The sequence below is a fragment of the Schistocerca nitens genome, chromosome 2, assembly GCF_023898315.1.
Source record: "Schistocerca nitens isolate TAMUIC-IGC-003100 chromosome 2, iqSchNite1.1, whole genome shotgun sequence".
NCBI lineage: Eukaryota > Metazoa > Arthropoda > Insecta > Orthoptera > Acrididae > Schistocerca > Schistocerca nitens.
Window position 1 is genome coordinate 351,177,312 of NC_064615.1, and position 144,179 is coordinate 351,321,490.

The following is a 144,179-nucleotide window of genomic DNA, read 5'->3' on the forward strand; positions in this document are numbered from 1 at the left end:
TATCTGATTTCGGAATCTGTGTCTGACCATGATGTAATCTAATTGAAATCTTCCCGTATCTCCCGGCCTTTTCCAAGTATACCTCCTCCTCTTGTGATTCTTGAACAGGGTATTCGCTATTACTAGCTGAAACTTGTTACAGAACTCAATTAGTCTTTCTCCTCTTTCATTCCTTGTCCCAAGCCCATATTCTCCTGTAACCTTTTCTTCTACTCCTTCCCCTACAACTGCATTCCAGTCGCCCATGACTATTACATTTTCGTCCCCCTTTACATACTGCAGTACCCTTTCAATATCCTCATACACTTTCTCTATCTGTTTATCTTCAGCTTGCGACTTCGGTATGTATACCTGAACTATCGTTGTCGGTGTTGGTCTGCTGTCGATTCTGATTAGAACAACCCGGTCACTGAACTGTTCACAGTAACACACCCTCTGCCCTACCTTCCTATTCATAACGAATCCTACACCTGTTATACCATTTTCTGCTGCTGTTGATATTACCCGATACTCATCTGACCAGAAATCCTTGTCTTCCTTCCACTTCACTTCACTGACCCCTACTATATCTAGATTGAGCCTTTGCATTTCCCTTTTCAGATTTTCTAGTTTCCCTACCACGTTCAAGCTTCTGACATTCCACGCCCCGACTCGTAGAACGCTATCCTTTAGTTGATTATTCAATCTTTTTCTCATGGTAACCTCCCCCTTGGCAGTCCCCTCCCGGAGATCCGAATAGGGGACTATTCCGGAACCTTTTGCCAATGGAGAGATCATCATGACACTTCTTCAATTACAGGCCATATGTCCTGTGGATACACATTACGTGTCTTTAATGCAGTGGTTTTCATTGCCTTCTGCATCCTCATGTCGTTGATCATTGCTGATTTTTCCGCCTTTAGGGGCAATTTCCCACCCCTAGGACAAGAGAGTGCCCTGAAACTCTATCGGCTCCTCCGCCTTCTTTTGACAAGGCCGTTGGCAGAATGAGGCTGACTTCTTATGCCGGAAGTCTTCGGCCGCCAATGCTGATTATTTATCAAAATTTAGGCAGTGGCGAGGATCGAACCCGGGACCGAAGACGTTTTGATTGTGAATCAAAGACGCTACCCCTAGACCGCGGGTACGAACGAATATTCTACAATATTATTTTTTTACAAATTGGTTTTCAGCATTACGCTGTCGTCAGGTACAAAGATACATATGTGTGGAAATAAATTTCCTGATAATACAGTAAGTATAGTTGTCATGACATCACATACCTGAAGCCAACGACCGCCATGTTATTTGCCCAAAACGTTAGCTTCTGGTGGAAGTTTTTTAATTAAAAAACGCCAGTTTGAGTCATTTGCGGGTGTACTAATCATTGTTGTTATAATCTAAAGCATAAAGAAATCAGATTTAGTTCATTAGTGGACACATGCACGGGATATTTCCTTTTTCATACATGAATCGTGGTTGTGCTATTTACTTTTACAGCAGTGGTTTTTTTTCCCTCATTTGACCCTATTTTTTCTAATAGTAAAACTCGAAAAGATCTCCGACTGGAAGCTGTGAGTAGTGAAGATTGTGAATCGATCAAACACAGCATTTTTGGGAAGAGGACATAGACAGAATATCAGTTTCACCACTCCTTATTAACGAAAGCACTGGGTTACGAAAGCAGTCTTTTCATAACACGTGGTTCTCTTCTTGGCTATTCGAAACGTATAAGAGAAAGAAAGTTACCAAAATTCAATTTTCACTCTACAGTAGAATCTGCGTTGATACGAAACTTCTTGGCAGATTAAAATTGTGTGCCCGACCGAGACTCTAAGTCGGAACCTTTGCCTTTCTCAGGCAAGTGCTCTACCGGAAGGTAGAAGATGGGGTACTGGAAGAAGTAAAGCTGTGACGAGGGGTCCTGAGTCGTGCTTGGGTTCCCAAGTTGCCCATGAAAGACAAAGGTCCCGAGTTCGAGTATCAGTCCATTACACATTTTTAATCTGCCAGGAAGTTTCAAAAAGAAAATTACGTTAACGAGAAGAAATTCGTTCTACATCTGGAGCAAATATGCGTTTAAGGCAAAAAGTATGGTTTGAAAATACCTTCCTGACACTCTGTTATTCATAAGAGCACTGTAACATTTTTTATTTGAAACAACTGTTGCGTGCACACAACAAAATTAAGATTAAGAAGTTATCGTACACAGGAGGTTGCTAATGTTTTGGGGCTTCTAACATGTCGGCGTCAGCATCAAAGCAACTGACTGCATAAATAGCATCTAGTTCATTATTCAATGTGTCATATTTTATGAATTACATGTAGGTCATTATTTAGCGTGTCACATATTTAATATAACCTAAATATTTTATATCGCATTTTTACTTAAATAATTCCTCTCGTTTTAGTTCTAGATCAAACATTACTAGTTGTCATATTCTTTGAAAACCGAATGACACACTCTCTAGATGGACTATTTTAAAATCTTTGATCCCATAACAAAGGTTTCACAGCCACACAAATTTATTTTTGGAAGTGATGATGGCGTAACAACAAAATACTGGTTTTTAAAATAATAAATATTGTAGAATATCACACCAGTGTCATTTGTTTTTCCGTTTATAATGAATGAAATATTCTACCAAGAGCCAATGGAACAATCAGTTATTGAAAATCTCTATATGTACAGAAATTTAAAGATGACTTACCTGAGTGGTTTCTGGTATTCAATTGGTACATAGGCCTAGCCCGTAGCCACACTCACATTGTTGCATCATTCAGTTGTCCTACGTCCGCATCTACAACCATACTCTGAAAATCACTGTACCATATCCTATGGTTTCTTCCCGCTCCATTCGAGTATAAAGCGCGGGTAGAATGACTTTTTAAATGTCTCTGCGTGTGCTGTATTTACCTTACCCTCTTTTTTGGAGACTTTTCGGGAACGATGTGAAGGGGACTATAGCGTATTCCTCGATTCTTTACTTAATACTCTCTCTTGACACTCTGTAACTCAGGTTTCACGTAACTGATGGAGTCTACGTCCAAGCGTCTCCCATTTCTGGTTTCCAACATCCCTATGTGTTAAATTAACCATTGGCCATTTATATTGTTCTTCTTCCTACACGATCAACGTCCCTTGTCAGCCTCACACAATTGAACAATATATTAGGATGGGTCGTACGTTTGATTTGCAACTAATCTCCTTTGTAGACTGACTGAATTTCCCAAGAATCCTTCCAACGAACCTAAGTCTTTCACCTGCTTTACCTATGAATTGGCCTATGTGTTTACTCTATTTCATATCCCCACAAATTCTTACACTCGGGAGGTTATACAAGTTATTATTGCAATGATACGATGTTACGTTTTTCTTCGCTTTGTAAAGAAAACAACTGTACGTTTATGTACATATAGCAAATTGCCAATCTTTGCACCGCTTTCAATCTTATCAAAATCAAACTGAATACCTGTGCAGCTATTTTTAGACATTACTTTATTAGACATTAATTCATCATCTGAAATAAGCCTCAGGTTACTACATTAATATTGTCTTCCAAGTCATTAGTATATACCACTAATAGCGAGGGTCATATCTCTCATCCGTGTGGTACGCCTGAGATTCGATATCTGTCGATGCCTTTCTACCCAAGATAACATGCTGTGTCCTCCAAAGCAAGAAATCCTCATCTTAAATTTCTTTACTGTCCTATACGATTGCTTTTTCCCCTGTAAGTCTTGGTGTGATACTCAGTCAAAAGTCTTTCGCAACCCAAGAAATACTGTGTTCAAGTTAATAAGCATCACACATGAGAAACGCCGTTTGCCCTTTCCCCACGTGATATCCTGCGAACTATGATGACAGGCAATAGGCAGATTCCATATTCCTAAATTCCCGCAAAGCGTTTGACATGGCGTTGCACTGCAGACTGTTAACGAGGGTCCGAACATGTAGATTAGGTTCCCAGGTATGTGACTTACTTGAAGACTACTTATGTTCCGCGAGTGTTCATCAGAGGTGATGGCATTTGGCATTGAAATAGTATAGATGTGGGGATACAGGAGCGGTGAGACACTAAACCCAGATTCAGCAAAAAATTAAACAATTTTATCTGAATACAATAAATTTACAACAACCGTAGACTGTTAGTCTGAGCATATTTATTAATGTAGTACAATTACTGCACCGTAATACGCCTAAAATCAAAATGTTGTAAAGGCTCCAATAAGGAACATTATCGAAGAGTTATTAAAATGTGCTCAAAAGTAGATTACACCATCTATTAAAATTATTGTAAAAAGTAATTTAAAATAGTTTACAGACGCCAATAACTAGATCAAAGGGTCATTTAAAGGAGTTCAGAAGCAGACTAGACTAATCACCAAAAATTATTTGAAAATATAAGTCTGCGAAGTAATTCAGGGGCTCCAATAAGGAACAAAATGAAAGGCATGTACGAAAGGCCTCTCTTCTCCATCCTGTTCTTGCAAGAAAACGGCGGCCACCCCAGAATTGGAGGAATCTGACTCTACAATAAACGGCAAATTGAAATCAGGAATATGCAGCATAGGAGTGTTACTCAGTGCCTCTTTCAAGTCGTCAAAGGCTGCCTATTGAGAATCTTCCCATTGGAATTTTTAACTTTTCCAACACAGTTGCATAAGTGGGATGCAAGTGGTGCAAAGCTAGGGATAAATTTTCTAAAAGAATTCACCACCTCTATGAATCGGGCAATGACCTTCTTGCCCCTGGGCAGTAACAACTTGTAAATAGTATGGATACAAACCTGATCGATACTAATATCCCTGTCTGATATTATGTGCCTTAAAAAGGAGATCTTATTAAGGGCTAGATTCACTTTTGGCGGCTTAATGGTCAGTCCCCCTTCCTCAGACGCTCCAACACATGCCTAAGAAGCTCTAAATGATCAGTAAACAATGCTCCATAAATGACCAGCTCACCTAAGTGGTTACGGACGCACTTAAATTATTGGTCCGCCAACACAGAAACTAACGGGCGAGACAAAACCACCACCACTAGGGAGAGGCTAACTTTGTCGAATTCAAACACTGTCAGCTGCTTGGTATCCACACCTGCAAACCACGTGAAGCAGTTATATGAGTCAGGAGGCGGAACAGATGCCAACGCCACCTTTTGATTTAAAGCATGGTAATCGACGACTGGTCCCTTCGTTATTAGGTTCTGTCGAAAACAAAATAGGAGCCTGTAATGCGAAAGGTCTGATAATGTCATCCTCTGACAATTGATTTACGATTTTGTGTAATTCCTGCATCTTTAATGGCAAAAGTCAGAACAGATTCTGTCAGGCAAGACTCTGATCAGTTAATTGAATATGATATTGAATCTTGTTAGTAACACGTAATCTACCCGTCAAGACCTCAAAAAAAAAACTCATCAAACAATTGTAATAACTGCATGCCATCTACTTCGGCTAAGTGACCTACATTCAATTTAGTACCACCAGTCAGAACAATGAGCACATCGCCAACGCCAACATGACCACGGCAACTATATTCCCTTTAGAACTGGCACTTAAAGAGAAAACCGTTCCCTCCTTAATCTAACACAGATTGAATGACAAGAAAATAATCGCAGCGCGATCACATAAGATCTCCAACTCTTAATTCAAAACGAGTTTTCCCTTCAACATTTAACGGATCACCTGAAACAAAATGGCAGTTACTGCAAAGGGCTTGCAAGCGAGAAAATTTCCCTACCTAGTGATACGTAGTTCAATACCAACAGTGATCAATTAAAGAAAAGTTACTACCGAAATCGAGCGAAACACAAGCCGGCTTGAACCGAGAACAGTGCAAACAAAAGGGACACGCATTCTGTCAACAGCCCGCGATGGCGAGGTGCGACTGAAGCTCCTCGCCATTACTTGGCAGCGTCCCTTCAGTGGACAGTGGTGTCCACTGGCTGCTGACAATCCTTAACAAAGTGACGGACGTTACCACAGCAAAAACACGTAGCCAGGGGTAAGCACCACATTCTACCTGGGTCAGTGGAAACAGTCACAATGTCTAGCCTTTCCAGGGATTCTGGCCACCCAACACTCCGATTTTCATCACTAAATCAGATATATTCAGTATGTCCATAACCGTTTTATCCGTTTTATTATAATCAAGAAATCTATATCTTATGAGTAAACAAAACGCTTGGCAGGTTTTCTGATGGCATCTTTTCCAAAATATTGAAGACCACCTTGTCCCGTACGTACATCCTCAGTATAATCCCATAAGGATTCTTTGACCGCTTTTACTCTGGAAAAACGCTGCTCAATGAGTCCCTTCCATGCTTCGTGAACGTAAATGGGAATCCCTCGAAGGAAGACGACGTTCTTGTCACGAAACACTACTGAGAAAGTTTAAGGAACTGGTATTTGATGCTAACTGCTGAACAGTTCTACTGCCGCCAACGTAAGTTTCGTGTAGGAACAACCAAGATGAGATGAGAGGAATTAGGGCTCGTACAGAAGGTATTAGAAGCGTGACGTAAGTTCGAAAGGGGAAGGGTGGAGAAGAAAATCGGCCGTGCCTTTTTACAGAAACCGCCCTGGCATTGGCCATAAGCGATTTTAGGGAACCATGGAAAATCTAATTTGGATGGCCGGATGAGTGTTTGAACCGCCGTATTTGCGAGTACCAGTGGTGTCCATGGAGGTGTCAATTCTGCTAGAGATAGTTACCTCACTATGTTAAAGTTCAGAAGACGTTCTGAGAGTCTACAACAAACGGACGTCAATAACATTGAAAGATAGTATGATGGTTCAATATTGCTACTCTTCGTTTATGTGCGTGTGGGCTGGGTGAACGTGAATTCTCTCGATAAAAGTTCAGGAATATTTTTGAGTGGTCTGATAAAAGGGACACGTGGTCTCCTGTGGATCGTTAGAGAACAATAATGTAATTATAATTTTTCAATTTGTGGAGCAGCTACTTTTGTTTCTGTGAAAAAATCCTTACAACCTGACAAAAAAGCCTTTTATATTCAATCACCAAAACGAACAATACAAAAGACACTGTAATGTAACATCGCTGAGGCGAAACACTTACATTTTTACATACTAATTTGTGTGTGGCATAAATGCAGCTATTAGTAGACATCTTGAATAACAATCCCTTGGCTTCTTTTCTAAATAATTTAATTCACAACCAGTTTCGTAGCCTAAAAGCCACATCATCAGGTTAGATACGGTGAGGCATGATATTAAAATTGCAACATGGATGGGACTAACATTCCTTGTCTATGAGTAGACAAGGATTGTCTATTCATAGACAAGAAATGTCTGTTTATAGGCAAGGAATATTCAGTTCTGTCCATGTTGCAACTTTAGTGTCATGATTCGCAATATCTAACCTTATGATGTGGCTTCTAGGCTACGAAACCAGTCGTTAAATAAACAATTACAAGAGCAGCCAAGCAGTTATTATTCAAGACGTACTTACTTATCACAACGTGTTAAATCTGTTCTGCACATCTCTTCCCTTGGTCACGTCCGGGTGGCTGCAATACACCATCGACTTTTTTACATGGTCAAGATAGGAGTTTGTTGTACTACTTCTACGACTGTGACAGTTTCTGCAACCAGGTCCAAATGAGTGTCAACTGCAGTCTTGTAAACTGGGCTCTTCGAATGTTCCCAGAAAAATAAGTCCACTGACGTCATCTCTGGTGACGGATATGACCATGGAACAGGACCAAGGATGACTAACTCACTGTTGTTCGAATGAAACGCAATTACTTTGTAACGAGAAGAGTTGCAAAACTACCGTAGACTATCATAAGTAAGCGTAGACTAAGGTATTTTCCCAGTAACTTTGGTCAGTTTAAATCTTAGCCACTTTACCTGTACATTAGGTGGGTTGCATAACTAACGGCGCTACTTCAGTTTGACCGCTTTGTTCGTATATGCGACCTGTGTCTTTCCAGATTCCCTAGAAGTTGAAAGCACCGAACCGCCTAGAAACTGAGTGAGGATATGTAAAGTGCTGCGTAACCTACGGAACATTTTTGTTCTACGTAGTTATCCTCGTTCCTATTACTTAAAAATAAACAGTATTTATAGCAAAATTGAAACTTCCAATATTTAATTAAGGTTCCATTCGAAAATTGTTTAACTAGAACGTACAAGAATGGGATGCTGCAGTAAAAATAAAACAAACAACACAGATTTATCAAAGAGCGCTATAAAACGCAATTTATTCAAAAAATGGTAAAATTAAAGAAGAAACCTAAAAGAAAATCATATCAAACATTGCTTCAATATTTCCTCGAGCTTATATAAAACATTTTTCTATTACCCACAAACAACTTTCGCACTTATCGATAATAAACGGGAACTCTTACCTTTGATCTTGATGATGAACGTTCCACTGAACACAGAAAACAACAATATTAATATAAATGTTTTATGTTTATGCATGTAAAGTGCACTGGTATCAAAAGTAATTGCTTTGGTTACATAAAAGAACAGAAATTATGCCAACAACAAGTTTTTATTACTTATGAAGTGCAGTTTATATTTTGTAAAGATATAGAATACTAGTGGACTTACACTGAACACTGTGCAGTTATTATTATGTGTAAAACAAACAAAAAACAAAGAGGAGTCGTCGGTTCCCAATTTCCCTCACACACATTCATTTACGTTTCGTTCCCTACCAATACTACCAGTACTACCGGCAATCTTGCAATTTACTACATCATTGTACCAAAACGAGCGAACCGTAGCTTTGGTAGAGTGCAGCTCCAGTAACGAGCCATCAGTGACCGCTGGGGGCTTACAACGAAGTTCTCAGAAAATATCCCCAAACAATCTCCATAATTTCATCGCTGAAGAACGAATTCACACTGTTTGATGGTTTAGAAAGGTGTGTCAATATTTTTATTGTGGAAACCTGTATCAGAAAGACAGGTTATGGATTTTAATTACGCTCAGCGTCACATGACAGCAGTATCTGAACTTCTGGGCCACCTTGCACATACTGCAACACTAACACAAAAAATTGTTAATATCTGCAGCCGTTTCTCCTCAGTCACTACTTTAATTGTTATTTGTCACTTAGATAAGAAAAAAATTCAGTCTTTTGTAACTGAACGTTTTATTTGTGTGTACCAAACATATTTCGTCAGTTCCTGCTAGGCATCTTCAGTTTCCTATAGTATACAGGCAAATTATTTAATTGCAGGTAATTTGATAAGAGATCTACAATGATTGTTGGCAGTTTATTTAGTGATTTAACATTTTACAACTACATGGTTGTGTTTTTCACACTTACATTCATTTTTACGCCCTTTCGTATACACTTGTGGTCTTTTGTATGTAGGTATAGAGATGCGTACTGTAGAGGTTGCTTCCAGATAACAGGTCACATTTAAGCATTTCACTTCACATAACCTATCATGTTCTTGCCCACGTGCTTTAAGGTTGACTGAGGAGTCATGAGAGATGTAGAGGGTGACAGTAGAATGGTGGGTAGAGTGGGTATCGAGAGATAATGGGTGGTGAGGCTCTCTCTGTGTGTGCGTGTGTGTGTGTGTATGTGTGCGTGAGTGACTTATTTTTATTGATGATAAACTGGGAATTAATTTGATATTCTTCTTTCGTTATAGCTCTTTTGGTCGTTGAACATACTTCCATTTTTATTTGTGGTCTTCTGTTTAAACCATTTATTCGTGTATAGTGAGCATTCACTTTCTTTTGTCGTTACAGCAATATGTTGCCATGTCTCTTTTTGTGCCGGTGTGGCGGTAACATTATCTGTTTGTGTCGAGGAATGAGTTTTCTGCTGTGCATGTCATTGAATGTTGCATTGGTGTGTCTGGAATGTTTTTAATTTTGCTGCCTTCTGTTCGCACTTTCCTTTTAGTGGCATTGTGTAGCTCATGTACTGCCTTGCTGTTTTATCTGTTTTTTGAGCGACGTTGATCTTGTTCAGTTCTTCTTTATAATTATCTTTTCTTAAAGGTGTTCTGCACACTCAGTGTCTCATATGTCTGATGGCTGCCATTCTTTGGGAATGTGGGTGGTTTGTCTTCTTGCACTTTATTATGTCTGTAGCTGTATCTCTCTGAAAATGTTGAAGCTGTCTCTGTTGTTAGATTTTACGATTTTTGGCTGAGTTAGTGTATTGTTTCATCTGTTTCTACTTCCACAGCGACTTGAATGTTGTGGTGTTCCTTATTTAACTGCCTGTGTGAATTATTTATGTTCTTGTTCTTTGCTTATGAAGCATAGATATTGTTTACATATTTCTGCCAGTATAATACTGTATACGTTTTGGTTTCTATTATTTTTGCAAAATTCTGTTTTCAGTGTGATTCATTAGGATATTTTCTGGTGTTTATGACGTTGGGCATCCAGTTGGGAGGCCTTCCTTTTTAAACGGAATGGATTGTTAAATTGAAAGTAGTTTTGCTCAGAGATTACTGTTATGATTCGTATCAGATAGAGCCGTGTTTCAAATTTCGATTTCCTGTCAGTTGCTCTTTTACGACGTTAATTGGGTAACCAAGTGGGACTGATGTGTGCATAGCATTCGCATAAAAGGATATCAGTTTTGAAGTTAAAGGGTTGTCTACATATTTTATTTTTTGTATTAATTCTAAGGAGTTGTCTAGTTCGAAATCTTCAGTTAAGTGTATGTCTTGCAAACATTGCATGTGATTTATGGGAGCACTCTCGAAACTGATAAGTAGTGTGGTCGGAATACTCTTTTATGTATTATTAGTTGCCTTCTGAACATTGGTGCTGCTGGATTGCTTTGTACTGCGTTTTGTTTCTCTGTTTTTGAAGGCATGTTTTTGACATCTTTTAAAGTGTTTTTCGGTTTCATGTGAAATTTATTAATTCTATCTGATTTTAGTTCTTCAACATTATTTTTCTGTAACAGTTCCTTTCTTTTACTGACGTATTCCTGGTTATTCATGAGCATTAAAGCGTTGTTTATTTCTGCTTTTGTAGTTATTGCTGCCCTTTTCCTGCCATTTGGTTGAAACCTGTACCATATGCATCTAGTACACACAGAGGATCACATGGATATATGAAAAGGACATGAAAATCTATGTAAGTTTGAAGTACAGAACTGTATAACTGTAAATAATTAGCTACTTAAATGAGCTGCAAAAAATAACTACAGATATCTTATCAATATATATATATATATATATTGATAAGATATCTGTAGTTATTTTTTGCAGCTCATTTAAGTAGCTAATTATTTACAGTTATACAGTTCTGTACTTCAAACTTACATAAACTTACATAAACTTACATTATATATATATATATATATATATATATATATATATATATATATATTTAAATAAATTTTCTTGTATCTTAGGACCAGTAAAGATAGCTAGTATAAACAGGTGAAACGTTTTTGGTACAAGTAAATGAAACATTCAGCAACAAATACCGATTTTTTTCTTACCTGTTTGATAAAACATAACTAAAACATAAGCATAGGCTGCAGCAAAGCATCGTCCATTCTTCCAGCCCCATCCACACAGTAATTTCGAAATTTGGGCCTCACAAAGAAGCTCACAGCCATAAAACACGTCGCGGCGGGCAGCAGCACAGCCCGGGATGTGTTTACGAGTACGCGGCCGGCTTTAAGGATCCGTTTAGCGGCGCGGCCTTCGCCATTTGCAGCGGGCGTTAAGCTTTCCCTAACAGGTTTTAATTCACGGTCGCTCGTTCTAGTGCAGTAAACAGAGCCCACCGTACGCTGATTAAATTCCGAGGCCGACGGGAATCTCGTACCCCTTCCACGAGACACTAAAGAAGCGAATGGGGAGCGGACGCATCTTTCACGGCCCTCGAATTACGGGCCTGCTCGAGGGTGGATACATGGAAAGACTCGTGCTACATACACTGATCGTCCAACGCGTCGGAGAAAGCTGCCGTGTTGGACAGGGAGCGTTTCGCTCGCCTTTGAGAGTGAAACAGTTCGTTGTGGGATGACCTCGCCCCTGGTACTGTCGTCTAAATCAATGCGTCAGTCGCGTAATGGACGACGACACGTGGAATTCGAGACCATCTGCGGGAAGTATTCTATCTCCATAGATGCGCAAGCTTCTCATGTGGGTCTACAATAACTTCTTGAGTTAGGTTGGCATGGGCGCCGCCATAGTCAACTGCTATGAGTCGACAACGTGTCGACTGTTGTGGTCACGGCCAGACAGTAATAGCTAGTACGAGGGTAGGTTAGGGTTTAACGGCCCGACGACACCGACGTCACTAAAACGGGGAAGAAGCTCAAAATGGTTCAAATGGTTCTGAGCACTATGGGACTTAACATCTCAGGTCATCAGTCCCCTAGTTCTTAGAACTACTTAAACCTAACTAACCTAAGGACATCACATACATCCATGCCCGAGGCAGGATTCGAACCTGCGACCGTAGCAATCTCGCGGTTCCGGACTGAAGCGCCTAGAACCGCACGGCCACTCCGCCCGGCGAAGAATCTCATATCGGACGACAACGTGGAGAGAAGTAGGTCGTTTCCATCGCTGCTCTTCCCGAAGGCAGGTCCAGTGATTGTTCTTTGGCCAGGTGACACGAAGCAGATACCACTGGTCTCGGCTGTAAACTGGCTTATTCAGTACTGAAATCAAACGGTGAGTAACCATAGTTTCGTAGATTATTGACTTTATTTTCTTTCAACACCTGCATCAATAGCATATTCCTAGAAGCTGAAGCAGGTGGCACAGGCACCTGTCTATCTGAACTCTTGGTCTGACTGAAGCTGGAGTGCAACTAGGAGGGGGAGGTGGCCGGCCGATAAGCCAGCCGCGTTTTAGGCCGGGAGGAACCACCAGTACTCAATTTTAGCAGGCTTACTGGACCTGGGACCGTCCTGGAGACACTGTAAAGAACAAAATCTCTGTAACTGCTCAGAATTGAACCCAGCACCTCTAGTGCCACAGTCTGGTGCTCTATCCTATACTCGCCCACAGCGACCGACATTTTTACAGTATACCAGAAACATATGCATATCTTAATCAAATCAAAAAGGGTACTGAAGCACAGAGCTTGAAGTTTGGAAATAAAAACCTCACTGCGAACAATAATAATGATAACAGTAACGATAATAATAATAATAATAGTAATAGGAGAATACCAGTCTGGTTTTCGCAAGGGACGATCATGCATAGAACAGATCTGGAATCTGAAAATGATTCTCCAGATGAGAAACACCCGAAACACAGTGGTCACTTTTGTAGATTTTAAAAAGGCCTACGACTCAATAGGCAGAGTAGCGCTCTGCAACACGCTGGAAAAATTCAGCATTGACAGAAAGACAAGAACAATCATTCGGCAAACATTAACTGACACAGTCTCCAAGGTTAAATTTAGGGGGGATATATCTGAACCATTAGAAATCCAAACCGGAGTCCGACAGGGTGACGGACTTTCACCACTACTCTTTAATATCATTCTTGAAAAAATTATCAGGACATGGGAAAAAGAAGTCAAAGGAATCCAAATTGGCATTAGAAAAGATAATAGATTCAATGTGAAGTGTTTAGCTTTTGCGGATGACCTTGCATTCCTCACAAATAATAGAAAAGAAGCCACTAACGCCATAGAGAAGTTACATGAAATTGCACAAAGAACTGGCCTGCAAATTTCATACGAGAAAACCCAGTACATAGAAAGAGTACCACAAGACAAACTGCCTATTGTGACAACCCATGGGAAAATGGTACAAGCTCGTACCACATTTTAAGTACCTGGGAGAAATCATCCAGCCATCAGGGATCAACCAAAGGCCAATGAGGAAAGAATAAAAAAACTACAGAAAGCATATAAACTCACGTGGAACTATTATAACAAAAATTCCATATCCATTAACGCAAAATTGAGGCACTACAGCACTGTTGTACTTCCGGAGGCACTGTATGCATCTGAAACAACACAAATATGTGGGCAAACTAAAATCAAAGAAATAGAGAAACAAGAAAGGAAAATTCTCAGGAAAATTTTTGGCCCGATACAAGAGCAAGGAATCTCGATGAAGAGACCAACATCAGAATTATATAGATACGATAGACAAGATTACGGATACAATAAGGAAGAGAAGAATGCAGATCTACGGACATATCCACAGGACGACTGAAAACAGAATTTCAAAGCGAATTCTTAAAGTCATCAACTCAGGCAGGGGAAAAACAAAATGGATAAAAGAAATTGAAGAGGACCTCAGACAAGCACACATAACAGTAAACGATGCAGAAAATAGAACTGAAGTCAGGAACATCATCAAAAAACATAAATTTGACACCACAATAGAGAAGAGACCAGGATGCAAACGGACAGCGGAGCGAAAGAAACAACACAGTGAACACATGATGAAAATTTGGGCTCAGAAAAAACATAAACAATCATCATAAAGGAATTCAAGTTCAAAGGCTCTCTTTAAATGGGAATAATCGAAAATAATAATAATAACATGTGCTTGAGGATGCGTTCTTGTAGCTGTGGTACTATCCGAAGAGTGAGGTGCCAAAGCAAGATTGGTGGTACCTCTCAACGCAACCTCAAGAAAAGACAGTCGCTGCAAACCGCAGGGACGAATGAGCGACACCGGCGTAATCACCCTCAGAAAAGTTTCGCTATGCCGCACATCGTGCTAAAATTCTGAAAACCTGGCAAAAATTGCAATATCTGCTCCCGTATGGACAAAAATAGGTACAAGGCGGTTTCGGGCCCTTCTGACAATCATTCCTACATCAAAAAAGTGAATCCAATAAAGCGAAAAAATCTGGAAATAAATAATGAAGTTGACAAAAATGTTTTCGGTAAATATTTATAATTTTAATGGTAAACTTTACTACAGAACTGCTTCTATTACTGTCTTTATGACAGAAAATATATGTTGGTACCAAAAATTGAAAGTTTTATAATTCTTAATCATCTTCCTCTTGAGCTTCTTGTTCTTCATCTTCATTGCCTTTTTCATCTTCTTGCCCATCGACATTTGGATCTTCATCATCATTCTCAGCGTCGATTCCTCGTAACCCTCTGCAGAAGGTACCAAGAGAGCAACAGCTTCCGACGACTAAGTTTGCATTGTCGTTGGAGATGCTTTCCGCAAAGAAACAATATGTAATAGTACAATGTAATTTAACAGAATTAAAGCTGTTATGGAAAAGTTTATAGATATGATATAATACAATTATTTTATGATGAGTACTTAGTATATTCTTAGTATATTTAAAATATCATATTTTTAAATTTAGTATTGATATTTTTATTTTGTAATAGTTTGTTAGCAATGTTATAGAAATAACAATTTTATTATTATTATATGTGTTTTATTCGTAGTTTAGTAAGATTTTCAATTCCATTTCCCTCAGAGTAAATGACGGCAATATGCAACTGTCGCTTAAAAATTGCTCAAAGCCGGAACTGCGTGTAGTAGCTGGATTTTAAGACTGATTCACGATGGTAATAACACACACCTCAGTATGGAATGAAGAAGAAGGCAGAAAGTCGTGTATCTAAAACTCATCTCATTTTGTCGCTCGTGCTTTACAACTTTTTGCGTGCACTTCGCTAAGAAGATACACTCCTGGAAATTGAAATAAGAACACCGTGAATTCATTGTCCCAGGAAGGGGAAACGTTATTGACACATTCCTGGGGTCAGATACATCACATGATCACACTGACAGAACCACAGGCACATAGACACAGGCAACAGAGCATGCACAATGTCGGCACTAGTACAGTGTATATCCACCTTTCGCAGCAATGCAGGCTGCTATTCTCCCATGGAGACGATCGTAGAGATGCTGGATGTAGTCCTGTGGAACGGCTTGCCATGCCATTTCCACCTGGCGCCTCAGTTGGACCAGCGTTCGTGCTGGACATGCAGACCGCGTGAGACGACGCTTCATCCAGTCCCAAACATGCTCAATGGGGGACTGATCCGGAGATCTTGCTGGCCAGGGTAGTTGACTTACACCTTCTAGAGCACGTTGGGTGGCACGGGATACATGCGGACGTGCATTGTCCTGTTGGAACAGCAAGTTCCCTTGCCGGTCTAGGAATGGTAGAACGATGGGTTCGATGACGGTTTGGATGTACCGTGCACTATTCAGTGTCCCCTCGACGATCACCAGTGGTGTACGGCCAGTGTAGGAGATCGCTCCCCACACCATGATGCCGGGTGTTGGCCCTGTGTGCCTCGGTCGTATGCAGTCCTGATTGTGGCGCTCACCTGCACGGCGCCAAACACGCATACGACCATCATTGGCACCAAGGCAGAAGCGACTCTCATCGCTGAAGACGACACGTCTCCATTCGTCCCTCCATTCACGCCTGTCGCGACACCACTGGAGGCGGGCTGCACGATGTTGGGGCGTGAGCGGAAGACGGCCTAACGGTGTGCGGGACCGTAGCCCAGCTTCATGGAGACGGTTGCGAATGGTCCTCGCCGATACCACAGGAGCAACAGTGTCCCTAATTTGCTGGGAAGTGGCGGTGCGGTCCCCTACGGCACTGCGTAGGATCCTACGGTCTTGGCGTGCATCCGTGCGTCGCTGCAGTCCGGTCCCAGGTCGACGGGCACGTGCACCTTCCGCCGACCACTGGCGACAACATCGATGTACTGTGGAGACCTCACGCCCCACGTGTTGAGCAATTCGGTGGTACGTCCACCCGGCCTCCCGCATGCCCACTATACGCCCTCGCTCAAAGTCCGTCAACTGCACATACGGTTCACGTCCACGCTGTCGCGGCATGCTACCAGTGTTAAAGACTGCGATGGAGCTCCGTATGCCATGGCAAACTGGCTGACACTGACGGCGGCGGTGCACAGATGCTGCGCAGCTAGCGCCATTCGACGGCCAACACCGCGGTTCCTGGTGTGTCCGCTGTGCCGTGCGTGTGATCATTGCTTGTACAGCCCTCTCGCAGTGTCCGGAGCAAGTATGGTGGGTCTGACACACCGGTGTCAATGTGTTCTTTTTTCCATTTCCAGGAGTGTAATTAACAAAAATCATTTGTTAAGTAATGATTAAATAATAAAAGAAGTGTTCGTAATTAAGTGCATACCGGTACCTAATGGAGTAGCCTCTACTTAAAATTCATTCTGATTTCACTGAACAAAAATATTTCACCCGGAGGAAATTCCACCTGCGGAAGAAACAGATGACCGTTTATAAGAAGGGGATTCAATAATCCAAACATTACTCTAACCTATCTATTAAACGAAACTTCTTAACTCCGAACTTTATTTTTCTTTTATTTATGGCCACATTTTATGGATCTTGACCTGATGTGCGCCGTCGCTTCGGCTCGTCTACTTATGGCAGGCAACAGTACCACTCAGCCCAGTCCGCGACCATCGGGTAAGATGACACATCATCTTCTAGCGGGCCAGCAGAATGATCAATGCATAGACAGAATTCTACTTGAAAGTTATTGTCAAATGCACTATGAGTGAGAGACTTCTAATTTGTTTGTATCAAGTGATACGTTAATTTTCAAAGACAGTTGTAAATACTCCTGTGCAAATGGATTGTAAAAAGTTAAGTAATTCCTCTTTTCTATGTTATAATATAGTGAAGTTAAATTTTGTATGTTATAGTATCTACTCGGTCTCCTCCCAGAGCAAACCCTAGAAGACGCCATTGTACCGACGAGTGTATTTTCGTCTGGTACAACAGTAGCGCAGACTTGAGAATAGCTACATTGCCGAAAAGGCATTTGTGAACAATTAATATATTTGAAGTCGCGAAAAATATTAGTCACTTAGGCACGTACAGCAACGTGTCATTACAGAAACAAAATAATTTTTGTTTCAAGCTTGATAATTTCATTCTCAAAACCAAATAATTCACGGTATGTAGATAATAAATGGTGAAACAGCTACACAAAATCATCTCGTTTTTTGTCGAAGAAATAAATTAAAAAGAATTCCAAAGTGCCAGTTGCGACCAACGTCATCTGGTCGTTGCCCTTTGTATGTAGGACATCTGCCGGAACTGTTGATACCGCCCTGTTTATTCAAAACTCGGAACTCCACCACCAGGTCGCCCTGTATTCTAGGTCTGCCCGAGCCAGGTGGCGCACTGGATAGCACACTGGACTCGCATTCGGGAGGTCAACGGTTTAAACCTGCGTCCGGCCATCCTGATATAGGTCTTCTGTGATTTCTCTTAATTGCTTCAGGCAAATGCTGGGATGATTCCTTTGAAAGAGCGCGGCAGATTTTCCTCCCCATCCTTCCCTAATCCGAGCTTATGCCCCGTCTCTAATGACCTCGTTGACGACGGGACGTCAAACACTAAACTCCTCCATTCTACTTCTGCATCTAAACTCCACAAGCCAACTTAACATCGTGCGTCGGGGAGTATGGTACTTCTGGTACCACTACCGTTTCGCTCCTTCTCCGCTGCAATCGCGAATGGGGGCCGGAAAGAATGACTATCTGAAGACATGTCCGAAAGAACATATACCATCTTTACATAGTTAAGGAGAACCGGCCATTGACCTTCTTCTGTGCGGATGCACACGCATTGCGCGAACTCTTATGGGACTGCCGCGAGTAATGAGTGTAATGGCCACGGGCACTACGAATGTAGTGTGTGGACATAAAGTTGCGAATGTGGGTCTCACTGGTAGCGTGCAAGGGATAAATCCCTGCAGTCGCACTATCCTCTGTGCCCTCGGTGGCTGCCGACCGGAGTGGCCGAGCGGTTCTAGGCGCTTCAGTCTGGAACAGCGCGACCGCTACGGTCGCAGGTTCGAATCCTGCCTCGGGCATGGATGTTTGTGTTGTCCTCAGGTTAGTTAGGTTTAAGTAGTCTAAGTTCTAGGGGGCTGATGACCTTATGCTAAGTCCCATAGTGCTCAGAGCCAGCCCTCGGTGGCTCAGATGGATATAGCCTCCGCCATGTAAGCAGGAGATCCTGGGTTCGAGTCCCGGTCGGGGCACACGTTTTCAGCTGTCCCCGATGATTTATATCAACGCCTGTCGGCAGCTTAGGGTCTTGATTTCATTATCGTTTCATTCAGAATGACTATCGGTAAACCTCCGTATGACCTCGGACTTTCTCGCTGTGGTCATTTCGTAAGTCGTATGTGGGAGGAAGTAATCCGGTGCCAGAGTGTACTTGCAATGTGCGCTCTTAGTATTTCAACAGAAAATCTCTCCGTGATGCATTACGCCTTTCTTGTAGAGTCAGCCACTGGAGTTTGTAAAGCATCTCCCTCCCTCCTATTTTGTCTATTAACTAAATTTCGTAAAAGTCCTGGCGTCATCACTAACACTCAGAAATCGTTCGAACGATTTGAAAGCTGCTTCTTTCATGAATGGCATATAATTCCTTAAGATTCTACAAACGAATCTCTGCGTGGTATTTGCTTGTCCTAAAACTAATTTTAGATGGTCATTCCACTTTAGGTTGTCAAGATGTTTGTTCCTAAGTATTGTTATTGTTTCGAATGATTTGTCGTCAAAAGTGTGACTGAACAATAGTTCATCTCTTCGTCTATTTTGGCGCAGTACCTTACGTTTATTTACGTTTAAGGTCAACTTCCAGTCCGTGAACCAGTAGTCGATCAGCTACAGGGCTTCCTGCATTTCGCTACAGACTTCTGGCGTTGCTATCCTCATGTACGTAGCTGCATCATCCTTGAATAACGTGACGATGCTACCAACGCTATCCATTGGATAGCTTACGTGGGGTATCAGTGCAGATATTTTTACTGACGACTGACAGTTGTTACGGGTTACGTCGTCAATTACGGCTGTGTTCGTGAACAACACAGTTGTTAAACTTAGAGTGAGAATTAATCTGCCCAGAGAGGATATTAGTCTCTGGGCTTAACTGTGTGGCACACCTTGCCGATGTATGATACCCCACATCGTACTCACTAGGGGACGGAAGAAACATTTCAAATAGTGCTTTTTGACAAATCTGCCGATTTTAAAAGAAATACCTCAGGCGTAACGTCATAAACCAAACTCGTTATTTCTTCTCACTGCTCAGGCTATTCAAAGCGTGTGGGTCAAAATGCACGGCGGATACTCTTTTCGGATTACACATTCTGGACTAATTTAAGATGGCTATGCTCTGCTGACAAATTCCCACGATCTGGTATAGTCCGAGCTTTGTGACCAAGAGTCCGTGGAAAATAACTTTTTTGAGATTTGTGACAACTATCGGCTCGTAAATCCAGCTTTAGGAATGTCAGTGTAGCTTGTAAGTTCACCAAAATGTTTCAGAAATAATGGTGGTTTTATAGAATCAGTTCTGTAGTCAGTAGTGTTGACATAGCAGACTTTTCCACTGATCACTGCAGTAGCCCATGAGCGAACGAACTGCAGATAACGGCAGCATGGTGGACTCGCTGTCACTAAAACCAGAGTATCCTGACAGACTCATCTTGTTGCCTTTTCTAAATGAGTGATTCAAAACACACCGTAAAACATATATTGGTTTATTCCACATCAGGTGACGACATATATAATTAACACCAGTAGCAGCCAATATGAACTGCCGGTACTTCTGTGGTCCATTTACCATCCATTCGCCAAACTACGTGTCAAGCACACTTCCATTTCAGTTTCGTTACTACCTACATTATGTCTTCCCTGAGTTATTTCTTTGTTTCGCTAGCTCTCCCATCGAATCTCAGCACGAATCTCTGCATTTCTCGCTGGATAACCATCAGTTGTTCAATGGTTGTGGCATTAAAAGTCTACGTCTCACTCTCATAAGTCAAATATGGTTTCCTCTTCCGGCTTATAGGAAGCTAAATTTCGATAACGCTTTCACATTACCAAAGTGGCTATTTCTTACTCATCTACGTCTTTGTAGAGCCACTTATTCTCGTCAACTGCCCTTGATAGAAAGCTCACCAAATGCGTAGGGGAGAGCGTTATACCTTGTAATGCCTTTCATACTTTCGCCGCTAGCCAACCCTATAAAACAAGTTTAATACATTTGCTTGTTCCATTTTGAAGTGGTACCATTTACGTCATGTGCGCTGCAGTCTTTTCCTTAAATAAAAAATACGGTTTTTCCAAATGTGAAAAACTGTGCCAGTAAGTCTTGCAATCGAGAATACTTTCTCAATACTGTGTTACAGAAACTACTGGCATCCAACACTAATTTCCATTTTCAAGACAGGGAAAAATTTTAATATTGTAAAGAAATTCAGTTCATTTACAAATATCATGTGTTCCATGTAGAACACCCCGTTCCGTTTCAAGGTACAGGATGGTGCAAGACCGACGGAGTAAGGCTTAATCGTACACAGTTCATGTAGCTAATTTTAAAAGTATACGTTGTCACCATAAAACTCTGTAACTGAAGAATTAATGATATGGAACTCGTAATACTTACAAACATTGTACGAAGCACAACCTCATGTCTCACATCAACAATAACAGCAGAAAGTGCCAGGAACTGCTCATGTCAGTTTCTGGTGCGCATTTCTTCATGTGACTCTAATGCAAGTAACTTGATTAAAAAACAAACCAGGAAACATCAGGAGTTGATAGGTACACTATTATCCAGGTACAACTCTCTCTCGTACTATTTTCTCCTGAATGTGTTTGTTATACAGCCTACTTAGCGGCACGCTGTGTTAGTCATTTCTGTTGAGCACAGTGTTATCGGTAGAACGAAGGTGATTCTGACGTCATTTACTAGTGCGAATTCCACCGTAGTTTCTCCTCAGTAAGGAAATGAAGGTATTGCTGACAACAGCTTCTCTTCCTCCTGTCTGAATTTTGCATTTCTCGCTACTCTGATGAACACTAATGGAAGCCGTAACAATGGTGTACGCAGTGACGAGACGAAAAATTCTGACGACTGCCGCTGCCATATTGAAAGCAAAATGGTGGTGTGGGGGGAGGGGGTGGGCGAATGTAGCTGCGAGGGAAGCAGCAACGAAAAGGAAAATATTCTGTCAATGATACGGGCTCGAAACGGGAAATCCATCGCCGTGAGGGACATTAACAAAGGCTAGCTTATTATGGAGCAACGCCTGGGAACAGGCATCTTCGAAATGCCGAAGCAGGTCGGTCGATGAGTGTTGCTATCGTCAACATTTATGGAAAGTGGTTGAAACCACGAGTACACTGTAAGACGTCGTACGTCCACCCCTCAACACAGAACATGGAGTCGGAGTCCTGCCGCTCTGTACAACAAGACAGATGGCGATCTGTGGCAGGTGTGAAGACGGAGTACAGCGGTGGTTCAGGCACAAATGCTTCGGATTACACATTCTTGAATATTGGGCTCCACCACAGACGAGCTTTTCAAATTTCCATGTTGACGACACAGCATCGCCATTTACCACTCAACTGGCCATTAAAATTGCTACACCAAGAAGAAATGCAGATGATAAAAGGGTATTCATTGGACATATATATTATACTAGAACTGACATGTGATTACATTTTCACGCAATTTGGGTGCATAGATCCTGAGAAATCAGTACCCACAACAACCACCTCTTGCCGTAATAACGGCCTTCATGCGCCTGGGCATTGTGTCAAACAGAGCTTGGATTGCGTGTACAGGTACAGCTACCCATGCAGCTTCAACACGATATCACAGTTCATCAAGAGTAGTGACTGGCGTATTGTGATGAGCCAGTTGCTCGGCCACCATTGACCAGACGTTTTCTGTTGGTGAGAGATCTGGAGAATGTGCTGGCCAAAGCAGCAGTCGAACATTTTCTGTATCCAGAAAGGCCCGTAAAGGACCTGCAACATGCGGTCGTGCATTATCCTGCTGAAATGTAGGGTTTCGCAGGGATCGAATCAAGGGTAGAGCCGCGGGTCGCAACACATCTGAAATGTAACGTCCACTGTTCAAAGTGCCGTCAATGCGAACAAGAGGTGACCGAGATGTCTAACCAATGGCACCCCATACCATCACGCCGGGTGATACGCCAGTATGGCGATGACGAATATACGCTTCCAATGTGCGTTCACCGCGATGTCGCCAAACACGGATACGACCATCATGATGCTGTAAACGGAACCTGGATTCATCCGAAAACATGACGTTTTGCCATTCGTGCACCCAGGTTCGTCGTTGGTGCACCATCGGAGGCGCTCCTGTCTGTGATGCAGCGTCAAGGGTAACTGCAGCCATGGTCTCCGAGCTGATACTCCCTGCTGCTGCAAACGTCATCGAACTGTTCCTGCAGATGGTTGTTGTCTTGCAAACGTCCCTATTTACTCAGGGATCGAGACGTGGCTGCACGATCCGTTACAGCCACGCGGATAAGATGCCTGTCATCTCGACTGCGAGTGATACGATGCCGTTGGGATCCAGCACGGCGTTCCGTATTACCCTCCTGAACCCACCGATTCCATATTCTGCTAACAGTCATTGGATCTCGACCAACGCGAGCAGCAATGTCGCGATACGATAAACAGCAATCGCGATAGGCTACAATCCGACCTTTATCGAAGTCGGAAACTTGATGGTACGCATTTCTCCTCCTTACACGGGGCAGCACAACAACGTTTCACCAGGCAACGCCGGTCAACTGCTGTTTGTGTATGAGAAATCGGTTGGAAACTTTCCTCATGTCAGGATGTTGTAGGTGTCGCCACCGGCGCCAACCTTGTGTTAATGCTCTGAAAAGCCAATCATTTGCATGTCACAGCATCTTCTTCCTGTCAGTTAAATTTCGCGTCTGTAGATCTTCGTGGTGTAGCAATTTTAATGGCCGGTAGGGTATCTTAGTGACTACTGGATCGTAGGTACTGGACCGTGTCACCTGCTTGGATGAATCAGCTTTCTTACTAATCAGGTCGGTGGTTGTGTCCGAATAATCCATCACCAAGGCGAACGGCTGCTCGACAACGTGCAAAGGACGTAGCCTGGTGAGGACGGTATTATGTTCTAGGAAACATTTTCCTGGTCTGCCGTGAGACATGTGGTAGTAGTCGATGGCACCATGACTATGTGAATATTATTGCAGACAACCTGCATCCCTTCATACTTGGTGCGTTCACTAACGGCGAAGACGTGTTGCACCAGAGTAACTGTCGGCGTCGTAAGCCAGAATCGTGCTACACTGTTGTGAGAAGCATGAGAGTGAACACTCATAGTCCCGTTCTGTACTTTCTTATAAGACTTGCAAACGGGCGATTTATCTGTGTCCGGTTCTAGAGCTAGCGTCTTCCTTTGGTGATTACAATCTATTTTTTCCTCCTGTCAAATATAAAAACGTCTTTTTTGCTATATAACACTACCTAACTGTAGACAATCAATGTCGCACTCTACAAAATTATTGCCAATACAGCGTCTCAAAAAGAGAAACACAAGAACAAAAAAACGAGTTGATTTCTTCATACGAAGTGCAGCTATATGAAAATATTTCTTGTCGCACAAAAACAGGAATGTACCTTTTCGTATCTTTTGACATAGACACAAGTCTACAATAAATACGACCGCTTCAGCTATATGATAAATCTTTGTTTCTCATCCAACTAGTTTCGCGGCGCTAGAGCCACACATTCAGTGATACACTAGCATGACCCCACCATTTTCTTAATCTGCTGCTTTCTTCTTCTTCTTGTCCTCTTTAGTTTTTAAGGCTCTCGAAATTTTCATGAAGAGCTCACGTGATGCTTCCGAATATTTGTATCTTGTGCTATTTCCTTCCAATATTATTTACAACCGTTCTGTTGCATATTATTTTAACTCTTGGGTCTTCCTCCTCGGTCTCTTGCCAAATAACTTCTCCATAAATATTCCTGAAAGTACTTAATCGTATTTCATTCTCATCAGATGATCTGCCTATTCAAGTCTTATGGAATTTATTATGCTTATAATTGTGGCTTCTAGTGACAGCAGATGCATTTCTATGTTGTGCCTTCTCTTCCAACTTTGTGTTTCAGTACGGTGGTATGGACCAAAGATTTTCCTGTAAACTCTGTTTTCATATACTTGTAGCTGGTGTTCTTCCATTTTAGTTAAGCTCCACATTTCTGCTCCGTAGGTTAGGATTGTTTTGATGATAGCGTTATATAGACTAATTTTAGTTTTTCACGTCAGTTCTTCAGACGCCAGAAGTTTTTGTATTGGGTACTAAGCTCTCTTAGCATTTTGGAGTATCATTTTCATTTCTACTTTGGTTTTGTTCGTCTGTCGCTGCGCCCAGAACTGTTCAAAGAGTCAGAAATTCTTTTCCGATTAGTAGATGTGATTGGTAGTCTTGCTCATTTCTACGTCTTTGAATTATCATGCATTTTGATTTACTTTTAGGCCAAGTTTCTTCTTCTGCGTGCTCCACAAATACGAGTAACTGCCTAATTTCTCTTTTATTTTTTTCAGCGAGCACTATATTATCTGCGTACGCTAAGACTATAAATTTTTTCTGTGCAGGCTCGCAACAGCTACTAGTTGTAGTTTCCTCACAACTCTCCCCAAAGCTACATTAAAGAGAAGAGGAGACAGAGTATCTTCCTGCTTAGTACAGTTTTATTTTTTGAAATGTCAGGTTCTTTCCATTTAGCTAAACGCTTCTTCTGTTGTGTATAGTTGATATCACTCAAGTATGGAGGCGATATAGAGTAATATGAAATGCAAGAGTAAAACCTTAATCAGCTAAGATCACTAATTTTAATATTATTTATGTTGACCGGTTTCGGCAGATCTGAGTTGTCGTCATCGGATCTGTAAAGCATATAGATCGAAAATTACAAGCATAATCAGGCAATATATAATAAGGTGGAGTACACATTTTCACAAATGGATTACCACAACATATCCTGTACAAACACACCTCACTAAATCTCCGTTGTATGTTCATTATGTAGTGTCTCGTAGCAATACGTCATTCCAAAATATGAAAAAAGTGATATATTGCTATGTCAATAATAGAAAAAGATTTACATAAAATACATTGCAACATCAAAAAATAATTACTGTAGAGTTATTAAATTTTGCGAATACGTTTGTCTAGGTAACATATTTAAGTGATTAGCATTGCAAGATCACAGGTTAATGTAACCGCGGTATAAGCCATTGCAAATGTGAAACGCTGATACGTCAATAACCGGTGTAGCCGCCAGAATGTTAAATCCAAGCACGCAACGTACATGCGTTGTGATGTGCAGGTGTCGAATATTAGTTTGTGGGATGGAGTTCCATGTCTGTGGCACTTGGTCGGTCAATACAGGGATGGTTAATTCTGTTTGCGGCTGACGCTGGAATTGACATCCAATGATGTACAATAAGTGTTCGATTGGAGACAGATCTGGTGATCGAGCAGTACAAGGCAACATGCCGACACTCTGTAGAGCATGTTGAGTTATAACAACGGTAAGTGGACGAGCGTTATCCTGTTGGAAAACACCGCCTGGAATTATGTTCAACAGGCCGAATCACCAGACTGACGTACAATTTTGGAGTCAAGGTACATGGAATAACCATGAGAATGCTCCTGCTGTCATACAAAATCGCACCTCAGATCATAACTCCAGGAGTAGCTTCCAGTTGTAGGTCAAGTATGTCTAAGACATAGACACACTGGCTTCGCTCGCTCTAACCAACACATATCCATCACTGGGACCAAGACAGAACCAGCTTTCATCAGAAAAAACAACAGACCTCCACCCTGCCTACCAATAAACTCTCGCTTGACACCACTGAAGTTGCAAATGGCGGTGGTTTTGCGTCGTTGGAATCCACAGTAAAGTGCGTGTCTCGGAGCTGTCCTTGAAGTAACCGAATTGTAACAGTTCGGTGCCACCTGCTGCTCATGTTGCTGCTGCAGGTGCAGTACGAAGCGGCAGACCCACACGCCGAACATGATGGTCTTCCCTAGTGTCACGTAGACGTAGCAAAGCAGCGAAGGGTAAATACGACCCTTCCAGTTTAGGCTCTATATCTATACCCTTACAACCTACGTACATGTACTTCTTTCACTCTTTCTGTATTGGCTGGTTGGTTGATTTGGAGGAGGGGACAAAACAGCTAGGTCATCGGTTCCATCGGATTAGGGAAGGATGCGGGAGTAAGTCGACCGTGCCCCTTCAAAGGAACCATCCCGGCATTTGCCTGATGCGATTTAGGGAAATCACGGAAAACCCAACTCAGGATGGCCGGAAGCGGGTTTGAACCGACGTCCTCCCGAATGCAAATCCAGTATGCTAACCACTTCGCCGCCTCGCTGGGTTGTTTCTGTGTTCTTATCACTTAGACCTCGAATGATCTTCTGTAAGCTTACCCAGTGGTGATATAAGTTCCACGAACTTATATGCAGTAGGTTAGTATAATTGGTACACACTACTGCCTTCTATAGAAAATTTTTTTAAGAACATTTAAAGAAAAATTTTAAAGCAATTTTTGAAAAAGGAATTTTCTTATTCCTATATGCCCGGGTTTGGAGTACTAATTGCAAAGAAAAATTTATATATTGCATTGTTTCGTGTACTCCTCGGATGTAACTTCTTCCGTAGGCTTTATATGTTACGATTGTATTTCTATGTTTACTATTACAGTGCCACCCGTGGTGGTTCATAACATCTTTGTTTTTGACTAATGATCCTCAATCTTGATCTGTTGTGTGAACATAAACTTTTCCAGTTGTGCAACATACATGATATTTTATGTAGATCATGTTTTGTTACCGAAATGCCGATTTTCTTCATATTCCTGGTATCACGTCTTATGACTTGACACTGTATGCTGTACGTGCGATGGAAATTCATTGAGGTGTATTTACATAAACTATGTTGTATGTATCCATTTGTGAAAATATGTACCCAGCTTTATTATATCCGACCTGATAATGCTTGTAATTTTCGATCTATATGCTTTACAGATCCAATAATGGCAACTTAGGTCTGCCGAAGCGGGTCATCAAAAATAAAATTACAAATAGTGACGTTGGCTGTGGAGGTTATTACTTCTATATTACATTATGCTTATGCAATGAACTGTGCACATTATACTTGTTATCCATGATTGCGCCCGCTTATGATTAATTTTGTTGTGATGTGTGATGGTGAGTAAGAAAGCTCATGTACATGCGATAGCCTCAGCTGCCCTCACGTGCCTGCCTGTTCCGGTAAGCATAGTTCATGACGTGCTCCCTGCTCTCCCCCTTCCCCCCTCCCCCACCGTAGCATTGCAAGATGCTTCAGCACAGGCTGCGTCGCTGCCATGCAGTGAGTGCACAGGGGCGTGGGCAGGAGCGAGCGTCTGTGCATCATGCCACTGAAGTAGCTGCACACTTTACAACGTGTACATTACGCAACACATACTATGGGAGTATGGATTAAACACAATGAAGATTGTATAAGCACTGTCTTCATTACTTTGAATTGTATCAAGTAGCACAAATCAACCATTAGAAGCAGTTTCACAAATATAGTAAAAGTGCAAAAACTTAACAGTAAATAGCTTTCTCAAAGAGTAAATATTTTCCTCTACTTCTCCTAATATTGTTCAAATCAATTAGTATCTTCTACTGTACACAGTCTAAAATTGTTCTTCCTCGACGGTCTCCTTACCCAATTTATATCGACATCGTTTCAGCGTCAGGTTTTCATGCATCTTAGTTTTTATGACGTAGTATATCCCATTCCTGACAGGAATGGGGGAAAGAAATACAGTAGAAGAAGAATGGGTAGCTCTGAGGTATGAAGTAGCGAAGGCAGCAGAGAATCAAGTAGGTAAAAAGACGACGGCTAGTAGAAATCCTTGGGTAACAGAAGAAATATTGAATTTAATTGATGATAGGAGAAAATATAAAAATGCAGTAAATGAAGCAGGCAAAAAGGAATACAAACGTCTCAAAAATGAAATCAACAGGAAGTGCTAAATAGCTAAGCAGGGATGGCTAGAGAATAAATGTAAGGATGTAGAGGCTTATCTCACTAGGGGTAAGATAGATACTGCCTACAGGAAAATTAAAGAGACCTTTGGAGAAAAGAGAACCACTTGTATGAATATCAAGAGCTCAGATGGCAACCCAGTTCTAAGCAAAGAAGGGGAGGCAGAAAGGTGGAAGGAGTATATAGAGGGTTTATACAAGGGCGATGTACTTGAGGACAATATTATGGAAATGGAAGAGGATGTAGATGAAGACGAAATGGGAGATAAGATACTGCGTGAAGAGTTTGACAGAGCACTGAAAGACCTGAGTCGAAACAAGGCCCCGGGAGTAGACAACATTCTATTAGAACTACTGATGTCCTTGGGAGAGCCAGTCATGTCTGGTGAGCAAGATGTATGAGACAGGAGAAATACCCTCAGACTTCAAGAAGAATATAATAATTCCAATCCCAAAGAAAGCAGGTGTTAACAGATGTGAAAATTACCGAACTATCAGTTTAATAAGTCACAGCTGCGAAATACTAACACGAATTCCTTACAGACGAATGGAAAAACTGGTAGAAGCCGATCTCGGCGAAGATCAGTTTGGATTCCGTAGAAATATTGGAACACGTGAGGCGATACTGACCATACGACTAATCTTAGAAGGAAGATTAAGGAAAGGCAAACCTACGTTTCTAGCATTTGTAGACTTAGAGAAAGCTTTTGACAATGTTGACTGGAATACTCTCTTTCAAATTCTAAAGGTGGCAGGGGTTAAATACAGGGAGCGAAAGGCTATTTACAATTTGTACAGAAACCAGATGGCAGTTATAAGAGTCGAGGGACATGAAAGGGAAGCAGTGGTTGGGATGGGAGTGAGACAGGGTTGTAGCCTCTCCTCGATGTTATTCAATCTGTATATTGAGCAAGCAGTAAAGGAAACAAAAGAAAAATTCGGAGTAGGTATTAAAATCCATGCAGAAGAAATAATAACTTTGATGTTCGCCGAAGACATCGTAATTCTGTCAGAGACAGCAAAGGACTTAGAAGGGCAGTTGAACGGAATGGACAGTGTCTTGAAAGGTGGGTATAAGATGAACAGCAACAAAAGCAAAACGGGGATAATGGAAGGTAGTCGAATTAAGTCGGGTGATGCTGAGGGAATTAGATTAGCAAATGAGACACGTAAAGTAATAAAGGAGTTTTGCTATTTGGGGAGCAAAATAACTGATGATGGTCGAAGTAGAGAAGATATAAAATGTAGACTGGCAATGGCAAGGAAAGCGTTTCTGAAGAAGAGAAATTTGTTAACATCGAGTATAGGTTTATGTGTCAGGAAGTCATTTCTGAAAGTATTTGTATGGAGTGTAGCCATGTATGGAAGTGAAACGTGGACGACAAATAGTTTGGACAAGAAGAGAATAGAAGCTTTCGAAATGTGGTGCTACAGAAATACGCTGAAGATTAGATGGGTATATCACATAACTAATGAGGAGGTATTGAATAGAATTGGGGAGAAGAGGAGTTTGTGGCACAACTTGACAAGAAGAAGGGACCGGTTGGTAGGACATGTTATGAGGCATCAAGGGATCGCAAATTTAGCATTGGAGGGCAGCGTGGATGGTAAAAATCGTAGAGGGAGACCAAGAGATGAATACACTAAGCAGATTCAGAAGGATGTAAGTTGCATTAAGCACTGGGAGTTGAAGAAGCTTGCACAGGATAGGGTAGCATGGAGAGCAGCATCAAACCAGTCTGAGGACTGAAGACCACAACAACAACAACATATCCTGAGTTTAGTGTTATGTAATTTTGCAGGTACGTTCAGTTGTATATGAACACTGCAAAATGTGTCACGAAAACAGTTAGCAGTAAAAAGTAATAATTTAAAACGTTTTGCCTGACGCAAAAATGAACAACAAAAATGTTGTAAGAGATAGACTTTCTCCCTCCCGTCATTGTATGGAGGGCGGGGGTCAGTGATGATAATGTTTGGTTTGTGGGGCGCTCAACTGCACGGTCATTAGCGCCCGTACAAAGTCCCAATTTTTACACAGTCCAATTTTGACATAATCCAATCCAGCCACTGTCATGAAGCAGGGGTTATTGAGAAGCATTTTTGTAAATTATGTGTAAAGTCTGTTGCAAGTCAGTAAATGTTCTCTTTGTCAAATGCTAAATGAGTGAAGTCTACATATTCGCACGACGTGGCCTACACTTCTCGTTCACTCCCAACCCCCAACTCTTCGATACGTAGGTGGTCTTTATCCCCACAGCAATTCTATCCGGACCGTGACTGAAACGTGTACCAAGTTGGGTTGAAATAAATCCAGCGGTTTCGGAGGAGACACGGGACATACAGTTTGTAATATCCAGAATGAGATTTTCACTCTGCAGCGGAGTGTGCGCTGATATGAAACTTCCTGGCAGATTAAAACTGTGTGCCCGACCGAGACTCGAACTCGGGACCTTTGCCTTTCGCGGGCAAGTGTTCTACCATCTGAGCTACCGAAGCACGACTCACGCCCGGTACTCACAGCTTTACTTCTGCCAGTATCTCGTCTCCTACCTTCCAAACTTTACAGAAGCTCTTCTGCGAACCTTGCAGAACTAGCACTCCTGAAAGAAAGGATATAGCGGAGACATGGCTTAGCCACAGCCTGGGGGATGTTTCCAGAATGAGGGTAGAGCACTTGCCCGCGAAAGGCAAAGGTCCCGAGTTCGAGTCTCGGTCGGGCACACAGTTTTAATCTGCCAGGAAGTTTCATATCAGCGCACACTCCGCTGCAGAGTAAAAATCTCATTCTGGAAACATCCCCCAGGCTGTGGCTAAGCCATGTCTCCGCTATATCCTTTCTTTCAGGAGTGCTAGTTCTGCAAGGTTCGCAGAAGAGCTTCTGTAAAGTTTGGAAGGTAGGAGACGAGATACTGGTAGAAGTAAAGCTGTGAGTACCGGGCGTGAGTCGTGCTTCGGTAGCTCAAATGGTAGAGCACTTGCCCACGAAAGGCAAAGGTCCCGAGTTCGAGTCTCGGTCGGGCACACAGTTTTAATCTGCCAGGAAGTTTCAGTTTGTAATATCTTTGGATATATTTTTTTCGTGATATGATTTTGATGAAAAAGGCCTATTCGAAGCTCCAAGACGTACTCAACTTACCTGCGGTAATCTGATGAAATTCGTCTAGTAATTGTGGAGACCTGCGTGTTCCAAGCAAACAAAGAGATACGACGGTTTTACAGATTTATTATTTGTATGGATTAACTGCAACAGACACCACTTACTGCAAGTACTGGTTTGTAAGCAGCTTTCAATATATTTTAATGATCAGGTATCTACCCATTCCTTTCCTGCACTACGTCTTGTAGAGGTGTCAGAGAGGTAGATCCATGTTGTTGTTGTGGTCTTCAGTCCTGAGACTGGTTTGATGCAGCTCTCCATGCTGCTCTATCCTGTGCAAGCTTCTTCATCTCCCAGTACCTACTGCAACCTACATACGGTAGATCCGTAACAGCGTCATTTTTCAGTCCGTCCGATAAGCAATGAGTTTCGTGTGCTTGAGGGGTACTTAGTGAGTGTTTGAAAGCACAGTTTCTATCCTGGAAATCCTTTGGTTCCTATTCTACATTTTTTAACATTGTTCACAGTGCGGTTGTCACTTAATGTCTTATATCAGTTATGTTTAGTTGTGTACAGCCGTTGTAGAATCAGATGAAGTACACAGTTTGGCGCATTAGGTTGCGTACCTGTAAGTTTAAGTACATATACAGAGCAAACGATGTGTGATTCAGGTACGCTAAACATTATGGGCTAGGTACACCGGGTATAGAGTCAGTCAGTGGTACCAAATCGTTAGCAGTGAAACTGTTAGCAGTTCACCTCTATCACTACAATCAAAAACCGTCGAAGCTCTCATTCTTAAATTAATTAGGGTATCGATCAAGCAAGAAATTTGGGACGCAAAGGTTAAAGAAAGCTAGTAACACCTAACAGAGATAAAAACAAATATTAATTGCTATCTAGACTCTTTTTTATGGAGATAAACATGGAGGAAAATACGGTGTGTGGCCAGAAAGTTCCAGCGGAGTGATTCCTTTCACTACTCTTTTTAATACTGACATATTTCGTGTCTAGAATGTCTGCTACAATTTCAATATTTATGTCCAAGTTCCGACTGCGTAAATCAAACATCGAGCCACTGACTGGAAGCCTGAAGGTGCGTTGTGTTTGTTATCAAATGTAATTCACGAGTGATGACTCAGAGCAGTCGTGTCAGAACACTTCCGTTTTCATGATTTTGTCGGCACCGTTTACAGTTCTTTTAAGTAAATATAACGCGCAATGACCAGAAGTTACGAAAGCTCGTATTTTTGCAATTATTCAGTCGCATTCACTCTCATGTTTACAATTCGGACGTATTTTTTACGCATATATAAAATCTCGGCTTTCCAGAATGGCAAAAAACTGTTATTTCACACACGGTAGCTATATCACAGAGTGACACCGAATTTAAGTAAATACACAGCTTCAGTCCTCGTGGAGGCCAGACGATATATTTCATACCGCAGCTTGCCTTATAAATTAATACTGGTTCCTGTTGCAGCTTCTTCGGCAACGGCCAGCTTCACCAAACCACTCTTCTTGAGCTGTATTAATGGTTCATTAAATTTTTTCCTGAATATACTGCAATTTAAAATGTACTACAGTTAATTCAAATAGAAAATAACTCTATCTCGGTGTCATCTTCAAAAATATACTAAGACAATTCATAACTGCGTGGTTAGTAGTGGAATTGTTTCCGGAGAAAAATTTGTGGAAAGGATCTATCTCAGAAAAGTATGGTGTATGGATCTGAAATGCTTCTCAGTGGATTAATTAAGGGAATAAATGAGATGGAAATATTATGTTCTTTAGGAGAGCATTCCAGAATTTCTGACATTTAAACTTTACCATTTGAAAATGTATGAAACTATGTTCGCGAAATTAACTTTATGGCTCTGATCGCTATGGGACTTAACATCTATGGTCATCAGTCCCCTAGAACTTACAACTACTTAAACCTAACTAACCTTAGGACATCACACAACACCCAGAAATGAACTTTAATGAATGTAGTTTTTAACATTTGAAACTTTAAAAGTTGATTCCCGTACGTCTGCTGTGAAACTTGTATCCGTGTTTCAACATATTTCGTATAGCCCTAAAATTCGTAGAGGACATTGCTTCTCATAGGCCTGGTATTTATAAAAAAGGCTATTTGGGCAACAGAATCATGTCTTTTATTCACCTGAAATGAAGTACATTTGTAGCGCTGTTCTTTGCAATGAAGTTAGAGAGGTGTTGTAAAGCCAGCTTTGGCAATTTGGATGGGAAATGTGTATAGCTCATTTAAGTGAAGTTGAAACCTCCCCTTAGAAAATTATAAATTACTGTGCTGATAAACCTCTTACGTTATTTGATTTTCAAACAGCTGAGCAAAACTGAACGAACACAGACATTTCTCTCTTTACTTATTCTGATCATCACTAAACTGACACACAATATTTTTTAGCGAAACGCAATCTGACTTTCAATAATGGCTATAAGAGAATGGCCCTGACTAACAATAACCTATACCTTTCATGAATCACTTACCTCACAAAAATCTTCGTTACTCAAACTACTGCAATACAGCGAGCGCCAATACTGCCAGCTAAATAAAAGATTCTAACTACTGAAGGCACTAACTACTGATAGGCATAGTTATCAAATGAAAGATTTTGATAGAGAACAAACAATGTATTTACCTTAATAATGTTCCAAAGTCAATATATATATATATATATATATATATATATATATATATATATATATATATATATATATATATATATCAGTTCATGATGTCCAGTACTACAAATTTACTCTTCCTGATGGACACACGTCCTGATCGTCCGCTCTCAAAACTCCGCCATCTCTCTCCCCACATCCACCACTACTGGCGGCTCACCTCCAACTGGGCAACGCTACGCTCTGTTCACATTCAGCTGTCCAACACTACAATAGCGACTATTCCAACAATGCCAACCAGCCACAGACTGCACACAGCACAACCAGTGATTTTCATACAGAGCGCTAGGTGACGTTACCAACATAAAAACCTAAACAGCCTACTTACAAAGTAGACCTAATAGTCACTGTACATACGTTGCATAGACTTGTATTCTAGTCAAGAAAGCGATAACAACACGGTTAAAGGATACGACTACATCGAAGTTACCAAGTGCACACTTTCGTAGTGAAACATACGAAGCATGACCACACGGTGTCAAGTTCAAAGCACAGAAATCATAACATCAAGAGAATGTTACAAAAATTTAAATAAATCTTCTGCAGAAAGCAGAGAAAGATGATTAAATAAGAACAATATCCTACACATAGACGTGTATGGTGAAATCGGTGATCGGCCGGTACCAACGATTACTCTACTAAGCCAACGGCATGTATTCATTACACAAATGAACCTCATCGATAAAAGGGTAGACCGTGAACTGAACTCCTCAGACTGATTACCATTACGCACGGTCCAGCCACATTAATGTGGCCGCTGCCTATTTTCGGCGTCAACGTGCGATAACCACTCATAGGGCGGCAGGTGGCAGCACTTTTCCGTATAGTGTAGTCTCTACACGCCCACACCGACGTGGTGACAGTCGTAATAGATCTATAGCCACCCCCGTATTTGTCAATTACTAGTCGAGGACTTCACGGGATGTGGGGCCGTGATGTTATTTGTGCGTCTGGGTAGGATTACGCAATAACACGGTCGCATCGAGGAGACAGATAGTGGATGAAAAGCGAACGGAAGCTAATGGTTTCAAGGGCAGAAGAAGAAAAAGTGTCAAGGCAAGTACCAAGGCAAAAAAAGCCTCTGCGATACTCTGGTCGGGTAGTAAATACAGTAGCTGTTCTGCAGGCGTTCTGCAACAAATCATACAAGGGTAGGGTGGTTGTTAGTTTTGGGTATCGTGCAATGCTCGGTACCATTACAATAGTTTAGTTTGTCATAAAGAGTGTTAGTCCTTGCGAGGAGGGGTACTGCTGGGCTGGGCACCTGCGAAGTGTCCTGGGCCAGCTGCAGCCTCTCTTCTTGCAACATGCTAAGACTGTTATATGGATATGGGGTTTGTTCTTTCGAACATGTCCGAAAGAACAAACACCACATCCATATAAGTATATAGTTCTGGCAATACCGGCCATGACCTACTTACTCTGTGTAGATGCACACATATTACCCGAACTCTTACGAGACTTGGTAAGAATGTCTTCCACGAGTAATGAGTGTGTTGGGGAGGGCCACTACGAATGTAGTGTGTGGACATATAAGGTCAGAATGTGGGTCTCGCGACAGGCGTGAGCGAGAGAGTCCCTGCAGTCGTACTGTCAAATGGCTCTGAGCACTATGGCACTATCCTCTGTGGCCTAGGTGGCTCGAATGGATAGAGCATCATCTAAGCAGGAGATCCCGGGTTCGAGTCGCGCTCGGGGCACACATTTTCACCTGTTGATGCACCGCTGGCCATTAAAATTGATGCACCAAGAAGAAATGCAGAAGATAAACGTGTATTTATTGGACAAATATATTATACTAGAACTGACGTGTGATTACATTTTCACGCAATTTGGGTGCATAGATCCTGAGAAATCAGTATCCACAACAACCACCTTGATACGCCTGGCCATTGAGTCAAACAGAGCTTGGATGGCGTGTACAGCTACAGCGGCCTACGCAGCTTCAACACGATACCACAGCTCATCAAGATTAGTGACTGGCGTATTGTGACGAGCCAGTTGCTCGGCCACCATTGACGAGAAGTTTTCAATTGGTTAGAGATCTGGAGAATGTGCTGGCTAAAGCAGCAGTCGAACATTTTCTGTATCCACAAAGGCCCGTAAATGACCTGCAACATGCAGTCGTGCATTATCCTGCTGAAATGTAGGGTTTCGCAGGGATCGAATGGAGGGTAGAGCCACGGGTCGTAAAACAACTGAAATGTACGTCCACTGTTCAAAGTGACGTCAATGCGAACAAGAGGTGACCGAGACGTGTAACCAATGGCACCCCATACCATCACGCCGGGTGATACGCTAGTATGGCGATGACGAATACACGCTTCCAATGTGCGTTCACCGCGATGTCGCCAAACACGGATGCGACTGTCATGATGCTGTAAACAGAACCTGGATTCATCCGAAAAAATGACGTTTTGCCATTCGTGCAACCAGGTTCGTCGGTGAGTACACCATCGCAGGCGCTCCTGTCTGTAATGCAGCGTCAAGGGTAACCGCAGCCATTGTTTCTGAGCTGATAGTCTATGGTGCTGCAAACGTCGTCGAACTGTTCTTGCATATGGTTGTTGCCTTGCAAACGTCCCCATCTGTTGACCCAGGAATCGAGACGTGGCTGCACGATCCGTTACAGCCTTTCATCTCGACTGCTAGTGATACGACATCCCAAGGATCCAGCACGGCGTTCCGTATTACCCTCCTGAACCCACCGATTCCATATTCTGCTATCAGTCATTGGATCTCGACCACCGCGAACAGCAATGTCGCGATACGATAAACCGCAATCGCGATAGGCTACAATCCGACCTTTATCAAAGACGGAAACGTGATGGTACGCATTTCTCCTCCTTACACGAGGCACCACATCAACGTTTCACCAGGCACCGCCGGTCAACTGCTGTTTGTGTATGAGAAATGGGTTGGAAACTTTCCTCATGTCAGCAAGTTGTAGGTGTCGCCACCGGCGCCAACCTTGTGTGAATGCTCTGAAAAGCTAATCATTTGCATATCACAGCATCTTCTTCCTGTCGTTTAAATTTCGTGTCTGTAGCACGTTATCTTCGTGGTGTAGCAATTTTAATGGCCAGTAGTGTATAATTCTAATTTCGTTCTAGACGGCTGCAGGTCATCGATGGTGTCTGTATATTACTAAAAAAGTCCAAAATTTCCTCCGCTAGCTTCTACACGGGCCAGGCGCCTCCATTCCCTGAATTATGGACTACCGCTCCTTCTCAAACACCGCAAGCGGAAACAAATAATGCCGCACGCCTACAAGACACGTGAATGAATTTGGGGAGATGACGTCCCTTCGTGTGGGAGATAAGTCAGTTACCTGGTCAACTTGTCAGTGAAATACGCGCCTCGAAGAAAACAGTATGGAGAATACCGGCAGAGCTGGCATTACACGACTGTGTCGTAAACAAGACGGTGAAGCAGCGGGAGCGCAAAGTTGGTGAAATTTTATGCACCGTTGTTAGACTGAGACTGGCTGTAGTCACTTTGGAAACATTTCTATGAGCTAAGTTGTTGCTATGATACTGTTATTACTCGGGAACATTGGCCAGTTTTCTGTAGCTAAAGCGATCCAGTTCCGCGTAAGGCCCGTCTCACACGGCAAATTTGCTTTCCCGACTTGCGCGACTGTTGAGCATTTTCGCTGCAGGGAACTTCGCATGTTTTCGTATGGTAGTTCCGGTATTATTCTTTCAATGCTGCACGCGATGGTCAGTCCTAGATCGTATCCGCCTCTGACGTTACAACCTGACAGGATGCTCGCTCTGGAAGGACTCAGTTTCAAGCTAAAAAAATGGCTCTGAGCACTATGGGACTCAACATCTTAGGTCATGAGTCCCCTAGAACTTAGAACTACTTAAACCTAACTAACCTAAGGACATCATACACACCCATGCCCGAGGCAGGATTCGAACCTGCGACCGTAGCAGTCCCGCGGTTCCGGACTGCAGCGCCAGAACCGCTAGACCACCGCGGCCGGCTCAGTTTCAAGCTATGATCGAATTGTATTCATCTTAATTTATCAAAACAGCTCAGCAATGGAGCAAGCAATCAATTACTGCATTAATATATGCTTACGGGAAATAGCTTTGGTTGAACGCAGTGAAAACGTGTATGTCATAAGCAGCACCTACGTGCAGAGACTTTATCAAGAGTTTCAAATGTCCTGTGTTTCGCCGTCCCCACTACTACTTCTAAGGAAACTTATTCGAAAATGAATGGTTGAGGAACCAGTTTATTCTACAACACGAGCAAGTAACATCGTCTACGAAGAATGGCAATAGCGTAAACGGTGTAAGTACAAAATACAAGAATGTTTTGTATTTTATATTTAACTTGCCGTTTTCCAAATGTTGGGAACATTCGACTACTCCCTATTTGGTCAGCAGGTTAACAGCTTCAGAATAGAAAAATCTCAAAACTGTAACATAGTTTTGTGATTATATTGCAGTCAGAAGTACTGTAATGCGTATACAGCAATGTGTACTTAATGAGCAGGGAAATAACGCCTGTCACAGTGCATTTTTCCATTTCTAAAGATTCTTGAAATTACATACAGCTTAAATGACTAATGGGTTACATTGTACTTTCGCGACCAACATTTTGTTGTGATTTCGTTTGAACAACTTTAAGGATATTCAAACTCACTTCGTTTACTATCATAAATTATTGTTCCTTGGAGATCACTTTGTTCCAGCAAGAAAGTAACAATCTACGACTCTGTGGATACACATCGACAATAGGCAGAAATGACAACGAAGTCATAAGTGCTGTATGTATTTACTCAATGCAAAAAATGAATTTCGTAGGCAATATAGATGTAGCACGTACAATTAAAATTCTGTAACAAAAAGAAGTTTCATTTAACTTTCAGAAATTGTCAGAAAAGTTACCCCTAATGTAGAGTCTGCTGCTTACATTCTTTACAAAGCTTCAGTATATTCAATTATTTCGTTGCGATCTTATGCATTGCTTTAAGTTAAAGCACTCCAAGCTTTCTTTAAACAGTCCTATGCAGCAGGCACCACAGGATTAATTTCTCTGTGAGTCTACGAGGAAAGTTACAGCATTGATATGCGAGTAATGCAGCCAGTAGGCGTAGTTGAACACATTGTAGAACCATTACCCCCACGTATTCAGAAGGCATCGCATTGCTTCTTCAAGTAGAAGGAGGACACGCAAAAGGTGTGGCCACAGTTATGTGTCAGCAGTTGGAGTGATTGCCGAAAACTTATGTGTAGCGCTGATACCAAAGCTATGAGATTCGTATGACTCAACAGACAACTGCATGAAATTCAGTGGATCGGTGGCAAAAGAAATAAACTCTGTTGATATTACTGTTGAGTTTCTTAGTAAGTGCAGTGATAGAAGCTAAGACTAATGCTGTGCAAAATAATGTCATGCTGAATGTAAGGAATAAAATTTCAGATGCTTTCTTAAATTATTTGTTTATTCCTTCCCTAAATGGTGTTACAGACATACAGTCTTTGTGTAATAGTTTATATACAGATAATCCAATTATGTTTGATCACTGCTGTGGAAAAGTGCACATTTTGCGAGATGCAGTAATAATACAGCAATTATTTAAATTTTATATCCTTACAATACTTGAGTACAGAATGGTGGTTAGGAAAATTTATATAAATTTGTTTGCACTTTTCTAGTCAGATTCAATATTAGTTTTACGTTCAACCGCATGATATTTTGTTCTGAAATTTCTGTCAGCGACTGTGCAACAGATGTTATTTACAGCGATGCAATGTGCCTTGTAATAATTCTCGTGTTTACTTTGCAGTATTCATGGGATCTGAGAATCACTATATGCAAGTGAACGGAAAGGTATGTTATTTTCATTGATGCTGCTGGTTTAGGGGATTTGTCTCAAACTGTAAAGAACTAAGTGTCTTCAAAAAATTTGTCAGTACATAACGCACATGGAGGAAGGTTTTGCCGGCCGCGGTGGTCTAGCGGCTCTAGGCGCTCAGCCGGAGCCGCGCGACTGCTACGGTCGCAGGTTCGAATCATGCCTCGGGCATGGATGTGTGTGATGTCCTTAGGTTAGTTAGGTTTAAGTAGTTCTAAGTTCTAGGGGACTTATGACCTCAGCAGTTGAGTCCCATAGTGCTCAGAGCCATTTTTGAGGAAGGTTTTTCACAGGAAATTGTTTCTCAAAACTACGACACAGCGAGTACTACATAAGTTTCCATCATCATTTGTTTGGTTTATATTTCTCTATGTAGGAATGTGACACACTTCTCCCACAGAAAAAGGCCTAGCAAAGTCATGTTATCGTTGGCAGTCTCATGTGTGCGCTTTATTTTGCGGTAACTACTGTTTTACAGTTTTTAGTGATAACTGATAGACAGAGAGGATGGTCACAGACCAGGGTTGATAAACCATAACCATTTGATTTCTATGACACAAAATTCATCAAATACAGATGAAGCAATTAAGATGTTGAAAATGTGCAATTAGGGTTACAGTCTTCAAGGACATCTTTCCAAGGCCATGATCACAAAGACAACGATCAGCAGTCGACTGTCTACAATCATTTTTTATCTGATGGATATCATTTAATGGATGAGATATTTTTTATAACGGTTATGACAAGGCATAGTGGAAATTTGTCAAAAAACCAGCGTTTTACACTGAATACTATTATGATTAAAACTTTGACATTACATTGCAAATATAATAAAGTAAAGCATATACAAAAGGCAGTTATTAAACTTACCTATTACGGATATTAATTAAATGCAAATAATAAAACTGCATCCGGTCAGTTATTTGTACATGAGTGACATTGTTCTAACAATGTAGGAAATTTAAACAGAAAATACATTTAAACAAAGATGTAAATATTACACGCAGTTTCAACCCTCTTCATACACAAACAGCAGAAGCCCATGCGTAACCTTACGCCTGGAGCAGAAAGAAATTGCATAAAATGTGGACACGCTGCTGTAAATTACACAGCAACTGCCAAATAATAAAATGGAAATTTATGTTCAAATGTGAAAGCTATTATCCCTTTATAAACAATCCTACCCACTACAAAAGAAATTTTACAGAATGGTAAAACACACACACACACACAGTGTTTCTGTTACTCAAATATGTACCAATTGATTTCCGCTGTTGGTAAGCGGGACTTGCTCTCCTTCAAGCAAAAAATTTATGGCAAGTAGTTTGTAAAACCGTATAAGAAGCTAACAAGTAAATCGTACTAAAATTTTAATAAGATCTCATCTGGAAATCATAAAAAGAAGGAAATTATAAAAACAAAATGAAAAAGCCAGTGGAAAGATGCTGCAGGAAAACACAAACTAACTGTCGTCTTCGTGTATCTTCCCTGAAATGGAACTCTACCAGCAGTATGAAACGGCACGTGAAATTTTGCCGTATTTCCGTTGCATTGGCGACTCCGTGATTAACATGCGCAAACAGAGCGATGTATCTGACATCCAAAAGGGCACGATCATTGGCTTTCGGAAGCAAGGTTGGAAGCATTTCCGAAACACATAAGTTTATACACTGGTCACGCGTCACCGTGGTTAAAGTAAGCGTGTATGGCAGTATCCAGACCTGGCGCTGAGGCATCTCTGGTGCACCACGAGCCGTAGGTGACAGTGGTGAACGACGACTGCGGAGATGTGTACGGTCCAACAGGCAACTGTTGAGCAGCTCACCGCCTAGATGAAACAAGGGGCTGCGAACAGTGTCTCGTCTACGAACGACCGTTCAGCGAACGTTTCTGCGCGGGAGCCTCGGCACCTGGCGCCTGGTCCCTGCACCCGTGCTCACTGCTGTTCTTCGGCGACGATTACTGGAATTTGCACGCTAATACCGCAACTGGACGTCAACTGAGAGACGACAGGTCGTGTTCTATGCTCCATCGGATAGATGGCCGTTGGCGCGTACGGCAGCAACAATCGTCGGATAAGTCCAGGCTGGAGGAGGGTGCGTTATAGTCTAGGGATTGTTTTCGTGGCATTTCCTGGGTGATCTCGTCACTCTGAAAGACACGGTGGGTCAATACAATTATGCATCTGTTCTTGGGGATCATGTCCACCCTACATGCGGCCCGTTTTTTCCTTGGCACGATGGTATCTACGAGCAGGAAAATGCGGCGTATCACACAGCTCGCAACGTGTGTGCTCGTTTCGAAGAGCACCAACATTAGTTTCCGTACTACCCTGACCACCAAGCTTCCCAGATGCAAGCGCAATCGAGAGTCTGTGGGACCTCGATCTGGCTGTCGCGTGATGGATTTTCAGCCGAGGATGTTCGATGAACCCTCTGCCAGGCACTTAAACGTGATTTGCAGAGTATCCATGTAGATGTAGATGTAGAGGAAAGTAGCGCAGCTGGCCACGGTACTGGAGTCGACATGGCTCCGCATCTCTGTCAGTACCTTCCAGAACCTCGTTGATTCTCTTCCTGCGCGTTCGCGCTGCAGAAGGTCGTTATTCACGCATTTCGCACTGGGTCATGTGAGTATCAATGATGACAGTGAAAAGCACTACCTTATAGTGTGCTTGAGTTTATCCTCACCATTGCTGCCTATTCAGTGGGCTTCATATACCGTTCTGCCCGTGTAATTCCTACCAAATTGCATCATAACGCTAAGCATTTTCTTCAGTTTTACATTTCCAAAATTTTGTTCAAATCTGTCTCCTTGTTTTTCGTAAATTTGCACTCTGTTACCAGCCTCAATCCTAAAACTGCTACTCGAGTGTTCCTACTTTCGCTACGACCACTCATATGGTCCTTTTCTAGTCTGCTTTCAATTTTTCCTTCAATTGTTCGATAAAGTACTGTTATACCTTTGACGCGTGTAATGAGTAAAAATGAAATGATTTTTAAAAATCTGATGGAACTTCCGCAGTTTGATAAATTTCACTCTGTAGCTTGTATAGTTGTTGCTTCGACCCTCACCTTGCTACTACACTCATGCTCATAAATTAAGGATAATTGCAGAATGTGGTTCTACACAACGTGGCACTACATAAAACTGGCGCTAATAGCATAGGCACATAGGGAATACACATGATACAGATCTGTAAGTCCACGGTATTGGTGATAAGTTGAGAAAACCGTCCCGAAACACATGTGCTACAAAACGCCACTGTTTCCTGCGCATGTACCCCGACATCAATATGGGATATGATCACCATGCACACGTACACAGGCCTCACAACGGGTTGGCATACTCGGGATCAGGTGGTCGAGCAGCTGCTGGGGTATAGCCTCCCATTTTTGTACCAGTGCCTGTCGGAGCTCCTGAGGTTTCGTAGGGGCTTGAAGACGTGCAGCGATACGTCGACCGAGAGCATCCAGGCGTGCTCGATGGGGTTTAGGTCTGGAGAACAGGCAGGCCACTCCATTCGCCTGATATCTTCTGTTTCAAGGTACTCCTTCACGATGGCAGCTCAGTGGGGCCGTGCGTTATCGTCCATGAGGAGGAAGGTGGGACCCACTGCACCCCTGAAAAGGCGAACATACTGGTGCAAAATGACATCCTGAACCACCTGACCTGTTACAGTTCCTCTGTCAAAGACATGCAGGGTGTACGTGCGCCAATCATAATCCCACCCCACACCATCAAATAACGACCTCCATACAGGTCCGTTTCAAGGACATTAAGGGGTTGGTATCTCGTTCATGGTTCACATCAGATGAAAACCCGGCGAGAATCACTGTTCAGACTATGCCTGGACTCGTCCGTGAACATAACCTGACACCACTGTTCCAATGACCATGTACTGTGTTCTGATGGTGAGGTATCGGTCTTCTTGTGGTGTTGTACAGTGTGGACGTCCCGTACTGTAGCGCCTGGACACGTTTCATGTCTGCTAGAATCGTTGCCATAGTCTTGAGATCACACTTTGTGGCACACGGAGGGCCCGTGCTACGACCTGCTGTGTTTGTCCAGCCTCCAGTCGGCTTAGTACTCTACCCCACATAACGTCATCAATATGTGTTCTTTGAGCAATTTTCAACACACAGTCACCATTACCACGTCTGAAAACGCCTGCACACTTACTCGCTGCACCGTACTCTGACATGCACCAACACACCTCTGCGTATGTGGACTGCTGCCAGCGCCACCGTGCGACAACCACAGGTCAAATGCACCGCGTGGTCATACCCCGTGGTGATTTAAGCCCGCAAACCGCCCACCAGAGCGTTGTTTCACCATGTATCAGCATTATCCTTAATTTATGAACATGAGTGTAGTTTGAGTCCCGCTGATATCTGGAGATTTGCTCCGTCAGAGATTGTGAAACGCTCTCTCTAATTAAGAGATAAGTAATGAATTTATTGAGTGCTGACATTTTTTTCCATATTTGGAATGGCCTATACTACACTGTCCCTACTGATGATGATATTTGCCCTGTAACATGAGGCTTAAAGAATTCAGATGTGGGATAATGGAGCCAGTATCCCACAGTGAAGAGAAGGCTTTTGCTGTTTTGAATCAGATGAATAGACCCATCAGAAGTTGGGAGGAATCATGCCAAGGCAAGAGGAGACGCAGTGGGAGATTCTCTGACGAGTGTACGAGCGGCGCGGCAAAGGGGCAGTGGGGCCAAGTGCGTGAGAATCTGCGGGCTCGCGCTGCTCTCCGCACGAGTCAGCCGCAGCGGCGCTGCGAGATAGCGACGGTTCGCACAATGGCGACAATTTGTAAATCGTCATAAAAGTGGCACAGAATGGCGAGCCGCGGAACGAATGGCTCCCGCATTATTCGCGTGCCGTGGTGCGTACTTTTCTGCCATTCGTTCTTCGCACAATGCATTGTGTTATCAAACGAGGGGCGTAAAATGCGTAAAGCATTACGAAAGTAAATCAGAAAATACCTTCGGTCATTTCCAGAGCTCGACAGAAGAACTAGAGTTCGCTGCTCGCGTGCTTTATTTCCATAAATACAGTAGCTGGGCGTGGTAATAGTTTGGTACCTATTGATAATGCTAGTCTTCATAGACTTCAAAAAGAATACAAGAAAGCCTGTGGATTCAAGTAAATAAATTTCGATGTCGGCACGATTTGCATCGATGTGAATCACCAACTTTCACGAAGTAAATAATGCTTGAACACGGAGCCATTAAAAGCGTGAATTTTAGACTTCATTGTGGATCTGGAATAGTATCTCAATCTACTGCTGAAGAAATTTGATATTAACATTGTTGTTCTTATATAAGCCCGGGACGGAAGACATCTCTATCGTACTGATCCCTCATGGTACAAAAAATAGAATAAAACACCGTTGCGGCAGCAACGAAAAAAGCGTGCCAAATTCAAAAGAACACAAAAATCCCCAAGACGGGATCTCAATTTGTTTCACATAAGAACATTGAGCAATGACAAGCTGATAACAAAGGCACATTTCACCAGTCTGCATATGGCCTTTTTTATCAGTTTGTGAAGGTGTACTCAAACTTCCGCTCAGTGATACCTGGTCTAACCAACCGATTTACCCTTTTCAATGCTACCCGTTTTCTTCAGCTGAGGAAACCGTGTGTTTATCGTCATTTACTTCGGCTTAATTGTACTATATGTTTGTCCAAACTTATTATGATGTGTAAGCGTAGGCTTATGTTCGATAAACCGTAAGATTCACTGGGTCTTTCATTACATATGTGACATGGTGTTATTTCGTTAGTAAAGCCTACAAACAATATCACTTGGTTATCTTACGCGGATAACAAAGATTTCATAATGTTCCCTGATGGCACGAGGACATGGAAATTTTCAAGTCTGAAGTTGCCATTTCTTTAAACCCTGTTTTACTTATTTCTAACGGTTATGAGCGTCACTTAGAATTTCAAAGACAGTTGGCTGCCGTTTATGTACTCTCTTCATGAGGCATTTTCCGCGTGTATACATCAGAGCTATTACCACACTCTTACATAAAATCCTCTCCTCGGATCCTTTTCATCACCTTTAGGCCAAGAAAAATAAAAGTGTACTAGTTCCGAGGTTTGAAATCCAGTAGGCAATGTGAGCTACAACATCCCTTCTTGGATCCTCCAGCTTCCTCATAACTTTCCCCAACGTGTTTAAATAACTTATAGAGAAGTAAACGATGTATACCAGTGGCGAATTACTGAATTACTGTTGACGAACGTCCAGATATAAGATGATAACTGAAAGACCTAAATAACTATAAGTATTTACATGATAGGTCCCGAGTTCGAGCCTCGGTCCGGCACACATTTTTAATCTGACAGCAAGTTTCTTATTTACGTGATACTGATAATGAGTAGACAGGCAAAGCTAGTATAGCTCTTAAATAATGTGTGTGAGCATTGAATCAAGTAAACTTTGTAGTTAAAAGTAATATACTCACTGGCGCTCTCAGCCTGTAACATGGAAAATATGACTGTACAGGATGGCAGCCAGTCAAGAACTATTTTAGGGAATTGGTTTAAGAAATTTATTTCAAAGGCCCAGTGGAATCTTTACAAGTTTTCTCCCAGAGTAATTCACGCCGTGCCTACGTGACACAAGTCGCTTGCCTTTCAAAACCGAGGCGGTTCTGTCCAGTTATAGCTGGTGACAGGAGACGTCATGAGTCCTCTGCTGCAACTGCTAGCCATTGATTTTAGCCAACAGCGTGCGCGGGATACCGATCACGTGTGTGGACGCCGGAGCGTCCTGTGGAGCAGAACACACCTGCTTCTCTCTCTTGTAATTCAGACCTCGAGCACAACAGACTCTTTTTGGAAGGCAGAGCCTCCGTGTCAGCCTTTCGCGACCGGCCACCAGCTTAACATGAACCACTTCCCCTTCCGTTGCCCATTTTAATTAATTATTCGACCTCCTAAACTGGCCTAAACTTGCTAACTTCAGACCCTAGGAGCGCCCTTTGTACTCCGTATATTGAAATATATCCTGTTCATTGTACTTAATTTCCTGTTTTGTCATTTAACGGCAGCCCTGGATGCCCACTATCAAATCCTGACCGCTCGATCTCCTGCACACTGCTGCCACGAGGCATATTTAACAGCCTTCTTCCCCATCAGTTGCAGAAGTTCCTCGTAAACTACCCCTAAATCACATGACTTAAGTAACATGATACGATCGTTTCTGTGTTGCTTGGCCCACTGAAGACACCCATTATGAGAAGAGGCACCCATCTTCAAGTGTCCATTGTATGCAGTTCCTTGCATAGTATTCACTTGGAATGTGGTTGTGATAGCCTTGTGCACACTGACAACAGTGGTTATTCCTGTCGTGTGTGAAATCGACTGTAGCAGTTGACAAGGTGTGACACTCGACTACGCCCCCTACATCTATATCTATATCTAAATGATTTTTCTGCTATTTACAATAAAGTACCTGACAGAGGGTCTAATGAACCAACTTCAAACTTTCTCTCTAACTCTCCACTCTCGAACGGGAAAAACGAGCACTTAAATTTTTCTGTGCGAGCTCTGATTTCTCCTATTTTATCATTATGATCATTTCTCCTGACGTAGGTGGGTGCCAACAGAATGTTTTTGCAATCGGAGGAGAAAACTGGTGATTGAAGTTTCATGAGGATATCCCGTCGCAACGAAAAACGCCTTTGCTTGAATTATTGCCACTCCAATTCATGTACCATGTCTGTGGAATTATCTTCCCTATTTTGCGATAATACAAAACGAGCTGCCATTATTTGAACTTTTTCGATGCTATCCGTCACTCCCACCTGAGGCGGATCCCACACCATACAGCAATACTCCAGAATATGGTGGACAAGCGTGGTGTAAGCAGTCTCTTTAGTAGACCTGTTGCACTTTCTAAGTGTTCTTCCAACGAATCACAGTCTATGGTTTGCTCTAACCCCTATATTATCTATGTGATCGTTCCAGTTTAACTTATTTGTAATTGTAATCCTTAAGTATTTAGTTGAATTTACAGCCTTAATATTTGTGTGACTTATCGCGTAATCGAAATTTAGCGGATTTCTTTTAGCACTCTTGTGAGTAACTTCATACTTATCTTTATTCAGCGTCAATTACCACTATTCGCACCTTATCTAAATCATTTTGCAATTCGTTTTGGTCTTCTGGTGACTGAACAAGACGGTAAATGGCAGCATCATCTGCAAGCAATCTAATAGGGCTACTCAGACTCTCTCCTATGTCGTTAATATAGAAAAGGAACAATAGAGGGCCTATAACACTTCCTTGGGGAATGCCGGATATTACTACCGTTTCACTCGATGACTTTCCGTCTATTACTACGAACTGTGACCTTTCTGACACCAAATCACGAATCCAGCCGCACGACTGAGGCGATACTCCGTAGGCACGTAGTTAGAAGACGCTTGTGAGGAACAGTGTCGAATGCCTTCTGGAAATCTAAAAATATGGAATCAATTTGACATCCCCTGTCGATAGCACTCATTACTTCATGAGTATAAAGAGCTAGTTGTGTTTCACAAGAACGATGTTTTCTGAATCCGTGCTGACCATGTGTCAATAAATCGTTTTCTTCGAGGTAATTCATAATGTTCGAACACAGTATTGTTCCAAAACCCTACTGCAAATCGACGTTAGTGATATGGACCTGTTATTCAGCGGATTACTCCTATTTGCCTTTTTGGGTATTGGTGTGACTTGAGCAATTTTCCAGTCTTTAGGTACGGAACTTTCTGTGAGCGAGTGGCTGTATATAATTGCTAAATATGGAGCTACTGAATCATCATACTCTGAAAGGAACCTGACTGGTATAGAATCTGGACTGGAAGCCTTGCCTTTATTAATTGATTTAAGCTGCTTTATTACACCGAGGACCTTTTTACAACACTTTTCATATGCCATATTACGTGACTGCTAGAGTAGGTAGACAGTGCGACAAAAATTAAAAACACCTACAGCCGTCCTTATGATTTTATTTTACACTCCTGGAAATGGAAAAAAGAACACATTGACACCGGTGTGTCAGACCCACCATACTTGCTCCGGACACTGCGAGAGGGCTGTACAAGCAATGATCACACGCACGGCACAGTGGACACACCAGGAACCGCGGTGTTGGCCGTCGAATGGCGCTAGCTGCGCAGCATTTGTGCACCGCCGCCGTCAGTGTCAGCCAGTTTGCCGTGGCATACGGAGCTCCATCGCAGTCTTTAACACTGGTAGCATGCCGCGACAGCGTGGACGTGAACCGTATGTGCAGTTGACGGACTTGGAGCGAGGGCGTATAGTGGGCATGCGGGAGGCCGGGTGGACGTACCGCCGAATTGCTCAACACGTGGGGCGTGAGGTCTCCACAGTACATTGATGTTGTCGCCAGTGGTCGGCGGAAGGTGCACGTGCCCGTCGACCTGGGACCGGACCGCAGCGACGCACGGATGCACGCCAAGACCGTAGGATCCTACGCAGTGCCGTAGGGGACCGCACCGCCACTTCCCAGCAAATTAGGGACACTGTTGCTCCTGGGGTATCGGCGAGGACCATTCGCAACCGTCTCCATGAAGCTGGGCTACGGTCCCGCACACCGTTAGGCCGTCTTCCGCTCACGCCCCAACATCGTGCAGCCCGCCTCCAGTGGTGTCACGACAGGCGTGAATGGAGGGACGAATGGAGACGTGTCGTCTTCAGCGATGAGAGTCGCTTCTGCCTTGGTGCCAATGATGGTCGTATGCGTGTTTGGCGCCGTGCAGGTGAGCGCCACCATCAGGACTGCATACGACCGAGGCACACAGGGCCAACACCCGGCATCATGGTGTGGGGAGCGATCTCCTACACTGGCCGTACACCACTGGTGATCGTCGAGGGGACACTGAATAGTGCACGGTACATCCAAACCGTCATCGAACCCATCGTTCTACCATTCCTAGACCGGCAAGGGAACTTGCTGTTCCAACAGGACAATGCACGTCCGCATGTATCCCGTGCCACCCAACGTGCTCTAGAAGGTGTAAGTCAACTACCCTTGCCAGCAAGATCTCCGGATCTGTCCCCCATTGAGCATGTTTGGGACTGGATGAAGCGTCGTCTCACGCGGTCTGCACGCCCAGCACGAACGTTGTCCAACTGAGGCGCCAGGTAGAAATGGCATGGCAAGCCGTTCCACAGGACTACATCCAGCATCTCTACGATCATCTCCATGGGAGAATAGCAGCCTGCATTGCTGCGGAAGGTGGATATACACAGTACTAGTGCCGACATTGTGCATGCTCTGTTGCCTGTGTCTATGTGCCTGTGGTTCTGTCAGTGTGATCATGTGATGTATCTGACCCCAGGAATGTGTCAATAAAGTTTCCCCTTCCTGGGACAATGAATTCACGGTGTTCTTATTTCAATTTCCAGGAGTGTATTTTGTCGCTACCAGTTTCGACGCTTCATTGCGTCATCGTCAGGCTGTTTTCATGCGGTACAGGTTGATACGATCCCCAGTCATAACCCATCAACTAACAGTTGATGGTTGGAGTGTCGATTATCTGCGAATCCAGTAATGCTGGCAACTGATGGGTTATGCATGGGGATCGTATCAACCTGTACCGCACCAAAACAGCCTGAAGATGACGCAATGAAGCGTCGAAACTGGTAACGACAAAATAAAGTAAAATCATAAGGATAGCTGTAGGTGTTTTTATTTTTTGTCACGATAGTAAACGGCCGTCGTCCCAGAGACGTCCTGCTAAAAGGATGGACGTACAAAAGGTAGGTAGACAGTGTCCGTTCTAGCGCAAAGGAGGTCACCTTTGACGTTATCTATGACGTCATCGATGCGTCATTGCATCTCCCCAACCCCTCTAATATAGGCCAATTGCTCCATGAATAAATTCAAAATTTGGCAGGAAATTAAAAAATAGGCGGGGTTTTACTCCACTCCTATAATTTCACAGTGGAAGTAGGGCTGTTATCCATAGTATAAATCAGTGTGAAATCCAACGTGAGGGATTGTCATGCTGGAGGAAGTAGATCACTAGTGCTAAATATGGAATTCGACCTGGGATTGTGTCTATGATGTCACAATCCAAGATACTAGTACCAAGGGAAGTAACCAATCTGCTGTTCCACTTAACATGTTTGCTAGAAAGCACTCAGCCCTGTAGAGACCAGCAAGGCTACAAATAGCAATCAAATCACTTATAGAAATCCAAGGCTTGAACAGTTGTCACCTGAAGTTCACGACTGGTGGGGAATTCAAAACGCCAACACGTATTATTTCAATTAAAAAATCAGAAGTACACTTTTCACCTAAGTTTAAACAACTATCTTTCTGATGCCACAGTTTGAACAAGCTGTTTTGGATCTTACTTTAAAACTCCGCTGCACTGTACATGACGTCGCACAGAGTCCGAATGCACTGTCAACAGAGGCAGCTTCCATCTAAAAATCTAGAGCAGCCAGGGCCTCGTCATACTGTTAGGAACGCAAGCGGACTTCCATCGCCTTTGTAGGATACGGGTTGCGTGCCCCACCTCAATTGGCGCACGCTATAGGACGACACAGCTTCCGACGTACACCTAAAAATACTCCAATTTTAGAAAAGGACTGCATCCTTTTGTGTCAGAGGATGGCGAAGTAATAGTTCTGACATTCCATAGCTGGAGCACCCCACATGGCTCCCTGCAGACTGCTGTTCAGTCTTCAACTGATTCACATTTGGTGTGAGCTAGATACAGGCAGTTACCTGATGCTTTCAGCATCCTCATTGCTGTATGATGACATACTCTAGCGCAGTTTGCAATCTTTGTTGGAGTCTGGTAGAAAATTTTTTACAGATGAAACATGATGCCAATTAGATGCAATATACACCACCATTGATAAATGTATGCATTATTCTTTAACTAACACCCCTTTTTATTGCATGTAGACAGTATGGATAGCACATAAATTGCGTGTGAAGAGTAATACCGCAGCAGAATGGACAGTAACCTTGAGAGGATAAGGAATGCGCGTTAGAGAGTAGTCGGAGTACGGCGAGCAAAGTGGAATAGCTGGTACAGAAATCTGTTTACACGATTTTACGCTTCCACGTACTCTACACGAATTCTTTACAGACGAATGGAAAAACTAGTAGAAGCCAACCTCAGGGAAGATCAGTTTGGATTCCATAGAAACACTGGAACACGTGAGGCAATACTGACCTTACGACTTATCTTAGAAGAAAGATTAAGGAAAGGCAAACATACGTTTCTAGCATTTGTAGACTTAGAGAAAGCTTTTGACAATGTTGATTTGAATACTCTCTTTCAAATTCTAAAGGTAGCAGGGGTAAAATACAGGGAGCGAAAGGCTATTTACAATTTGTACAGGAACCAGATGGCAGTTATAAGAGTCGAGGGACATGAAAGGGAAGCAGTGGTTGGGAAGGGAGTAAGACAGGGTTGTAGCCTCTCCCCGATGTTGTTCAATCTGTATATTGAGCAAGCAGTAAAGGAAACAAAAGAAAAATTCGGAGTAGGTATTAAAATTCATGGAGAAGAAATAAAAACTTTGAGGTTCGCCGATGACATTGTAATTCTGTCAGAGACAGCAAAGGACTTGGAAGAGCAGTTGAATGGAATGGACAGTGTCTTGAAAGGAGGATATAAGATGAACACAACAAAAGCAAAACAAGGATAATGGAATGTAGTCTAATTAAGTCGGGTGATGCTGAGGGAATTAGATTAGGAAATGAGACACTTAAAGTATTAAAGGAGTTTTGCTATTTGGGGAGCAAAATAACTGATGATGGTCGAAGTAGAGAGGATATAAAATGTAGACTGGCAATGGCAAGGAAAGCGTTTCTGAAGAAGAGAAATTTGTTAACATCGAGTATAGATTTAAGTGTCAGGAAGTCATTTCTGAAAGTATTTGTATGGAGTGTAGCCATGTATGAAAGTGAAACGTGGGCGATAAATAGTTTGGACAAGAAGAGAATTGAAGCTTTCGAAATGTGGTGCTACAGAAGAATGCTGAGGATTAGATGGGTAGATCACATAACTAATGAGGAAGTATTGAATAGGATTGGGGAGAAGAGAAGTTTGTGGCACAACTTGACCAGAAGAAGGGATCGGTTGGTAGGACATGTTCTGAGGCATCAAGGGATCACCAATTTAGTATTGGAGGGCAGCGTGGAGGGTAAAAATCGTAGAGGGAGACCAAGAGATGAATACACTAAGCAGATTCAGAAGGATGTAGGTTGCAGTAGGTACTGGGAGATGAAGAAGCTTGCACAGGATAGAGTAGGATGGAGAGCTGCATCAAACCAGTCTCAGGACTGAAGACCACAACAACAACGTTAATGTTACAACTGGTCTCTTGTCCGTCTCTGGAACGAAATACGTCACTCTGACACTGCGTATCACTTATCCGACAGTTTTTAGGTTTGTAGTTGTATGTAGCGTTAGATTTCTACCAAGAGGTCATGTAATTCGCGTAAATAACGGGCCGCTGATTTGCGTACGCGGTGATGTGGCCGATTGCGACCAAGATGGGTTCCATAGGACTTACATCAGGCCAAAATGGTCGCCGAGACATCAATGTGAGTTCACTATAATGCTCCTCAAACCACTGTAACTCGGTTCTGGATTGGAGACGCCGGCCGGAGTGGCCGAGCGGTTCTGGGCGCTACAGTCTGAAGCCGAGCGACCGCTACGGTCGCAGGTTCGAATCCTGCCTCGGGCATGGATGTGTGTGATGTCCTTAGCTTAGTTAGGTTTAAGTAGTTCTAAGTTCTAGGGGACTGATGACCTCAGAAGTTAAGTCGCATAGTGCTCAGAGCCATTTGAACCATTTGATTGGAGACACGGGCAATTATACTGCTGAAAAATGACATCACCGTCGTGGAGGACATCAAGCGTGAAGAGATGGAGGTGGTTCGCAGCTGTCAACGTGTCTTCGATTACTACCACAGGTCACATGCAAGCGCACGAGAATATCTCCAATCGCATAATACTGCTCCTACCAGTCTTTGTCCGTGGCGCGCTGTACATTTCGAGCCGTCGTTCACTTCGATGACGGCTTTTGTGGAGACGACCATCGACCTAGTGTAGCAAAAATGTGATTCACCCGAAGAGCCCACACGTTTTCATTGATCGACGTTCAAATACCGATGGTCCTGTGCCTACTGCAATCGTAACTGACGATTTCGTTGGGTCAGCATGTGAACATGTAGGGGTGGTCCGCTGCGGAGATCCATGTTCAACAATTTACAATGAACGGTGTGCTCCGAAAAACTTGGGCGTGCACCAGCACTGTGCTCTTTCAGCGGAGATGCCCTATATCATCATCTATCCTGTTTTAAAGAGCAGACAAGTCTTCGAACCCCACGTTCTGTGAAGAGTCGTGGACGTCCAACCATTTAGCACCTAGTGGTAGTTTCACTATCCAATCTCTTTGCGTAGATGCTCATGACTGTAGCACGTGGACATTCGAACAGATTCGGCATTTTCGAGATACTCTTTCACAGGCTCTGTGTAATAATAACCTGCCCTTTGTCAAAGCAGCTTATATCAATGGATTTCCCCATTTGCAGTCCTTATCTTTGCTATGGTGATTCCCCGTCCGTGTCTACTCCGTTTACACCCTTTTATTATCGCGTTACACCACCAGGTGGCGTCCAACATATCTGTTGTCAGTGGTCATAATGTTATCAGTGTAGAGTTCCATATACTTTCGTGGTAAACTTTAAGGGGACGAAACCCCAGTTCTGTAGCCGAAGAATAGTACTAGTATTCAAGTGAATTACGTGTCAGATTTCCATAATGAAACATCAGCTAGCCGACGCACTGTCCAAGTACACACCGCAAGGCAGCGACAGGACACGCAGTCTCTCTAGGAGCACGCTGTGCTGTTACTTGTATTAACCGTCGATTCTGCATGACAGTAGCGTTTGATAGGTTTTCTGGAGTGGGGGGGGGGGGGGGGGGGGACTTCTTCCGATGCTCACCAGACAATTCCATAAACAATCTGTACACGTAAGGATATCACGCACTGGATGGTTTTCTGACATGCGCCATGTCGTTGATAGTGGATGCACTGCATAATATTCTCGTTATTGGCGTATATTTGGTTAGTGCATTAATTCGTAGTGTTTTTGTTTTGCATATTTGGATTCCGGCTGCTATGGGTTTATTTATCGATAGTCATTTTTTATTTGTACTCCGCTGTTGCTATTTGAGTTTAAGTATCGTCATTTTGTCATTAGGATATAGTGAGTGGAACTGTGGACGCTAGAAGAAGGAATGCCAAGTGGAGAAATCGGAACATTTCCATGATATTCTTCTGTCTGATTTCAATAGAGGGGTGACAGTAGCGGAAGCAGCCAGAAACATTTGTGCAATATATAGGGATAACGCCACTGGACAGAGCGCGAAAAGAAAACGATTCTCTCATTATAAAGGGGATTGCTTTGACGTTAGTGACACTCCACGTTCAGGAAAACCTTAGAGTTTTATGAAGATCGTTTAAAAGCATTAATCCATAACTAAACACGTCATTGAACTCGAGAACTGGCAAATGTGATGAACTGTGATCATTCCGCCATCGTGCGACAATTGCATGCAATGCTGAAGGTTCAAAAATCTGGTGTATAGGTACCGCAAGCTCTAAAGCAAAATCACATAAACCAGCGGCTGGTCTCTGCTTGCTCGTCATCATTTGGCTCGTGAACAACACCGATCATTCCCATCCTGTATCGTTATTGTGACGATAAATGGAGTCTTTATGCTAACATAAGGAAAAGAAAGGAACGGTTGAGCCCAAAAAAGCAGCAGCTTCCCGTACAAAGGCCTGAGTGCATCCAGTGTAACCATCCCTGGTGACATTTATTGTCAAAAACTGACACAACCCAAGAATAAAGACAAGGAAAATTGCGTGAAATGATGCTACTCCACGATATCCTCCTCCCCCCCCCCCCCCTCCCCCTGCATTCCGCTAGCCTTCGAAAAACATTATGCAGGAGTTTCGTTGGAAAGTCGTTTCGCTTCCAACTTACTCATCTGATCCTGCACCTTCAAATTTTCATCTTTTCCTCTCTCTATCGAACAGTCTTCAAGTAACTTCTTTCCTAGAAGAAAATACAAGAAAATACTCTGCGCTAATGGTTCGACGAGTTCTTCACCTCAATTTGATATACAGTGATTTCTACAGCTCCGGAATCGATATGTTTCCCCAGCGTTGGCAGACTTGTAAATAGTGAAGGAGAGTACATTTTTGATGACTAAATTCTCTGTTATGTGTGTCTGCTGAGTGTATTAAACTTATGGAAAACGCTACTAATTTATGCACCAACATAATACTTTCACTGTTTTTGTAGTTATTACGTAGTGTAGCTCATTAACATATTCAGGGTTAGAGAGTTGAACATTGCAGTTATTTGAGCTGAATTTAAACGTTAATGAAGTCAATCATCATCCGACAGCACTACTTTCATGTCAAAAAATTGTGTATTTTCAAAAATTAGCACTACATTGGACTCACGATCTGATGACAATCCGATAACAACACAATTAACGTTGCAGAAATAACATCACATTCATGGCGCGCTAAGCGTCACTACTGGTGTAGACGTTGGAGATAATGGAAAGTAGAAGTCTGGAAGCAACTGTGCATGTCTTGATCCACTGTACTGTGGAGCCGCGTGGAATTAGCCGAGCGATCTGGGCGCTGCAGTCATGGACTGTGCGGTTGGTCCCGGCGGAGGTTCGAGTCCTCCCTCGGGCATGGGTGTGTGTGTTTTTCCTTAGGATAATTTAGGTTAAGTAGTGTGTAAGCTTAGGACTGATGACCTTAGCAGTTAAGTCCCATAAGATTTCACACACATTTGAACATTTGTATTGTGGAGCTTGTCTGGAAACAGTTCTGTGTGCTTCTCCAAAATATTCTTGATGGCTACTAACCCAGGATACTAGGGGTGGACGGTGGTTAGAAATCTGCTCGAAATGTTAAATGTCCTATGTACAACGTAAAACATTTACAATTAATGTGAGGAATCACTTAATAATGCAGTGCTGGATTGCACATTAGGTCATATTCTGTTAATAGGAAGGGTGGTTGGAGTTCAACATTTCGTCTACATCAATGTCAGATTTCCATTACACTAAGGCACACCTACAGCGAGTATCAGTTTTAGTTAAACTGACGTGCGCAGCTGCTCGTGGCCACCAAAATACATGGATGTGATTGGTTCATAATACTTCACTGTATAACTAAATATCATTTTTGTCATCCTGCAGGGTAATTATTGAATGATCGTTTTATTATTTATTACAGTAGATAATGTTTCCTAATTAGTTATTGTGGTCCATAAAATGAGACCAAGGGTACAAAGTATGTTTTGAAGATGGGTACATATTTTTGTATATATCTTGCAGTTAAAATCATTGAAAATTCACCAAGAGCAACACCAAATAAAGCAAAATTTTCCTTCCTCAGTTAAAAAATTAGGTCTGAATGGATTAAATTTATATAACTGCTGTGAAGAGGCAACTGTTTAAAGTGTGAGGTCAGAGGTGCCGAGCAAAACTGTTCGAGCAGAGCATAAGTGGACTCAGGGGAAGTGTGGGCTACCAATTTTTGAATTGAAATAACACAATGATATATAACATATATGTTTGCCATTTTGAAATTAGATCACCAAAATTAAACTCACGATGAAAACTATTCAAATGGTGATGTCAGAGGTTCAACGCTGATTTCTGCAAGTGACTTGACTGCTATAAATAGCTTTGCAGGTCTCTACAGGGCTGAGCACTTTCTAGCAAGCATGTTAAGTAGGTGATCCGACTGGTTACTTCCTTTAGTCCTAACATCTTGGATTCTAACATTATAGAGACTACACCAGTATTTCAGGTTGGCCATTTGTGTTCTAGGCTTAACACAAGTGACCTACTTCCACAGTGATGTTGGGGCAAAACACAGTGGCTATCTGGAATTTCGTATTTGGCACAAGTGACCTACTTTCACCAACACAACAATGCACCATCTTGAACTTCCCGCCAGTTTTTTACTTAGGAAAGCAGCCCTTAGTGATGTCAGGGGAAAGCTCTGTAGCATAGCTGAGCTATTTATTTTGACCTGTCTCACAGGGGTGGGGAAAATCTCGCAAAAGAATACGGGAAGTGATAGGGAATTACGATGAGTCATGGATCACGTCATCAGTAACGTCGTAGGTGACCTGCTTGAATTGTCTGCCCACGTGCGAGCTCTTTCTGCCCTTCTGTCACATCTCGATGGCGACGCATCTTTGAGCTCTCATTCCATACAACTGACTGGCACACACGCACACCGTTTCAACGTCTTGAGTCATGTCAGCAGTTGAGATCTCATGCCCACCTGGAGCGCCAAAGATACAATTGTGCTCGATTTAATGGGTCCGGTGAATTTGTAACAACTGCGAGAGAGCACTTCCCATGTCTATCTTCTTTCCGAAGCGTGACTGCTACATTTTCCGTGAGTACCCCGGTTATAGTATTTTCGTTTCTCAATTATTTAGCCCACCCGCAGATGACACAGTATTTTTCGTAGAAACTGCAAATTGTATTGACAGCAGATCCCTCTCTCCGATACGAGCCTCCCCTCTAGCACCGCGAGCACCGTAAAATTTCTTCTCCGGTGCCTCTGCACAACAACTCTGCCGCTGGACTGGTTATTTTCCGCAGCCCTGTTCGAATTTCATGTGCTCCGCAAAAATTCTGACGCAGCTGCAGAATCAGACATATGCATACATTGGAACAACACTAGTTTGTGGGTCTCGAAGCGTTTGTCCATTTGATTTAAAGAGTTCTTCGGTGTTCCTCTTTAGTATTCCTGGGTGGAATTATCAGTTTTAAAACTGGGCCAGATCCCGTTAAAAATACTGTATGTGTTCACCTGTACCATAGAGTCTAACAGTCCGAAATTTTGTTGAATATAAACGCACTGAATAGTACAGAAGTAACCATGAAGCGGAACTCGTAGAGATTTCTAAAATTCCCTTTTCATATTTTGGGGGAAACGTAATTCAGTGTGGTTTGTGATTGTACAGCATACAGTAAACCAGAATCGTTTTGCTTCATTTCTGAACGGATGTTTCTCCTGGGGAAGATGCTCTTCAGCAAGAAACTATCATTATGGTCTGTTCTAAATGCAATATTTTCTTCAGATTTTAACAGACTGTGGTTAAACTTCTACAAGGAAAGTGGACTTTCTATGGTATCTCGGGGAAGAGGAATGGAATGTCGGTCGAAGCATTCAAAACTTAGCTCAGACAATTGAAATACCTACAACTACCTCTTTTTTCACTGGTGGAAAGTCTTTCTTCTTATATTTACCAACAACAAAAGAGTGCTCGACGCCATCTGTACAAGGATGTGTTCCAAATAAAGTTACACTGTACAAGGAATCATGCTTAGGGAACACATCCCAGCCGGCCGAAGTGGCCGTGCGGTTAAAGGCGCTGCAGTCTGGAACCGCAAGACCGCTACGGTCGCAGGTTCGAATCCTGCCTCGGGCATGGATGTTTGTGATGTCCTTAGGTTAGTTAGGTTTAACTAGTTCTAAGTTCTAGGGGACTAATGACCTCAGCAGTTGAGTCCCATAGTGCTCAGAGCCATTTGAACCATTTTATTGAACACATCCCATACAAGACATTCAGGAAGTACCTAAAGAGTGGAGTTAGTGTTATAGGGTAAAACATTAGGTGCATTGTACATCCCACATGCAGTAATGACTGTATATCCATTGAAAAGTAAACACATGTTGTTGTCTTCAGTCCGAAGACTGGTTTGATGCAACTCTCCATGCTACACTATCCTGTACAAGCCGCCTCATCTGCGTAAAGCTACTTAATCTATATCCTTCTGAATCTGATTACTGTATTTAACTCTCGGTCTCCCTCTACGATTTTTGCCCCCCACGCTTCCCTCCAATACTAAATTGGTGATCGCTTGACGTCTCAGTATGTGCCCTACCAACCGATCCCTTCTTTTAATCAAGCTGAGCCACAAATTTCTTGTCTCCGCAATTCTATTCAGTACCTCTTCATTAGTTACACGATCTACCCAGCTAATCTTCAGCATTCTACTGTGGTATGAGCATTTCAAAAGCCTATACTTTCTACGTGTCTAAACTGTTTATCGTTCACTTCCATACGTGCCCACACTCCAGACAGACAGTTTCATAACATACTCGCTAACACTAAAAATCTATATTCTAACAAATTTCTGTTCTTCATAAATGCTTTTCTTTCCGTTGCCAGTCTACATTTTACGTCCTCTCTACTTCGGCCAACATCAGTTATTTTGCTGCCCAAACATCAGAACTCATCTACTACTTTTAGTGTCTCTTTTCCTCATCGAATTCTCTCAGTCACCCTTGATTTAATTCGACTACCCTTCCTTATGCTGGTTTTGACTTTTTTGGTGTTCATCTTATGTCCTCCTTTCAAGACGCTGTCCATCCCGTTCAACTGCTCTTTCAAGTACTTTGCTGTTCCTGACAGCATTACGATATCATCGGCAGACCTCCAAGGTTTTAATTCTTCTCCCTAAAGTTTAATTCATACTCCAAGATTTCCTTTGGTTTTCTTTACTGTTTGCTCAATGTATAGAATGAGTAAGGTCGGCGATAGGCTACAGCCATGTCCCACTCCCTTCTCAACCACTGCTTCCCTTTAACTGCCGTCTGGTTTCTGCACAAGTTGTAAATACATCTTTCGTTCCCTGTATTTTACCTTAGCTTGAAAGAGAGTATTTCTCTAAGTTTACAAATGCTATAAACGTAGGTTTACCTTTCCTTAACCTATCTTGTAAGATAAGTCCTTCGGTCAGTATTGCCCCTTGTGTTCCTTCATTTCTCGGAATCCAAACTGGTCTTCCCCGAGATCGGCTTCTACTAGTTTTTCCATTCTTCTATAAAGAAGTCGTGTTAGTATTTTGCAACCATGACTTATTGAACTGACAGTTTGGTAATATTCACACTTGTCACCATTGCTTTCTTTGGAATTCGAATTATCACATTATTCTTGAAGTCTGAGCGTGTTTCGTCTGTCTCATCCGTCTTCCACACCAAATGAAATACACTACTGGCCATTAAAATTGCTACACGATGAAGAAATGCAGATGATAAACGGATATTCATTGGACAAATGTATTATACTAGAACTGACATGTGATTACATTTTCACGCAATTTGGGTGCATAGATCCTGAGAAATCAGTATCCAGAACAACCACCTTGATACGCCTGGCCATTGAGTCAAACAGAGCTTGGATGGCGTGTACAGGCACAGCGGCCTATGCAGCTTCAACACGAGACCACAGTTCATCAAGAGTAGTGACTGGCGTATTGTGACGAGCCAGTTGCTCGGCCACCATTGACCAGACGTTTTCAATTGGTGAGAGATCTGGAGAATGTGCTAGCCAGGGCAGTATTCGAACATGTTCTGTATCCAGAAAGGCCCGTACTGGACCTGCAACATGCGGTCGTGCATTATCCTGCTGAAATGAGAAGTTTCGCAGGGATCGAATGAAGGGTAAAGCCACGGGTCGTAACACATCTGAAATGTAGCGTCCACTGTTCAAAGTGCCGTCAATGCGAACAAGAGATGACCGAGACGTGTAACCCAAGACACCCCATACCATCAAGCCGGGTGATACGCCAGTATGGCGATGACGAACACATGCTTCCAATGTGTGTTCATCGCGATGTCGCCAAACACGGATGCGATCATCATGATGCTGTAAACAGAACCTGGATTCATCCGAAAAATGACGTTTTGCCATTCGTGCAGCCATGTTCGTCGTTGAGTACACCATTTCAGGCACTCCTGTCTTTGATGCAGAGTCAAGGGTAACCACAGCCATGGTCTCCGAGCTGATAGTCCATCCTGCTGCAAACGTCGTCGAACTCTTCGTGCAGATGGTTGTTGTCTTGCAAACGTCCCCTTCTGTTAACTCAGGGATCGAGATATGGCTGCACGATCCGTTACAGCCATGCGGATAAGATGCGTGTCATTTCGACTGCTAGTGATACGAGGCCGTTGGGATGCAGCACGGCGTTCCGTATTACCCTCCAGAACCCACCGATTCCATATTCTGTTACCGGCGCCAACCTTGTGTGAATGCTCCGAAAAGCTAATAATTTGCATATCACAGCATCTTCTTCCTGTCGTTTCAATTTCGCGTCTGTAGCACGTCATCTTCGTGGTGCAGCAATTTTAATGGCCAGTAGTGTAGTTTTTTATGGCTGGCTGTCCCGAGGCTATCAGTACTGCTAACAGAACGCCGTCTACTACCGGGGCCTTGTTTCGACTCACGTCTTGCAGTGCACTGTTAAATTCTTGTCGCAGTATCATTCTCCCATGTCTTGTTCATCTATGTCCTCTCCCACTTCTATGATGTTACCTTCAAGTTCATCTCCCTTGTATACACCCCTCCATATACTCCTTTCCCATCTTTGCTTAGTACTAGTTTTCCATCTGAGCTGTTGATATTCATACAGGTGCTTCTGTTTCCTCCAAATACCTGTAGGCGGTATCCATCTTTCTCCTAGTGAAATAAACTTTTAAAATCTTACATTTTTCCTCTAGCAATTTCTGTTTAGCCCTACTAAATATTTTTCTGACACCTTACCCCGTATACCTGTTTCAAAAAGATAAACTCTTAAAAATTGAGGACTTAAAAAAGCGGAGCTCTGTAGCTAAAAGACACGTTTCACAGCATCTGGAAGCTTACTGCTTTCTTAACACTGAATTTTGCTGCAAAACACACTGTGTAGTGTTCACTACTGATTCAAAAAGAAATTGTTCTGGGGCCAAAAATTTAACATTAAGACATGTCTCCTTGTTTTTCTCGAAACTATCCTGTGTAAATGGAATAGTTTAGAAATTATTGACTCGATTTATTTAATACTAAAGGCACTGTGGCAACATATCTTTCCGGTTTTTCTCAAGTTGATCTCTGGCTTTGGCAGATTAGATAGATTTTTTTTTATCCAGTAAGAGCCTACTAGATACAGAACTTGCGGAAAAAGCGTAATATCGTTTTACACGCTGCAACACAGTCGCAAATAAAGACAGTGATCCAGGAAGTGCAGAATTTCTTTTTTAACTCCAGGCAACAACCACAAATAAATTGTCGTCAGACTATCGATTTCGCTCCATAACAACCATCATCAGAACCGATTAATGCTTCGACAATGCAGTTTTTCCTTAATCATATTAGGGTAATCTAATTCATTTTCTATTTCAATAAGGTCTTGAGTGGTCATTAGAGACCAAAAGCGAAGGTTTGACGTAATTTATTCGTGTTTATTGACTGGAATTAAAGAAAGAGACAAAATATATGTATTCACACATGTTGTACGGCCCCAAATCCAGGGTTTTAACCGCCTGGTTACTGGAGAGCCCAGAGTGATTTTAGATTTGGTGCGTTACAAGAGAGATTGCACTCCTGCTTCCGTTTTTAATGCAATATTTTCTGTCATTTTATCTGAGCACCACGGCTATGTAGCTGTTTTTACGAATGGGTCGAAACAGGGGGATTCTGTTGGTTGCTCTGTTGCTTTTCCGGATCGTGTCCACAAGGTCCGACTGCCTCATGCGCTTACTGTCTTTGATGCAAAATGGTCTGCGATCTTGCGGACACTGGAACAGATGAGACGCTCTTCCCGTCCTAATTAACTCATTGCAACGTTTGTATCCAGCAGATAAAATAGTCCAGACCATCCAGGATGCCCTCCTCCAACTACGACCGGGGAAAGAGGTGGCTTCCTGCTGGGTTCCAGGGCACGTCGGCATTGCTGGGAACGAAAGGGCAGATCTCGCAGCCAAGGAAAGGTGTCTCCATCCACAAGTATTTCAGTGTGCCATCCCCCTGCACGCACTCACCTCGCTGTTGAACTCACGAGTCATGCGTCGGTGGGAGGATGAGTGGCTGGGAATAACTGACAATAAGCTCCGTATAGTCAAGCCCACAACGCGTGTGTGGTGTACTTCCTTTCAGCCCCGTCGGCGGGACGAGGTTCTCCTCACTCGGCTTCGGATAGGCCACAGTTCTATGACGCAGGGCTTCCTGCTCCGGCGGGAGGACCCTCCAGTGTGTGGTACTTGTGGAGTCCAGGTCACTGTGCGCCACGTTTTATTGGACTGCGTTTTATTTTCTGACCAGCGGGCCGCGGCTGACTTGCCGCCTGATCTGCCATCTCTTTTAGGAAATACTCAAACGAATGTGGTTAAAGTTTTAAAGTTCTGTGACTTGTCCAATGTTTTTACCAATATTTTAGGGAGAGGGTCTTAATTTGTTCAAACTGTGACTGGCTCGCCCACATTTTACGTAAGTGGCCCGCCAGTGACAATTTTTTGTGGCATCCTTGACGCTCCTTTCTCGTTTTCCTTGCGTTTTATTTTCTTATACAGCATTTTTCATCTGTTACCGCTTTCTTTGCTTGTATGCTTCCATTTTACTAAATTTGTCCACATTCGTTTCTTTTCATGTGTGTCAGGGCGCTGATGGCCTCGACGTTGAGCGCCCGTAAGCCCAAAACACACACACACACACACACACACATTAATGTTCGTTCCTCACATCCGTATTGAATAGGTTCTCAAGGTTATATAATACACCGAAACATGAAGTCTCTCAATGCTCTCAGTGTCTCGTGGAGTCCGTCCTATGATGCGTCGTTGCGTCACCGGAGGTATTGTTGAGGAGGCTCGACTTGAAGTTCAGATAACTTACGGGAATGCAGCCGGGTGACGTCGTCGACAATCGCTGATATTTCGACAGGAGCACAGCCCGTCATTTTCAAGACAAAACTGCAACAAGTGAATGCCGTGCAAAGGAATTTAATACTTCGGTTTTCGGAGATATACCACAAAGGTAACACTCACACATTGTAAATATTAGTGCCATAACAAAATAGTTTGAAGTGTTCACGATTGTATAACAGAATATATAGTGAATCATTTTCAATTAATTTTTTTGCTTTTGTTGCAAGAAGCCCTGATGGTAAGCGATATTTATTTATACAAATATCGATTGTTCCAAAATACGCAAAAACATTAGAAAAACATAAGACATTTCGAGAAACTTCTATAAATTGTAATTACTAAATCGGATTTACACCGGCGGACTGCAACATACCAGCCAGCCCCGTACATCTTTGTGGTCTTGATTCACTATCAAGCCTAAACGTATACACTTTACTTGTCACTGCAGGGCTTATGTTTGAACACATTTTATGCAGTAACAACTGCACGTCTGTCCAAAAATGTTAACAAATTTCAATATTTAAAAAAAGAGAAAAATTTTAAGGAAGACATTTTATGAAGAAATAAATGTATCTATATTGTAAAATGTAAATAAATAATTTTAATATCGGAAATGAAAGTCGACAGAACACTTTCTCGCAAAAGTCAAAGGTCTCTGGTTTCAATGCCAGTCTGGCACACAATTTTAATCTGACAAGAAGTTTCATATCAGCGCACTCTAAGCTGCAGAGTGAAAATTCATGTGAATTCTTACTTGTGGCTAAAACACTAGTAAAGGGAATAACCATTTTTCTTCATTCAAGTTATCAGTCTATGTTGCCTATCATCTTCCCCATCTTATGCTAATCTTTTCATCTCAATATAACTACTGTACCAAAGATATTCTCAAACCTGTTCTGCATATTGTTGCCTGTCCCCTCTACTCTTCCTTCCAGCGCCAAATATTCCTGGATGCCACAGGAGATGTTCCACTAACCTGCCTATTCTCAGTGTCTACAGACATTTTTCCTCACCATTTCTTTGTAGTACTCCGTCCGCAGCTCGTCGTCTTGCGGTAGCGTTCTCGCTTCCGGCGCACGGGGTCCCCGGTTCCATTCCCGGCGGAGTCAGGGATTTTCTCTGCCTCGTGATGACTGGGTGTTGTGTGTTCATCATCATTTCATCTTCATTGACTCGCAAGTCGCCGAAGCGGCGTGAACTAAAAGGACTTGCAATACAGCGGCTGAACTTCCCCGCATGGGGCCTCCCGACCAACAATGCCATACGATCATTTCATTTCATTTCTAGTCCTCCTTCATGTAAATTTTTATCTGTCCATATAATTTTTTCTGCATTACCAAAGTCTTAAAATTTCCTGTTTTTTTCTTCTGCACATTTCCTGTGGCCCTTTCATGGACTTTCTATGTCTATTAGAGCTGTGGTACCACGTATCGATACCGCCGTCTTTATGTTGGCAACAGAATTGCAAGTTTCTGTCAATAGCGCTCACGCGGGATCTGGCACTCCCAATGGTGCGCGCCCGCTGAGCCACGCCTCCAGCATGTCTGGACTAGAGTCCTGCATGACCGAGTACGCGAGCACGAAATACGAGATGGGGCGAGCACACCCTAACTGGATAGGCTGCCCGCACTAGTTCTAGTGACCGAGCACAGAAGCCGTGACCGAATACGTAGCACGTAACTTCAAACACATTACACGTGTCATTATCCGTGGGAGACTGCAGCCAGTACGGGCTTCTCATTTGTCGTGTGTCTGTCTCTGTAATCATGCAGCGCGAGGAAGCCAGTGCAGTGAGACCTAAGATTGAAACCAATGTTTACACATTGAAGGAACGGGAAGGTTTAAAAAGCTAGGTATGGAGTACATTTCTGTTTGTTGTAGACGAAAACAGTGCATCTACTGGGTACGTATCGTGCATAAACTGCTCCACATTATTGTGTTTCCAGTCGGGAACCCCTCACTTAACGAAACACAATTGCAGGAAACCTCACAAAGATACAGCTCCTTCAGGGATACCGTCAATAATAAAAAATAGTATTACAGCAAAATGTGTTGCAATGTGTGCTTAAGATATGAGACCTTTTAATGCTGTTTGCGGTAAAGGTTCCAGAGAACAAGGCCAAGAATTAATACATCTACGTACGCACTATGGAGAAGTTAACGTGGCAGATGTCATGCCACATCCCTCTACTATAAGCAGACATGACAAAGAACAAGCTGATGCAATGCGAAGCAGCATAATACCTTGTGTTATTGCGAAAGTTGTTAATAAAACAAGTGCTGCGACAGTTGATATGTAGACTGATTCGCATAATCAGGTGCACTATTTGACACTTACAACACATTACATTAACACAGATTGGTCTCTTGTGAACAATGTTTTATTTACAACAAAATTCCCTGACGTTAAGAAGACGGGAGTAAATATTATGAAATAAATTGAAGAGAGGATAGCTGATTCGGACATTTCGCCGCACATGTTGCAAAGTTTTGTTTTTGTCTCCGACGAGGTTGCTAATGTAATAAAGGCTTTGGAAAATCACGAAAGGATTCCTTGTGCTGTTCATTGTATAAACATAGCACTTAGCCATACTTTCGATGAAGATAATTTCTTGTTAAATCCTGCCCCGAACATCTCATCAACAATAAATACTGCAAAATGCATTGTAAGATACATTGTAAGGTACATTAAGAAAAGTGGCCTCTGTTCGTCTTTGAAATCATCGTTGAAACAAGAGGTCTGCACACGCTGGAACAGCTTGTACGCTATGCTGGAATCCTTACACACTCAGTATAACGAAGTTGCTGCTTTGCTGACGGAAAAGGACTCCGCTTAAAGATTGCAAGGATATGATAATGAGCTTGCACGAAAAATTGCGCATTTTCTGAGACCATTAAAGAGGCCACAGATGAATTGGAAGGCGAAAAAAGAACCGACAATCCAGTAGTTCTTCTTTGGTTTCACAAACTGCAACATATTTGCAGTGTCAATGACACTGACTATCAGGTGAGTAATTACCGCAGTTAAAAGCACTGTTTCATTATGATACGCGATAGATTTATATTAACTAGCGTAATTGATGCGTACTAACAGATATGTATTTTTTAAGAGGAGGTACAAAGGATTAAAAGTCGAGCCTTGACTTTCGTTTGTGAGAAGACTGTGTCACTTCCAGACATAAAATTGCTACGTCTCCTATCGACGATTGTATTGAAATATCATTTTACTTTCCAAGTGCTTTATGAATTTAGCTGTGTCACGTACTCGTTCTTGGAAACGTTACTTTTGTATTGAAAGAGAGAGAGACAGAGATAAATACATTGTGTGTGTGTGTGTGTGTGTGTGTGTGAGAGAGAGAGAGAGAGAGAGAGAGAGAGAGAGAGAGAGAGAGACAGACAGAGAGGCGTTGGATTTGCACAGTACAGTGCTGCGAGCCGGGGCGAGGCGAGGTGAGACGTCAGCGGTGACCGGTCATACTCGGTTATCCGCGTGTCCGGAATCCGGACAACAGACATGGGGCGAGTACTTGACCGAGCCGAGTCGTGTGGGGCCGGACACGAGCGGCTCGGTTCCCCCGTCAACAGGCGAGCCGTGACCGGTCAAACATGGAGCGTTGCAGCAGTCTAGTCTGGACTACGAGTGCCCTCTGCGCCCGCAACATAGGGCGGTCGGAGGCAGCCACTCAACCCACCCGCGTTCAGAGCTACTTCGCTACGTGAAACTACGCACGCGCTGCCTAATCGCGGCTCCGACTCCATCATTCACACTTTTGTACAGAGTCTCTTCCTTGTTGACGTTGTCATAGTTGGACTGCGTTAACTTGTCAGCTACACATTTCTGCTCCTGCCCAACATTCCTACGACGACATTGGGTGCACCACTCTGTAGCCCACCTCTCCTTACCACTGCGTACGATGTGGTACACAACAAGAGCCATTCACTACGCATCACAATGCCGCTCAGACGGACTTTAACATCGTCAGCGAAAATATTTCTTGTCATAGATTGCAATAGTGATACTCTCGATGGATCGTGGGAGGCGGGAGAGTGGGAGGGGGGCGAGGGGGGTGAAGGAACAGCAGTAAAGATTACGCGAAGTTCTCTGGCAAGCAACTTTGCGATCCTCCCTGAGTTGTATCCTTTACGAGCGTACCCGCTGTAGCGTCTCCGGGCAGACGAAAATAGCACAAGTCGAACGTAACAGGACGTCAGTTCGCTTCCGCCAGACGGCGAGTAATGACCCTCCGCGGGCACAGTAAAGCAAACTTTTAATCGTACGCCATTCGGATGGGGTAGTTATCTTGCCGAAACGAGTTGTCGGGCTTCCGTCGGGTCGCACAAGTTCGACGGCCGAATGCAGAGAGGGGGAGATAAGTCTGTCTGCGTCGTATCAGAGCGTACGCGGCCAGACAAAAGGGGAATCCCCGGCTGCGGCTGCGGCGTTGGCCGGCCAGCCAGCCTCGCCCCTCCGAGCCCCTTTCAGCGGCTGCGCAGTCCGGCCGTAAACACAGCCTGTTAAAACTGCGGCGCGCCCTCCTGATAAGCAGGCCCAGATCTGGAGCAGAGGCAAGGAGAGGGAAGGCGGCTAATTAGAGGCCGCGGAGGGTGGGGCCCAAACTGAGGGATAATAAAAGCGGAACTGGGAAAATTTCGCCCTCATTCTGCTCTGCGGCTGCGCTCGGCGTCCCTGTGACTCGGCATACCTTTCGTTGCGTCCGCCAAGTTTCCTTTGACGCCCCGCGAACAATAGCAACGAGAGTAATATGGTAGCGCTCCTGCCAAAATTAACACTGCTCGCACAGAAGACTTTTACTTGTTTCTGCTTTTTTTGTTACTCTCCGGAGCAGAAGCCATCTTAATTTGAACGTAGCGTTTAATAATGTTATCTACTACCGAGTGGCGAAAGTGGAAATGAGTGCTCTTTGAAACAAAGGACAGCAAGGCGTTCTTCGCTGACACTTTCAAGTTTATACCTCACAAAGCGCGGCAAAAGTGTGCGCTGTGCTTTTTGTTGCTTTCTGCCGCGATGTAATCTATGTATGTACACCACATAAAAGGCAATGTCCTGACTGAAATCATCGCCCAACCCCAACTTGAAATTGGGACGGGATATGTTCTTATACTATAAGCACCGTTTAACAAGGGATTTTTCGAAATGTAGGGGATGAAAAGTTTTTTGAACAGTCGTAACTGAGGCAGTTTTGAATCTAGAACAACGACAATTGATATTTGGTTTCTCGGTTAGAAATAAAGAAATCCGTGTTACAGCATTTTTTTGAAATTTAGCCCCTAGTCTGTGAAAGTTTATTTTGAAAATCAATCATTACTGGACGTCCACTAAGGCAGTTTTAAAACTGCGTCTATAAAAACTGGTATTTAAATTCTCAGTTAGAAACAAAAAAAGACTTGAGTCAGTGTTTCTGAAATTCAATCCCTAAGGGTGTGAAATAGGAGGTGAAAAAATTTCGTCAGGACTAAACATATGTAAAGTTAAATCTATGAAGACTAGTATTTGACTCCTACAGAAATATGTTTTAGGGGATGAAGTTTATATGAAAATATAATCAGGAGAACTCAAAAGGCAGGATTCGTAAAGATCTCCCACTAGCTGCCAGAATTGCTTTTTGGTCAGAAGTACATTCAGAAAACACATGCTCCTACGGCCTTAATTAGCGTGGAAAGATTGAAATTTGTGAGCAACATAAATATTCGGTTAAAGATGAGCTCTGTGCACACAATACAGTGTACGCGAGCGAAGTGGCAGGCGCTAAACTAGTTTCGGCCGGCCTGAGTAGCCGAGCGGTTCTAGGCGCTTCAGTCTGGAACCGCGCTACCGCTACGGTAGCAGGTTCAAATCCTGCCTCGTGCATGGATGTGTGTGATGTCCTTAGGTTAGTTAAGTTTAACTAGTTCTAAGTTCTAGGGGACTGATGACCTCAGAAGCCATAAACTAGTTTCATATAAACTCGGCGGGCCAATATTTTACGTGCTTTCTCTATGCTCTTCATTGTTTATATTTATAGACACACTATTTCTCTTTATCAAGAGCCAGTATCTGGAATGATATTATGAGATACGGTTAAAGTGGAAAGTAACAAGAGTAATTTAAATTTCAGATTTTCTGGCAACCCTATTGTCATTTTCATGTATGAACACTTGTCGTTTCCTAGGACAAATTTTATCATTCGTATATAGATATTGACAATACAATGGGAGAGTCGTAAATTAGGAAATTATTTTGTACGAAGCGTCACACATTGAGCTACAAACGCAAAATCGTTTTTTCCTTTGTGCCCACAAAATGAAATGATAATGACAGCGCACTTCGTAAAATCAAGTAATGTGAAAAGAGATTTGAAGTGTTCCTGTACACCCGCGAGGAGGAAAGCGCGCAAACTTTCCGCAACTGACGAAGGAAGGAGGAATAGTGTTTAACATCCTGTCGACATTGAGGAAGAGCTTCCTGAGTATTGTTCATCAGTTGGGGCCCTTACCGAGCAGGGTTAATGGAAAAGATAGAGAAGATGAATCTTTACCGGCGCGCGAGCGCTATGGAGATATGGAGATGGTCATCAGACTCTATTGGAAGACGCTACAAAGTAGGCGTTATGCATCTTGGAGAGGTTTGCTACTGAGATTTCAAGAGACTGCGTTTCAGAAGAGTCAGGTAGCATGTCATTTCCTCCGTCATACGTCTCGCGAAATAGCCCTACGTGAGAACCAAAGAAATCAGAGCACATACATAGCTATTCTTCCCATGCGCCAGTCGTGAATGGAACAGGGAACGAGGGGGAGGGAGGGGGGGAGGGGGGAAGGCAGTACCTCCACCACTCACTGTACGGTGGTTTGAGCTTAGATCGACAACGGCATCGGTCGTGTTGTTTTTAAAAGGAACCATCCTGAGAACTGCTTTGTGCAAAACGAAACTGATGTGAACTTTGTACACTGTTCAGTCACATTAACTGACCGCCTGCGAAAAGCCCGAATAACTACCTTTTACAGCGCTGATCACTGCAAGACCTGTCGGAAGACAGTCAATGATGTTCTGGAAGGTTCCGACAGAGATGTGGAGCCACGCCTGCTGAAGTGCAGCGGCCACTTGCGTTCCGTTTCTCGGTTGAGGGTCCATGGCGCGAACGAACCGATCGAGGTGGTCCCACAGACCGTCGACTGGATTTAAATCCGATAAGTTTGGCGACCAGGGGAGAACGCTAAGCTCGTCCTAGTGCTCTTTGAGCCAAGCGTGTACACTGCGAGCCGTGTGACGCGTTGCATTGCCCTGCTGGTAGATGCCAGTGTCAAGGAAAAACAAACTTCTTCTAGGTGATGACATGGTCCCCAAGGATAGATGCATACTCGTGCTGAGCCATCGTGCCTTCATCCAGGAAATGCCAGGAAGACTTCCTCCAGACCATAACGCTCCTTCCTACCGCCAGGGTCCTTCCGACCATTGTTGCAGGGTGTCGACCATCTATCCGATGGAACATGAAACATGATTTACCTAAAAGGCCACTTGTCGCCACTCAGTGGACGTTAAGTTGCGCAAATTCCAGCTGTCGTGGGAGATAAACAGCACTCAACACTGGTGCATGAAGCAGGAGTTTGCTGCGAAGGCCCATACGCAGCAACTTTCGCTGAAAAGTGATGGAGGAGAAGCTGTTGGTAGACCCTTGGTTCGTCTGGGCGGCCAGTTGCTGAACAGTTGCGTGTCTCTTGACCCACATACACCTCCGCAGCCGTCTTCACCCATGTTATCCCACAGTTTCCTCGGCGACCGTTTTGAAATGTGCCATATTGCTATGCGAACAGTTTACAAGCTTAGCCGTTTCGGAAATGCTCCCACCTTTGGTCCGAAAGTTAACGATCATGGCCTTTTGGACCCGAATTACCCAAACGACTGCACTGTTTTCGGCGTCCCCCGACAATCTTTATATACCCTCCATTGCCGGTGCTGCCAGCTACCGTCAGTGAGTGGTTACTACACGCTCATGTCGAACATAGGCGCTGGTCGTATTAATTTGACTGGCTCTGTAATCGTCTGTGCTGCGGCGTAGATAATTCATTCATTTAAGGGATGCGATTCTGAACTGTCTGTACAGTTAACTGTGAGCAAAGACAGCATCCATTTCTTCTTCTCTCTCTCTCTCTCTCTCTCTCTCTCTCTCTCTCTCTCTCTCTCTCTCTGTTTCTTTCGCTTTTGTTAATCTTAAAATCTGCTTTGGAAAACATTCTCAAGTCTGAATTAAAAATCCACTTCAATTGTAGACAATGTATCTTCCGTTTCCGTGGCTTACACCCCATCATAAGGCGCCGATCAACTGGGTATGACAGGCGGACCAGTCAATTGCAAGCGATATCTTGCAACTGACTGGCCCGCCCCCATACAATCCTGATTTAATTATTTGTTGAATGGCGCCTGATAATGCCACTAGAAGTCTCCGAAACTAGTCGTCTAATACAAGATTCAGTATTTGCAATTGAAGCGGATTTTTAATTCAGTTAGTCTTTTTCACAAGTTGGAAACGGAACTAACTGGCTTGGGGAAACGAAACTGAGAAGGAACAGAATTAATAGTGATGATCAGTTATTGTAATTTTTTTCCGCAGCTCCTGTCACTAACTAGCGCGTCCCAGTTTCGATTCCCGGCCAGATCGCACATTTTCTTAACCTAAACAGTTCGTCTCATCTTCATCCAAAGACGTGCGAGTCTCCGAAAGTGGAGTATACATTATGCGATCAAGAGTATGCGGACTTCCCCAAAAACATACGTTTTTCATATTACCTGCATTGTGCTGACACCTACTGCCGGGTACTCCATAGCAGTGACGTCAGTAGTCATTAGACATCGTGAGAGAGCAGAATGGGGCGCTCCGCGGAATTCACGGACTTCGAAAGAGGACAGGCGATTGGGTGTCACTTGTGTCATACGGCAGTACGTGAGATTTTCACACTCCTAAATATCCCTAGGTCCACTGTTACCCATGTGATAGTGAAGCGGAAACGTGAAGGGACACGTACAACACAAAAGCGTACAGGCCGACCTCGTCTGTTGACTGACACAGAGCGCCGACAGTTGAAGAGGGTCATAATGTGTAATAGGCAGACATCTTTCCATACCACCACACAGGAATTCCAAACTGTATCAGGATCCACTGCAAGTACTATGACAGCTAGGCGGAAGGTGAGAAAACGTGGATTTCATGGTCGAGCGGCTGCTCATAAGCCACACATCATGCCAGTAAACGCCAGACGACGCCTGGCTTGGTGTAAGGAGCATAAACATTGGACGATTGAACAGTGGGAAAACGTTGTGTGGAGTGACGAATCACAATGTGGCGATCCGATGGTACAGTCGACATCGATACCTCTCCTCAGTTCAACGCTCCGTGAAGAATGGGCTGCCATTCCCCAAGAAACATTCCAGCACCTGACTGAACGTATGCCTGCGAGAGTGGAAGCTGTCGTCAAGGCTAAGGGTGGGTCAACACCATACTGAATTCCAGCATTACCGATGGTGGGCGCCAAGAACTTGTAAATCATTTTCAGCCAGGTTTCCGGATACCTCTGATCACATAGTGTAATAGAAAAACTTGCACCAGGTGGTCGAAAAGCCCGGTCAATAATGACTTACTGTCATTTCACATTGTAATTTTTAAGTTTCTTTTAAACAACGTATAACGATAAAAAAATTCTAATGTCGATTTATTTTTCAGTTAAACCGTACGAATGAAAGAGAAACGTTAAAATCGAGAGCTGCACATAAATACAAGACCTTGAACTGTGTAATTATCTTGTAAGTATTGTTCGAAGTAACAGTCGTAATCTGCACGGCAAAGTTCGAACTCGTTGCAGAAAGGAGTGTTCAACATGATCCACCGTATTGTGGTTTGCTTCACGTAATGCGAGAGATGTGTTATGTCCCCTGTCGCAGGCTGATGGTGTCAAAGATACTTTTTATAAAGTAATGTGTTTAATCCTCGCAAACCAGCGAGCCATGATACAATGCCTCCAAGACCAACATATTTCGAAGGACAGTATTACTTGAGGTGATGTTTCAATGTTTCGTAGACATAAGCGGGAGTTTCATAATTCATCTACCACATGTTCATACAATAGGTCGGGCTAATATGTGGTCGTATGAGATAATGATCCATAATTCCATATTAAATACTGTCATCGTCTTTCTGTGTCTGCTCTGCTACATTTGTGTGGTAGAGGTTTACTTCAGTCCACTCGTACACATTATGACAGTATTGTGACTCCCCTTGTGGAATATTTTTCTTCGGTGAAAAGTACTTATGTTGAAATTGGCAAGTCTTGCAGCCAATAACTTACAATGAAGTTGCAGAATTCCAACGTCTGTTGGCAGTCCTCTGGCAGCAAAGCTTGCTCCTCTTAAACGCGGAATGGATGTAAATTGTTTGTCTGTAGTTCTTACACAATAGGGCTTCGTGATATTCCCGATGTAGCACCGAGAGATCTCATGGTTATTCTTTGATTCCCCGCAACGATTAGTAACACATTTTCCTCGTCATGTGCACCGCACATCCGTCGCCACCTGTAGCCAATAAAATCTAGAAGTGCAACAAATGCATTGTAACACCCTCAGCCGTCTACCCATTGAGTAAAAGTGGATTCGCTGATGGCAAGTGCTCGTTGGAAAAGTTTTGTTGATACACTTGCCTTGCAATCTCTGCTCTTCTATTTGCAAGCCCTTACATGAGATGCCATGAAAATAACGCTGCAAATCGTTTTCATCCACTGTTCATTCGGCGCATGTCAGCCCAAGCGAAGGGCGGAATGTTGTTAACACGTTGTTTATGTCGCCCTTAACGCATTCCAGACTGGAGGCCCTCGACTTAATTTAACCGGAATTTCCACATGGTGCCGTCAATTCCCCCCCCCCCCCCCCAATACATCCCCCCTTTCTGCACTGGTGATTACCCATAGAACATAGGGTCACCTGTCAACAAAAATCCTCAGCACCTATTCCTATCTATGTGCATAATTACTTAGTCATTTCTCATGAAATGCGCTGTTTAGGTCGCACGTCAATAACTGAAAATCTACTCATCCATCACGATGTAATGTGCCGATTATACCAGAAATGTTAGGATTTGTTGCAAGTGTATAGTGATGGCTTGAAATACAAAGAGGGATGAACTGTGAGTTTCTCTCTCTTCAAATAAGTCTCAAAAACGTTCCAACTTCCAAAACAATTTTTTTTCTGCAGAAGCTGTAGCTATAGTCTCTCTCTTTCTTCTCTCTCTCTCTCACTCTCTCACTCTCTCTGTAGTGTTCAATCCTGAGGTTGGTTTGCAGCAGTACGTACGCCACTCGCCTCTTCTGTTTGCCTTCCTCTTCATGCATATAGTGCATCCCACATCATTCACAATCTGCTGCATCTATGACATCCTTGATCGTCTCCAGCGATTTCTTCTCGGAATATCTCCTCCTGCTATTATTCCAATGATGTTGTTATGTCTTGATACGTATCCTACGAGTCTGTCTCTTCTTCTTTTGATGTGCCTTTACAGAGATCTGGTCCTCTGTACTCTTCACAGTAGCTCTTCGTTGGTAACTCTGGCCCACCGGCTGATCTTCGTCATCCTTCTCCAGCACCAAGTCTCCAGGGCTTTTAGCCGTCTTCTCTCTTGCTTTCCATTGTACAAGTTTCACTCCAATATAATGGCACACTCCGAACAAATGCTTTCTTTACGCCTTCCTTTATTTTTAGACTGATGTTTTTCCTGATGAGCAAGTTCTTCCTCAAACTAAATGCAATTTTGGCCTGTTGTATTCTGCTCATGATTTCTTCCCGGCTTCAACCATCTCCTATAATCATGCATAAATAGGTAAAATCGTCTATTATTTCAAAATGGCTCTGAGCACTATGGGACTCAACTGCTGAGGTCATTAGTCCCCTAGAACTTAGAACTAGTTAAACCGAACTAACCTAAGGACATCACAAACATCCATGCCCGAGGCAGGATTCGAACCTGCGACCGTAGCGGTCTTGCGGTTCCAGACTGCAGCGCCTTTAACCGCACGGCCACTTCGGCCGGCCGTCTATTAATTCCAGCTCCTTTCTTCCAATTATTATTCTTGTATTCCTCTTCTGCACTGCATACTATTGGTTTAGTCTTTTGCTTGTGCACCTCATACCGTACTGATTACAGAAAATCTCTTCAATTTTACTGAGGACCTGCTGTACATCTCCTTTCGTCTCCGTGGGTAGAGCGGTATCATATGCGTAACGCAGCATGTCTACCTTCCGCCCATTAAGTTTGATCCCCATCCCGGCAGTTTCACGGTCTATAGCTTCCTGGATGCAAGCACTGAATATACGAGGAGAAAGAGCACATCATTGTCCCTCGCCTTTTCTCATTTTTGCTCCATTTCCCCAATGAAAATTTCTAGTACAGATACTTAATTCTTATAGAAGCTATTACCCTTATGTCTTTGTAGTTTAAAGACATGTGGGTGATACACAGCATCTAGCTATAGTAGCCAGCTGTAGTAAAAGCCTTAAAATTTTATGTCAGCTCTCTTCGGGCTTTCGAAGTCCTCATTCTGTCCGATTCTATGTCCATTTAAAATCGCTAAGGCACAAGAAGTTGAATTCAAAAGCCAACAACCTGCTCTACTTGTATATCTATACTCTGCGAAACAATGAAGTGCATGCCACAGGGTACGTTACATTGTACTAGTTATTAGGTCTTTCTCCCATTCCATTCACGTATGGAACTGGGGAAAGTGATCGTTAAAATGCCTCTGTGCAAGCTGCAATTAATCTAATTTCATACTCACGGTGCCTGTGGAAGCGTTATGTGGGGGAAAACTTTGTAAGTAGACTTTCTCGCGACAGTTTCAGTCTAACATCAAGAGTCCACCATCAGTTCAGTTCTTTCGACAGCTCTGTGACACTCTCCTGCGGGTCAGTAAACCTGGACCATTGGTGCTGCCCTTCTCTGTATACGTTCAATAGCCACTGCTTATTCTCTTTTGTGTAAGTCCCACACACTTCAGGAATATTCTAGATTGAGTCACACGAGTGGTTTGTAAGCTATCACCATTGTAGAGATCATTGCATTTCCCTGGTATTATTGTACCAATAAACCGAAGTCTTTACCCACAACTGAGCCTATGAGATGTTTGTGAGTTAACGAGCATTTCGCTGTCATTTAAGTATACTAGGTGCGGCTAGAAAAAAACCGGACTGATGCTGGAAAAAACATTTATTTACAATTATTTACAATTTCATGTTATCTCCTTCAATGTACTCTCCTCCTCGGTCTCTACACCGCTCCATACGAATTTTCCACTGTTCATAGCAATGCTGCAGATCATTTTCGGTAAGTCCATACATTACTTCCGTCGCTTTTTCTTTTACTGCTTCAACAGTCTCAAATCTAGTTCCTTTCAAAGCTGACTTGACTTTAGGGAAAAGAAAAAAGTCACAGGGGGCCAAATCAGGTGAGTAGGGTGGATGATCTAAGATGGGAATGTTGTGTTTTGCCAAAAACGTCTTCACAGACAACGCACTGTGAGCTGGGGCATTGTCTTGGTGAAGGATCCATGACTTTTTTCTCCACAAATCGTTCCGTTTTCTCCGTACTCGCTCACGTAGGGTAGCCAGGACGCTAATGTAGTAATGCTGATTCACTGTTTGTCCCTCTGGTACCCAATCAATGTGCACAATCCCTTTGATGTCAAAAAAAAAACAATCATCATTGCCTTGAATTTCGATTTTGACATATGTGCTTTTTTTTTGTCGTGGAGAACCAGGAGTTTTCCAATGCATCGATTGGCGTTTAGTTTCGGGATCGTAAGTAAAAAACCACGATTCATCGCAAGTAATAACATTTTGTAAGAAGGTGGGATCACTTTCAATGTTTTCCAGGATGTCAGAACAAATCATTCTTCGGCGTTCCTTCTGTTCAATTGTGAGACACTTTGGCACCATTTTTGAACACACTTTGTTCATGTTGAAACTTTCATGAAGAATCTGCCTAACACTTTCCTTGTCAACTCCTGTTAACTCAGACACTGCTCTGATTATTAAACGGCGATCTTGTCGAACAAGTTTACCGATTTTTTCAATGTTTGCATCAGTTTTTGCTGACAATGGTCTGCCAGTGCGAGTGTCATCACTGGTGTCTTCGCGGCCATCTTTAAATCGTTGAAACCACTCAAACACTTGTGTTCGCGATAAACAATCATCGCCGTACACTTGTTGTAACATTACAAACGTTTCACTTGCAGATTTTCCTAGTTTGAAACAAAATTTGATGTTAACACGCTGTTCTTTCTGTACACTCAACATTTTCCGACGCACAGACAAAACGTCAACTACTTAAAACAGACGCCACGGGCAGACTAGGTGCAGGAGGCAGATGAAACTCGAGCAGCAGGCGGAGCGAGAGTCACGTGACAGGCCACGCGACTTTCAGCCTTATTGCATTCGTTTTATTGTTTCACGAGTACTAGTCCGGTTTTTTTCTAGCCACACCTCGTATGGCGGAAAGAGTCAGCCACCAGGAACTGTGAAATGAACCTCGTCGTCTAGGACCGAGTGCTACAAAGGGCGCAGATTCACCACGACATGGGTAAACGCCTATTGAGGCGTAAGCACTGTAGTGTGCGAGACAGACGAGAACCTACGTCATAGGGAAATCCAGTAGAAGCTGTTTGTGGCCAAGGAGGTTAAATATGGCGGACATACGATCGGCCATAAAGGGAAACATTTATGAAAACTATTTAATTCTGTAGTAATGCAGGGAATGAAGCCACAGTAATTTTAATCTACCAACCAACATAAATTTTCATGGTGATCTCAATAAAACTTGAATATTGATCATATCTATAACAGTTTAGAATTTACTGCTAAAGTGAAATTAGCAAGTTTTCGAACAAGGACCTGAATGCTAAAATCTGAACGCTTTGGTCGATCTTAACGATCGACATTTCATATAGAAGCGCATGATTAAAATGACAAACGTTGTAAATATCAACTCTGTAACTGTATTTGTTTAAAAGATACAGTAAATTTAAATTATCACTATTTTCAGTTAAGCATCAGATCATTTCCTCCACACAAAACACACTGAACGATGACAGCATGACACCTTATTGAATCATTAGGTAAAGAAGTTTTGTTATAAAGTTAGTGCATAATACTTAACTTTTGTTCTTTATTTATTCATCAGAAAGCACATGGGTGCAAGGCTACTGGCCGTGGCTTTCAAAGTTAAGAAGGAAATTGTATTGGTTTTATGTAAAAGAATTTAACGTTTATTATGTGATGGATATTATTGTTACTTTATTTAGGACGTATAAGTGGTCAAGCTTTGATTATTTAAATATGTTTAAATGTAAAATACTGTATAATAAGCTGTAGCCAGACAGATGGACGGCTTCAGAAAAGGCAACTGCCCTAGTCAGTTGAGCGTATTCGGCGCGCGGGAAACGCGGCCGGGGACGGGCAGAGGGAGTGCTGGTGCAGACGCGAAAGCGGACAGTTTGGCTGGAGACCCCAAAGGGTACAGTTCGGATTGAGACGCGAAAGCGGAAAGTCGGTCTTTAGGCAGCTAGGAAGTGAAACGACTTAGAAAATTTCGCGTTGTGTGGAATCGCGGGACTTAGTCTCTGAACGGTGAGCAGCCGCGAGCCTGGTGTGAACTCTAACTTTCCGCGTAGATAACTTGTATTTCGCGATGAGACTGTGAATGATCGAACTGCGTCAAACGGATATGCGCTCGAGTGTAACAGTAACTCTAAATACGACCACTTTCGCTATTAGTTTGCTTTTAAACATTATTCTAACCAAACGGCAACTGTGTGGTCTACATCATTTATGGGTCGTTAATTTAGTACCCGATATTATTATTGCTGTTATTATATGTTATATTAACTTCGTATTTCGCAAACTTGCCATCGGCCAGACAATTTAACCAAAGGGTCACAAGTGCTTAATTTAAGGCGTGTAATGCGACACGTGCGGTTCAATGCCTAGACGAGTTTGAGCCAGGACATTTCGACGAAGAGAAACCGCATGTGATCTCGAACGTCTGCGGGATGTTAGCACGCAATTGGGGGCTCGTCCGGGATAGGAATATTTGAAGTGTTAGTTGAGGGATAAGAATCTTGCGAAGTGTTGGAACAGAATTGGATTTTGGAAAGTGATAGTTGTGGAATATGAACTCTAGAAAGTTTATAATTGGATTTGAATTCTGCAAAGTGTATCCAAAAGTATTATCTGAACTTCGATAGGCAAAGCCTCTCGCAAAAGTTAAATGTGAGATCTGTTCAGGACTGAATATTAGGTTTCTTTAATAGTTGTGAAATTACAATTGTAATTCTCACAGTTGACGACATTCTGTGACCTAGGTTCCAAGTCTGTGACAGTTTAAGCTGTTTGCATGGGGGCTCTGAGCTACGAGTTTTGCGACAGTTATGTGCACCGAGTGACTGGACACCAGATCTCTCCCATAATAAACTGTCCTACTGGGTACACATCCGACCAGTGCATGGTCGACTGTTCTATTCAATTTGAGGCCTAGATACTGCACATGCTCCTGTCCTGAACTAAAAGTTTCATTTTCCTCATTGAGGTATAACACTACTGTTTCTTTGTCTATTACGCTGAACACATAAATTTTTCCTCTTGTTTTGGTTTCCCTTTGAGTTTTGGTATTCATTGTAGCTATAACTGCCCCAAGGTCAAATGGTTCAAATGGCTCTGAGCACTATGGGACTCAACTGCTGAGGCCATTAGTCCCCTAGAACTTAGAACTAGTTAAACCTAACTAACCTAAGGACATCACAAACATCCATGCCCGAGGCAGGATTCGAACCTGCGACCGTAGCGGTCTTGCGGTTCCAGACTGCAGCGCCTTTAACCGCACGGCCACTTCGGCCGGCCCAAGGTCACTGATACAAGTTTCGATGAGGACTTCCTCAAACAGCTCAGGTCTGTTTGTTGCCATTAGATCTAATATATTTCCACCATGAGATCGGTTCTGGACTATCTGTTCTAGGTTTTTCAGAGAAGGCATCTTATCAATAATTTGACGGTGCATTCAGCATGAAATCCAAATTCAGACGACAGAGTTCCTGTAGACTGAATTTTAATACGGAGTCATTCCTAAGGAAGAAGCCGTTATTCTTGATAAAGGCGCCACAGAATCTGGAAGTTTCATCGACGTTAAACTTTCGCCTTCTGTGTTGTATCGTCCGGCCACACAGAATGCATTTCAGTAATGGCAAGAAGACTGGAATGCGTCTTAATTCTTCGGGGAAGATATTATGCCTTTGTTGATCCCGTTATCGTGAGTTTCGCGTTCTTCGCCTACTCAGACGGCAAATATCCATTGGTTGCCGTGTCAACCACGGAAGTTTCTCCAAGCACCTTCACCGCACTAGAATCAACCCAACTCTGTTACGCGACTGCACTACCACTACTGAAGACGCCAGAACAATCAGCTTGTTAAACCATTGTTTAATTTCGGCCGGAACGCGCCGTAACGGCATTCCGGCGTGTCCCAAGGAATTTTTTTTTTTAACTCATTGAAGCAAGTCGACACCGGAAGACTGAAAATAGCATAAGTGTATTAAATTGCAACTACACTATAATCTGCCACTGCGTCAGCACCGGAGAACGTCTCAAAGGGGGACCATCGTGATGTGTTGGGCAGGGCCGTGGTGTGAGGTATTGTGTGTGTGTGTGTGTGTGTGTGTACAATATACCCAAGATAAGTTGATCATCGTTCCGAAGTTGTGATCGGTAGTTATCGGTAAACTCTGTGTCGACAGTCTTTTTTCACGACTACCTGAAATCTCAAGAGATCTACAGTACAAACAGTTTAACCTGAATTTCAAAACAGTATTTTGTAAAAAAAAAGAAAGGAGAGAATTGTATGGTTGAAGAGGTGCGTTCTGCCACCTAAAATTTTAGAAAGTCAGCACTGTGTTAAACTGCCGTACATAAATTTACACAGCAAGTCACACACCTTTGTTATACGAGTAGTTCCATCTTTATTCATATTTATGCCAGTACACCACTGTTAACAGTAAATATTGTTATATTATTCTCCAGTCTTTTCCTATTGCCAGAACCGATTGTTAAATACCTTACATTCATGTCAATCAACAGTAGGCGACCAGAAACCTTTGTTTAACCTTGTATCTGCATGCTCTCATATTACCTCATCTGTTGATGGTTTGTAGTGTATGTCACGTATTTACAGTTTAGCTGGCTAAATGATAGTTAGCTGCTGATGGCCAAATAAAGATAATAGCAATGTCACCCTTAACAGATCCAACCCTATGTATCGGTGTCCGTAAGGTGCGTTTGTGAAATTCTTATGCGTTTTGTCGCAACCTGCGGTAAATGAAATTCTGCGCAGGTCTTCCAAGAGTCGGCAGATTCAGTTCAGAACATAGGTGTTGAAGTATAACGTCCATAGAGGCTGAAGTTGTTCATCCTATTAACTGGTTGTTACTCGACAGAGCGAAACACAAAGCTTGCCTAACGGGAGCTAACTTGTTCAGGTGGATCGGTGCAGCTACGTTCCGGCATTGTGCGTTGTTATCTGTTTATTTGGCATGTTGCAATATTAGCTGCTCCAGGAAGAACACCTGCTTTGTTGGTGCTGCACAATTATAACAACTTTTATTGAGATAAACATGACTGCAGTGTTCATATTCGGCCACTAGTGCAGAAGTTGTCTCAGAATCAGCTATGTAAAAAATCCATGCAATTCGCTCGTTTATTTACATATAAAAGCCGACTTCAAAATCTCCTTTGCGCGAGACCACGTGTGCCAAATTCGTTTGCCTATTAGAAATTCTAGATTCTAAAATTATATTGTTTGGTTCGATCCTGTACAATCTTTCACTGACTGTATTGGTACTCATGTGCACCGAAATATATATTGTGAAATTTCGAACATTTTCGCGTCGCCATAAACCCATACTATTATCGTCGGTTTTAGGCGTAAGTTCTTTTATAAATCTTTGACAACAGTTGCTATAACTAATTTCATTGTATAATTACGTCAGAAATAGGTTTATGTTTGAGAATTTTTGGACGCTTGAATGTGAATTTTTTTGAAAATTTTTGTAAGTTAAGAGTGTTGTGGATAACTTATTTCGTAGCAAATCAGCTTCAGCGATTTGCAGTTACTGGCAAATAATAGTTCACCCCTAATTTAAGTGTGCATATATCAGTACGAATAAACGTACAATTTCTTTCTTAGAATTTTCGGAAGTTACTGTTGTTTTGTGCATAAGCTATTCCACAGTAAATCGGAATTTGTGATTTAGTTACTGTAGCACGATTTTAAGAAACATACCGTGATACATCTAGTTTTCCCTTTCAAGTGTAGTGCATAATATCTACATTTCGTAAATTTACACTGTTTTCGAGTTTGTTAATGCCTGACTAACTTCAAAAGTTTTAGGAAATTAGTAACTTTTACAAAAGATTTTTCTGGTACCTTAACAGAAATCGCGGCTTGTGTAATAATTGCTTCAGTTCTTAAAAGGAATTAGTAATTTTTTTAGCTCAACAGATCAAAAATAATCAGCAGGCTTATTCTGAAATCATTTTTTCACTGTCCTGTAAAACATTGCACCAGCCACAATGCAGCCCCACTGCGAATACTGTTCTCAAATACAGGATGAGTTAGTGACGCTCGTGAGCAGCTAGAAATTGCTCTGACCACTCTCAAACGGTTGGCAGCTGCTGCTCATCGGTATGTTGGACGAGCTCCTCAGTCGTGTACTGGATGTACCAGTGGTACCTCAAATACTGCCCTCTCCTGTGGATCCTGTCTCCTCTGCGGGAAGTACGGCATCTGTCGTTAATCGTACACTTAACTACGAGTGACGTGTCAGTGGTAGATCTAGGCGCCCTGTACAGCGTAGGCAGGGACAAGGGAGGACTCATGGTATTATACTGATCTCCTAACCAATAGGTTTAAGGTGCTATCTTTCACTGAAACTGAAACTGAGCCAGTGGGGTTCACTCCACCTGCTGGAAAACTTCCTTTTTCTTGCGTCAGGAAGAGAAAAACACAAAACATTACGGGGTCATTAATCATCGGCAGTTAAACGTACGGCGAATAATGGTACCACTAAGGGAAATGGCAAGCAAAGGACAGGAGAAAACACAGGTGCACTCTGTGTGTCTGCCTGGGAGCCTCATTCAACATGTTGAAGACGCTATTCCGGCAGCCATTGAAGGAATAGGGTGTAACCAACTACAAACTATGGCGCAAGTTGGAACGAACGATGCTTCGTCTGGGCTTCGAAGTGATAGTTGGATCATTCCAGTGAATGGCAGGGAAGGCTGGAAAGAGTCTCAAAGAAGCTTACAATTTGCAGCTTTGTCCCCAGAACGGATCATGGTGCCCTGGTTCTGAATTGAGTGGAAGAATTGAACCAGAGCGTTTTAAGTGTCTTTGGCAAGCTAGGCTGAGACTTTTTGGAACTTAAGCCATGGAGATGAGAACTGTAGGGTACCACTAACTGGGTCAGGTGTGCACTACACATTAGAGGCTGCTACCCAGGTAGCTGACTGTGTGTGGGGTGCACCCAAGGGTTTTTTAGATTAGGCAGCTCTCCATCCTACTCAGATAATGTGAGCTGTGGGAGACCCGTAAGTATTTGTGTAAAATCCAAAAGCATGTCCCCACCCTCCCGTCCCTCACAGACGAGAATATTTAAAACCCTAGTAGTTAACTGCAGAAGTATTTGCAAAAAAGTCACAGAGTATGAAGTGCTCCCTAAAGGCGGAGAATCTCACGTAGTACTAGGCACGGAAAGTTGTTTGTGCATTTCATAACAGCAAGGTTTTCTTAGAGAAAATTTAAGTATATATCGAAAGGAGAGTGGTGTATTTGTCGCACCGAGATAGAAACTGAAGTTGCATGCGAGATATTTTGGGCAAGTCTCAGTATTAGGGGTGGACATAAAATTCTAAATGGATCCTCCTATCGGCCGCCAGACTCACCTTTCTTTAGAGAAAACCTCAGTTCCCTTGTACCTAAGTTCCAAAATCATACTTTAATCATCGATGGAGAGACCGCTACGATCGCAGGTTCGAATCCTGCCCCGGGCATGGATGTGTGTGATATCCTTAGGTTAGTTAGGTTTACGTAGTTCTAAATTCTAGGGCACTGATGACCTCAGAAGTTAAGTCCCATAGTGCTCAGAGCCATTTGAATCACCGATGGAGACTTTAATCATCCAAAAATCAACTGGGAAAATCACAGTTTTGTTAGTGTTGGGGGTGACAAAATGTCTTGTAAAACGTTATCTTGTAAAGCATTACTAAATGTCTTCCCTGAAAACTGTCCAGAACAGGTAGTTCGTAATCCCACCGATGATGGACATGTGTTTGATCTAATGCCAACAGGTAGTCCTGGCCCCTTTGAGGAAGTCCGCGTCGAAATTGATAGTACTCTGTTGTGGCAACAACGATTACGAAATGCAAAGGGCAGATAAATAGGCAGTATGATATATATGTTCAGTAAACTAGGTAAAAAAGTAATAGCGTGACACCCCAGTGAGTGAAACTCTTAGCACAGGACACGGGACTGCAATGGAGCTACGCCTCGCGTTTAAAGGAATAGTGGGCCAGTAGAACACTTCATAATGGGAGGTATCCGCTATGGTATACAGCCGCTCTAAAGAAACTCCCAAAGAAACAGGGCCTAATGCGCAACAGATGAAAAACAAGGCGTAGGGCTATGGACAGAGAGACGATGAATGAAACGCATTTGACTATCAAGAGAGCTATGTGTGAAGTTTTAAATGACTACCGTGGCACAATATTCTCAAATGATCTTTCACAAAAGCCAAAGAAATTCTGGTGGTATGTAAAGGCTGTTAGTGGCACCAAACTTAGTGTCCATTCACTCATCGACGAGACTGGAACTGAAACTGAGAGTGGCGTAGCAAAAGCAGAAATGATTAACTCTGTTTTCAAATGTCCCTTTACAATGGAAAACCCAGGAATCTTGTTCCACTTTAATTCTTGTACAACTGGAAAGATGAATGAAATAGACATTAGTGCCGATGGCGTTGAGAAGCAGCTGAAACTGAAAAAAATCCTCAGGGCCCGATGGAATCCCTATCACATTCTGGACTGATTTTGCGGCTGAGTTAGCACCTCTTTTAACTATATTCTGTTGCCAATCACTTTCAGAAAAAACCGTTCCCACTAGTTGGAAGAAATCACAGGTCACACCCTTATACAAGAAGAGTGGTAGAGGTGATCCACAAATCCACCATCCACTTTCTTGACATCAAATTGTTGTAGAATCTTAGAACATATTCTGAGCTCAGACAGTCATATATCTCCATACCAACTAGTATGGATTCCGAAAACATCGACCTGCGTAACGCGGTTCGCGCTTTTCTCACATTACACACTGAAAGCTTCGGATCAAAGAAGTCATGTGGGGGTACCAAGCAAGACTTGTCACTGGAGTGAGAACTTCCTCGCAGGGAGGACACAGCAAGTTATCTCGGATGAAGAATCACTGACAAATATAGAAGTAAGTCGGAAAGTGTGCCGAGAGTCTTGCTGTTCATGTTGTATATTAATGACCTTGTGGACGATATTAATCATAGCGCACACTGTTTGCAGATGATATCTATGACGAGGCAATGCCTGAATGAAGCTGCATTCATATTCAATCTGAGCTTGACAAGATTTCAAAATGGTGTGAAGACTGGCAAGGGAATTATCAAAAAGAGTCAGTCGATGGTAAAACAAGTAGTAGACTTCGATTTATTGGTAGAATAGCAGGGAAATGCAATCTGTCCAGAAAGGAGACTGCGAATTACTCGACCGGCCTATCGTAGAGTATTGCAGTTTATTCTTGAATATTGCGACTTATCCTAGAATATTGCACGAGAGTGTGGAACCCGTATCAAGTAGAGCTAACTGGGAATATTGAACTTACTGAGGGTTGCACGAATGGTCACAGATTTGCTGGATCCGTGGGGGAGTGTCTCAAAGATGCTAAAGAAACTGAAATGGCAGGCTCTTGAAGATAGACGTAAGCTATCCCAAGCAAGCTGACATACAAAATTTCAACAACTAGCTTTAAATGATGATTCTATGAATGTGCACTGAAAAGAAAAAGAAACTGATTCAATTACGAGATATGTAAACAGGCAGAATACGGCACTCCGGTCGGCAACGCCTATTTAATACAACAAGGGTGTTGCGCAGTTGTTAGATCGATTACTGCTGCTACAAAGGCAGGTTATCAAGATTTAAGTGAGTCTGAACGTGGTGTTATAGTCGGCGCACGAGCGATGGGACAAGCATCTCTGAGGTAGGGATGAAGTGAGGATTTTCCCGTACGACCATTTCACGAGTGTACCATGAATATCAGCAGCCCGGTAAAACACCAAATGTCCGACATCGCTGCGGACGGAAAAAGATCCTGCAAGAACGGGACCAACAACGACTGAAGAGAATCGCTCAATGGGACAGAAGTGCAACCCTTCAGCAAATTGCTGTAGATTTCAATGCTGTAAGCGTGCGAACCATTCTACGAAACATCATCGATAAGGGCTTTCGGAGCGGAAGGCCCACTCGTGTATCCTTAATGACTGCACGGCACAAAGCTTTACACCTTGCCTGGGCCCGTTAACTCAGACATTGGACAGTTAACGACTGGAAACATGTTGCCGGGTCGGACGAGTCTCGTTTCAATTTGTATCGAGCGGTTGCATGTGTGTGGGTATGGACACAACCTCATGAATCCATCCCCTGAGTGTCACCAGAGGATTGTTCAAGCTGCTGCAGGTTCTGATATGGTGTGGGGCGTGTGCAGTTGGAGAGATATGTGATCCCTGATACCTCTAGATACAACTCTGACAGATGACACGTACGTGTGCATCCTGTCTGATCACCTGCATCCATTCATGTCCATTGTGCATTTCGACGGACTTGGGCAATTCCAGTAGGACAATGCGACACCCCACATGTCCAGAATTGCTACAGAGTGGCTCTAGGAACACTGTTCTGAGTTTAAACACTTCCGCTGGCCACCAAACACTCAAGACATGAACACTATTGAACGTATCTGGGGTGCCTCGCAACGTGCTGTTCAGAAGATATCTCCATCCACTCGTACTCTTAGGGCTTTATGAACGGTCCTGCAGGAGTCATGGAGTCAGTTCCCTTCAGCACTACTTCAGACATTAGTTGGGTCCATGCCACGTCATGTTGCGGCACTTCTGAGTGCTCACGGGGGCCCTACACGATATTAGGCAGGTGTACCAGTTTCTTTGGCTCTTCAGTGTACTATAACCACTTGTTTATCGCTTCTATAGACTGGATTAATTACATCACGTAGGGAGGCATTTAAACAACCATTCTCCCCGCGCTCCATACGTGAGTGGAACGGATAAAAATCGTAATAACTGGAACAGCGTTACACATACTCTGCCATGCACTTATCAGTGGGTTGCAGAGTATAGCTATAGATGTAGATCTGCAGTACAAACATAGAGAGTGAGCGCGGGGAAATCCCTTCGTGAAGAGCCGTTGTTGCTTTCTGTTAACGCCATTATGAGAAGGAGAAAGAAGCATCAGTGTTGGCTGAAAAACTGACGATATGTTCAAGCAAAATGATGTAGTGTGAGTGAAGCAGTTGTATGTAAAATAGTGTCCCTTGTTGTATTTGGGAACAGAATAACATCTGTTTCAAATGCAAATTAATGATACATTACTGAAGCAACAATAATGACTATAATTCTCACTGTACGCTCTCGTTACCCCTTGACGTCCTTGTTTCGATCCGCATCTTCTTCATTTACCAGTGTTCTGAGCTGGTGCAGTATCCTTAAATTTCCCTTCCCCAGAATATCATAAAATATCTATTTCGTACATCTATAAATCTTTTTGCATCAAGCACTATCATTATTATTATTATCGTTGTTGTTACTGTTATGGGAAGCAGAAGTTGTAGAAGTACAATCTTCCTCATCCTCTCTTGGGGCCTAGATCCCACTTCACGCGAGGTCGGCCGTGTTACTATTGATCTGGCAGCGTTAGTTGCAGAGGGTGGCCGGATGCCCTTCCTGCCGCCACCCCGAACCCCCCCCCCCCCCCCCCCCCCCCCGGACGGAATTAGTGTACCCTAGCTGTCTGCGTCTAGTGTAAGTCATGGAATAGTGTGAACGTTTTCAAATGTCTGCAAGTCGTGTAACTGAGACTTAACGTGGGGACCTTCCCGGTATTCACTAGCGGGATGTGGAAAACAGCCTAACAACCACATCCAGGCTGGCCAGCAGACCGGCCCTCGTCGTTAATCGGGCGGGCGGATTCGGTCCGGGGCCGGCGCTCCTACCCGAGGCCAGGAAGCAGCGCATTAACGCCCTCGGCTACCCTGGCGGGTCAGTTGTAGAAGTACTACATTAACTTTATTAGCTCTTAGTTAGGACTATTTATTCACGTGGTCTCTACAGACACTCATATCATATTTTTACTATTTTTCATATTAAAATTACTATACTGCATGTCTGAAGCCCTGCTGCAATGTTAGAGTGGACCTGAAGACCCTAATCTGATCTGGTTAAATAAAAAAATAAATAAAATAAATTACGACAGGAGGGCTACGATGCCAAACAGAGTAGTATTTCAGTATCTGCACCACCGAAGAAGAAGTGAAGTTCAAATGGTTCAAATGGCTCCGAGCACTATGGGACTGAACATCTGAGGTCATCAGTCACCTAGAACTTAGAACTACTTAAACCTAACTAACCTATGGACATGACACACATCCATGCCCGAGGCAGGATTCGAACCTGCGACCGTAGCGATCGCGCGGTTCCAGACTGAAGCGCCTAGAACCGCTCGGCCACACCGGCCGGCAGAAGTGAAGTGCACGTGATAAATAACCCACTGAGGAAATGAATAAACGTGTTGTTAGATATTAATTTCTACAGTATTATAAATACTGTAAAAAATTTCTGTGAAGCTCTTGCCGGCCTTCAAGGCTAGCATGGAAACCATGAGCAACGTTATTCCAGCTGTAGTATATTGTTTTAAAAGGTGCCGAAACAAACGATTTCTGTGCGAACGAGAGATGCAAAAATGCATACTGAATTATACCTTCCTCCGTTTTTAGATACTAAATGCTATAAGGAAGAAACTGAAGTCAGGGACTGTGTCATTTTTTCTTTTTGTCAAAATATTCAGACGTTTGGTACATAGATCTATGTAGTCCTTTGCCTGAAATTCATCCATTTCAAGGCAAGGGTAAAATCATTCCTTCATACTTCGATACTGGAAATAAATTTCGTAACATGAACAAAAAAGAATGCCCCCGCAATTAATATTTCATAAACGTCAGCATAAATATGTAATGAATATTAGCATTGAATTTATAATATTTATAGACAAAAATAAATATTCTAAATGGAAAAAGAGTATTCTCACCTGGTAGGTAATAGCATCACGCTTAAGCTGTCGTTACACAGCCTGCGCTTTCGAAATTCAACTTTGAGCGTGCAGTGTTTATGACTCCATAGCGTGGAATAACAGCGCCGTGGAGGCTTTCTGCACGTGCAGACCAGTGATTCACAACCTGGGGGTAATTTCTCACCGATAGGTAAAATGTAATTTTCTGAGGGGTATAAACTAATGGGGTTCAATTATGTTTCACTCACGAAAGAAATTATTTTTTAATAGTTCCTCAATATTACGATAATTTCATTAGAATGTAATGTTGAATCCATATTTACCAATAATTACATTTTTTTATATGATGTCATTAACGCAAAACACGAACTTTTGGGAGTTGCTGCTTGTGAAACGCGTGTATGAACAAAAAAAAAATGGTTCAAATGGCTCTGAGCACTATGGGATTTAACATCTGAAGTCATCAGTCCCCTAGAACTTAGAACTACTTAAACCTGACTAACCTAAGGACATGACACACATCCATGCCCGAGGCAGGATTCGAACCTGCGACCGCAGCGGTCTCGCGGTTCCAGACTGTAGCGCCTAGAACCGCACGGCCACTCCGGCCGGCTGTCCGTTTTAATAGAACTAACGTTGGAGTTTTACGCCCGTCCATTTCGTAAGCAAACTGTGTGATTTGCGAGCCACATACATCCGACAACTGTCACTGGAGAGCGCTGCGATCACTTACTCACAATGCGACTCGCATACCGTATGGACAAACAGCGTCATTTCTGAACGTTCAGCAGCACGGTGAACTCGGCACGCTCAATATTGACCAACCGCTATACAATAATTCACCTATATAATTCAAAATCCTGTTCCGATAATTCCTCACCAAAGAAACGTTACTATCAAATTTTTATTCCCTGATCCTCCTACAGATGGAATCCAGCTGATCGATATATTGGTTCCAACAACAGGGACCATGCAAGGACTATAGAATCTACAACTAAGAATTCAAGTAATGTTGTAAAGAAGCAGTGATCTCTATTTAAGATGTATGTAGAGCGCGCTGGGCAATGATCCTCTTGCTAGAATACTTCCGTTCTGCACCCATATCTTCCCCACTGGCATGATGTGTAAGTGTGGGAAAACACAGGCAGAGGAAAGGTACCCTGCACAGTTTGAAAAAAAACTACATAATCACGTGAAAAATGGACTGACTGCGCTGTCTTTGATGTTCTCCCACCACTTAGCTTTATTTTGGTTGCAAAATCGCATTCATACACTGAGGTGATAAAAGTCGTGGGATACCTACTAATATGGTAGTAGTGCATCAATTCCACGTGGCCTGGACTCAACAAGTCGTTAGAAGTTCCCTGCAGAAATATTGAGCCATGCTGCCTCTACAGCCGGCCGTAATTGCGAAAGTGTTGCCGGTGCAGGATTGTTTGCACCAATTGATTCTCGATTATGTCCGATAAATGTTCGATGCGGTACATGTCAGGCGATCTGTGTTGCCAAATCATTCGCTCGAATTGTCCAGAGTGTTATTCAAACCAATCGCGAACAATTGTAGTCCGCCGACATGGCGCATTGTTATCCATAAAACTTGCACCGTTGTTTGGCAATATGAAGTCCATTAATGGCCGAAAACGGTCACCAAGTAGCCCAACATAACCAGTGAGGAATTATCGGTTCAGTTGGACCAGAGGAACCAGTTCATTCCATCTAAACACACCACCAACTTGTACAGTGCCTTTTTGGGTTGGGTTGTTTAGGGGGGGGGGGGGGGGGGCAGACCAGACAACGAGGTCATCGGATTAGGGAAGGACAGGGAATGAAGTCGGCCGTGCCCTTTCAAAGAAACCATACCGGCATTTGCCATGGAGCGATTTAGGGAAATCACGGAAAACCTAAATCAAGATGGCCGGACGCGGGATTGAATGGTCGTTCTCCCGAATGCGAGTCCAGTGTGCTGCCACTGCGCCACCTCGCTCGGTGGGTGCCTTGTTGACAACCTGGATGTGTGGATTCGTGGGGTCCGCACCACACTCGAACCCTTCCATCAGCCCCTACCACCTGAAATCTGGACTCGTCTGACCAGACCACGGTCTTACAGTCGTCTAAGGTCCGACTGATAGCATCACGAGCCCAGGAAGGGCGCTGCAGGCGATGTCGTGCTGTTAGCAAAGGCACTCGCATCGGTCGTCCGCAGCCATAGCCCATTAACGCCATTTTTCGCCGCTATGTCCTAACGGAAACGTTCGCCGTACGTCCCACCTTGATTACGTGGTTATTTCACGTAGTGCTGCTTGTCCGTTAGCAATGTTGACTCCAAGCAAACGCCGGTGCTCTCGGTCGTTAAGTGAATGCCGTCAGCCACTGCGTTGCCCGAGGTGAGAAGCAATGCCTGAAATGTGATATTCTCGGCACACTCTTGACACTGTGGATCTCGGAATACTGAATTCCTTAACGATTTCCGAAATGGAATGTCCCACCCCTGTAGCTCCAACTACCACTCCGCATTCGATGTCAGTTAATTCCCGTTGTGCGGCCATAATCACATTGGAAATCATTTCACTCGAATCACCTGAGTATATGTTGCAGCATTAGAAAATTGCAGCGAAATGCAGGAAGATCTGCAGCGGATAGCCACTTGGTGCAGGGAGTGGCAACTGACCCTTAACGTAGACAAATGTAATGTATTGCGAATACATAGAAAGAAGGATCCTTTATTGTATGATTATATGATAGCGGAACAAACACTGGTAGCAGTTACTTCTGTAAAATATCTGGGAGTACGCGTACGGAACAATTTGTAGTGGAATGAACATATAAAATTAATTGTTGGTAAGGCGGGTGCCAGGTTGAGATTCATTGGCAGAGTCGTTAGAAAATGTAGTCCATCAACAAAGGAGGTGGCTTACAAAACACTCGTTCGACCTATACTTGAGTACTGCTCATCAGTGTGGGATCCGTACCAGGTCGGGTTGACGCAGGAGATGGAGAAGATCCAAAGAAGAGCGGCGCGTTTCGTCACAGGGTTATTTGGTAAGCGTGATAGCGTTACGGAGATGTTTAGCAAACTCAAGTGGCAGACTGCAAGAGAGGCACTCTGCATCGTGGTGTAGCTTGCTGTCCAGATTTCGAGAGGGTCCGTTTCTGGATGAGGTATCGAATACATTGCTTCCCCCTACTAATACCTCTCGAGGAGATCACGAATGTAAAATTAGAGAGATTTGAGTGCGCACGGAGGGTTTCCGGCAGTCGTTCTTCCCGCGAACCATACGCGACCGGAACAGGAAAGGGAGGTAATGACAGTGGCACGTAAAGTGCCCTCCGCCACACACCGTTGGGTGGCTTGCAGAGTATAAATGTAGACGTAGATGTAGACTGCTCCGTCAATGCCATGACCTTTGATACCTTGTCTACGCGATACTACCGCCTTTTGTGTGTGTGTGTGCTTATCGCTGTCTCATGACTTTCGTCACCTCATTGTACACGTAACACGTATATGCATACAAATTTACATGGTTCAGGTAATACTGTTAATATTAATTGAAGAATAAATACACATACCAGGAAAAATTCGTCACAATATGTAAATATAGATCTCTCACATCAAATATATTACAAGGAATGAAGAACCCATGTATTAAGTCTTTACAGATATTAGTTAGATTTTAAATTTCCAAAGATAGCTTTAAATTATTTCAGACGGCACGGAGGTTGCGGTGTGGAATCTACATCTACATCTACATGACTACTCTGCAATTCACATTTAAGTGCTTGGCAGAGGGTTCGTCGAACCACAATCATACTATCTCTCTACCATTCCACTCCCGAACAGCACGCGGGAAAAATGAACACCTATACCTTTCTGTTCGAGCTCTGATTTCTCTTATTTTATTTTGATGATCATTCCTACCTAGGTAGGTTGGGCTCAACAAAATATTTTCGCATTCGGAAGAGAAAGTTGGTGACTGAAATTTCGTAAATAGATCTCGCCGCGACGAAAAACGTCTTTGCTGTAATGACTTCCATCCCAATTCGCGTATCATATCTGCCACACTCTCTCCCCTACTACGTGATAATACAAAACGAGCTGCCTTTTTTTGCACCCTTTCGATGTCCTGCGAGTAAAGTCGAGAGAAGATGGAATATCTTCATTCGACTGTGAGCCGCCTCCTGCCACTCATCCCTAACACATTAGTTTTCTCTCCGACAGAGTGACAGAGTGAAGAATGCCAGCGCAGTGAAAGCCTCCTTGACAAGTCCTCCCTTGCCCCAGCATTCCCACAAGCAAGCCGGTAAGGCTTTGTAAGCAGTGTACCGGGTTCGAACCTCGTCGCTGCAACCCCCTTGTCCAGTTGCCTTTACGGATGAGCGAACGCGCCTGTGAGCCGGCCAGTCAAGTAGTGCGGCCTGGGAAAACGTTTGCCGGGGCCTCTCGCGAGCGCCGCATTGTGTGCACCGGCCAGTGTTTCGCCAACAGTATTAAGATTTCACGTGCCACAGCCGCCCCTCTGCGGGCAGCTGCCACGGCCGATACATTTGCATGTCTCTCCATCGGAACCAATCAAGCCTTAGACCGCTGGTGGGGAGCGATACTTAACCGTTCTCTTTACGACGGTGGTTTGGCAAGTCCACGAAGTACCAGAATGTTAGGTTTATCTATAGCACCGTTGTTGAACGTAATTCTTTTTTGACGAATCTAGCTTCTATGTTCTGGCGTTTAGCAGATATGGATAGCTTTTTTTTTATTTATTTACAAAACTTTACAACTGCACGCTGAGTTCAGGGAAGTTCATTGGAATTTCATACCAACACTGAGGATTGCAACTCCTTCTTTGCTTTTCCCGGTTCTCTATGGTGGTCGGATTCCCTTCCTGCCACCAAATACCCCCCACCCACCCACCGCCTGTCGGGAACGGAACTTGTGTACCCTACCCGTCTGTGTCTAGTGCAAATCTCACTTTTAAATATGAAAACGTTTTCAAAGTGTTTGCGTATCGAGTATTCGAGGCGGGTCGGGGATCCAGTCCGGCATATACACAGTGGGACGTGGCAAACCGCCTAAAAATCACATCCAGAATGTCTGGCTCACCAGCCCTCATCGTTAACCCGCAAGGTGGATTCGATCAGGGGAAGGTCCCCTCCTACAATCTCGAAACTAGGACGTTAACGTACTCGGCTACCCGAGCACGTCACTGAGGAGTACCGTATTACTGGGTAAATTAATTTAAACATGTCGTACATGCTACGATTTGTAAATCGTAACATAAGATACTAGAAACGTAAACGGATAATTCACTAGTCCACGTCCACAGCCTGGACACACAGGCTTCGCCGTACTGTTATCGTATCCTTTGAAGTGTTGTATGTATAGAGCGAACTGGAAAATGTGAATGAGTTCAAGTACCTCGGAAGTTTTATCACAAAGGATGCCCACTGCACCAACGAAATCCGAGCAAGAATCGCCATGGCCAAAGCTGCTTTCAACGAGAAGTGGATTCTGCCGACCAGCAAGTTGAGTTTGGCATTGAGGAAAAAACTGATTAAGTGCTACATTTGAAGCATTGTACTGTATGGAGCAGAGACATGGACCATGAGAAAGCAGGAGAAAAGATACTTAGAGAGCTTTGAATTGTGGTGCTGGAGGAGAATGGAAAAGATCAAGTGGACAGATCGCATAAAAAATGACGATGTATTGCGAAGAGTAGGAAAGAAGAGAAGTATTCTGCGTACAATTCTTCAGAGAAAGGGCAACTGGATTGGACATGTACTTAGCCACGAGGGACTCATACATGATGTCATCGAAGGGAAACTCAGAGGAGACGCAGGACGAGGAAGAAGAAGAATTCAACATCTGGACGACATGAAAGATGGAAAGATATAACACAGACTGAAGGAAGAAACTGAAGACAGGGAACAGTGGAATCAGAAATTCTCCATATGAAGACATGGACCTGCCACTAGGCAGAATACTACATATATACATACATACATGTATAGAGGAAAAAATAAGACTGGAAGATCAAGAACCAAGTCACGGATGAAAAAGGGTGCAACAAATGCTGTCTTTCGCCCTGTGTTCAATCTACACATGGAAGAAGTAACAACGGAAGCAAAAGAAAGGGTCAAGAGTGGGATTAAAGTTCAGGGTGAAACGCTATCAAAGATAACATTCGCTGAGGACATTGCTATCCACAGCGAAAATGAAGAGCAGTTAAGGGATGAGTCGAATGGAATGAACAGTGTAATCAGTACAGACTATGGTTGAGAGAAGGCCGAAAAAAGACGGAAGTAATGAGCAGTAGCAGAAATGTGATTTGCGATAAACATCAAAACTTGTAACCAAGAAGTAGATGAAGTGGAGTAATTCTGCTATCTTGAAACAAAAATTACACATGACAAGCGAAGCAAGGAAGATTCTAACAGAAAGAAGAAGGTTCTGCTGCTAGGTAGTTCGCACGGTTGCAGGAAGTGTTGGGGAGTGAGTACCAGGTCACCAGCATTGTGAAGCCTAGTGCAGGGTTGGCTCAGGTGGCTGGCAGCATAGGGGAGCTATGTAGGAATTTTACGAAGAAAGATCAGGTAGTGATAGTGGGTGGAGCAGGGAACAGTCTTGATAGGTGGTGTCCTGGTAAATATAGCTACTCAAACTAGTGGCACTAATGTGCAACTGTTTCAGCGTCATGATCGGCTTCATCTTAATGCGGCTGTTAGTCGCGTTAACATGGAGCTGGAGAGGGCGCTGATGGCAGAGGGCATTGGTCACATCTCAGTGGTGCCAACTGGGTCTATCAGTAGGTCGGTTTTCGCTAGGCATGGCCTGCACCTCAATAGGTATGGATAGGGGAGGCTAGCAAAACTTATAGCTGAGAGTGTCGTGGGTGGTGGTGGGATCATTGATAGAAAAATTCCTGTAGTAGTTAGTGTTAAAGCTGCAACGTTTTTACTGAAGTCTCCTGATAGGTATACCTGCTTAAAGGAAGTCCCTCTAACTAAGGGCTCACCTTCAGATGTATTTTTCCAAGTAGAGAAAGAATTTGCATATTTCATGTAAATATAAGAGGTATTAGAGATAATGTTAGCGAACTGCTTTTAGATGTTGACTCTGAAATTATTGGTGTATCGGAGCATCACTTAAATAATTTGACAATTCAGAGGCTTCTTTTACCAGGATACAGATTAGCTGGTTGTTTTTCAAGGAGTTCCTTGCGGGGTGGGGGAGTGGCTATGTACGTAAGAAACAGTATTCCATTTGAGGCCATAGACGTATCACGACATTGCCCTGAACGGATGTTTTGAATGTTGTGCGGGGGTAGCTGAATTTAGTGAAACTAAACTTCTAATTGTTGTTGTTCATAGGTCCCCTAACTCTGACTTCAGAGCATTTTTGCCAAAGTTAGAGGGGTTCTTGATTCACGTTCTAGGAAGTATCAGAATTTAGTTATATTTGGTGACTTCAATATAAATTTTGTATATGATGGTGCAAGAAAAAAGATGTTGGTATATCTCCTAAATTCATATGATCTGACGCAGACTGTGTTTTTTCCAAGCAGGGTGCAGCGGAACAGTAGCACAGCCACAGGCAATATTTTTATTCATTCTTCATTGCTAGATGGGTATTCTATTAGTAAAAGGGTGAATGGTATTTCAGACCATGATGGACAAATTTTAACACTAAAAGGCTTTTGCCTATATCACATATAATTACAAACTATGTAGGAAAGTTAATCCAGCAGCAATAGAGAGTTTTTTAAACCTTGTCAAGGAACAAGAGTGGCAGGATGTTTATAGTGCCGATAACATAGATGATAAATATAATGCTTTCCTTAACCCATTTCTCATGCTCTTTGAGAGTTGCTTCCCATAGCACGTTCTAAATGGAGCACTAGTAGTAAGTAGTACGCAGCCCGGGTGGCTGACTACTGAGATATAAGATATCATGTAGAACAAAGCGGGAATTACATAAAAATGTTAGAAGTAGTCACAATCAAGCTACAGTAATCCATTTCAAACGGTGTTGCAAGGTGCTTAAAAATGTTATTAGGAAGGCAAAGAGTATGTGATATGCAGTTAGAATAGCTAATTCACAGGATAAAATTAAAACCATATGGTCAGTTGTGAAGGAAGTGTCTGGTCAGCAGCACAAGTTCGACGATATAAAGTCAGTTCGTAATAAAAATATTTCTGTTACTGATAAATCACATATGTGTACAGTATTTAACAATCATTTTCTGAGCATTGCTGATGAATTAAATAAAAGTTTAGTTTCTATAGGTAATCATATAACTTTCTTGGCAATTGCATTTCCGAGATTGATGTCGGAAATACTCCTCTGTGCTACAGACAAGGGGAAGATTAAGTCAGTAATTAAATCACTGAAGACTAAGGACTCTCATGGTTATGATGGAGTGCCTAGCAGAACATTAAAGTACTGTGCTGCGCATGTTAGTCCTGTATTTAGCCATATTTGTAATTCTTCCTTTAGGAATGACCAGTTTCTTGAACGTTTAAATTACCCTGCAGTAAAGCCGCTTTATAAAAAGGGAGAAAGGGATAATGTTGACAATTTTAGACCTATTCTATGCCATCAGTGTTTGCTAAAGTTATTGAAAAGGCTGTGTATGTAAGGATAATTGACCATTTTATATCACACGATTTGCTATCAAATGTACAGTTCGGCATTAGAAGTCGTTTACAACTGAAAATGGTATATTCTCTTTTCTCTATGAGGTACTGGATGGGTTAAACAATAGATTTCGAACGCTAGGCATATTTTTTTGCGCCTGGTACACGTCCACCGCGGCGATCGGGTGCCACAGGACAGTTACGACACCTGACGATGGGCTTCTGAGAGCCAGAAACAGGTCGTGATAATAAAAGAAATTTACAACTGAAGTGGATTTTCAACCTCTAGTAACATCCTCAGTTGCGGATGGTCTTCCAACAGGATTATTTGGCGTGTTATTGTGTTGATCACAAAATACTGCTCCAGAAGTTGGACCATTACAGAATACGGGGAGTAGCTCACAATTGGTTCACTTCTTACTTTAGCAGCAGACACCAAAAGGTCATTATTCATAATGTTGAGAATGGCTGTGATGTGGGATCTGAGTGGGGTACAGTCAAGTGAGGGTGCCCCAGGGATCAGTGTTGGGGCCACTCCTGTTCCTTATATATATATATATATATATATATATATATATATATATATATATATATATATATATATATATATATATATATAATCCCGGAAATTGAAATAAGAACACCGTGAATTCATTGTCCCAGGAAGGGGAAACTTTATTGACACATTCCTGGGGTCAGATACATCACATGATCACACTGACAGAACCACAGGCACATAGACACAGGCAACAGAGCATGCACATTGTCGGCACTAGTACAGTGTATATCCACCTTTCGCAGCAATGCAGGCTGCTATTCTCCCATGGAGACGATCGTAGAGTGCTGGATGTAGTCCTGTGGAACGGCTTGCCATGCCATTTCCACCTGGCGCCACAGTTGGACCAGCGTTCGTGCTGGACGTGCAGACCGCGTGAGACGACGCTTCATCCAGTCCCAAACATGCTCAATGGGGGACAGATCCGGAGATCTTGCTGGCCAGGGTAGTTGACTTACATCTTCTAGAGCACGTTGGGTGGCACGGGATACATGCGGACGTGCATTGTCCTGTTGGAACAGCAAGTTCCCTTGCCGGTCTACGAATGGTAGAACGATGGGTTCGATGACGGTTTGGATGTACCGTGCACTATTCAGTGTCCCCTCGACGATCACCAGTGGTGTACGGCCAGTGTAGGAGATCGCTCCCCACACCATGATGCCGGGTGTTGGCCCTGTGTGCCTCGGTCGTATGCAGTCCTGATTGTGGCGCTCACCTGCACGGCGCCAAACACGCATACGACCATCATTGGCACCAAGGCAGAAGCGACTCTCATCGCTGAAGACGACACGTCTCCATTCGTCCCTCCATTCACGCCTGTCGCGACACCACTGGAGGCGGGCTGCACGATGTTGGGGCGTGAGCGGAAGACGGCCTAACGGTGTGCGGGACCGTAGCCCAGCTTCATGGAGACGGTTGCGAATGGTCCTCGCCGATACCCCAGGAGCAACAGTGTCCCTAATTTGCTGGGAAGTGGCGGTGCGGTCCCCTACGGCACTGCGTAGGATCCTACGGTCTTGGCGTGCATCCGTGCGTCGCTGCGGTCCGGTCCCAGGTCGACGGGCACGTGCACCTTCCGCCGACCACTGGCGACAACATCGATGTACTGTGGAGACCTCCGCCCCACGTGTTGAGCAATTCGGCGGTACGTTCACCCGGCCTCCCGCATGCCCACTATACGCCCTCGCTCAAAGTCCGTCAACTGCACATACGGTTCACGTCCACGCTGTCGCGGCATGCTACCAGTGTTAAAGACTGCGATGGAGCTCCGTATGCCACGGCAAACTGGCTGACACTGACGGCGGCGGTGCACAAATGCTGCGCAGCTAGCGCCATTCGACGGCCAACACCGCGGTTCCTGGTGTGTCCGCTGTGCCGTGCGTGTGATCATTGCTTGTACAGCCCTCTCGCAGTGTCCGGAGCAAGTATGGTGGGTCTGACACACCGGTGTCAATGTGTTCTTTTTTCCATTTCCAGGAATATAATACTCCCTTAGTATTACAGGTAGCTCTAAAATATTTCTGTTGCTGATGACACTAGCTTTGTAGTAAGGGATGTTGTGTGCAACATTGGCTCGGTTTCAAATAGTGCAGTTCCTGACCTAAGTTCATGGCTTGTAGAAAATAAACGCTAAATTACAGTAAGACTCAGTTTTTACAGTTTCTGACTCACAATTCAACAAAACATGACGTTTTAATTTCACACAATGGGAATATGATTAGTGAAACCGAACAGTTCAAATTTCTAGGTGTTCACATAGATAGGAAACTGTCGTGGAAAGTCCATGTTCAGGATCTTCTTCAAAGACTTCATGCTGCCGTTTTTACTATCCGAACGGTATCTGAAGTGAGTGATCGTTCGACACGAAAATTAGTCTACTTTGGTCATTTTTATCCGCTTATGTCGTAAGGTCTTGCTGTGCTGGTACTGCGAACGGTTGAAAGCAAGGGGAAACTACAGCCGTAACTTTTCCCGAGGGCATGCAGCTCTACTGTATGGTTAATGATGATGGCGTCCTCTTGGGTAAAATATTCCGGAGGTAAAATAGTCCCCCATTCAGATCTCCGGGCGGGGACTACTCAAGAGGACGTCGTTATCAGGAGAAAGAAAACTGGCGTTCTACGGATCGGAGCGTGGAATGTCAGATCCCTTAATCGGGCAGGTAGGTTAGAAAATTTGGAAAGGGAAATGGATAGGTTAAAGTTAGATATAGTGGGAATTAGTGAAGTTCGGTGGCAGGAGGAACAAGACTTTTGGTCAGGCGAATACAGGGTTATAAATACAAAGTCAAATAGGGGTAATGCAAGAGTAGGTTTAATAATGAATAAAAAAATAGGAATGCGGGTAAGCTACTACAAACAGCATAGTGAACGCATTATTGTGGCCAAGATAGACACGAAGCCCACGCCTACTACAGTAGTACAAGTTTATATGCCAACAAGCTCTGTAGATGACGAAGAAATTGAAGAAATTTATGATGAAATAAAAGAAATTATTCAGTTAGTGAAGGGAGACGAAAATTTAATAGTCATGGGTGACTGGAATTCGGTAGTAGGAAAAGGGAGAGAAGGAAACGTAGTAGATGAATATGGATTGGGGCTAAGAAACGAAAGAGGAAGCCGCCTTGTAGAATTTTGCACAGAGCACAACTTAATCATAGCTAACACTTGGTTCAAGAATCATAAAAGAAGGTTGTATACATGGAAGAAGATAGATTATGTAATGGTAAGACAGAGATTTAGGAACCAGGTTTTAAATTGTAAGACATTTCCAGGGGCAGATGTGGACTCTGACCACAATCTATTGGTTATGAACTGTAGATTAAAACTGAAGAAACTGCAAAAAGGTGGGAATTTAAGGAGATGGGACCTGGATAAACTGACTAAACCAGAGGTTGTACAGAGTTTCAGGAAGAGCATAAGGGAACAATTGACAGGAATGGGGGAAAGAAATACAGCAGAAGAAGAATGGGTAGCTTTGAGGGATGAAGTAGTGAAGGCAGCAGAGGATCAAGTAGGTAAAAAGACGAGGGCTAATAGAAATCCTTGGGTAACAGATGAAATATGGAATCAAAAATGAGATCGACAGGAAGTACAAAATGGCTAAGCAGGGATGGCTAGAGGACAAATGTAAGGATGTAGAGGTTTATCTCACTAGGGGTAAGATAGATACTGCCTACAGGAAAATTAAAGAGACCTTTGGAGAAAAGAGAACTACTTGTATGAATATCAAGAGCTCAGATGGAAACCGAGTTCTACGCAAAGAAGGGAAAGAAGAAAGGTGGAAGGAGTATATAGAGGGTCTATACAAGGGCGATGTATTTGAGGACAATATTATGGAAATGGAAGACGATGTAGATGAAGATGAAATGGGAGAGATGATACTGCGTGAAGAGTTTGACAGAGCACTGAAAGACCTGAGTCGAAACAAGGCCCCGGGAGCAAGCATTCCATTAGAACTACTTACAGCCTTGGGACAGCCAGTCCTGACAAAACTCTACCATCTGATGAGGAAGATGTATGAGACAGGCGAAATACCCTGAGACTTCAAGAAGAATATAATAATTCCAATCCCAAAGAAAGCAGGTGTTGACAGATGTGAAAATTACCGAACAATCCGTTTAATAAGTCACGGCTGCAAAATACTAACGCGAATTCTTTACAGACGAATGGAAAAACTAGTAGAAGCCGACCTCGGGGAAGATCAGTTTGGATTCCGTAGAAATACTGGAACACGTGAGGCAATACTGACCCTACGACTTATCTTGGAAGCTAGATTAAGGCAAGGCAAACCTACGTTTCTAGCATTTGTAGACTTAGAGAAAGCTTTTGACAGTGTTGATTGGATTACTCTCTTTCAAATTCTGAAGGTGGCAGGGGTAAAATACAGGGAGCGAAAGGCTATTTACAATTTGTACAGAAACCAGATGGCAGTTATAAGAATCGAGGGGTATGAGAGGGAAGCAGTGGTTGGGAAGGGAGTGAGACAGAGTTGTAGCATATCCCCGATGTAATTCAATCTATATATTGAGCAAGCAGTAAAGGAAACAAAAGAAAAATTCGGAGTAGGTATTAAAATCCATGGAGAAGAAATAAAAAGCTTGAGGTTCACAGATGACATTGTAATTCTGTCAGAGACAGCAAAGGACTTGGAAGAGCAGTTGAACGGAATGGACAGTGTCTTGAAAGGAGGATATAAGATGAACATCAACAAAAGCAAAACGAGGATAATGGAATGTAGTCGAATTAAGTCGGGAGATGCCGAGGGTATTAGATTAGGAAATGAGACTCTTAAAGTAGTAAAGGAGTTTTGCTATTTGGGGAGCAAAATAACTGATGATGGTCAAAGTAGAGAGGACATAAAATGTAGACTGGCAATGGCAAGGAAAGCGTTTCAAAAGAAGAGAAATTTGTTAACATCGAGTATAGATTTAAGTGTCAGGAAGTCATTTCTGAAAGTATTTGTATGCAGTGTAGAGATGTATGGATGTGAAACATGGACGATAAATAGTTTGGACATGAAGAGAATAGAAGCTTTCGAAATGTGGTGCTACAGAAGAATGCTGAAGATTAGATTGGTAGATCACACAACTAATGAGGAGATATTGAATAGGATTGGGGAGAAGAGAAGTTTGTGGCACAACTTGACTAGACGAAGGGATCGATTGGTAGGACATGTTCTGAGACATCAAGGGATCACCAATTTAGCATTGGAGGGCAGCGTGGAGGGTAAAAATCGTAGAGGGAGACCAAGAGATGAATACACCAAGCAGTTTCAGAAGTATGTAGGTTGCAGTAGGTACTGGGAGATGACGAAGCTTGCACAGGATAGAGTAGCATGGAGAGCTGCATCAAACCAGTCTCAGAAATGAAAAGGCCACAACAACAACAACATGTCTTATCGTATTATATGTTGCGAAACGCTTAGCTTTCTAAACGGATATTTTTGGGTCAGAAACGGGCGGTTCGGGCAGTAAGTGGTGTAAGTTCACGAACCTCTTGTCGACCACTGTTCACGAGTTTGGGAATTTTGACATTGGCCTCTCAATATATACACTCCTGGAAATGGAAAAAAGAACACATTGACACCGGTGTGTCAGACCCACCATACTTGCTCCGGACACTGCGAGAGGGCTGTACAAGCAATGATCACACGCACGGCACAGCGGACACACCAGGAACCGCGGTGTTGGCCGTCGAATGGCGCTAGCTGCGCAGCATTTGTGCACCGCCGCCGTCAGTGTCAGCCAGTTTGCCGTGGCATACGGAGCTCCATCGCAGTCTTTAACACTGGTAGCATGCCGCGACAGCGTGGACGTGAACCGTATGTGCAGTTGACGGACTTTGAGCGAGGGCGTATAGTGGGCATGCGGGAGGCCGGGTGGACAAGATGATACGTGATATGTAAACACATCAGGGAATCACTACCATGGTTCTTGAGGGAGCTGCAGAAGGTAAAAGCTGTAGGAAGTTGGAATACATCCGACAAATAATTGAAGACGTAGGTTCCAAGTGCTACTCTGATACGAAGAGGTTGGTACAAGAGAGGAAGTCGCAGCAGGCAGCACTAAAACAGTCAGAAGACTGGGAGAGGGGGGGGGGAGGGGGGGAATCTGTGTGCGCAGTTCGGGTCTGCGCAGTGGATCATTCCTGAATGCCTGGGCATAAAATAGTAGCAAATGCTTCGTATTAATATGTAATTTAATACAGCGCTTACATAGAATAGTATAATGGTTAAAATCACTAGTTTATTGTCCATGATGACCAGTGTGATCTGTATTAATGTGACTGTTTGTGGTCTGTTCTATTTGTTTTGTCACTCAGTTACATTAACATAATCGAGTGCGACGTCTGTATGGCATAATCCATCACAATTTGCGAAGTACAGCGATGTACATACCTACAACATTAGAGCCTTACTTGACCTCTATTACCTATTGTTAAAGCCGTTAGTGAAGGAGTTCAACCTGTAGCAACAAAAATTTTTGATCATTCGCATAGTAACATATAATTTCTGACAAGCGGCGAAGCAACTTTCAAATCTAATTTAAAGTCATTTCACCTGGACAAATTCTATTCCATCGATAAATTTCTACTTATAAATTAGTGGCCATAGAGAAAAAAGTAGAAGGTGCGCGAGTTAGTGAAATTCTTGTCGCATCCACACTTCCATTAACTGCATCCGCATGTCATTTATTTAAAATATTGTAAAGTAGTTTAATCCATTATGCACGCCGGAGCTAGAATTTTCGCTTGCTAAAGTCGGACTTAGTAATTTACATTCCGTTGTCCAAGATAGCAGAAGTTGCTCATTACCATATTTTAATACAACATAGTCTTTCATGTACTTAATACGTTTCGTAAATTACGACTATCCTTCGTTATTACTGAAACATATTTTGTGAAATGTTCTGCGGAACGTTTCCGCAAAGTTGGGAAGTCAAAAGAAGTTATATTATAAGTTTTCGTTACATCTTGCATACTGTTGAATACCAGTAATACACTGCATTAATCAATTGTGCGCTAATTCACCCTAATAGTAAATCATGTCAAAGTTCTGCACTCCTCAGTGGGTTTGGCCTTGTATTTTGTACTTGTAAATATAATTAAGAGAGTCCTTGAGATACTCATTGATTTTTTACCAAACATTGTTTATTTCGTTCGAGATTCACAAACAGAAATCAGATTACGAAAGCAACAGTCCAGTGATGAAGTGTCATTGAGCAGCTTTTAGGTCGCTTTGTGACGGTTTTGGTAATAGCGTAAGCAGCTTTTGTTACTGCAAAAGAAACATAAACGTTTCGAACCTTAGGCAGGTACTGGTATGGCGGAGAACGGGAGGTACCAGCGAAAACGGAGGATAGCAGAGAAAATGGGGGCGTCGCCGTCTTAGGCCTTGCGCATTTCTGTCAAGAAATCATCTACCCTCACCACCACGCAGCACATTCAACCAATATTGTGGCATTCCTTCTCAAATGGCTATTATAAGTGACTTGAGACGATAGCAATTATTATTATCGATCGCTTGTAATACAGACAGACGAGAATCGTAATACTGAGAGTGTCCTTCAACTTTTAACCACGAATTAACTATCACTGCAAATATCCACAGATATATGCATCGGTTGTCGCACGTATTCACCACATATTAATGACCAATGGGGATATGTGCAGATGTTCTATTCTGTGCACGCCTCTAGCTATATAGGTAAAGGTGAGCAGCCTTACCATACATATCACGTTCTCGATATTGAGTGGAAAAGCCAGATCGATGCACCCAACAGTAGCATCCGAGTCCACAAGTAATAGCAGGTTTCCACGATCTGTATGGGCAATACTTCTAGCTACCTGAAGATCAGAAGTGCTTTCGCATGGCCAATACAGGTGCTTATGCACTGGGCATGCATCGTAGTTGAGGAAGCCGCCTGATACATTGCGAGCGCCCCCTAGCGTGGACTAAGGTGTTTTCAGTGATTGTAATGAGTCCCTATCTATGTACTGAATCGGAGCTCTAGTTGCCGTTAGACCATGATACAAAAACAGAACACATTCAGAGGCATCAAGGAATTGTCAGTTTGGGATTGGAGGGAAGAGTACGAGGGGGGGCATAAAATCTGTAGAGAGGAACCTAAGCACGACTACACCACACGGCTTTAAACGGATATACGTATGTTGCAGTACATCTGAAGACATAAAGGTCCATCCCGGCTGTTTTTATTCTCCGTCTCGGGCAGTGGCTTTAAAGTGTTTTCGTTCTGGATTGTTTTAATACTGTGGCCAACTTTTAACTTGTGCATGTAACTTCAGTGTATTTTAGGTGCCCCACGAATCACCAACTGTGTTTTTTATCTTTATGTGGACTTTTTTAACTATCCCACAATGAAAGTTTAGGCTAAGTGTATATTTTAACCACCACTGTCTCCCCTTCTTATGTTCTTATGTCACCCTTTTATCGCCTTTTATATGAAGGGCTTATTTCAATAGTGGTACAAATCCATTACCTCCACTTTTCTGTCTATAATGCTTCTGACATTAATGGCCAAACAAACAGAAAGAAAGGTTCATCTCTAGCAAGAAACCATATGCTTCAATATTTCTGGTATCTCAACTGCAGATTTTTCAGCGCTCATTTAGCTTTAGGACTCTGTATCTCAGAATGAACAAAAGTAGACTTCTACCACTTTTGAAATAAGCCCTTCATATGTATCGTTTTCATCTTTTTATTAAATGTATCACTCGGCTGAAGAGCGGCGGATTGTACCGCTGTCAGCCTTCCCCTGCCCATGTGGAGCAGGGGAATGAAATCACAACAAAGGAAATAATTGAAGACATGAAGAGGCTTGCACAACGTACTCTGTCGTGGACAACAGTACCGGATTGAATTCCACAACAACAATACATGCGAAACATATGAATTTTCTTTTCGCTTTATTGGGGAAAATTCCTCTATTATTAATAACACTCAAAGTGTTTATGTTTGTGACTACGATGAGGAGATTGTATAAATTATATAAGGATGTAAGATTGTAAGATTGTTATTTTAAGAGTAATGTATTAGAGAGTAATATACTAGTATTATATCATCACTGATTCCTGTTCAAGAATTAGGCACATCTCCGTCTATGCCTACACGGTCACTCCGTAATTGACAGTTAAGTGCTTGGCAGAGGGTTCATTAAACCACTTCCAGATTGTTTCTGGACCCTTCCACTCTGGAATAGCACGCGGAAAATGTGAACACCTAAATCTTTCCGGGCGAACTCTTGTTTTTCTTATTTTATTGCGATGGTCACTTCTCCCTATATAGGTAGGAATCAGAAAAATATTTTGGCATCCGGAGGAAAAAATTGGGTATTGAAATGTTGTGAAATGATCTCGCCGCCAGCAAAAACGCGTTTATTTTACTGACTGCCATCCCAATTCGTTTATCGTATCCATGACACTCTCTCTCCTATTTAGCAACAGTACAAAACGAGTTGCGCTTCTTTGAATCTTTCTAATGTCCTCCGTCAATGCTATCTGCCTCATTCGAGGCATTCTGGCATGGAGTGATACGTCCGCAACTGCTCTATACTGAGGAAATTGCACTGATACAAAATTCAGCTGTAGTGGTTACCGGTATCCGGTTGACACGCCCATTCTCGAACCACACACTTCGCTAATAACGGTATTTATTCACACAATATGGTGCCAAAAAGCTGTTCATGCCTTTTTTGCAACTGAGACGGGCGAAACAAAAAAAATCGAATTTCCTCTGTCCTATATGGTAAGGATCGCTATCGCACAGCTGTATTCCAGGGGGAGGACAGCTGCAGTGTAAACAGCCTGTTATTTGAAATCCTATCTTCGAGCATCTGTAAAAGTAAAACGTTCGCAGAGTCTTTCTCGCGCTGCTGACCGCTTCTGTAACAAGCTACCCTGCACCATGCCCGCAATTCAGTGCCCTTTTACATTTCTAAGAAAAAGCTGAAGCAATTGCTTCTGTCAGTCTCGTAGCTTTTCCCGAAAAATTAATGTATATTGCCTGTTTCCGTCTGTCAAACAGTAATGCAGATGATCTCGCCTTTTCTCAATCAGTCACGATACTTCTTCTTCCCATATCTTCGATGCGTCTGGTTTCTTACGTTCCTCTTTTCTTCCTCTTCCATCGCTCGTCTCAGTACATTGTTGCTAGCGCTCATACCTGCTTATAATTTGACTTCGATCGCTGTTCTCACGAGCGAATATCAACTCTGATTTTTATGTACTATTTTCGTCATAGTAATTTATAAATGTTGGATTCTATATTAGATATACTAGATGTAATTAATAATGTGCTTGTCACAATGAACATAATGAAAAACATGTACACAGTTCAGTCGCATTAATGTGACGACCACAGACGACAGGTGGCAGTATTATCAGTGGAGACTACATACTCTGTACGAATCAACATGGATTCCGGAAACAGCGATGTGTGAGACCCAACTCGCTTTATTTGTTCATGAGACACAGAAAATATTAGATACAGGCTCCCAGGTAGATGCCATTTTCCTTGACTTCCGGAAGGCGTTCGATACAGTTCCGCACTGTCGCCTGATAAACAAAGTACGAGTTTACGGAATATCAGAGCAGCTGTGTGGCTGGATTGAAGAGTTTTTAGCAAACAGAACACAGCATGTTGTTCTCAGTGGAGAGACGTCTACAGACGTTAAAGTAACCTCTGGTGTGGCACAGGTGAGTGTTATGGGACCATTGCTTTTCACAATATATACAAATGACCTAGTAGACAGTGTCGGCAGTTCCATGCGGCTTTTCGCGGATGATGCTGTAGTATACAGAGAAGTTGCAGCATTAGAAAATTGCAGCGAAATGCAGGAAGATCTGCAGCGGATAGCCACTTGGTGCAGGGAGTGGCAACTGACCCTTAACATAGACAAATGTAATGTATTGCGAATACATAGAAAGAAGGATCCTTTATTGTGTGATTATATGACAGCGGAACAAACACTGGTAGCAGTTACTTCTGTAAAATATCTGGGAGTATGCGTACGGAACGGTTTGAAGTGGAATGATCATATAAAATTAATTGTTGGTAAGGCGGGTGCCAGGTTGAGATTCATTGGGAGAGTCGTTAGAAAATGTAGTCCATTAACAAAGGAGGTGGCTTACAAAACACTCTTTCGACCTATACCTGAGTGTTGCTCATCAGTGTGGGATCCGTACCAGGTCGGGATGAAGAGGATATAGAGAAGATCCAAAGAAGAGCGGCGCGTTTCGTGACAGGGTTATTTGGTAAGCGTGATAGCGTTACGGAGTTGTTTAGCAAACTCAAGTGGCAGACTGCAAGAGAGGCACTCTGCATCGCGGTGTTGCTTGCTGTCCAGGTTTCGAGAGGGTGCGTTTCTGGATGAGGTATGGAATATATTACTTCCCCCTACTCATACCTCCCGAGGAGATCACGAATGTAAAATTAGAGAGATTCGAGCGCGCATGGAGGCTTTCCGGCAGTCGTTCTTCCCGCAAACCATACGTGACCACCGTTGGGTGGTTTGCGGAGCATAAATGTAGATGTAGATGTAGAAAACATGTCGGAGGGAAGCGAAAAACAGTGTAGTCGCTTTCGTAATGCGAAAATGGAGCGATTTATTTGACGTCCACAATGGCTTCATCGTTGGCTTTCTGGATAAGGGTGGAAGCGTTTCCGAAACGACAAGTCTGGAAACTGATCCCGTGACGCCGTTATTAAAATATACAGTGCCTGGCAAAATGGCATTGTCCAGTCGAACGCGCCGAGGGGACAGTCGTGTTCTTCAGGCCAGTGGTGAACGATGGCAGAGGAGATATGTACGGGCGACTAGACGGGCAACTGTTGAGCAACTGACCATCCAGATGAATCATGGGCTACCAACAGTGTCTCCTCAGCTACCGTTCAGCGAACGTCGCTGTGTATGATCCTCCATAGCAGGCGCCTGGTTCATGCACTCCTACAGACTGCCGTTCAGCGGCGACAAAGGCTGCACCCCAATACCACAAACAGACGTATACTGAGTGGCGACAAGTGTCGTTATCAGACAAATCACGTTATCAGACAAATCACGTTTCGTCATTCCGGAAGGCACAATGGATCAACATAAGTGCGTAATTGTGGAAGACACAATGGATCAACACAAGTGTACAAATGTCCAAGGAGACAATGTCCACTTTTAAATGCAGTTTGTTTTTCCTCGACAAGGTGGCATTTACCAGAAGGACAGTGCAGCGTGCCACACTCCTCGTAGAGCACCAGGATGAGTTTACCGTACTCCACTGGCCATCAAACTCCCCGGATTTAAACGCAATCGAGAATCTGTGGGACCCCTTCAAGTGGTTCAAATGGCTCTGAGCACTATGGGACTTAACTTCTGAGGTCATCAGTCGCCTAGAACTTAGAAATAATTAAACCTAACTAACCTAAGGACATCACACACATCCATGCCCGAGGCAGGATTCGAACCTGCGACTGTAGCGGTCGCTCGGTTCCAGACTGTAGCGCCTAGAACAGCACGGCCTCTCCGGCCGGCGGGACCCCTTCGATAGGGCTCTTCGCGCCATGGATCCTCAAACGATAAACCTAGCGCAGCTGATCATAGCACTAGAGTCGACACAGCTCCACATCTGTGGCAGTAACCTCCAGAATCTCACAGACTCTCTTCCTGCAAGTGTCTGTAGCCTCCGCGCGTGACACACAGTACTCGTTAAAGCCTGTGCTATGGGAAGTGAGCGGGGTTCACCTTATGAGAAAGGATTTTCGTATAGTTATCGACCGCTTGTACCTGAATGGTAGCAAATGAGACTTACAGCCACTCTGTAATAACTATGATCCGTCAAGCAAGTTCGAAATGTAATTACACGTCAGGATGGACCAAAAACAAACCAGAAGATGTTACCATTGTGACATTAATACGGTGCCAGCCTAATTAGGCATTAACTGAGTTTCTTCCCTATACAAGTTGGTATTTATTCATGCAAAACAAGTAGTAACACTGCATAATATAGTAGAATTTTAGAACCAGAAAAGCTATTGAACTGATAGTTTCATGTTCTGTGCTGATATAGAAACACAATGAATACATAACACCACTATAATGTATACTACAAAACTTTATACTGTTTATCAATCTGATTAAAATCGGGCATAGGTTACCTTAGAAATATCGCTTTCGCGCCACACACAAAATGTCAATTTTGTTAAAGATGAAACACTAATAAATTTTGACTTTTATATTGACTTTAACTTTTGCTGGTCAAACCAATTTAGAACACTTCAGAGTTCAAATGAATAAAAAAAAGGAGGGGGGGACCCTGAAACTGTTATGATCACTGTATTAAAAAAATTGATTACTGAATTTATTATGCGTTCAAGATTTCCAGTATATAAGTTACTACTCTTTTCATCTTATTTACTGCTCATTTAAATACCTTTATATCTGCCTCGAAATAATTAAACCTCATTACTATATCAATATTAAAGTTATCTTTCAACTTCGTTAGACCTGCGTTATTCATTTACTGGTTCATTAACAAAACACTTCTTTAAACACCAACATAGCTAGGTCTGCAAATAATTATTATTAACACAAAATTTAATTTTTCATTTCGGGACACTCGGATTGCACAATATTTGGAAACGACCCTGTCTAGGATAATTAAATGATGGGAAAATTCTGGTACAATTTCGGTTATTATTGCACAGTTCACTCTCTGATCCATACGAATACAGTACTAAAAGTTTCAATCTGCTTGTATCGATGCGGCGGTTGGCGGGCGGCGAGATGGCGAGGCACAGAGCACACATACAACCACAGCTATGGCTCTTGATGTATCGGCACTTTAAATCTTCTTAGCTTCGCAATACTTTTCCATTTAGTGCCTATGGAATTTTGCCATGCTGTGTGGGCGTTGGAACGGCATACCCGAGGCTCAGTGAAGCTATGTCTGCCAGGAGAGCCTCCTCGCTCCAGAAGGTGTTGTTCAAACCAGTGCCAAAGTCCAACTACTACTGCTGAGCCCGTTGTGCCATGCAGTGCCCGCGTGCATTTTCCCGCGCTCGCCTGCCATCCTCCTTTTACCGCTCCCTGACAGACCGGGTATTCACCCGAGGTTTTGCATTCTACATATTCTAACACATTGCCTACGTATGGATCAGACGCACAGTTACAATTTTAAACATCTTACAACAGTTTCAACATTCGTTACATTTCAGTTGTATCAGATTATAACTTGACATTTGACATAAAAATTAATATTCACACTGAAACTTGTTTACAGTTTTCTTAACACAATGGCATGAAACAAAACAAAAAAAAATGAAATCAGAACATCAATTACACAAATGTATCGAAAAATCAGAAGAAAAAAATTATTTACGTGTACAATACTACAGCGTCGTTGTTGTTACATGTCAAAGCGGTCCGCAGGTTGTCTCAGTAATGTGATTGGACGGTGTAGAATGCCCGGTTAGATTATGACAGTACCTGATGGTCCTAATTAAATTTTTGAAATAAATCCCGGTGACGATATTCATGGTGGACGAGAAGGCACATAGCGCCTTTGGTGTGGGGTTGGAACTCGCTGCGCGGCGCCTACTTGCCCGCGCTGCAGGGCTTAGCGTCGCGGCCGAGCCGGTGTGTCTGCCGGCTTGGGCTGATCCCGTCCCGCCTGCGACCAGTGGCGCACGGCTCGGGACGCCCTTCCCGCCCCCAGCCTGCTTACGGCTTTAAGCCACTTAACTCCGGAATCACTGCCCACGCCTCCTCGCCTCCTCTGGTGGTCGGCAGCGCCTCCAGAGACCTTCATTCCGAGATGTATACTGGGGTTAACAACTGCTCCATCTGCTGAAGTCATGACACTTATTTTTAGCTCTCAAAACGGAGGGTAAAGTAGAGTTCCAACATGTCATTGACGTCTAGCCCATTAGACACAGATTGTCTATAGAATCTGATCTCACGTAGATGGAGTGCACTTCATTACTGAGCCCGACGGGACGTCATCCAGGGGTCGTGAACGCAGGACGCACAGCCCACCTGGTCTGCTATGAATCACCTTACTATTCGTTTTCGTACTTTTTCTTCCAACATTCTTTCATCTTATCACTATACCTCATTTCTTTCCTCTGACGACAAGTGCAGGAAGTGCGCTCTGCGGAAGTAATTTCGTCAATTAATGAAGAATTAGCTTGTCGCATTCTGCGGTAATACCAACAGCGGCCGGCCGCGGTGGCCGAGCGGTTCTAGGCGCTTCAGTGTGGAATCGCGCGACCCCTACGGTCGCAGGCTCGTATCCTGCCTCGAGCATGGAAGTGTGTAATGTGCTTAGGTTAGTTAGGTCTAAGTAGTTCTAAGTTCTAGGGGACTGATGACCTCATATGTTAGGTCCCATAGTGCTCAGAGCCATTTGAACCATTTGCATTAGGGCTGTTGCTGTTCAGTACTGTTGCCAGGCCAGGTAACATAAAGGGCCTGAACGTCAGATGCTCCACGTTACACACCCACCGTGGACGTTCACAAAGAATACCGCCTTGAAACCCTCTAGGAAATATTCAAAAAACACGCCACACGACTATGCAGGACACTCGAACAATCCTTTCATCCTTACACTGGGAAACCATGATCACAACCATTGGTGGAAGCATAAGCGCCAAAAACACTACTAGCTAGGGCATAACCACCTACGGCAAGCTAACATACAGCAACAAGCGACAAACGTTGGCAAGCCCCTGCATATCAGCAAAGTTGACTGGAAATTACCAGCTGCTATTAGAGCCGACCAACAGGCCGCAGCAGGGAAACCGACGAGCTCGCCCACTGACGCACAAACAATTCGCCAACATCACCCTACACTGTGCATCCGATATAAGACCTATCGGACACAAAAACAATGATAAACCTGTTACAGGTTGCTGTCGCTTATCGAGGGTTCAACACCGGCACCCAGCGGCAGCCGCCGAGCAACAGCACCGTACAACGTCACAGATATCGACATGCATGATACCCACTACTAACAAAGCCTACGCTTCCACGACCTATCGCAGGCAGCAAGACATCCGCTACTGCTGTTGGCACCCGATCTAACTATCGCAGAGGCTTTTTTCCCTTGATTCTTGCCTTGGCACTTGTTTTCCTCTGCCTTCAAACCGCTACCCTTCGTTCGATTTCGACCCAATCTATCTCCAGATGAGCGTGTATTAATGGTTAACCTTAACCAGACGTACGCAAACATCGCAGTACCCACATCCTGCGACAACTCACTCTAGTGAAAACTAAACCTTATGCAGAGATATCAGTAGACCTTAGGAATTGGCCATAATGCTGGCGAGGGCTTGGAGGGGTTCCACCTCTTATATATATATATATATATATATATATATATATATATATATATATATATATATATATATATATAAAGATGATGTGACTTACCGAACGAAAGCGCTGGCAGGTCGATAGACACACAAACAAACACAAACACACACACAAAATTCAAGCTTTCGCAACAAACTGTTGCCCCATCAGAAAAGAGGGAAGGAGAGGGAAATACGAAAGGATGTGGTTTTTAAGGGAGAGGGTAAGGAGTCATTCCAATCCCGGGAGCGGAAAGACTTACCTTAGGGGGAAAAAAGGACGGGTATACACTCGCATACACACACACATACCCATCCACACATATACAGACACAAGCAGACATATATACAAAAGAAAAAAAAAAGATGTTGAGTGATCACTGTGAAGAACACGGAGATGCAGCACACTCGTGGGAGACAGCGTTATCGGCACGGGATAGAGTTTGGAAGGGGCCTCACTATGGGTCTCCAATTGGCCGACTGGTTGAATCGTGCAATATCCTGATTTGGGGGACGCTCGAGTGAAATGCTGGTCCGATTTGGGACTGTAAGATGAGGTGAGGGCCTAAATGCTCATCGGCAACTTTCCAGTCGACGATGTCTGACCACCACGAGGTAGGATCGCCGTATTGTGGCCCAGCACATCGTATCCATCACATCTGGCCCAGACTGCAACATTCTGTGTCATCCTTTACCACTGGTCGGAGCCTAGCAGGAACCGCACTAGCGAATTACCGTCCCAAACCTAGGCTGCAGTTAACACTATTACACAAGCGGCTGCGTCTGGGGTGGAGCCGTGGCCGACGAATAGCCTCGCACTGGGTTCAGCGATGGCTCGGGATTCTGCACTACACCAAATGACCATGGCAAACGAGTGTTGCCAGTACCCACAGTATCAACGACCAGTTACAATAGTTGTCTCAGGAGAAGATACCAATGACACTTTTCCTAATCGAATAAATGCATGTATCAGGTCATGGGGTGAACGTCATACTGAAAGTGGGCTCATATTGCCAAGTTCTTTGTAAATTTGATTCGATTTCGTATTCACTGAAATTATATCACATACTCTCTCAGCCCGTATGTTTCATTTCGTTTCCTCTACCCTTTGTGGTTGCTTCACCTTTCAGTCAGGCAGTGTATTTCCTGATATCCATCAACAGTCTAGCTACACTTGCAGGTTAGATACCGTTGATATCGACTCATTCTCGCTGGGTCAAACTCAGTTGCTGTCGCATGTGGTTGTGGCACCAGGTATGACGGTTGTTACAACAGTTAATGAGTGTTGATGAAAATGACGAGCTTATTTGTACACTGGTTTCAGTTGCAACCGGTTAACTTATTTCTCAGTCGAGAAAGAGCTGTCGGTCTTCAGGAAATATGGTTAGTTTTAAGTCCTCCCTCTATTGCTGAATTTCTTGCGGTGATTTGTCTGAGGGCCTTAGAGGGCTAGGAACAAGAAGTCTGCTGGTCGTAGTTTATTTGGTAGGGGTTAGATACGGCGCGATCTTCAGTTCCCCGCGCCTAATTAGGGAAGGTCTTACGTGCGGGCCATGCGGCACTTCGCCGTCTGCTGCAGGCAGCGCTAAGACGTAGGATTTCGCGCTCGTGAGGCTGGCCTTTGACGCTTCCAGCAGGGGGTGGGGTCCACACTGACTCTGCAGATTTCCCCTAAGCTGAGCCTAAGTACCAGAGCGCTTAAGTACAGGAAGACAGGAGCGTAGCAGGAGGAGAATTAGGCGGAGGTAGAATTTCGCTACGTCATCTCCGGTTTACTGTACATTTGGGCGTCTGGTTACAAAATGTACTATAGGACGGATGCTAGGCATCACGCCGGGGGCAGCGTATTTTGACTTGTTATGTTGTATCATCTGGAAGCAGAGTCAAGGATTATTAGGGTGTGACGTAATTCTCAAGAATTCACCGCACGGACCATTCAAAGTCTGATAGCAAGGACTCTATCTGCATATGATCGCTTGCTTCTGAATAAACGTTCTTGCCTGACGTAAATTTTCGGACATGGTGTAACATGAAAAACGCTGTCACATACAAAATAAATTTGATTGAAATTCCTTTTTCTTTTCGTATCGCGGGCAGTGCAATGCACGCTCCTCTGCAGAATGAAACATTCAGTTAGTTAATTTCATATTCCATGGATCATTTGAACGTTTCTTTTATCGAAACTACCTAGATCGAGTGAGTTTATAGGACATGCATACATGATTAGTGTTAATATTAATGAACACATCACCATTTTTTCCTGCTTATCCAGCTACAATTAAAAACAAGGTTTTTTTGTTTTGTTTTCTTTTTCTTTTGATGCCAGTTATTTATCAGACATTTTTCAATGGAATAGAACGAGTTGTCCAACAGAAATGAGCGTAAATTAGATTTAAAACTTGCTTCGCTAGATCCTTTGTAAATGACGAATTACCCTAGAAAATTGTTGCCTACAACATTATTCAGTGGTAATATGCAAAATGCGTAAGCAGGTTGATACGTTTGTCTCCAAGATTAGCAATTATACGAAGAGGAAAAGTAGCTGAACTTAATTATTTAAGAAGCTCAGAAATGCTTCTTCCAGTTCAACTTTTCGTCAATATGTACATCCAAAAATTTGGAGTCTTCTACCCAGCTTACTGACTCCTGCTCATCTGCAACATCAATTGTTGGTACGACTCTTTTGCACGGAACTCAATTAGTGTTTTCTTTTAAAAAAATGTGGAGAGTCCGTTCTCAGAGAACCAGTCAATGATTCTTTGGAAAATATCATTTAGGAACTCTACTGTTGCTTTCTCTCTAATGTGATTTATTATAGCACTAGTATCGTCCGCAAAAAGTACCAATCTTGCTTGAATGTTAAGTGAAAGGCCATTCACATAAACAAAAAATAGGAGTGGTCCCAAAATTGAACCCTGTGGGACTCCTTTTTTACTCCCATCACTCAAATGTTCTACCTTTCCGACACTGCCTCAATTATTCAGCACGAACTTCTGCCTTCATTTTGTCAAATATGATTCAAACCAGCTTTGTGTAATGCCATCTATTCGATAAAACTTGAGTTTTTCTAAGAGAGTATCATGATGTACACAGTCGAAAGCCTGGGAGAGATCACAAAAAATTCCGGCTGGCGATATTTTATTATTTAAGGCTTGTACTATTTGATGATTGACTGTATAAATAGTATCCTCAGTCGAGGAACCTTTCTGTAATCCAAACTGCGATATGGTATTTAAATTGTTTCCACTTAAAGTGTACGACTGCTCTTGAGCACATTGCTTTCTAGAATTTTGGGAAAAATATGTCAGTAAGGAAACTGGACGATAATTGTGTCTTGTCACTTTCCTAATAAAGTGATTTAATAATTCTGTATTTTAATCTGTCTAGAAAATTTTTCTGTGCCGTTTTACTGACGCAAACCATTTACAGAAGAACGGAAAGACTGGCAGAAGAGAGCCTCGGGGAATATCAGCTTACATTTCGGGAAAATTTAGGAACACGCAAACCAGTACTGGCCTTACGAGTTATCTTAGAAGATAGGGTGACCCAAGGTAAACCTGTCTTTAGTATTTATAAATTGAGAGAAAACTTTGGACACAGTTGATGGAAAAATACTCTTTACGGTTCTGAAGGTAAACTGGATGAAATACAGAGAGCACAAAGTACTCAATAACTTCTACAGAAATCGGATGACTTTTCGCTTGGGACGTGAATAACCATTTCAGGTTAGCGAGAGCAAATAGGATTGCTTCGTTTCGGAAGAGCTTGTGTACCGTCTGGCGGAGACATCTTCATCTTTAGCGTTCTTCGGGTGTTGTTGCAAACATAACTTAAGCTGAGTGTTTACATGTGAAACATTACGGGAACAATTTGTCAGCAAGTGTTTCGTGGAATTGTGCATTTTGTGACTGCGGTTGTTTTTGTGAAAAAGGAGAGGGAAATAATGGTTGGTCCATATTTTCAATACGTGACCGCTCATGCTGCTGACTTCTGCTTCTGGAAAACTGACATAATATAAGGATTCACCATCTTTCAAAAAAAATGGTTCAAATGGCTCTGAGCACTATGGGACTCAACATCTGAGGTCATAAGTCCCCTTAGAACTACTTAAACCTAACTAACCTAAGGACATCACACACATCCATGCCCGAGGCAGGATTCGAACCTGTGACCGTAGCAGTCGCGCGGTTCCTGACTGAGCGCCTAGAACCGCTAGACCACCGCGGCCGGCTCACCGTCTTTAAACGATCATTTAGCGACGTATGGATATTACGGTACAAATCGCTGTCGGGCACCATAACATCAATGTCCATTCTCTATTTTGCGTAAAGTTCATTATCACTCTCTCTAGGTGCGATCTTTGCCGTGACCGCTCAATTTACTAAATTTTTGTTAACGATTCAATTGCAGCTAAATATTTGCGATAGGCTACAATAAAAATTTCATTGCTGCTCTTTTCACCTGCAGTAATTTAAGCTGTGCCGTAGGTCCCTGACTAACCACACCCTCATAAATCGCGACATTTTCGGAATAAAAAGCAAAGCAGTCGTAACAAGCTACAATAAAAATACTACCGCTGGTCGTTTCACTTGCAGGTGTCTTATACGTGAATAATATCGAATACTGTAGAGCATACATCTACTACGTGAATAAGAAAGAACCAGAATATGTTACAAATGTGAAACCGGAAAAAAAATTTTAATGTGACAACGCGCGAACCTTATCTTGTACTATACCATAACCACAAGGACCGAGCGAGGTGGCGCAGTGGTAGCACACTGGACTCGTATTCGGGAGGACGACGGTTCAATCCCGCGTCCGGCCATCCTGATTTAGGTTTTCCGTGATTTTCCTAAATCGCTCCAGGCAAATGCTGGGATGGTTCCTTTCAAAGGTCACTGCCGACTTCGTTCCCCATCCTTCCCTAATCCGATGAGACCGATGACCTCGCTGTTTGGCCTCTTCCCCCAAACAACCTGGTCTTGCGATGCCCGCATCTCGTGGTCGTGCGGTAGCGTTCTCGCTTCCCACGCCCGGGTTCCCGGGTTCGATTCCCGGCGGGGTCAGGGATTTTCTCTGCCTCGTGATGGCTGGGTGTTGTGTGATGTCCTTAGGTTAGTTAGGTTTAAGTAGTTCTAAGTTCTAGGGGACTGATGACCATAGATGTTAAGTCCCATAGTGCTCAGAGCCATTTGAACCCAAACAACCCCAACCCACAAGACCACTCTGTCCACATCCCGTTTTCTGAAGAAATATATAGCATTGCAGGAGACGAAGCTGTCGAAAAAGCTGTCCCAAAATAGCTTTACAAGATGATACAAATATAAAATAAACATATAAATAACCAGATCGAATCACAACAAAACGACAACTGACATTTACGCTCCGAGGTCTATATGGAACACGTCACGCTAGCTAGGGCGTACGCTTGACAATGGTAAATCGCCGAAGCGAGCTCGTCGTGTAACTTGTATCACTACGAGGACGTAAATAAATAGTGCAGCAAAAAACTTGTACTGAAAATGAAAGGTAACTGGGGTGACAAACTGAATAAATCCATAATGATCCACCAGAAACCAGACGACCCTATATACACTCCTGGAAATGGAAAAAAGAACACATTGACACCGGTGTGTCAGACCCACCATACTTGCTCCGGACACTGCGAGAGGGCTGTACAAGCAATGATCACACGCACGGCACAGCGGACACACCAGGAACCGCGGTGTTGGCCGTCGAATGGCGCTAGCTGCGCAGCATTTGTGCACCGCCGCCGTCAGTGTCAGCCAGTTTGCCGTGGCATACGGAGCTCCATCGCAGTCTTTAACACTGGTAGCATGCCGCGACAGCGTGGACGTGAACCGTATGTGCAGTTGACGGACTTTGAGCGAGGGCGTATAGTGGGCATGCGGGAGGCCGGGTGGACGTACCGCCGAATTGCTCAACACGTGGGGCGTGAGGTCTCCACAGTACATCGATGTTGTCGCCAGTGGTCGGCGGAAGGTGCACGTGCCCGTCGACCTGGGACCGGACCGCAGCGACGCACGGATGCAAGCCAAGACCGTAGGATCCTACGCAGTGCCGTAGGGGACCGCACTGCCACTTCCCAGAAAATTAGGGACACTGTTGCTCCTGGGGTATCGGCGAGGACCATTCGCAACCGTCTCCATGAAGCTGGGCTACGGTCCCGCACACCGTTAGGCCGTCTTCCGCTCACGCCCCAACATCGTGCAGCCCGCCTCCAGTGGTGTCGCGACAGGCGTGAATGGAGGGACGAATGGAGACGTGTCGACTTCAGCGATGAGAGTCGCTTCTGCCTTGGTGCCAATGATGGTCGTATGCGTGTTTGGCGCCGTGCAGGTGAGCCCCACAATCAGGACTGCATACGACCGAGGCACACAGGGCCAACACCCGGCATCATGGTGTGGGGAGCGATCTCCTACACTGGCCGTACACCACTGGTGATCGTCGACGGGACACTGAATAGTGCACGGTACATCCAAACCGTCATCGAACCCATCGTTCTACCATTCCTTGACCGGCAAGGGAACTTGCTGTTCCAACAGGACAATGCACGTCCGCATGTATCCCGTGCCACCCAACGTGCTCTAGAAGGTGTAAGTCAACTACCCTGGCCAGCAAGATCTCCGGATCTGTCCCCCATTGAGCATGTTTGGGACTGGATGAAGCGTCGTCTCACGCGGTCTGCACGTCCAGGACGAACGCTGGTCCAACTGAGGCGCCAGGTGGAAATGGCATGGCAAGCCGTTCCACAGGACTACATCCAGCATCTCTACGATCGTCTCCATGGGAAAATAGCAGCCTGCATTGCTGCGAAAGGTGGATATACACTGTACTAGTGCCGACACTGTGCATGCTCAGTTGCCTGTGTCTATGTGCCTGTGGTTCTGTCAGTGTGATCATGTGATGTATCTGACCCCAGGAATGTGTCAATAAAGTTTCCCCTTCCTGGGACAATGAATTCACGGTGTTCTTATTTCAATTTCCAGGAGTGTATATGTTTATTTCTATTCTTTTCTGAAGCCCGTATTACTACAAATGTTATCTGTACTATTACATTCTTTAATGATGTATTTTGCACCTTTGTAATTGTATTCTTGTGTTGTAAATTTATAATTTATAGACACCAGTTTTTCAAATTATGTTTCATTTCACTGCACACATTTCTGTTGGTCATAGTATATGCACAATATGTAAGAAGTTGGGACTGTTAGTGTTTGCACGTGTGTTAATAATTCAGAAAGGGACTGGTTAACAGCATTGCTGGTTCTAAGGACAATTCCAAAAACTTTGTGAGTGCACAAGTGGTGGTTTATGGACTTGCTATATTGTCCACAAGACTCTTCGATGGTGATTGTGCACCTGCACAGTCGCAACAGATGGCTGCTGGCCGTGTCTACAAGGACTGCAGTGGGTCTGCACCTTTGATGGCCCACCAATACCATACTCTCTACCAGGACTACAGTGGGTCTGCTCTGTGATGACCTACCTGCGAATATTCTTGTACACTTCGACTGACTCTGTTGTGGGTTTGCTCTGTTGTGGCCCATTACCAGTCTGCATGTCAAGAGACAGCACTGTCTTTCCGTTGGAAGGACAACACTACTTCTTCAAGACTGCATGGAAATCCACTACTTCCATGCGCATTTTATTTTACTGCTCAGACTTTGAGAAAAAAAAAAGAAAACTGTAATTACTACTGTCATGAATGATCAAGACTGTCTTTATGAGAACAATTTTAGCTTTTGACCAACATTGCATCAATAAGTGTGTGCATTTGATATCTTTGTTATTGTAATTATGAAAAATTTTACCAAATCATTATTGGCCACTGCCCAAAACAATTTGTAAAATCTTTTGTGGGGAGCATGGGGGCTATGTAAGTAGGCTGTTTAGGTTATTATGTTGGTAACGCCACGTAGCGCTCTATATGAAAATCACTGATTGTGCTGTGTGAGTCTGTGGCTGATTTGCATTGTTGGAATATTCGCTATTGTAGTGTTGGGCAGTTGGATGTGAACAGCACGTAGCATTGCGCAGTTGGAGGTGAGCCGCCAGCAGTGTTGGATGACGGGAGAGAGATGGCAGAGTTTTGAGTGCGGATGATCTGGACTTATGTCCATCAGAGATAGTAAATTTGTAAGACTGGATGTCATGAACTGATATATATATATATATATATATATATATATATATATATATATATATATATATACTACTGAAGGCACTAACTACTGATAGGCATAATTAGCAAATGAAAGATTTTGATAGGGAACAAACAATGTATTTACCTTAATAATATCCAAAAGTCATATATATATATATATATATATATATATATATATATATATATATATATATATATATATATACACTCCTGGAAATTGAAATAAGAACACCGTGAATTCATTGTCCCAGGAAGGGGAAACTTTACTGACACATTCCTGGGGTCAGATACATCACATGATCACACTGACAGAACCACAGGCACATAGACACAGGCAACAGAGCATGCACAATGCCGGCACTAGTACAGTGTATATCCACCTTTCGCAGCAATGCAGGCTGCTATTCTCCCATGGAGACGATCGTAGAGATGCTGGATGTAGTCCTGTGGAACGGCTTGCCATGCCATTTCCACCCGGCGCCTCAGTTGGACCAGCGTTCGTGCTGGACGTGCAGACCGCGTGAGACGACGCTCCATCCAGTCCCAAACATGCTCAATGGGGGACAGATCCGGAGATCTTGCTGGCCAGGGTAGTTGACTTACACCTTCTAGAGCACGTTGGGTGGCACGGGATACATGCGGACGTGCATTGTCCTGTTGGAACAGCAAGTTCCCTTGCCGGTCTAGGAATGGTAGAACGATGGGTTCGATGACGGTTTGGATGTACCGTGCACTATTCAGTGTCCCGTCGACGATCACCAGTGGTGTACGGCCAGTGTAGGAGATCGCTCCCCACACCATGATGCCGGGTGTTGGCCCTGCGTGCCTCGGTCGTATGCAGTCCTGATTGTGGCGCTCACCTGCACGGCGCCAAACACGCATACGACCATCATTGGCACCAAGGCAGAAGCGACTCTCATCGCTGAAGACGACACGTCTCCATTCGTCCCTCCATTCACGCCTGTCGCGACACCACTGGAGGCGGACTGCACGATGTTGGGGCGTGAGCGGAAGACGGCCTAACGGTGTGCGGGACCGTAGCCCAGCTTCATGGAGACGGTTGCGAATGGTCCTCGCCGATACCCCAGGAGCAACAGTGTCCCTAATTTTCTGGGAAGTGGCGGTGCGGTCCCCTACGGCACTGCGTAGGATCCTACGGTCTTGGCGTGCATCCGTGCGTCGCTGCGGTCCGGTCCCAGGTCGACGGGCACGTGCACCTTCCGCCGACCACTGGCGACAACATCGATGTACTGTGGAGACCTCACGCCCCACGTGTTGAGCAATTCGGCGGTACGTCCACCCGGCCTCCCGCATGCCCACTATACGCCCTCGCTCAAAGTCCGTCAACTGCACATACGGTTCACGTCCACGCTGTCGCGGCATGCTACCAGTGTTAAAGACTGCGATGGAGCTCCGTATGCCACGGCAAACTGGCTGACACTGACGGCGGCGGTGCACAAATGCTGCGCAGCTAGCGCCATTCGACGGCCAACACCGCGGTTCCTGGTGTGTCCGCTGTGCCGTGCGTGTGATCATTGCTTGTACAGCCCTCTCGCAGTGTCCGGAGCAAGTATGGTGGGTCTGACACACCGGTGTCAATGTGTTCTTTTTTCCATTTCCAGGAGTGTATATATATATATATATATATATATATATATATATATATATATATGATGACTTTTGGATATTATTAAGGTAAATACATTGTTTGTTCCCTATCAAAATCTTTCATTTGCTAATTATGCCTATCAGTAGTTAGTGCCTTCAGTAGTTAGAATCTTTTATTTAGCTGGCAGTATTGGCGCTCGCTGTATTGCAGTTGTTCCAGTAACGAAGATTTGATTGTGAGGTAAGTTATTCATGAAAGGTATAGGTTATTGTTAGTCAGGGCCATTCTTTTGTACGGATTTTTTAAGTCAGATTGCGTTACGCTAAAAATATTGTGTCAGTTTTAGTGTTGATCAGAATAAGTGAAGAGAGAAATGTCGGAGTACGTTCAGTTCTGCTCAGCTTTTTGAAAAGCAAATAACATAGAGGTTTATCAGCACAGTAATTCACTAATTTTTCTAATGGGATGTTTCAATATAGAAACTGCCAGTCACTTTATAAAACCTCATCATGGTCTCTTTGTGTACTTTATGGCCTGCCGTTCTGGTAGTGATGCCACAGACAACTTGGACATTGTGTGCTTTATTTTCAAATCAGACTCAAAATGAGAATTTATATCACAGCCTAAATAAGATATTTGAGAGCCTTGCTCTAAAATTGAATTATCCAAAATAGTTTTTGATCTAACTGAATATTTTCTTGAGAATGCCATCATTTTAGTTTTATTACGAGAAATTTTAATGTCGTAGCTACTGCACACTTCGTTGAGCTGGCATAATGATTTATCGAGGTCATCTTCATTCTTTTGAAAAATAACAATATCATCTGCAAAGAGAAGCACATTCTGCTATTCCTCATTCGATGTCTTAATTCCTTTGTTTACGTCTACATTTATGAAGAATTAAGTGGATGTAAATACTGAACAGGGTCTGTTATAGTCCATGTACTTATCATACACCTTGATTAATAATTATTATTTTCAATCGATTCCTGCCTGTATTTATTACAATGCATGAATTTTTTTAAGATTTTTCACTATCTCAATTAGGTGATAAGGATATCCACATTCAGACACAATCGGCACACCTGGTCAAAACCCTTCTCAGGGTCGATAAACGTCATATGGATTTCTAAATTAAATTCCCCGGTTGTTCCTTCTATCAAGTGCTTCTGGGGCTGATTCGATGATGCAGTCTTACCACTATTCCATTCTACATTGATGTCTTTATTGATTGGTAGTGAAGCGAGGTTTTCTTGGAATCTGTACTGATCAAGTTTCCTGATAGTTTGTTCCGACAGGAGATGTGCTTGGAACAACCCATGTTGATGCTTCTTTTAGAGTTTCTTTCTTTTCTTTCATTTTAATACTAGCCTTATCTTAACTGTCTAAAAGGAAGTCGTCGATACCTACGTCGCTTCTCCTATAAACAGATTATCTTTCTCGAGATTTTCATTTTATTATAAATTAGCATATAAGTGATCACAGAATACTCGCGCACTCCATGTAAACTTGTGAATGTCTTTCTTTCGGTAAAATGAGTTAGTACCTTTACAATTATTAAAAGAGGATAACTGGTGTAGTTATCATTAAGAGACTTTTCTCCAAGTAGTCCTAGAATGCCTGGTGTAGGTAAGTTTCCAACACTTGCATTAAAACCACCAGCGATGACAACGTGATCTGTCTTGATAACTTCACTGACTTCTTTTTGAAGATCCTCATAAGAAGTGTCAGTATCATCCAACTCCCTTCCCTCCCCTGGATCGGTATACACTGATAACTCTTAGATCACCTCTTAGAATTTCAAATCGGATTGTCATTATTCTTCTATTATGAATATTTCCTCTCCGTTTATCACTGACTAAAATTGTTACTCCAACATCAGCTCATTTTCTTTGTGGGACACTACTGTGAGCTATCCAGTACTCCGTAAAATTTTTTGTTCCTTTTAGTTTTTTTCAGTTTTTGATATTACTGCAAAGTCTACTTTGCTCTCTTTGAGTATTTAACTCGCATTCTTTGTCAACAATCCTCGAACATCCCCCATTGCCAAAGACATGTAATCAGTAATGCCAAATGGTTTCTCGATTAAAATTTTCTGGCTGTCACCAGTTGATCTAGTCCTGCATCCCAGTCTGTTTGTGAGTTCACCAGTAATTTTAGAGTCCACTGGCTGCGTTACGTGCGCTGTGCAGGTTAAGTCGCGTGACGGATCTACCACCTCTAGGTATCGTGACCTCCGTGAGTTCCTGTCCAGGTTGTCTCCTTTAGGGAAGTTGGCTTCACTGCACCTCTAAAACCCTCCCTGCCCTGTGTTGTGGGACACTCTTCGTCTCGCTCCTCAGTGAAGACACTGCCAGTAGCTACGCCACCGCCAGCACAGCTCTCGATTTCGTAGAAGTTCGCAAACCCTCCCTCCCGACACTGAGAATATCTTCCACAAGGTGGTGCCTACTGGGAAGTACCATGAAACTTATTCGCCGATGCCTTAACACATGTCCCATCACACTGTCTCTTCTCCCTGCCAGTGTCTTCCATATGAAGAAAATCTCTTTTCTTATTGTCTCAGTCCACATGAGATTCAATATCCTTTTGTAGCACCAAATCTCCAGCTCTCCGATTCTCTTCTTTTTTCTATTTTCCCATACTGCACGAGTCATTTTCATAAGGCAGTATTGTACTCCAGAAGTATGTTCTTGGAAATTTCCTACTCAAATTGAGGCCAAGGTTTGACACTAGTAGGCTTCTTAAAATAGCAAGTAGCTTGGATGTAAGAGTCATAGGGTGCTGGGAACTAAAAAAAAAAAAAGTATTCATTTTCAACATATTTATTTTCTACAGATACTAAACTAACATGAACAATGACGAACAATAAAGTTTCAAGAAACGCCGCAATAAGTTAGCAAAACTTTAAATCGCTGCTCCTTAAATATTTCAGAGAATTATTTTTCTTTAATTTACAACATAATAAAACATTTCGACCGTTTGTAAAAATTATTTTGTCTGTTTGAAAACCAGTATCAGATTGATCACAATATACATAACAATTTAAAAATTAAAGAAAGACTTTCAGCGTAGCAGAATATGTAACTTCTGTATCGTCTTTAAAATACGACAGACAGCATTAGCAAATCAGCAACCGCAAGCAGTTATTCAGAAGAGCAACCAAGGGCAAACTGAAACCAAAGAAAGTGGCTTAGCGAACGCACGGTAACCGGCATAAGTTCGGCTTGCAACCGAAACGCTTGCTTCAGTTTAGTACAGAGTCTAAAACACACATAAAATATACTTTACACTTACGTAACTAATACATGACAAATAGCTTACAGGTCTCCAATCATGGCAGATAGAATCAGGGTAGACAACTTGTCTTGCAAGTACTTGAAGTTAACAGAGTAAAATTTATGTAACAAAGTAGATTAGGATATGCACAAGTAAAAATAGAGTCTATTAGACCCACAAGTACTTAAAGTTAACCAACAAAAAAATATTCAAGATACCTAAAGCTAGAAAATACATGCACCATTAGCGCAGGTAAAGGCAAACATTTCTAGATCAGCTAATCACAAAACAGAACTAGGTAAAATGCAATCCCACTTACGATGAAATCAATGTTGAAATCGGGCATTTCCTTATGACCGGGATACTGATCCATGTTACGGACACCGGCCAAAATAACGACCAGCAGTATAAACCAGGCCAGCTTAGGACTGGAAGAAATGAAACTCAATGGCAAACTTCAAGGGGTTTTCACTGGCCGCAGTGGACACTTCACCGCGCACAAGAAATGGTGCTCACCGTTATTCCTTTGCCGAGCCTAGGAGAATTAAGGACAGTGTATGTGTCCAACGTCCTCCTACCAAGGCAGCAGGAAACAGGCCTAGACAAACTCTAGACCACAGCACGCTGCCACAAAGGCAGACGGTAGCGGCGTAGACGCGCTCCTCAAAGCAAACATCCGCCATCCAGACCCGTCGAGCAGACCTGCGTGGCGAGGAAGTTCAGGCCACGATCCAGACAGACTCTCTGGCTGACAGTCAAACCTCAGCAGACCTCTGGCGTGAGCTGCGCATATGCTCCAGTCACGCCGAGGCGCTGCAAAGGCCGCCTCCCACTGAGACGCCAGAAGAGCAGTAACTCAAAGAAGTTGCATGAGTAAAAGAATCGAAATGAGCTTGTGCGTACAGTTCACTTCCTTTAGCAAGGAACATCCTCTTTGCCTGTGCTAGTCTGCTACTTATATCATTCTTGCTTCGTCCTTTAAGTGTTGCTTTGTTTTCAAAGTAGCAGCATTCCTTCACGTCGTCTACTTTGTAGCCCAATTTCTGACAGTAAGTTTACGGACAATCTCGTTTTTGCTTCTCCTAACAACGTTTATTTTTCTCTGGCTTGCTCTCAGTTCATGTTTTGTGCTCATTCCATTCAATAGGTCCTGTAATTCTTCCTCACTTTCAGTGAGGACAGCAGTATCATCAGCAAATCTTTACATCCTTTCACCCTCAGTTTAAATTCCTCACTTAGACTCTTCTTTTATTTCTGTCGTTCCTTCTCCAGAGTACATAGGAAAAATATTGCACCCCTGTGTTGCACCCTTATTAATGTGAGTACTTCGTCGTTGATCTTCCTTTCAGAAACATTTTTATACAAAATCTAATCTAATTGTCAGTTTTGTGAAACTGTAATTACTATAAGTAAAATTTATTTTAGTGATGGCATTCATCACAATTATTTATTTTAACCATTGTAAAAATAATGGGAAGACTGCGCTATAGGATGTACAAACAAGGATGAGATTTCCTATTCTTCATCTGTGATGCACATTTGGGACAGTTTAAACATACATGTTCCTAGATATGTGTCCAAGTTCGAGTCAGAGAGAGACATATAATTTCAGTTTATCACAAATTTTAAATGCATAAACATTATAAATTTGTTCTGTATGGAGTAAATTATCTGCACTTAACGACCCCATATTGTTCTACCCTGATAGAAAAACAGTCACTTCATCTCGCAGAATAAACGTGTGGGATGGTTTATAAAGACAACTACTACTACGCCTTTCAACACGTCGCTCCTTGCCTGGGAATGGATTAAAGAACGACGACTCTATAGTGAGTTGAATGTAAAAGAACCCGTTCTTCTCCTTTGAGTGTCCGCCCCGATAGCTGAGTAGTTAGCGTGACGGATTGCCGTCCTACGGACCCGGGTTCGATTCCCGGCTCTGTCGGGGATTTTCTCCGCTCAGGGACTGGGTGTTGTGTTGTCTTCATCATCATTTCATCCCCATCCGGCGCGCAGGTCGCCCAGTGTGGCGTCGAATGTAATAAGACCTGCACCAAGGCGTCCGGGTCTGCCCCGTAAGGGGCCTCCCGGCAATGACGCCAAACGCTCATTTCCATTTCAATTCCATTTCTCCTTGGAGTGGAGAATGAAAAGTGCAAAACATCACAAATGAAAGCTACACCCTTCTATGCCATCATAGCTTAGGGTCGACGGTTAGTCCAAAGCATTTTAGTGTGTTAATCGAATAGGGCAGTGAGATACAACTCCTAACCATACCTAAGAAATCCACAATAGACGAGCTACAAACCTGCCAGTCACGGGGAATGTATTCCGCAGCAAGAAATCCTTAAACAAACCAATTTTCTGTTATGGCAATGTTACGTAGTTTTCGGACCCACAGAATTCCACAAATCCCTTCAATTCCTCGAACATTATGCATTTCGCCTTGTCTTCCATGTCCTACTTCCCTCCCTCACTAAAATATTAATTTCCTCTCTCCCTTCTTCTTCCGCGACGAACACCACATAACTTCCTACACTACCCGCAGTTTTGTCACAAACCACCTTTTCATCCCTGTTATCGACTCGTAATTTACACTACTGGCCATTAAAATTGCTACACCAAGAAGAAATGCAGATGATAAACGGGTATTCATTGGACAAATATATTATACTAGAATTGACATGTGACTACATTTTCACGCAATTTGGGTGCATAGATCCTGATAAATCAGTACCCAGAACAACCACCTCTGGCCGTAATAACGGCCTTGATACGCCTGGGCATTGAGTCAAACACAGCTTGGATGGCGTGTACAGGTACAGCTGCCCATGCAGCTTCAACACGATACCACAGTTCATCAAGAGTAGTGACTGGCGTATTGTGACGAGCCAGTTGCTCGGCCACCATTGACCAGACATGTTCAATTGGTGAGAGATCTGGAGAATGTGCTGGCCATGGCAGCAGTCGAACATTTTCTGTATCCAGAAAGGCACGTACAGGACCTGCAACATGCGGTCGTGCATTATCCTGCTGACATGCAGGGTTTCTCAGGGATCGAATGAAGGGTATAGCCACTGGTCGTAACACATGTGAAATGTAACGTCCATTGTTCAAACTGCCGTCAATGCGAACAAGAGGTGACCGAGACGTGTAACCAATGGCACCCGATACCATCACGCCGGGTGATACGCCAGTAAGGCGATGACGAATACGCTTCCAACGTGCGTTCACCGCGATGTCGCCAAACACGGATGCGACCATCATGATGCTGTAAACAGAACCTAGATTCATACGAATAAATGACGTTTTGCCATTCGTGCACCCAGGTCGTCCTGTCTGTGATGCAGCATCAAGGATAACCGCAGCCATGGTCTCCGAGCTGATAGTCCATGCTGCTGCAAACGTCGACGAACTGTAGGGGTATCTTCTAAGACTGGTAATGGAAATGTCCCATGTCCCAGGTTGCATCCCAGCCATTCCTTACATTATGAATAAAAATAGCCGGCAATGAAGGCCGCAGACCGTCCTTAATTAGGAGTCACCCTCATTCATCCAACGCTCTTGTCAAAAGGGCAGAGGAGCAGACGTAGGTTCAGGGTACCCTCCTGCTCTAGAGGTGCAAAACTGCTTCTAAAATGTGGATGAATCAGCAGTAATCAAAGGCATGAGGGCCGGCCAGAGTGGCCGAGCGGTTCTAGGCGCTACATTCTGGAGCCGCGTGACCGCTAGGTCACAGGTTCGAATCCTGCCTCGGGCATGGATGTGTGTGATGTCCTTAGGTTAGTTAGGTTTAATTAGTTCTAAGTTCTAGGCGACTGATGACCTCAGAAGTTAAGTCGCATAGTGCTCAGAGCCATTTTGAAAGGCATGAGGTTGCAGAAAGCAATGAAAAAGACTCCATTACAGTCACATAATGTCTATCCACAGGATATTTAGCATGTAATTCCAAAGATGTCTTGATAATATCTTCATTGGAAAAAGGATTTCGATTTAGTCCCCTATGCGGTTCTACGGGAAGAGATTGCCAAGGGGGAGTTGCCCACGAGAAAAAAAATCGAATAACCTAAGAAAGGTCAAGAAAGGCGTCAGAGCATGGAATGTGGTAGGGAAGCTAGATAATCTGAAAAGGGAAATTCAAAGGCTCCGTCGTGATACATGAGGAATCAGTAAAGTGAAATGGAAAGAATATAAGGATTTCTGGTCAAACGAATATAGTGTCAGATCAACAAAAGCACAGAATAGTGTAATGGGAGCAATATCGGTTATGAATAGGAAGAAAGGCCAGAGAGTGAGTTACTGTGAACAGTTCAGTGATAGGGCTATTGTCATCAGGATCACCAGCAAACCAACGCAAGTAGTTCAGATATACACGCAACATCTCAAACAGAATATGAAGAGTTAAAGGTTTTTGAGCCGGTAATTTAGTATGCAAAGGGAGATGATAATCTAATAACCATGGGTGATTGGAACGCTGTAGTAGGGGAAGGAACAGAAGACACATTTATGGGGGGAAGGAACAGAAGCCACATTTATGGGACAATCTGGATTTCACAATAGGAATGAGTGACGAGAAAAATTTCAGCTAATAATAGCTAATCTACTGTTCATAAATCACATGAGCGAATCATATACTTGGAAAATGATCGAAAACACAAGATGATTCCATATGGATTATGTCATGATCAGAGATTTACAAATCAGATATTGGATTGTAACGCGTATCCCGAAGCAGGTGTCTACTCTGATCACAATTTAGTAATGATGGAGAGTGGGATGACGTTTAAGAGAAGCGTCCGAAATAAACAGTGTGGAAACTAGTGCGTTACTTAGTACTGAAGAATGATGTGCCTTTGAAATTCCCTAAGGTTGTAAATACTGTGATAATAACTGCCACAATGAACATTTTAGCTGAATTCTTTATAAAGGGCAATCACAGATGTTCCACACGATTTAGGAACATCGTTTTAGCTGAATTCCTTAAAAAGAGTAATCACAGATGTTCCATAGACAAATTTAGGAACAAGGAAATAGAAGAAAGTGTCCAATCAATCGACGAAAGAAGGAAGTTGAAAAACGTTCGGAAAATTTCAGGACCACAGAAATGTAAGTCGCTTAGGAACAGAATAAGTAGAAAGTAGAGGATAGTTATGTAGAGATGCCGAAATCAGTTATTTCATTGTATACAGGAGCAGATGCATATAGACTCACATCACAACTTAGTAATAATGAAGACTGAATTTTAAGAAATTAGTCAGGAAGAATCAATGCGCCAGGAAATGGAATACGGAAGTACTAGCGAATGTAGAGACACGTGTGAATTTCTCTGAGGCTATAGATACTGCCATAATGAGTAGCTCAGTAAGCAGTTACGTTGAAGAGGGATGGACATCACTCAAAAGGGCAATCACAGAAGCTGGAAGGGTAAACATAGGTACAAGGAAGGTAGCTGCGAAGAAACCGTGGGTAAAACAAGAAATACTTCTCTTGATGCACGAAAGAAGAAATTTCAAAAATTTTCAGGAAAATTCAGGAAAACAGAAATACAAGTCACTTAGGAATGAAATAAATAAGAAGTGCAGGGAAACTAAGGCGAAATGCTACATGAAAAAATGAAAGAAATCGAAAAAGAAATGATTGTCGGAAGGACTGACTTATCATATGAAAAAGCTAAAACAGCATTCGGTGAAATTAAAACAAATGGCGGGAGCATTAAGAATGCGAAATGTGTTGGGAATACAGTTAATAGTAAAGAAGTAATAAATTAAAACGTAATGTTTCATGAGGCAGTTTTACTGGCTGAGCAGCGAAAACGTAGTAACCGATAAAGTCTTTCGTTTAATTATTTTTGAGGGCTGTAAGCGGAAAAAGGCTTGCTAAAGGTTTGAAATTGTGTGTAAAATTTGAAACAAATGAAAAATCCAGTCATTATCAATACTGTACGCATAAGTCTGTATTCGCACATCGTGACCTACACTTCTTTTTCACCCACCCCTTTCATAGATAGATTGTTCTTACCCCGAGAGTAAGTGATGCGTGCACCAAGTTGTCCAGTTTTTTAGGAGGAAATGTGGAACATACACTATGTGATGAAAAGTGTCCGGACACCGCCAAAAACATAAGTTTTTCATATTAAGTGCATTGTGCTGCCACCTGCTGCCAGGTACTCTATATCAGTGACTTCAGTAGCCATTAGACATCGTGAGAGAACAGAACGAGGCGCTCCGCGGAACTCACGGCCTTCGAACGTGGTCAGGTGATTCGGTATCACTTGTGTCATACGTCTATACGCGAGATATTCGCACTCCTAAACATCCCTAGGTCCACTGTTTCCGATGTGATAGTAAAGTGGAAACCTGAAGGGACACGTACTACACATTCAATTTTGCTCGCCAAACGTACTTGATCACAGATTCCTTCTTCACCATCCATCAATTTGGACCAGCCAAGGTGCACTTAATTCCCGACGCCCTTCCAGAAGCCAGCAGTAGTAACTGCAAAGTAAGTCTACGGCGCCGTGCAAGTCATACCGGCGGCCCACTTCCGTCGTCTCACTGGTAGCTCACACACTCCGAGAAACCACTGCACCAAAACTGTCTCACTGTCCAACTGTCAACACTACATCAAATGACGCACTATGTGTCGTCGTGGGAATTTTCCCCATAGATATCACCATCAGGTACCGCGCAGCTATGTACTGGCTTAGGATGGGGAGAATAGACCAGGTTCGGCAGATCACTGGTGTACCGATTGAGACAACACGCCAACTCAGAGCATGGCGAGTGGATACCTGGCAGAGCGAGTGGGCCAACAGCGATAAGGGCCGCCGTGTATACAACTTCTTCCCTGACATCCGGGAAAGACTAAAACTAAAACATATTGATCCCAGCCGCGGTATGGTACATTTCATCACAGGACATGGCCCTTATCCCACGCACCTGCACCGCGTGAGTCTGCAGCAGACTAATAGATGCACATGCGGGGAAGAAGGTTCCCCTGAACATACTGTCTTCTTCTGCGGACAACGCACGAACATAAGACACACAGTACACATAAATCGCCTGAACACACAGAACGAACTACATGCCATAATACGCGACTCGGAAAGGTGGACTGAACTCAACAAACTAACGGACGAAATCTCGAAGATCCAAAAATAGAATACTTGCGCAACAGACCCTACCGAAGGCAAGTCGGTCCAAACAGACGTCACGATGCCCAGGGGGACACAGATATGATTAGCACCACGGGTGATGAAGAAGAAACAGATACAGACCAGGGCACCAACACAGATATTGAAGCGTCCAGCGCCGATGATCCATAGTGTCAACCAAGTCCACTTCAAAGAACAGAGTGGAACAACCGACAAGAGGTGCACAAGTCACACGCAATCCTAAAAACAGATTGCACCTTATATATAAATAGTTAACAACATCTCCATGTCCAATAAGAGCTTAAAGCTAGGTACCTCTTCAAGGGACTCTTTTGAGCCCAACCCGACGGATACCTATGGTAGATCGGGGAAAACCACCGCTCAGGCTGTGTTGCTGGCGTGGCCGGAAGGTGCTAACTGCCACACCACGTATCATTGTAAGTCTCATTGGCTCAGTGTGAACTGTTTGTACAACCAACCTACACAGCCTATACCTCAACCTCCACTATACTAAGAACTTCTCATCTGAAGCTTAAAGTTGGACACCTCTTCAAGGGACCTACACCCCCCTGGTAAGAGGCGGCGCATGTCCTGGATGGAAGGATCTTAATTGTGGTTCCTCTCTTTTGAGCCCAAACCGACGGATACCTATGGTAGATCGGGGAAAACCACCGTTCAGGTCGTGTTGTCGGCGGGGCCGGGAGGTGCTTGCGCCTGATGTACTCTACTAGGAGCCTTGTAGGCTCAACACAAACCGTTAGCGTCATTACCTTATTACTTTTACCACGAGTACCCTTTCATTAGCAACTTTGAGCCAAGCACAAAATCAGTTACCTCTCTATTGTATATCGTAAATGGTTTAGCAGGCTGGACATGGAGGTCGTAGTCTTAGTTTCTAGCTTTAACGTACCCTAATCTCTTCTAGTTAAGGTAGTTTTTAGGATGGTAGATGTTAAAGGCATGGTGAGCAACGGCCAGCGTCTTGAGGGTCATTCCAAGACCCGGGCCGCCGCCCACAACCAGGTGACGGGCAATATTATACCTATAACTTCTCTATTCAGTTCTCTTCCTTCCTTCTTTCTAAATATTTAATTTCGTTTTGTTTATTAATATCTTGCTTGATTTTGTATTAGTTATAAGTTTTTCTAATGCTGCACAAAACAAAAGATATCAAATGGATCTAAACAGAGCCCGCCTCCACGTGGCGGGACACGGGCAACGGTGTGAGTGGGGACGGGAGCCGGTGTAGTGTTACTTTCAGTCACACCGGACCCCGGACCCAGCCACAGCGGCTAAGTGGCAATATACGACCCACCATAAGAAATTAGACGGTGGGTCATAAAATATAAGCAGCTAGTGAAAAAAAAAAAAAAAACGTGTCCAACTGCCCAACACGCTTTCACGCCCTGTATTTCAAATCCAAAAATGCTCGTCAAACCTGCAGTCAAAGATCCTCGCGGTGGGCCGCGATATCGATGGCGGCAGGATGGATATTGCTTGGCTGTGACCCAGCCGTGGCGCCAGCAACTCAAGCGGGTCAGCAGGGCTCAGTAATGAAAACATCACAAATTACGTAATGACAAGTGAAATAAATTAAAACCGCTTTTCGATCTTAATCGGCTGGAGCTCCATTAAAATAATAACGAACCTTTTGAAAGTATGGCGCTGCGTACGGGGTAATTTACAAGTTACGTAAGCAGAACACAGTGAAAACTGCCAACAGGCAAAATAATTTTTAAGTTTAAACATAGAATAAAATAAAATATGAATATTTTCATACCATTCATTAAAATCTCTATACCGTGACAAACGACGTATATGGGTGTGTGTGTCGTCCTTAGCTTAATTTAGTTTAAATTAGATTAAGTAGTATGTAAGCTTAGGGACCAATGACCGCAGCAGTTTGGTCCCATAAGACCTTACCACAAATTTCCAGTACAAACGATGTAACTTGTAGCCATACAAAAAGTATGGCACAGTTTGTTATTTCTTAAAACTGAAGTAATTTTCAGTATGGCTAAGGCCAAATGGCATACCATCTCCGTTGACAGAACTTAAACAATAGATGATACTGATCGCACATACGTCGTTACACTGAAACCAACATCTCGTTCAGCTGACTAGTGGTGAAATAGACTATGGTTTATGAGTGGTGTCATCTGTTTGCAGACGCTTTATGAAATACTATTCAGCTCATCTTTATCTTAACTGAAGTATTTTAAACGAAGATTTGTCTGTTTCAATGACGTCTTGTGTGACGTTTAACTGCAGCGATAGATATGTAAGAGGAAGTGATACTTCGTTCGACTAGTGAAGTTGTTTTACTCTCTCTCTCTCTCTCTCTCTCTCTCTCCGCCCGAACGGGGCATGAAAGTCCAACAGCACCGACCTGCCGCCGTGTCATCCTCAGCCCACAGGTGTCACTTGAAACGGATATGGAGGGGCATGTGGTCAGCCCTCCACTCTCCCAGCCGTATGTCAGTTTACGAGACTTCTCGGTCAAGTAGCTCCTCAGTTTGCCTCACAAAAGCCGAGTGAACCCCGCTTGTGAACAGCGCTCGGCAGGCCGGGTGGTCACCCATTCAAGTGCTAGCCCAGCCGCACAGCGCTTAAGTTCAGCGATCTGACTGGAATTGGTGCTACCACTACGGCAAGGCCGTTGGCCGACGTTGTTTTAAAAAAAGAAAAAAATTGCAAACACAGTTTTCCTGATTAAGTCACAGACTATACAGGCTGCAGCTAAGCTCTTGTATTTAAGGTTATGTATGAATAATACGAACTGAATAACTAGGGTCATTATGCTGGATGGTTATAATGAAAGTGGAGGTAGTCACAGAGGCCCATTGTAGACTGTAATTATCGTACGACAGCGAGACTTTGTAGATATACCAATGCATTAATGTGGAACCAACATATGCTGGAAAAAAATAGTTCTAGTTTTGGCCACCTGGTGCAGATCTGGCGCTGTATACTGCTTGTATGGCGGTATGACATCCACGCTGTCATCTGACAAGCCGTACTGTAAATGAACAGTATGGCTATCGAGAAGAGAAACCCTGTACTATCAGTGAAACTGTTTTATGTGAACGGAAGCAATTGCAGTGCTGCATTCAGAGAGAGTGTCGCCGACTGGAAAGTCCGAGGAGAAACCCTACGTCATTAAATGTTTTAAAGAAGATGATGAAATTAGAAAACACGGGACAGCTTGGTGCGGCACTTCGAAGATGAAGGCGTCCTATACCGGCGAAAGTTACTGAAGATGTTACTGTTGCTGTAACTGACCATGCAGCATGTTCCCCAGTTAGTACTAGTGCTTCTGCAGTGTCATGAGAATATCCATCCCGTGGTCAGGAGTACAGAAAGTTCTGCGGTCTGTTTTACATTGGTATCCGCACAAGAACTAGACTGCGCACCAACTGAAACCTCATGATTCGCAGTAACGTTCTCTTCCGTTTCTAGCACGGGCCGAAGTTGATGACTTGTTGCTGAGCAATATTCTAGTGACCGACGAGGCGCATTTTACACTGCAGGCTGAAGTGAATACACAGAACTGCCGAACTTGGGGGAACTGTTAAACCATGTGTTGCGCACGAAGAGCCTTTACACTCGTCGTATGTGACTGTGTGTTGTGGATTCACAAGCACCTTTACTGTCGGTCCGTTGTCCTTTTGAAGAGAATACACCCACAGGGCTGTCAGGTGTACCGTGTGGTCAGCACATTGTCGAGACCTCCGTACACAGAAAGTAATTCCTACGGTGGAAGGGTGCAGCTGCGTGGAAACCACTTTTTTCGTGCAAGATGGGACAACACCTCTTGTTGCTTGTCCAGTGAAAGACATATTAATGTAATCTTCCATGATTGCGTTATCTCTAGAGATTTTCCAGATGCATGGCGCCGGCCGAAGTGGCCGTGCGGTTAAAGGCGCTGCAGTCTGGAACCGCAAGACCGCTACGGTCGCAGGTTCGAATCCTGCCTCGGGCATGGATGTTTGTGATGTCCTTAGGTTAGTTAGGTTTAACTAGTTCTAAGTTCTAGGGGACTAATAACCTCAGCAGTTGAGTCCCATAGTGCTCAGAGCCATTTTTTGATGCATGGCCTGCAATATCACCTGATCCGAACCAGTGAGACTTTCGGCTCTGGGAATATCTAAAAGAACGCGCTTACCAGAGAAACGTTCGGACTACCAGATCTGAAGGACAGTATGCAAGAACACGTTGCTCAGATTCCAGCGGAACTGTTGCAAGCAACAGTTGATCGCGACGTTTCACGGATGCAGCACCTCGTCGACGTCCCCGGTGCTCTTACTGAGCAAATTTTGTAAGCTTCGGTTAACAATAAAATCAACATTAAGCCTCTCTCACTTGTTTCACCATTTTTGCCCACGTCCTGCTCCTAATCCACTAACCGATGTCCTTCTTGCATTCACAGCACCAGAATTGTCCTGGTGGCCAAAATTGTAACTAACATTTTCCATCGTAAATCGGTTCCACATTAACGCATTAACGTAACTACCAAGTTTCGCTGCCGTAAGATAATTACAGTCAACACTGGACCTCAGTGAGTAGCTGCATTTTACACTACTGGCCATTAAAATTGCTACACCAAGAAGAATGCAGATGATAAACTGGTATTCATTTGACAAATATATTATACCAGAACTGACATGTGATTACATTTTCACGCAATTTGGGTGCATAGATCCTGAGAAATAAGTACCCAGAACAACCACCTCTGGCCGTAATAACGGCCTTGATACGCCTAGGCATTGAGTCAAACAGAGCTTGGATAGCGTGCACAGCTACAGCTACACATGCAGCTTCAATACGACACCACAGTTCATCGAGAGTAGAGACTGGCGTATTGCGACGAGCCAGATGCTCGACCACCATTGACCAGACGTTCATTTTCAATTGGTGAGAGATCTGGAGAATGTGCTGGCCAGGGCAGCAATCGAACATTTTCTGAATCCAGGAAGGCCCGTACAGGACCTGCAACGTGCGGTCGTGCATTATCCTGCTGAAATGTAGGGTTTCGCAGGGATCGAATGAAGGGTAGAGCCACGGGTCGTAACACATCTCAAATGTAACGTCCACTGTTAAAACTGCCGTCAATGCGAACAAGAGGGACCGAGACGTGTAACCAATGGCACCCCATACCATCACGCCGGGTGATACGCCAGTATGGCGATGACGAATACACGCTTCCAATGTGCGTTCACCGCGATGTCGCCAAACACGGATGGAACGATTATGATGCTGTAAACAGAACCTGGATTCATCCGAAAAAATGACTTTTTGCCATTCGTGCACCCAGGTTCGTCGTTGAGTACACCATCGCAGGCGCTTCTGTGTGTGATGCAGCGTCAAGGGTAACCGCAGCCATGGTCTCCGAGCTGATAGTCCATGCTGCTGCAACTGTCGTCGAACTGTTCGTGCAGATGGTTGTTGTCTTGCAAACGTCCCCATCTGTTGACTCAGGGATCGAGACGTGGCTGCACGATCCGTTACAGCCATGCGGATAAGATGCCTGTCATCTCGACTGCTAGTTATACCAGGCCGTTGGGATCCAGCACGGCGTTCCGCATTACCCTCCTGAACCCACCGATTCCATATTCTGCTAACAGTCATTGGATCTCGACCAACGCGAGCAGCAATGTCGCGATACGATAAACCTCAATCACCATAGGCTACAATCCGATCTTGATCAAAGTCGGAAACGTGATGGTACGCATTTCTCCTTCTTACACGAGGCATCACAACAACGTTTCACCAGGCAACACCTGTCAACTGCAGTTTGTGTATGAGAAATCGGTTGGACACTTCCCTCATGTCAGCAAGTTGTAGGTGTCGCCACCGGCGCCAACCTTGTGTGAATGCTCTGAAAAGCTAATCATTTGCATATCACAGCATCTTCTTCCTGTCGGTTAAATTTCGCGTCTGTAGCACGTCATCTTCGTGGTGTAGCAATTTTAATGACCAGTAGTGTAATTACACTCCTGGAAATTGAAATAAGAACACCGTGAATTCATTGTCCCAGGAAGGGGAAACTTTATTGACACATTCCTGGGCTCAGATACATCACATGATCACAATGACAGAACCACAGGCACATAGACACAAGCAACAGAGCATGCACAATGTCGGCACTAGTACAGTGTATGTCCACCTTTCGTAGCAATGCAGGCTGCTATTCTCCCATGGAGACGATCGTAGAGATGCTGGATGTAGTCCTGTGGAACGGCTTGCCATGCCATTTCCACCTGGCGCCTCAGTTGGGCCAGCGTTCGTGCTGGACGTGCAGACCGCGTGAGACGACGCTTCATCCAGTCCCAAACAAGCTCAATGGGGGACAGATCCGGAGATCTTGCTGGCCAGGGTAGTTGACTTGCACCTTCTAGAGCACGTTGGGTGGCACGGGATACATGCGGACGTGCATTGTCCTGTTGGAACAGCAAGTTCCCTTGCCGGTCTAGAAATGGTAGAACGATGGGTTCGATGACGGTTTGGATGTACCGTGCACTATTCAGTGTCCCCTCGACGATCACCAGTGGTGTACGGCCAGTGTAGGAGATCGCTCCCCACACCATGATGCCGGGTGTTGGCCCTGTGTGCCTCGGTCGTATGCAGTCCTGATTGTGGCGCTCACCTGCACGGCGCCAAACACGCATACGACCATCATTGGCACCAAGGCAGAAGCGACTCTCATCGCTGAAGACGACACGTCTCCATTCGTCCCTCCATTCACGCCTGTCGCGATACCACTGGAGGCGGGCTGCACGATGTTGGGGCGTGAGCGGAAGACGGCCTAACGGTGTGCGGGACCGTAGCCCAGCTTCATGGAGACGGTTGCGAATGGTCCTCGCCGATACCCCAGGAGCAACAGTGTCCCTAATTTGCTGGGAAGTGGCGGTGCGGTCCCCTACGGCACTGCGTAGGATCCTACGGTCTTGGCGTGCATCCGTGCGTCGCTGCGGTCCGGTCCCAGGTCGACGGGCACGTGCACCTTCCGCCGACCACTGGCGACAACATCGATGTACTGTGGAGACCTCACGCCCCACGTGTTGAGCAATTCGGCGGTACGTCCACCCGGCCTCCCGCATGCCCACTAT